We start from the raw sequence: 144,179 nt of genomic DNA, 5'->3' as shown, positions 1-144,179 counted from the left end.
TACAGACAGTTTCTGACTCTTCACTAGCTCTTTTGGAAGAGAAGTGAGTCCTGAATCTCCCTGCTATGCCATCTTCCTGGAAATTCCCTTGCTAGTGTAAATATCTTTGGTATACATGGAACAAAATAACCTAGTACACATCTTCCTGACCAAACATGGAGAAAAGTTTTATATATTTTCCCACATGGAAAATAAGCAATCCAATATGATCTAAAGTTAGGTTAAGATTAGATCCAGAAAACCACCTTGAATGTCTCTCTATTTGTATTTTTTTACCCTTTAAGGAGGTCATATAAGCATCAGCACATTGCCATTTACAAGAGTCCATTAGTCTGAGAAAGAAGAAAGCATTCCTATTTAAATGATGTAACAATTCATGTATATTACTTCCAATTAAGTATGTTGAGTTTCCATTTTAAATATAACCTGAATATTGACTAAATTATGTTATATAAGTTTATCTGTATTGGGTAAAGAGATAATGCAGGCATTACACATGCAAGTGGGATACTTGTCATTGAGTCAATATCTAATTTAGTGATTTTCTTTGTTACATCAGTAAAAGTATCATTATCAGAGTCACTTTTAAGGTCTCTGTCTTTGAATATGGGAGTCCCATCTCAATTGACTGAATCTAACCTGATTGATTGGTTATATACAACCAATATATACAGCCAGTCTTGTATATATCCAATTTTGGCCCTGTCTTATTACAGTTTTCTTGAAAAAAGAAGAGTTTATAATCACCACATTATAAGTTGTGAAAAGCTAGTTAAACCTTCAAATAAAGTGTCCCAATGCCAAATACATTTAACTTATTGATCTGTAACAAGAGCTGACTAATTTTTAACAGGATACCAAATCTTTTTATTAAACATTTACCTCTTTTTTTGAATGATCACTTTTGCCTGAATGGAACATTATTTTAGGTCCATCTTTATCATCTAGATATTGGCAAACCCAGCAATCAGTTAAATTTATAATGCTAGAAGCCCTATAAATAACTGGAGTTGAGATAGATCTAACTTTAGAGAAGTAGCAGTAAATAATAGCATTGCTTTTTAAAGTTTTAAAATCACTTAATAAGTTGTTTCTTTGTAAATCAATCAATAATATTTTACACCATGCTTTAAAAGTTAGGTAATCAAGACCACATTAATAATCCATAGGCATTTAGAGTGAGATTCCATTTGCTCAGAGTTTTGCATTGTAAGCAGTATAATCACTGCATAGATATACTCTGAATGTATATTAAATTATCTCATTTATACTAACTCTTCTTAGAAAGGATGTGTTCTGTTTAGCTCTAGTTGGAAGTATCATAAATTAAAAATTAATTAAGCTTTACTGTATTTGAGAATAGCTTTGGCTTAACTACCAATACCTTCAGCCATTTGTTTTATATTTACATACGTATACATGGGTAAGTCATATGTGGATGTGTTTATTGTTTTTATGAAGTCTATCTGTAACAATCTACTGCTAGTAACAGACACACTATGTTGCTGTTTAAAATTGTCCCTCAGTTCTATTCTAAACCCATAGTTCAGTTTATTTTATTGCCTTCAATCTGTCATAACCAGAAGCAAAACACTGGGACTTTAAATTAAAACTCAACTCCACTTATCTAAAGGTTTGTTTATTCATACTATTTTGCTGAAGGCCTCATATGTATATATAAATCAATACGTTAATCTGTGCAGTTTGACAGCAATATCAGAATCCCATGACCCTGTAATTCTTGAAGGAAGTGATGTATATTTTCTGGATAATTTAGAGAAATGTTGACCTTTCCAGCTATTTTTTTAAGAAAACGAACAGTTCTTCCTTTTAACTAATTTATGAATTAATCTTTCTGAATTCACTGGTTTCTGAAACTGGTCTTAAGCAAAGGTCTGATATCTAGGCAATTAATAGAGACTGTGTAACCCTGTCTAAGAAGACACTTCAAAGTGAATTAAACTGTTTTTCACTTGAGAGAAACAAACAGTTCCCACCAAACCCTGAAAATGTATGTCACATTGGACCTCCCAGGACAATTCCACATTTTACTACAGAGCTTAAAAAAGTTGTATTGGCTCTTCTGAAAGACTCTCAATGGACAACATCATCACCACCTATACCTGGAGAACAAGTGGTACATTTTTTACTTCAGTAGCAGAGAATATAACTACCAATTTCTATTTATCTGTAAAGAAAATTTTTAAAAGATTTTTTTCTCTCCCCTTCCTGCCCCCTGCCCCCAGTCATTTGTTCTCTGTGTCCACTTGCTGCATGTTCTTGTTTTTGTCGACTTCTGTTGTCAGCGGCATGGGAATCTGTGTCTCTTTTTGTTGCATCATCTTGCTACATTAGCTCTCTGTGTGTGGTGCCATCCCTGGGCAGGCTGCACTTTCACACTGGGTAGCTCTCCTTACAGGGCACACTCCTTGCACTCCTTGAGCACATCAGCACTGCACATGGGCCAGCTCCACACAGGTCAAGGAGGCCCGGGGTTTGAACTGTGGACTTCCCATGTGGTAGACGGACGCCCTAACCACTGGGCCAAGTCTGCTTCCCTGTAAAGAATATTTTAAGAGACTCTGAAAGAGCAGAGTAACTAAGGATGAGAAGATTTAAGAGTATCTAAAATTTAAATAATAAATCTTTCTCACAAAATTTATCTCCATAAAAGAAAGGTACTAAAGAACTTATATGTGAATATCCTACTTATATTTTGAAAAATCAGATATTTTTATTTAAGTGAAGGTGGAAATGAATTAAAATATGAAGGATAGAATTAAATAACCAGCTATATAGCCAATTCAAATTATATTAAAACCCAAATATGAACTATAAACAGAAGTGAAATTTTCCTAAAATGATGTGAATATTCACTAAACCCCATCCCATCCCCAAGTAGGTAAATTACATTAAGGAGAAGAATTCTACATGGACTGAGATACTTTTATACTTCAATATGTATAAAAACATAAAAATAAATTTAATGTTGCCAAAATAACTGAGTTTTTAGGGTTACATAGTTAGAAATATATAATTCTACTCTTACAAACAAGTCAACTAGGAGAAATAAGTTAGCATAATCATTTGAACTAGCTGCCTACATATTGGACAGGCCTTATTTTATTTTTTGTTTTTTTTTTAGCTTTTTTGAATATGTAAAACAAGCCATGATATGTCCTTTTTTGTCATGGATGATACAGTCAATTTTAGGTCACAAGGTTCAATGGCACAAAGATGGAAACTAGATTCCATGCATTTTCCTTTATCTTGTGTTTCATTCCTCTCAAACTCTCTGACAGCTTTATTTAATTTTTAAAGAAGCTTTAGATTATATAAATGTTTAATAAAAAATATAGGGGATTCCCATATTCCCCAACTCCTCACCCTAACCCTCCCACACTTTCCCACATTAACATCTTCCATTAGTGTGGTAAATTTGCTACAATTGATAAACACATATTGAGGCATTGTTATTAACAATGTACTATAGTTTCTATTATAGCTTACACTCTGCCTTACCCAATTTTATAGGTTATGACCAAATGTAATGGTCTGTACCTGTCATTGCAATGTCATGCAGGGCAATTCCAGTGCCCCAAATGTCCCCATAGTATACCTATTCTTCCCTCTCCCTCGCCTCAGAACCTCTGGTGGCCACTATCTTTACATCAATGATAAGAGTTCTTCCATTGCTAGAATAATATTAAGTCTATAATAGAATAATACTAAGTCTACTTTAGTCCATTGTTCACTCCCCAGTCTTGAGGATTTCAGGATGGTGATCCCACTCTGCTTCTACTTGAGAGGGGGCTTAAATCCCAATGGGGAGATGGCTGACATCTTCTTGATTGGTATAAATGTTGCTACTAGAAGTTGATGGCTGAGAATAGCCCTCATTTTCTTGGGATTGGGAGGCTTGTGTGATTTTATTATTTTCCTCTGTCATTTTTCTGAAATCAGGAACATTAAAGACCTCTTCTACATGTGTTGAGTTTTCAAGTATGGCTTTCCCAGGTATTTTCCCTTTATTATTTCCTTTATATTCAGGAAGTCAATTCTCACATCTGTTGTAATGCATTTCCACAAGGGAAGGATACATTTCATTGCATGAAGTACATTTCTCGCAGAGAGCCAAGGAAATTTCAGGATCTTCTTCAGATGAGTCTGTATCACTTTCCACTGCTTGATATACAATAACTTGATAAACCTGATCATCTTCATATGAGAGTTCTTGTCCTTCTTCACTAATCTTCTGAATCAAGAGATTCAACTTCAAATTATACACTGAATTGATCTGAAACTGAATCCTGATTCAACCAATCACCAGAATGTTCATTTAAACCAGTATCAAGATCCAGATTCGATAGTCTGCATTGATTCACTCCTACAGAATCTTTTACACCATATCTTCCTTATTATACATAGAGCAAGACTTTCATCGGAGGAAAAGTAAATTCTAGCAAATTTATGATGCTTTCTATTGTCCATCATCTAAGTCTTCTGAATTTTCTGTCTCACTAATTACTCTCCTTTTAGATGAAGGTCTAAAAATCAAATTTGAGGATGAAGGTTTCTCCTCCTACACCTCTTGCACAAGGTCCCTTTGATGGCTGCCATCTTTTTTTTTTTAAGATTTATTTTATTTATTTCTCTCCCCTTCCTTCTCCCCTGCCCTAGTTGTCTGTTCTCTGTGTCCATTTGCTGTGTGTTCTTTGTCCACTTCTGTTGTTGTCAGCGGCATGGGAATCTGTGTCTCTTTTTTGTTGCATCATCTTGTTGTGTCAGCTCTCCGTGCATGTGGCACCCTTACTGGGCAGCCTGAACTTTCTTTCACACTGGGCAGCTCTCCTTAAGGGGTGCACTCCTTGTGCATGGGGCTCCCTTATGTGGGGGGCACCCCTGTGTGGGGCAGCTCTCCTTGTGCACATCAGCACTGCACATGGGCCAGCTCCACATGGGTCAAGGAGGCCCGGGGTTTGAACTGTGGACCTCCCATTTGGTAGACAGACACCCTATCCACTGGGCCAAGTCAGCTTCCTGATGGTTGCCATCTTGAAGGTGACACCTGTTTTCACTTAGAGATGCACCTGAACCTGATGGTTGCTGCTGGTTGACTACTACCAAGTTTCTGTAGACATTTTTCTGTGTTCTTTCACAGAGGAGCTTGGCACTACAAAAACTCCCCTAGAAGATAGTTTGAACAATATACAATATATTGTTGTTTCTCATCACTTGCTCATAATATAGTGGCCAAGATAAAATATAATGTCTTTCATTGTGTGTGATTTTGTGCACCAACAGACTTTAGCAACTTCAGTAATGATTGTTTTGTTCTAACCAGGGTCTCTGGTTCTGAAACAGGAATCTGTGAGGTGCTCATAGCATATCAGTAGCTAGATAATTGTTGGTATTGAACATTTGCCATGCAGGGTTTTTCATGCCTACAGTGGGATCTTTTGAGGCTCCCCAGTTCTGTTCATGGGGCACATGGAAGCCTTCATGTCAATTTCACACCACTATTGTATTCCAACACATTAGGTTGGGAGTAGGAGATCCCTTGAGGCAAAAGCATCAGATACTGAGCCAGAGGTTCTGACCAGAAAAAGGCTCAGCTTCTTGCTCCATCCCCCTTCCAGTCACTCAGGGCAACACAAGCCCCAAACAAAAGGAACAAAGGTTGCTAATAGCCATGCTCCCCCCTCTTCCTATCTGTCCTCTTGATAGTGGGAGGCCACTGGGGCTGGGAAGCTAAGTGTGGAGGTCCCCCCAACTTCTTGAGAGCCCATATGAATCAGAGCATTCTGCCTTGATGCCTTGAGAGACATGCTTGTTGTCTCTGCTAACTAACAGGGAAAAAGATTAGAGCTCTTCTTTTTTACTTAAGCTCTTAGATGCTCTTATCTTTTTAAACAAAAGAAGCAACATTTGGAAATGTGCACACACATCTTGTGTATTCTCTTATATGTAGCCAGAAATGAAGCAGTTGCTTACAGATAATAAAATGCTTCTCAGTTTTACTACTGTGTGGTTAGACTGGTAAGAGGATGTGCCTGTCCCCTTGAAGCTGGCACATGGTCTGTATGAATGCCCAGAGCCTGGAGAAGCCCTGGGCTCCCACCCAGCTCTTCAGGGTGGCAGTGACCCTCCACCCTGCGATCCTCCCCAGCCCAAGGCTGTGCTACTTATATGTCACCAGGTCCTTGTCTGGTCAGCATCAATGTGAAACACCCTTCTCCATTCTAAAAGATTCTAAAAAGGAATCTTGTGGCTCTTTTAATACTATTACTATGTAGCAAAAGTTTTCTCTTCCTTTCTAGCATGGTATTTTTTGTTTGGGTTTTGTTTTTGTGCTGAAATGACAATTCTCTTTCTTGCTCAGTCAGCCTCGCATCTGTTCTGTATAATATACCATGGCCAGACTCAGTACAGGCTCAGCACACCAGTGTCTTCCCAGCTCATGTCCATGATAAAACAGCCCACTTCCCTCATTGGCTGACCAACCTTGTGGGTTTAAATTATGTGACACGGACAATTTTCCCAAATTGAGTACACTCAGTTTTTCATATGACCCTCATGGTATTCACGATATATGTAGGTTCACAACATAAGATGATACATTATCAATATGATACCTAAATAATAGACTGCATATGCCATCATTTATAACAATGTAACTTCATCAAGAACTTCCCTCTGAAAGTTCTTTTTTCAGATTTGTGCTAACATGTGGGTCAGGGACTAATTCCACAGGCATCATGTAGACATCAGACAAGGTTGTTTTCAAGCACCATTTTTTAAAAGAAAATATTTATTTTGCCCCATAATGATAGCAATGTATGTAATCTCTGCCACAAATCTCAGCCCAAGTCTAAATATTTTTAAGGTGCTATGAACTTAGGGCAGCACTGGGCAGCTTAGCACTTGCTGAAATGTGTTCAGTGTTCAATTATATTTGTGCATATTTCTTTACTGTACAAGGAAAACAACATTTAATTTTCTAAATATCCAGAGAAAGTAATGTAAAACAATGTTTCACTGAGAAATAAGAAAATTTTCTTGTTGTTTTTCAGGGGGTTAGGATTATTTTCTTTGCTCTATTTATTTTCAAAGTTCTTTTGCATTCTCCCTTTCATATATTTCCTTCATTTTACCAAAAGCTGTCCTTTATTCTTCAACCTTGATCTTTTTGTGTTCTAAAAATACCATATTTGCTTAATGAAACCTCAGGGAAATGATAATGCCTCACACACACTGGATGTGTCACTTGTCTTTATTTTATTTGGTCATTAAATTTTTGTTTGGGGGAAGAGACATGCATGTCAACTGCATGGCATATTCCACTTACTAGCTGCCCTCTCCACAAGTATGTCTGAAACATTTCTATAATTGTACAGAAGATGCAAGGAGTACATAGCTTCATTTATATCAAAAAATCAAAGATTGGGTTATTTTTCTTTTAATGTTTACAACCTATTTTCTCCATTTAAGGAGTGCTGCTTCAAGAACTATGTGGTATTACAGAAAAAGTTGGAGATTAGTTTGAGGACTATTTATTGTTATACTCCTTGTCAATCCCCCACTGATTGAAAGAAAAATTGTTCCAGATAGCTTTTCTTATCTTAGGATGTGGTCTTAGTTGGTATTTAAGAAAACCAGTCCATTCTTAGCTTTAAGCTTTCAATTTTAAGAATAAACGCATACAGCAGGAATTTAGAAACTTAAATATGTGCTTAACTTATTGCAGTCATAGTTTCCTCATAAATTCTTTATCAGCTATTTCATGTGCATTAGAAATAACAAGCTGGGCTCCAGTCTTGTAAAGCTGCTGCTGGTTAAAGAAGGATGTGCAGATGCTACCAAGTGTGACATCTGGACCCCACACTGTCATGAAGCCCAAGTCAGGGGAAAGGAACTGAAATAAAATCATTGTCTTTGTAAACATGGGAACCTTTACTCAGCCTTATGAGGTGGGAAGGGAAAGCTAATATTAAAAATCAGCCTTGAAGGGTGGGTGCAACATCATTTGCTTTGTTAGGTGGTTTGGTGAACGTTTTTGCATGTGGGTCTTTCTCTTTTTACAGAGTAGATCGAGGTCCAGCGAAGTTGACTATAAAGGAAGTCAGATATCCCATTAAATTGCTATAAATTAGGAATGTCCCATTGGAGATCGCATCCACCCTACATTATTCAGAGCAGCAGCAGCTGTTTGCTGAGGGAGAAGGTTCTGTGGTGTCCTCATCACCTGCCACCCTGAGAGGCTGCTGCCTGCTCCTCTTTCAACAAAACTGCCACATCCAGCCCTTCCATTCCTCCCCAGTGTGCTTTGCTTTTAGAGTGGAAATTTATAGAATGAATTCCAGCCCTTCATTTCATGACTGTGGCATTGGATGAGCCTCAACTTCAGGGTCACAGTGGTCAGGAGGCACTGGTGGCTGTCCTGAGTACAGTGGCCCTCACTGAGCACCTGCCATCCAGTCTTCAGTCCATGATAAGTGTTGCTGCTGGGGAACCAGAGCTGAGTCTAAGCACTTCACTCATCACACTGCATAAGACAGACACAGGATTTGAGTCCACATCTGGGAGCCCAGTGTCTGGAATTTCCCTTCCTGGGTGTTTCTCAGTCAGCTAATTAAAGTATTTAGAGCAAGCATGCCTATTTTAAATAAGCAGCATGTCTAATATTCATTGTGCTGCTCTAGTATACATAGTATTAACTACAGTCCTTTGAGAAACATGTATCTGCTGTTCACATCTTATTACAGCTACTTAAAAAGATAATCAGCTGTGCCAAAAATAGGATGTTTCTGCTTTCACTTATTTTCTTAGAAGTTTAGGTATTGTTTGTTTGTTTAGTTTTTTAGTCAACAGTGTATTCAAATCAATTTCTGGAAATAGAAAGTTACTGCCTTATATTGTCTAATATAAAGGCATTCCATGAAGTTTGAAACAAGCTAAAAGGACACTGAAGTTCTCCTTCCTTATAAAACTTCAATAATTTTCCTGATGAAATTAAAGAGTGTGGTTGAAGACAGTTGTTCATCCAACTTTTTCTTTCTGGGGAAATGTGGTCTCTTCCTTTTACACTTTTAGAAAAAGGGTCATATTTAAGTAGGTTGGTAAATTTGTGGCTGTGGTTGGGAGACACCAGTGCATGAGCCTGCCTGTCAGCCTGCAGTAAACATAGCCTCGCTCCTTTCTGAGTGATTTAAACTACACAGAAGTCCATTAGAAGGCTCTCTGGAGCCATTGGGCTTCTGTCTTCTCTTCTAAAACTGCTGTGCTCATGACCCTGTATAAATAGCCCTTATTTTGTTTGTCACTGACATAAGAGAGGTTGAATGGGAGGCTGGGTCATGACAAGACTGGGAATCTTAGGGCACAGAATATGCAGAGAGCTTTGTGGTGATCATGGTGTTTGTATGTCAGGGGCACTGTGGACCTCTGTTTAGGCAAGAGGTTCCTGGGAACCTGAGTCCTGCACCCTCTCCCCCATCACTTCCACCTGCACACACATCTGTGGCTCAGTGACACCCTGCAAGTGGGGTCTGGGGTTGGTGTGCTGCTCTGCCAGCTACTTCAGGGGTAACTCCTCTCCTGTCCACCTCTCCTTCACAGAGAACCTGCAGTTTTGGAGGATTTGACCTGACAAACCATTCTCTGCACATGGGCAGTAGTAATGCCTCCCCAGTGGTGAGTGCAGCCAGAAGGAGACCAGTGGTTTATACTGGAGGGATGTGGTTGGCAAGGGCTCAAGCTGGGTGCTTAGAGAATAGAGGCCCTGTGAGCAGATGGTCCTCTATGGCCCTCAGGCTCTTCCCTGTTCCATGGGGGTAAGTGAGAGCTCCCCCAGCCTGGTCTTCTCCCTGAAGGCAGCCACTTCCCCAGGTGCTTTTATCACTCTCCTTACACAGTGGATCCAGGTGCCTTTGGTTTGTGCAGAGAACACCAAACAGAGCATGACTGAATGGAGACTGAGATTTCCCACCAAGCCTCTGGGCTCCTGTGGCCTCTCTGCTGCCTTCATGGTCCAGTCCCCACTCACAGAGGATTCTGTTCCTGGACCTCAGCCCCAGAGGCTGCTGGGTGCCCAGCTTGCTCCCTAAAGGCCACTCTCTCAGGGCCCAAGGGTTTAGGTGAGCTTTCTGTGCAGCTTTGGAAAAACATGCATTTTGTCACAAAACTGAAATTTAGATTACCTGCTTTATATTTGTTAGCATCATATGTGACATAAGAAGGGTTTGAGAAATTTCTGGGAGAAAAACTTTTATTTGGATGTCAACTTTTATTACTTTGTAAACCCATGATTTTATGTAGTTATGCTTTTTAAAAATGAAAGTATGATTTTTTTTTCTTTTCTCAGGAGAAATTTTTTTTTAAGCAAAACAAAATGAGTGCTGACCACAGTCTGCCTTTTCAGACTAGGAAATTCAAACCTAGAAGAGCCAATACCCTTGGTCACCTGATGCTGGCTTTGCTGACTTGCCTTTTGTTCTCCTGGGAAGGGTTACCTGGATATTAGTCCATATAAACCACTGTTGGACTGATGAAGTGCAGTCCCCTTGGGATTTTTGTTGTTGTTTTGTTGTCTGTACCAAGGTACAGGGTTTGAACCTGTACCTTGAGGTACCAAGGCCAGGGTTTGAACCAGAGACCTCATATGTGGGAAGCTGGAGCTCAAACATTGAGCCACATAGGCTTCCCTGAATTGATTATTTCTTTTGTTTTTCTTGTTGTTTTTCTAAATTTTTAGGAGGCATGAGGCAACTGAATCCAGGATCTCCAATGTGAGAAGTGGACACTCAACCACTTGAGCCACATCTGCTCCTAATAATGTTATTTTAACAAGGGTTTATCTTGATGACTAGAGAAAGTATGGAAAATAGGTTTTTGAGGAAGATAACAAAAGCATAAAAACAAAATTGTAAATATAGATAAAAGCACAAGGGTGTCAATTAAACAAGGGAATTTTGGTGTAATGAAAAAAAATTATTTTGATACATCTTTGCCTTGTCCCAACTTAGTCATAAATTCACATTTTGAGCAACCACCTGAGTTAACCCTTCCCTGGGTATAACCACAACTAGCAACACCTGCACCTTCACAGGTATGGATGATAAGAGCTAACCTCAGCTTCTATGATCAGCCTCTGCCACTTCTTTTCAATTGCCCCTTGTCACTGCAGCTCTTTCCTGCTGCATAATTTATTTGCAAGGCATCAATTTCCATATGACTTGGATGATAAGAAGCTGCTCTCAGCTTCTCCACATGGCCTTAGTTACATCTGCTTTTTGTACCATATATTGTGAAACTGCCAGGCTCAGGGTCCATTGGATCCTTCCCATCTGGGTCACAGTAAAGAAAAGAGCCTGGAATAAACATGTGCTCCAACCTGCCTTACCATGAACCCTCACAGGAACCTAGGCTAGGTAAGCTGGGACCCTCCCAAGATTCTCCATTCTCCCCCTCCAGATTCTTCGATGTTATGAACCTCTCATTTCATGCAATCTTGCTGGGTATCTGTGTTTGTACCTCATCACCCAAAAAACTTCCCCATAACCTGAAAAACACTTGGTTGAATGGGTTCTTGTTCCATGATCTTGGCAGTACCTGTCCACATCAGATACACACACAGTGTCAACTGCTTCTGGATTATTTTGGTTAATTTTAATTTTGGATCATATACCATTTCATATACCCACCTTGGAAGTGGCACCAGTTTTAGCTGCATGTGTTGTACCCAAGTCTCATTTCCTTCTAATTTGACAGCTATATGTGAAGTTATTAAAACCTGCTAAGTTTATTTTGAGTAGGCCAGAGATTGGTTTTTCATTGTTTTCTTTTCCAGAATATAATGTCATCAGTTTGCAGGTGGTGGAATGTTGTCTTTAGGTGGTAAGAGGGTCAGTAAATCTTCAGTAACTTAAAAAAAAAAAAAATCCCTGAGGATATTCCATTGATTTCCTACAATACTGAAAAAACCTCACTTCACTATCATTGGATCCTGTTTTACTTAACCAAGTCGGATGAAAACAATATTTCCCCAAATGAGCTGGCTTTTCCAAAGGGGGTTTATTGACTTGCAAGCTTCTGTTGTGAGGCTGAGAAAAGAGTCCAAATCAAGACATCCTCTGGCAATGCTCTCTCCTCAAAGATCAGCTGTGGGTGATCCTGGACTCTTCTGACATATGGGAAGTTACATGGTGGCATCCGTCAGTCTCTGCTTTCTCCTCTGAACTCTGTTGCTTTCAGTTTCTGGTTTCTCTCTCAGCTTCTGAGCATTTCACTCTGAGCACCTGTGTCTGTCTCTTTCCATATGGACTCTAGTAAGAGGATTAAGTCCCACCCTGGGGCATGCCTTACAGAAGTAATCTAATCAAAGAGTCCCATTTACAGAAGGTCCACTCCCACAGGAATGGATTGGCTCTAAGGACATGATTCTCTGGGATCCATCCAGCATCAAATGTTACAGATCCTCTCTAGTGAACTGTTCCCCATACATGGGCTGCCCTATAATTACCTCTGGTGGGATCAGTGGTGTTTGCCTGATGGCATAGACCTCAGGGCCATGAGGACCAAAGGGAATGTTTTGGCCAAGACAACACCAGTGAGTCAATATTTAAGCTTTAATTTATATTCCTCTTGGATTTATTCTACCTTACCATAGGTGTTGGATGGTATGGGCAATGGGTGATTTGCTGGATGGGAACCACTTGACACAAACTTTAAATATATATATATATATATTTTTTTAAAAAGATACTTAGATTACATAAATGTATATTGAAACACTTTTTTTTATAACTTTTCCAGTGAAGTGAGTTTGAAGCTAGCTTGAGAGTTCAAAGGGTACTCCCTGCTTTGGAAAACCATTTTCCTTTTTTCCCCTACAGTTAAAGCATTCTTATTTTGACAAGAGAATGCCTCAACCCATTCTTACTACCTGTAAGTCATAAACTATATATAATTATAATCCATTGAAAGGACTGGCTGGTAAAGCCCTTCAGCTGATGTTCAAATAGTCCAGTTGTGGCAGTTAAGTTTATGGAGATATAAAAATTAATAAATTTTGCCTAGATGATGAGCCTGTCATGTATGAATCTGGTTACAGATTTTTAAAAGTACCTTATCAAAACTGCCCACCAATATATTTCCTTGTCCTTTTTCATTTTTTGCATTCTGTAATGGGTAATTTCATGGAGTGCTCACATGTAGTTTCTTCTAGGGACCCTAGGGCACTATCCAGCACTTCCTAGATTCTATCCCCAGAATTTAATTGGTGACCCTACTGACTCTATTTTTCTTTTTCAAATACAGAAACATTTTCCTAACTGTGAGCTAACTCATTTGGAGAGGACTTATGAAGGACATTATACAAGGGAAATGTTTTGTTGTCTCCACATATTGTTGAGCTGCGAGGTTGACATTTTTCTTATCTTCTCACTAAGTTTTGTGAGTGTGAGCTTCCATTTTTATCACAGCATTTTTTCTTTGTTTTACCTTTTCCTTAGGTGATAGAAATACATCTATTATTTTAGATATTTACCATTTTTTATTTGGTTCCTAATGACTTCAGGAAGTCCATTTGTTTTCATAAACTTCCAAAATCATGAGTTACTCCAAACGCATATCTATGGTCAGTATAAATATTAAGTGATTTTCTTTTAGCTAAATGACTGCCTCTATTCAAAAGTTTTACCACAGCTCACTAGGGCATGGTGAGGCCAGGGGCTTGCTGACCAGTAATTGCTTCTACTGTAGTGGTTACTTCATAGTCTGCCTCATAATTATCTGTTTCTGTTTTATGGTAAGACACATCTAAAAATATGATCTAAGCCAGGTTTATCAAGGATTTTTTTGTTGTTGTTGTTTGTTTTGTTTTGTTTTTGTTTGTGTGTGTTTTGTTTTGTTTTGCTTTGTTTTTGGTAAATCTGGTCCTGGGGATAATAACAGAAACAGGAACCTCACAATCTTGAGAATCATCTTTTTCAGGCATGGGCAACAGAGTACTGGATTTAAAGTATCACTTTAGAGGATTTGGATATTTTAAGGAGAGAGCAGTATGATTTCAAAAAAGGTCAGTCTGTGAGTTGACATATGCTGGGTTTTTCTTGAGATTAGAAACCAGCAAATCATGAGCTCTATTAACTGAAAGGTATGACCCCTGCCCAAGTCAGCTGACACCTCATGTAATTTGCAACCACAGCTAATATTCTTTCATCGCTGAGTATGGTGTAACTACTGCATCCAATTACAGACTGGAATATTCCATAGCTTTTTCCCTGTTGGAAACTGAGGCACAGTGGTCTCGCAAGGAGAGACATGCTCTTTCCACGGCTATGCTTGCAACCTAAGGAATGCAGTAATTAAGAGTTCCCAGCAAACAGGATGAAGCTGTTAAAGGCCGAAAGAAAAGATGAGAACATAGCTTTTGTAGTAAATAGACTACTTAGACTTTGTTCCTTGAGATAAGATTTTTTCAATTTCTTAGCTTATGAGTAATGCTGATAGTTAACTGCATGTTGCTGCTTGTTCTAAAATAGACTGGGGTATATATAGCGCCCCTTGTAAACAATAAAGTTATCTGATCCCAGCTCTCTCTCTTTCTTCCTATTTCTTTCATTCTTCTTTTTCTCTTTCTTTCATTCCTGATACCCTTTGGGCCCAAATCTCCAACAAATGGCACCCAATGTGGGGCCCGAAGAAGTGAGTCTTCCAAAACAGTATTGGGAACCACAGAAAGGACTCCTACAAGGGTCATGAATGGCATCCAAAGCAGTGTAACTGGAGTCTTCTTTTAGGTAAGTAACATTTCCATGAAGTCATCAGGGTAATAGTTAAAATGGGAAGTGTGGAAGAATATTTGCAAGTGTTAAAAACTTTGCTAGTGGGGTGCCTGTAAAAAGTTGTGAGTTAATCAAATTGTTTGCTTTAATACAAAAGCATTGTGGTTGGTTTTAGCTTCAGGGGCATAATGTTTTAAATTCAAACAGTGGAGATGTGTAATGAAAGCTTTACAGAGAGCATATCAAAGAGGGGAATCCATTCCTTTTATCTGTGTGTGAGCTTTGTACCAGCAAATTATTGCCACCTTAGATCCTTTACAATCAGAGGAAGATGACAAAGAAGAAATTACTATATTTTCAAAACCCATAGACAAACAGAAAGTGGAGGGCAATTTGAAAGAACTAAATTCTGAGCCAAAAGGCAGAGGAGAGTCTCCTGGCTTTATGCCTAATCCTTTTATAGATAAGAAAATAACTGTCTGCTCTAATGAAATATCCAATCTCCATATATCATCCAGATGCTTATCCTAGCTTATATCCAGTTCAACCTACTTTGCCTGTTGAGCCACCACTTATGGCTGCCCTGACATCAGCACCTGGAATCTTTTCAGATATGTCAGATGCTTTACCCTATGTTAAAAATATATTTGTTTCCAACCCCACTCCTCAAACACCCTTGATGTGCTGTTTATTGCAAGGATCTCAACAAGGGGATCTGGAGGCCATGCAATTCTTATCAGCTTTTCTGGTTATATCACAACCAACTCCATCAGATGCTAATAATCCTCAGGAAGGTACTGAGTTCCATCATGAACCACTACCTTTTAAACTATTGAAAGATTTAAAACAGGTAAAATACTAATAAAGTTCTTGTTAGTGAAATCAGGCTTGTAAGAAAACTCTCTGTTAAAGTGTTAACTATGATAAGGAAATTATTCTGGCAGCAACTCTGTAAACCCCCTGCTGCCTACATAATAATGTAATTGTGGGCTAGTGTTAGTTAATAGAATTAAACTGCTGGAAAAGGAGATAAACATAGCAACATTGGAGTTCTGTTTTGTTTCCATGCTAATTCTGATTGGGCCTATTTAACCGAAGTAATAAAACAATACAAAATTTTTATCAAGGTGTTAAAAGGAATTTTTAGTTTTAAATCAATAGTTTACTCCTGAATTTCAAGTCTCAATATAGTCTTACAGAGTAGTAATACAAAAAATGTGTGTTCTAAATGGCTAAATAAGAGCTTAATTACATTTATGCTGCTCAAGTTATCTTAACTGATTGCTGATAATAAAAATGTTTCCAAGCATATGCTTGAATGTTACAGGCAACATGAATTCCAGAAAAAATCTTAAAAACAGTAAAATCTAAGATGTGATAAGATGGAGAATTTAAAAACAGCTATACCAAAAAAGTAAGACAGTAAGAATTATGAGTCAATTGTAAACTGTATGTTTCTGTTAATGTGTTGTAATTGTTTTGTGTTTGTCTGTTTGTTCAATGTCAGTGTATATTTTGATACCTCCAGATGGTGATATAAATTAATAAATAAAAATTTCAAAAAGAGATCTATTCAAATGGCCAAAAATTAAATAAATGTTTATATTAATACTTAAGTTTAAATGTTAATGGCATCTCTACAATGATAAAAATTGTAAGTCTTAATGAAATTACTGTCTCTTCATAAAAAAAGGTTCTTGCCTAAATTGAAATGAATAGTTTATTTTTATTCACAAAATAAAGGATGTAAAACTTGAATAAATATTTTGAAAGGTAAAATTTTGTAGAAGTGCTAAGTAAAGTTAATATGTTTGTTTAAAAACGTGTATTTTGTCCTAAAATAAGACAACTGGTCTTCATAAAATCAGAAAGAACATATGTAGAATGGAACTTGAATGCATGTGGTAAGTTATAAAGGGTATTGTAGTAACTTTGGGAAAGGAAATGTGTTCTGTGAAGATAAAATTTGTCTTAAAATAATATAATTATAGTCTATATGGTTATAAATAATTATAAGAAGTTTAACAAAGCATTGTTTAAATTAAGGTATTTAAATGGATAATTCCAAAAAGTCATTATCCTCCCCTGCCAACTTGGTTCTAAAAGACTATTTCTGGTATTAAATGTACTAAGTATTTAAAATGAAGAAAAGTTCATTATTTTAACAAGTTTGTTTAGTGTTGATTGTAATTATATTTTGGAAAAAGTTTGCCGGAAAACAGTTTCCAAAATTGTTTTGGTAACTTATGTATCTGGGATATATGGAATGTGTTTTTATTGTTAAGGAAACAGGAGATGGTTTTTTCCTAAGATAAAATGATTGATTATTAAGAAAGAGTAAAATGTGTAACAAAACCTGAATGAATACTGAAAGTGTAGAAGATTCATGGAAAAGAAAATTTATCGTTAAAGTTAAGCAAGATTTGATGGGTCTGTCTATAAAATTTTTAAAAGTTTAGTATCAAGTAGTATACTAATGCAAAGGTAAATTTTTCTTCTTTCTCAAAGTCTCTCAAGTCATTAGCCTGTTTTGGTAAAAGTTTATGAAAAGTGTTCATCCTGAATAATCAGTATACAAGGAAAGTCTGTTTTATCAAAATAGCTTCCTGTGCTTTAACCTTATCATTTCCTCAGTGTTCAAAGAAGAAAAGGTCCTATCTCTTTTGAAAGAAATTAATTTTCAAACCTGCTTTCTCAAAATCAAATCCTGAAGAGTAGCTTTTAATTCCAAACTAATTACAAGAGGTTTGTTCTTTTACCTTGAAAGAAAAATTAAAGTAATAATTGAGTTCATTTAATGTTATAAGTTGAATGGAAGGTGTTTGAAAGTGTTATAAAATTAGCAGGATTTTTTAACCCTCTGTTAACTAAAGTTGTATGAGTAAAAGGTTCATATGAATGCTTAAGAGTGTATAAATTTATCAATATTTCAACATAATATTAAACAAAATACAATATGATTAATTATGGTTTTAATTAATATAAAAAGGTGTGTGTCATAGAAACAACTTCTTATCATAAATTGAAGTAACACCATTGTAGTATGCAGCAATACCAAATATTGCTAGTTTGTTGCAAGAAGTTAAGGTCCAGCTGTGTCGTTATCACTTTGTTTTAAAATGTGCTAAGACTTTCTTTAGTATTTCCTTAGGCAAGTCAAGCCAGCCTGCATTCTCCTACCTGTAGAAAAGTCAACAATAGACTTTTGTAGTGCCTCCCCAAGGCTGTGTGTATAGCCCAACCATCTGCCCTGGCCTTGTGGCAAAGAATCTGGCTGAGTAGAAGAAATCTGTGGCTAAAACGCTACTGATGACATTATGTTAATCAATAATCCTTTTTTCAAAATTAAAAGAAACAGCAGAAACAATGGTATCTTATCTTGAGAACCTGGGGTGGGCAGACAGTTGGGATGGACTGTGAGGTCCCTGCTGCTCAGTGTTGTTTAGTTGGGTAAAACAAAACTATAACCTCTGCTGTAATTGATAAAGTACAATGTTTTCTCACATTAATGTAGTTTGTAATATGGCTGGAATACTGAAAATCTTTCATCCCTTCCTTAGCTCAAATATTAAAACCATTGCATGTATTAATTGGGAAAAGCACTTTAAATAATAGTAAAAAGAAGGTAAATTGTGGACATTAACTTAGCCTATGAATTGGATGTGGCAAGGACCAATATTAGCTTTGGGTGGAGTTTGTGGCAAAAGCAAAATTCTAAACAAGTATCCCTTGGATTTTAATCACAATTCTGGAAAGGGGCCAATAATACAATATAAAAAAGCAGTTGTGTACAGCATGGGAGGTCCTGCTAAAAGTGAAAGATTTAACCGAATAGTGTCTGGTCACTCTAAAGACTGCCATCTCTATCCAGGGATGGATTGAAAATGCTAAAAGCAAGACAGAAATGATGGACTCTTGTAAATCACCCTCAGATTATGAAGAGACATCTGGGATAGCTGCTAGTAGTAACAGGTGACTGTCATGTCCTTGCCCACTCCACTAACATCCCTTTTAGGACTGTTGGCACGGATGCCTTTGTGAAGATCCAGAGCCCTACCACTGAAACCTGAGAAAAGGCAAAAGTGGCTCCACTGAAAAGGTGAACATCAATGAAGCAACAATAGTGATGACCAGAAGAAGAAAAGGCATCTCGATACCTGAGAATGACATGGAATTTGGCAGTCATCTCCTGAAAGTCAGTTATTGCTACATATGGCACAAGAATTCTTGAAGTGGACTAGATGCTTTATTGGACTGCTTATTATAAGCATTTTGGGACTGATTGGTATCATTACAGTTGCTGCTACTGCTGCAATAGCTTTACATGAAAGTACAAACAACAATATGTACATAATTGGCATAAAAATGCTAGTGATCTGTGACATAGTCAAGAGCATATAGATGGACAGTTAAATAATTGAGTTAATGATTTGAAATCAGCTGTGTTACATATTAGAAATCAATTGTATAATTTGAATTTGTTAAGGGGGTTGAGGTGTGATTGGAATGAAAATAATTTCTGTTTAACTCTGCTTGCATGTAATTCATCAGATATAGTATGGAAAAAATGAAGAATCATTTATTAGGCCATAAAAGTAATATCTCTCTGAAAATATTAGAAAATATTAGAGATGTCTCATCAAATTTATGTAGCAAATGATAAGGATATTTTGTCAGATATGATTTCACATATTACAAAATTTAGCCCAGTTAATTGGTAGAAATCACAGCATTTCCTGTCAGCTTTAGGAATAGGGCTAAACATATTTGTTCTGTTGCTCATGATTCTTGCCTGTGCCGGACAGTGCTTTCAAAGAAAATTGCAAAGTGTAACAGCCATGGGACATGCGAATAATCTGGTGCTAGCCAAAGACCTTCAATAATTTCCCCAAGCTGAAGAGCTTGGCTGGTAGTCAATGATGGGTAAGATTCTTGAGAGGAGGGCAACCTAAGACAGGCATGGTCACCTCAACTAAAACAAAAAGGGGGAAATTTTGGAAACTGAGGAACAGTGGTCTCACAAGGAGAGGCATGCTGTTTCCATGGCTATGCTTGCGACCTAAGGAATGCGGTTAGTAAGAGTTCTGGGCAAACAGGATGAAGCTGTTAAAGGTTGAAAGAAAAGATGAGCACATAGCTTTTGTAGTAAATAGAACACTTAGACTTTGTACCTTGAGATAAGATTTTTTGAATTCCTTAGATTATGAGTAATGCTGATAGTTAACTGCATGTTGCTGCTTGTTCTCACATAGACTGGGGTATATATAGAGCCCCTTGTAAACAATAAAGTTGTCTGATGAGTCTCTATTAACAGACCCCCTGATCCCAGCTCTCTCTCTCTTTCTTCCTCTTTCTTTCTTCTTTTTCTCTTTCTTTCATTCCCAATACCCTTTGGGCCCAAATCTCCAACACTCCCCATATCTCTAGTGAGGGCTTTTAATAGTTATATTTTGATTTTCATAAACTTGAAATGATAAGTTTAATTGTAATTGGGTATAAGATTAAAGTTGGAGGTGATAGCGATTGTATAAAGTCCAATTAAAAATGTTTAAAGGGTCCTTTCTGCAAGGTTTTTGACACCTCTTGAACTTTCAGTTTTACAAGTGTTGTGAAATTGACAGATGGAGCAAGGTTAATATGCTAACCTTACTTCTCATTTAAAGCTTATTTATTTATTTATTTTGCTGAAGATAAAAAAATGCACCAGAAGAATACAATGTAACTGATCAGGAAACTTGGTTATTTTGTGGAATGGAGCATTTTATAAAGAATAACTTGAATGATTAAAAATAATACTGCACTCTTGTCTAATACCTTACAAATCTGCACCAGTGCATATCATGAACAGTAAAGATCTTGACAACTCTCTAAGAACTTCATATAATTTCTGAAATGTTTATATGAACAACTTTTTTGCCCACTCAGATTTAACCAACAGAAAATTAGAAAATTCTTAATTTGACAACACATCCCATGCAAGTCCCAACATATCAAATAATCCTAACAACTTTTAAAATTTCTCTTTTTATAAGGTAAAAAATTAATGATTTTTTATTTTCTTGGACCCCAGCAGAAATCTTTGATCAAGGAAACATACTTAGGATTTGGTTGAGGGAATGCAAATGTCAAAATTGCCAGGAAGTTTGTAATGTATATGAAATAAGGTCATAGGTCACCATGAACAAGACTCAGCTCCTTATTTAACCAAAGTGACAATGAAAGATTAAAACAATATTCTGGAGAGGGGGGGCAAGATGGTGGCTGAGTGAGTGCACCTCCTGCAAAGAAGCATCCGGGCAGCATTAGAAATTCTTCAGGACCAGGCTGTTTCGGGATTTTGCAGGGTAGGAGGTGTGTGGACATCAATTTGGTGGGAAAGTAACAAGAGAAGATTCGTGTAAAAGATAAAACTGAGGTTCTCTTACACGGAGTTAGGGGCTGCGTGCAGGATGCTCCCCCTTGGGGCGGGCGGCACTGCGGCACCAGCACTGCGGCACTGATTCCTGGAGGCTCTGCGGTGCTGGGGAATTCATAAGCCCTGAGCAGGCTATTCAGGGGATTGAAGGGCAGAAGGCCTTCAGAAACCGATTTGGTGAGGCAGATGGAGTATTTTGTGAGGTGGGGAAATTTTTATTTCTGACATGAATAATAGCACTTCCAGCTGATGCCCCGGCCCCTGGGCCTGGCTGCCGATCTGCAGCAGCCTTGGATTGCTCGCATTGAAGAGACGTCACCAGGAGGCTGTTTCAGGGGCTTGCAGGGTGGGAGGTGCCTGGAAGCTGATTAGGGGAATCTTTTGCAAGGTGTGGGATTTTTGGTTTCTGACACTGATATTGGTGCTTCCAGCTGGAGCCCCATCCCCTGGGCCTGGCTGCTGATCTGCAGTGTCCTTAAATTGGCTGCAGTGTAGAGGTGCCCCCAGCTGGCTGTTTTGGGGGCTCGTAGGGTGGGAGGTGTCCTGAAGTCGAATTAGTGATACAGCCACAGAAGAGACCCTAGTGAGGGGGGAATTGTGGGTTCCTGACACATAGGTCAGAGTTTGTAGATGTGACCTCCCCCATAGGGCTGGCACCCAGCTGTGGGGATCCCTGAAGGCTGTGTTGCACTGCGGTGCTCCCAGGCTCCTTGTTAACTGGATTTGATGTTGCCAGGTCTGTGTCCCCTAAACCCTGGTGGCCCGCACCCCAGAGACTCACACCTCTTGAGTCTGGAATATCACAGACTTTCCATCCCTGAATCCACCACGCCCTGAGGCCCATCTGAGGTCCTTGATTGTCCTAGCCCTCAACATTTGAGTTTTTTTTAATTTTTATTTTTTATTGTCCTGGTTGCTAATATGGCATTATCTCCAGATCTTTTCTCCCACTGTATCCCCCAAGGTCTTTTTTTTTCATTTATTTAGGGTTTTTTGTTGTTGTTGTTGTTGCTGCTGTTGTTGTTCTATATCTTCTTCTCTTTTCCTTACTTGTTCCCCTCCCTTTTCTTTCCCCACCCTCCCCTTTTTCTTTCTTTCTTCCCCTTTTTTTCCCTCTTGTCCCTCATTTTCTTCTTTATTTTATCTTAATTATACAATAGGTGCTGCAGGGAACACCTCACATTTGCTGGGTTTCCTCATCCTCCATTGCCTCATTTCTGTGTGAATTGATTTTGGCTACCTACACTATCCCCTTTCCACCACATCTTGATATCCTCCATCATCTACTGTCTCTCCTATATCCCACCTCCCTTTCTTTGATCCCCAAATTGTCTAACTTTTAATTTCTAATACCTTTGTTTTCTTTTCTGTCTTTTATCGACTCTTGAAACTATTGTCTTTCTTTTCTCTTTCCCTCTCTCACGAAAACACTAGCTTTTTAATTCATACCATATTCCTCCCATATTCAGTTAACTTAGGTACTCTACTTACTGCTATAACTCTACACAATTTACATGAAACTAATATCCATCCCCCCAGATCTCATATTGTTGCTCTGTTAACATTTATTACCAATACTACTTTTCACATTTTCCTTTCTTTATTTTTAAATTTTATTTTATTCATTTTTAAAAAAATATTACATTAAAAAAATATGAGATCCCCATTCAACATTTTCCTTTCTTACACTATGGACTTTCCCTGGCCCTAATACTTTACTTCAAACTGAATGCAGCCAGCAATAAGAAATTAGAATAAGAAGAACAAAGTGACAAAGAGAGGATATAACACTTATGCAAAAGCAATAGCTAATTAATCCCCCAAGAATAGACAAAGAAGCTAAGGAACTGAATAAGCCCGTCAAGATAAAATGATAACCAGACAGCAACAAAAAACTACAAACCAAACCAGTAATCAGGAAAACATGGTTGAAGCCAATGAACAAACTAAAAACCAGGAAGGGGAGCAGAACTTCACACAAGTAATTAAAGATCTCAGAACGTATATCAGAGACAAATTTAATGATGTAAAGGAAGAGGTTAACAATATGAAGACAACACTTGGAGAGGAAATTGCAGACATACACAAAAAGATAACAGCTATGATGGGAATGAACACCACAGTTCAAGAAATCAAAAATACACTTGCAGCAAATATCAGCAGACTAGAAGAGGCAGAGGAGAGAATTAGCAATGTGGAAGACAGTACATCAGAAATCAAACAGATAGTAGAATTGATCGATAAAAAGATAGAAAAAATCCAGCTAGGACTTAGGGACCTGAATGACAATGCAAAACGCACAGACATACATATTATAGGCATCCCAGAAGGAGAAGAGAAGGGAAAGGGGTCAGAAGGAGTGTTGCAGGAAATAATGGCTGAAAACGTCACAAATCTACTGAGAGAGACAGATGTACATATCCAAGAAGCACAATGCACCCCAAACATCATAAACCCCAACAGGCCCACCCCAAGACATACTTGTCAAATTATCCAATTCTCAAGACAAAGAGAAAATCCTAAAAGCAGCAAGAGAAAAGAAAACCATCACATACAAGGGAAGCTCCATAAGATTAAGTGCTGATTTCTCATCTGAAACCATGGAGGCAAGAAAGCAGTGGTATGATATAGTCAAGGCACTAAAAGAAAAAAATTTCCAACCAAGAATACTCTATCCAGCTAAATGAGCATTCAAAGATGATGGAGAGTTCCAAATATTCACAGATAAACACAAATTGAAAGAGTATGCCAACAAGAAACCTCCCCTTCAAGAAATTCTAAAGGGAGTTCTGCAGGAATAAAGGAAAAAACAGGACAGGCAGAGTTGGAGGAGAGTGTAAGAGCAACAAAAAAGACAAAAAGAGAGAAAAAAACACAAAATATGACAAACACAAGTCCAATAAAACTATGGCTAACATAAATAATTCCTTGAAAGTAATAACACTAAATGTCAATGGATTAAACTCACCTATCAAAAGAATCAGACTGGGACATTGGATCAGAAAATATGACCCATCTATATGTTGTCTACAAGAGACACATCTTAGACCCAGAGATTCATGGAGGCTGAAAGTGAATGGTTGGAAAACAATCTTACAAGCAAACAATAACCAAAAAGGCAGGAGTAGCAATATTAATATCAGACAAAATAGACTTTAAATGCGAAGCAATTGTGAGAGACAAAGAAGGATACTACATATTAGTGAAAGGGACAATCTGTCAAGAAGAATGAACAATCATAAATACTTATGCTCCTAACAAAGGCGCCTCTAAATACATGAGGCAAATGCTGGAAAAACTAAGTGAAAGAATAGATGCATCTACAATTATAGTGGGGGATTTTAATACACCACTATCAACTCTGGACAGAACATCTCAAAAGAGAATCACAAAAGAAACAAAACATTTGAACAGTATATTAGAGGAGCTGGATCTAAAAGACATATACAGGTCATTACACCCAAACACAGCAGGATATACAATTTTCTCAAGTGCACATGGATCATTCTCCAAAATAGACCATATGCTATGTCACAAAGAAAGGCTCAATGAATTCAGAAAGATCTAAATCATACAAAATGATATCTCTGACCACAGTGGAGTGAAACTGGAAATCTGCAAGGCCAGAGGCCCAGATTTCACACCAAGATATGAAAATTAAAGAGCACACTTTTAGAAAAACAGTGGGTCAAAGAGGAAATCTCAAAAGAAATCAATGACTGCCTTGAAACAAATGATAATGGTAACACAACATACCAAAATTTATGGGATGCAGCAAAAGCAGTACTGAGAGGGAAATTTATAGCCATAAATTCATACATCAAAAAAGAAGAAAGAGCAAAAATTGAAGAACTAGCTGCACATTTGGAGGAATTAGAAAAAAAAACAACAACAAAGTAATCCAACAGGAAGAAGAAGGAAGGAAATCACAAAGATAAGAGCAGAACTAAATGAAATAGAAAATAAGAAAGCACTTGAAAAGATAAACAAGACCAAGAGCTGGTTTTTTTGAGAAGATCAATAAAAATGACAAACCTTTAGTGAGACTAACAAAGAAAAAAAGAGAAAAGATGCAAATACACAAAATAAGAAATGGGAGAGGAGATATCACCACTGACCCCACAGAAATAAAGACTATCATAAGAGGATACTTTGAAAAACTATATTCCAACAAAAATGACAATTTAGAGGAAATGGACAAATTCCTAGAAACACATAAGCAGCCTATATTGATGAAAGAAGAAATTGATGATCTCAACAAACCAATCACAAGGAAAGACATAGAATCAGTCATTAAAAACCTCCCAACTAAGAAGAGCCCTGGGCCAGACGGCTACACAGGTGAATTCTACAAAACATTCCAGAAAGAACACCAATCCTGCTGAAACTCTTCCAAAAAATCAAACAGAAGGAACATTGCTGAACTTGTTCTATGATGCCAACATTACCCTAGTACCAAAGCCAAACAAAGACACCACAAGAAAGGAAAATTACAGACCAATTTCTCTAATGAATCTAGATGCAAAAATACTTAACAAAATACTTGCTAATCCTATTCAACAACACATTAAACGAATTATACACCATGACCAAGTGGGATTTATTCCAGGTATGCAAGGATGGTTCAACATAAGAAAATCAATCAATGTAATACACCATATAAACAGATTGAAGGCAAAAAAATCACATGCTTATATCTATAGATGCAGAAAAAGCATTTGACAAAATACAGCACCCTTTCTTGATAAAAACACTCCAAAAGATTGGAATACAAGGAAATTTTTTGAACATGATAAAGAGTATATATGAAAAACCTACAGCCAACATTGTTTACAATGGAGAAATCCTAAAATCCTTCCTTCTAAACTAAGAAACAAGACAAGGATGCCCATTGTCTCTGCTCCTATTTAACATTGCCTTAGAAGTACTTGCTCGAGCACTGAGGCAAGAACCAGATATAAAAGGCATTCATATTGGAAAGGAAGAAGTCAAAATTTCCTTATTTGCAGATGACATGATCCTATACATAGAAAACCCTGAGAGATCTACAACAAAGCTTCTAGAACTCATAAATGAATTTAGTAAAGTCGCAGGTTATGAGATCAATGCGCAAAAATCAGTAGCATTTCTGTACATCAATAATGAGCAAGATCAGGAGGAAATAAAGAAACAAATACCATTCACAATAGTAAATTTAAAAAAATCAAATACTTAGGAATAAATTTAACTAAAGAGGTAAAAAACTTATACACCGAGAACTATACAAGACTGTTCAAGGAAATCAAAGAAGACCTAAATAAATGGAAGAATATTCCTTGTTCATGGATAGGAAGACTGAATATTATTAAGATGTCTATCATACCAAAACTGATCTACACATTCAATGCAATCCCAATAAAAATCAACACAGCCTTCTTTAAGGAACTAGAAAAACTAACTATGAAATTTATTTGGAAAGGAAAGAGGCCCCAAATAGCCAAAGACATATTGTAAAAGAAAAACGAAATTGGAGGAATCACACTACCTGACTTCAAAACATACTACAAAGCTACAGTGATGAAAACAGCATGGTATTGGCATAAGGAGAGACACACAGTCCAATGGAATCAAATTGAAAGCTCTGATATAGAACCTAACATATATAGCCACATAATATTCGATAAAGCCACCAAACCTTCTCAACTGGGAGAGAGTGGCCTATTCAACAAATGGTGCCTGGAGAACTGGATAGCCATATGTAGAAGAATGAAAGAGGATCTCACACCTTATACAAAGATCAACTCAAGATGGATCAAAGACCTAAATATAAGAGCCAAGACCATAAAAACCTTGGAAAGCAGTGTAGGGAAACATCTACAGGACCTTGTAATAGGAAATGGATTCATGAATATCACACCAAAAGCACGAGCAGCAAAAGAACTAATAGATAAATGGGACTTCCTCAAAATTAAAGCCTTCTGCACCTCAAAGGAGTTTGTCAAGAAAGTAAAAAGGGAGCCCACACAGTGGGAGAAAATATTTGGCAACCATATATCTGATAAGAAACTTATAACTTGCATATATAAAGAACTCATAAATCTTGAAAATAAAAAGATAAACAAGCCATTTAAAAAATGGGAAAAAGATTTAAACAGACACTTCTCCAAGGAAGAAATACAAATGGCTAAAAAGCACATGAAAAAGTGCTCCAAATCTCTAGCTATCAGGGAAATGCAAATCAAAACTACAATGAGATACCATCTTACTCCCATAAGATTGGCACCTATGAAAAAAACAGAAGACAGCAAATGCTGGAGAGGATGTGAAGAAAGGGGAACACTCATCCACTGCTGGTGGGAATGCAGAAGGATCCAACCATTCTGGAGGACAGTTTGGCGGTTTCTCAAAAAACTAACCATAGATTTGCCATATGACCCAGCAATGCCACTGCTGGGTATATACCCAGCAGAACTGAAAACAAGGACACAAACCAATATATGTACACCAATGTTCATAGCAGCATTGTTCACTATCGCCAAAAATTGGAATCAACCCAAATGCCCATCAACAGATGAGTGGATCAATAAAATGTGGTATATACACACAATGGAATACTATTCGGCTGTAAGAACAAATGCACTACAATCACACGTGATAACATGGATGAATCTTGAGAATCTTATGTTAAGTGAAGCAACCCAGGCATTGAAGGACAAATACTACATGACCTCAATGATATGAAATAAGAAAGCTGCCTCAGAGAGCTAGAGACTGAACGATAGGCTTACAGGAAATCAGGGGGTGGAGGAAGGATGTGAGCCAACGTCTGCAGGGGTGGAATTTATGATGAGCTGGCGGTAAGTATGAACACAAAGAAGAGATAAAATGGGGGCAAGGGGTTGCCTTTGGGTGGGGCTTTGTGGGTTTGAGGGGGGCTGGGGATGGGCGGATGGGTAATATTGCCCAAAAAGTGGGGGGAGGGAGGGGTAGCATATGAATATAGGAAAGTGTCAGATGTTGGTTGAGAGTAAAATGCTGAGAAAATCGTATCAAAATATAATTAAGAGGGTTACTTGTTTAGGATGCTCGGAGGGGATGGTCTGATGCGGGTCGGGCTCCTGGGAAATGTGTGAATGCTCATTTTGCCAGAGTGGGTGGTACCATTGGGTAGAGACCCAAGCAGTGAGAGTGGGGGTGGACCCACATCCTGGGGAGGACTAATGCCATCAAATAGAGGGAACCGTATCTCTCGAGAGTAAGCGTGGCTCCCAGGGCATTGGGGCAGTTGAGCAAGTTGTGCCCTGAACACTGTTGCAAGTGTCTCTGGACTTGGCTCCTCGGGAAATGGAGGTTGGCTGTCTCTGTGGGCACCAAGGGGATGGGAAAGTGGATGTTAAATGTGTGGAAGCAAAGTAAATGTGGGGTAAGAGAGGAGTTTCACGAGAGTGCACAGGGATGGATATAAAACATGTAATATTACACCATAAACATATAGGGGACGACAGACTAATAATGTAAACCATAATGTAAAACATAGGATAACTAAAAATTTAGAAAACTGTATATCCTAAAGTATGGACCACATTGTAAGTGCGCATGTTACCTTGTTTGAAAGCTATTGTCTCAGAGTCTGTACATCGCTTTAAGTAAATATGATATGAATAAGTTATAAGAATATCACTGTGGAAGGGAAAAGGTTCTATGGTGGATGTGTGCGAGTACTATATATTGTATATATGAATTGCTGTGGTCTAAGGCTCTTGTGAAGAGAAGTTCAATAATTAGGGGAAAAAAAAAAGAAAAAGATAGGATGTAGAATTTTTCCAAGTCAACACGTATTCTGTATCTGTCCTTAAACCCATCTCCTTATCCCATTTTGCTAGTAAGGGATCCTGACATTATATTGGGCTTCAATTTTTGGGAGGTTTTGGATCACAGAGTGGTTCGGCAGTGGCGGTGGAGGAATACTGATATAGGACACTATTGACAGGTGATATAGGGCTGACAGGGAGCTATACAGGGCATATGTCCAGGGTGCATGGTAATGTTTGGATATACTCATAGTGGCAAAATTAAAAACTAAAGCTGGGGGGGTACTGGGTTCCTGGCCAGGGGTGCTCTGTCGTGGCCCCTAGGGGAGCAGCGGCAGCCCCCCAGGTGCAATGGTAAGGACCAGGAAGGAATGAGGGTCCAACAGTGAGAGCATGATACTAATGACTATGCTTGTGAGCCTATATGCCTGAGATAAGAACAAGGCCTAGAGCAGCACTGTGCCTGGGAATTTCCTCCTGACAGCCTTCATGTTACTCAAATGTGGCCAGTCTCAAAGCCAAACTCAGTATGTAAATGCAATGCCTTCCCCCCAGCGTGGGACATGACACCTGGGGATGAGCCTCCCTGGCACTGAGGGATCACTCCCAAGTACCAACTGATGATGCAATTGGAAAATGACCTTGAATTGAAGGTTCAATGCGGATCAGCAGAATATCCCTGTCCACATATAATAACATGACTTTAAAATGCTGTTTGACCTAATGTAAGGGAGAAATGGAAAGGAGAAATGAGTTTATATGGCTACGAGTCTCTAAAAAAGAGTCTGGCGGCTTTCAGAAGGATTGCCCTTAAGCACAACTGAGCAGAGTCTAAGAGACAGATAAAGTAGATACAACCCCAGGTATTCGTTCCTTTGAGGGCTAAAGAGACCCACGGGTTCTATGGTCATGGCAGATGGGGTTTGCTGCCATATCAGATGGCCCTTCTTTGGAGCTGGTGTTTCTGCATGATGGAGCTGGACTCAGATGAAATCTCTTTGCACAAGACTTTCATGCTACTTTACTGGAATTGTAGTTGGTGTTGGGTTTTAAGATATATTTAGGGGATTTGAATCTCTGGACTGACAATATGATAGCCAGGCCCTGAGCCCCAACAGACTTCAGCTCCTACAATCTGATTTATTGGACTCACCTCACTCAGCTAAGATGGAGTTGAAGAAGGACAACCACCACACCATGGAGTCTAGAGGGCCTACAACTGAAAGCAAGAGGAGTGCATCCAGTATCCATGTGGAATCTGAGCCTCCTCTTGACATAGAGGTGCAACGGACACAACCAATCCAAGGTCCACAGAGAAAAGGTGGCATTGGAGTGGGAAAAGTGGACCTGGTGGCTGATGGGTATGGGGAATGGGAGAAAGAGATGAGATGTGGAGGTGCCTTTGGGACTTAGAGTTGCCCTGGATGGTGCTTCAGGGGCAATCACGGGACATTGTAAATCCTCCAGGGCCCACTGGATGGAATGTGGGAGAGTATGGGCCATGATGTGGACCATTGACCATGGGGTGCAGAGATGCCCAGAGATGTACTTATCAGGTGCAATGGATGTGTCATGATGATGGGAGTGAGGGTTGCTGGGGGGGGGGGGGGGGAGTGGTGGGGTGGGTGTGGTAGGGTTGAATGGGACCTCATATTTTTTTAATGTAATATTTTTACAAAATCAATTAAAAAAATAAAAATAAAATAAAATAAAATAAAATTTTGCAATAGCCAAATGATTTTGCTTTAAGAAAGAACTATTCTATTTTCTCTACAAAATCATATCCTGCATACCATGTGTATTAGTCAACCAAAGGGGTGCTGATGCAAAATGTCAGAAATTGGTTGGCTTTTATAAAAGGTATTTATTTGGGGTAGGAGCTTGCATATACCAGGCCATAAGCATAAGTTACTTGCCTCACCAAAGTCTATTTGGAGCAAGATGGCTGCTGATGGCTGTGAGGGTTCAAGCTTCCTGGGTACCTCCCTTTCAGGGTCTTGCTTCTCTCTGGGTTCAAGGTTCCTTTCTTCCAAGGGCTTGCTTATTCCTGGGCTCAGCATTCCTCTCTTCCTGTGCTGGGCTTCTCTTTCTTCTGTGAGCTTACTTCACAGGGCGCCAGCTTAAGGCTTCAGCATCAAACTCTAATGTAAATACCCTCATATCAAAACTCCAACTCTGTCCTTTGCCATGCCTTTTATCTGTGAATCCCCACCCACCAAGGGATGGAGACCCAATGCCCTAAAGATGTGGTCCAATCAAAGCCCTAATCATCACTCAATCATGTCCAGGTACAGATCAGATTACAAACATAATCCAATATTTCTTTTTTGAATTCATCAATTAAATCAAACTTCTGCACCATGCAAGCTCGATTTAGCATAAGACTAAGGTTTTAAGGTGTCGACAGATCTTAGGCTCTATCTTAAAGTTGGCAATTTATACAAAACTCAAGTACTGTTGAAATCAAATTTTGATTCCCTTTTGTTAGGTTAAAACTTATTTTTTTCTACCATGAACATCTAGGAGCACACTATAAGGAATCTTTTAAAGATGCTGTTTTTGAATCACTAAGCCTTTTAGAACTTCTGAATATCAATCAAATGATGCACTCCCTAATTTGTTGAAGACCAGTAGTTTCTTTTACAAGTGCACACCTCAAATGATTGTCCTTTGTTAATTCAAACATTCCCCAAGTAGCCACTGCAAACTCAAGTCATCCTTGGTGAGATTCACCCATGTATTCAGAAAAAAAAAATGAACTGATACCACAGTGAGAAAAGAGATATTAGAGAATTTTTCAGGAAAGAAGAAAAGAGATTTAGATTATGAAGTCCCCATGTTTAAGTAAAGGTTCCAAAAATGAAAATTGTATAGGCCTGTATTAGTCAGATTCTCTAGGGAAACAAAACCAACAGAGGATACCTGTAAATAGTTTGAAGTTTTATAAAATTGCCTCATGCAACCATGGCAATGCATAAGTCCAAATTCTTCAGGGCAGGCAGCAAACCAGGGGTTCCAGTGAAGGTCTTTGATGAGTTCCTGGGAGATGTTAAAAAAGAGATAGGACATGCCTTAAGCCAGTAACACTTCCTTATTATATTTTCTAAAGAGTTTTTTTCAACATTATAGTTTCAACCACATACCCGACAATCTCGTGGGTTCACCTTCTACCCCTTAATCCTTCCCCCAATTCCATGGACCATCTAACCCATCCTCCCAACCCTAGCCCCCCTGAAGCCTGCAAAGCCCAACCCAACAGTATCCCTATGCCCCTGTCTTATTCCTTCATTGCACAACTACGTACCTCCACTTTATCATAAATTTTGCCTGTGTGGGCATTGGCTCACAATCTTCTCTCTCCCCATATTTTCTGTAAGCCTATCTTCCAGTCTCTAGCTATCTAAGACAGCTTGGTTTGCTTAATTCTTATCAGGAAGGTCATGTAGTATTTGTCCTTCAGTGCCTGGCTTGCTTCACTTAACATAAGGTCCTCAGGATTCATCCATTATCCCATGTGTTAGTACTGTATTCCTCCTTACAGCTGAGTAGTATTCCATTGTATGTATATATCACATTTTGTTTATCCACTCATCTGTTGATGGGCATTTGGGTTGATTCCAACTTTTGGCAGTAGTGAATAATGCCACTATGAACACTGGTGTGCATGCATCAGTTCATGTCTTTGTTTTCAGTTCTAGGTATATAGCCAGCAGTGGAATTACTGGGTCATATGGCAAATCTATAGCTAGTTTTTTGAGTAACTACCAAACTGTCCTCCAGAATGGCTGGATCCTTCTACATTCCCACCAGTAGTGGATGAGGGTTTCCATTCCTGCACATCCTCTCCAACACTTATAGTCTTCTGTTTTTTTAATAGCTGCCAGTCTAATGAGTGCAAGATGGTGTCTCATTGTACTTTTGATTTGCATTTCCCTAACTGCTAGTGATGTTGAGCATCTTTTCATGTCCTTTTTAGCCATTTGTATTTCTTCTTTGTTGAAATGTCTGCTCAAATCTCTTGCCCATTTTTAAAATGGGTTGTCTTTTTATTTTCAAGATACAGGATTTCTTTATATATGCTTGATAGGGGCAACTGACACAGGGTTCACCTGGGGCAGGCTTCTAGGGAGTATATGAGTGCTTATTTTGCCATATGTGTTATATCAGTGGGTGGAGACCAGTACAATGAATGGAAAGGTGTTATAACCCCATCCTGGGTAGCCTGATATTCTCAGACAGAGGGGAGAGTGTCTCTTGAGAGCATGGGTGGCTCCCAATGGGGGAGGACAGACTAGTGTGTCAAGCCCTCAGCATTGGTGTAAGTATCTATGAATCTTCTCTTTCAGGCAGTGAAGATTGGTTGTCACTGTGGGCCCCAATGGAAAGGGAGAGAGGAATATAATGGATGGAAGAGGGGGTAACTTGTGGCAATGGAAGTATTCTGCATCATCCTGCAATGATGGATACAGGCCATGTTAAATGTCACCAAAAATTTATAAAAGCGTATAGTCTAAAACATAAACCATAATGAAACCATGGTTAGTAACTATATATTAATATTTGTACATCAGTTGCAGCAAATGTGACATCCATGTGAAAAGATCATTGCTAGGGAAGGGGGAAAGGGTTTGATATTGTGTATATGGGAGTCCTATATATTCTAAATGTGACTTTACTCTGATCTAAAACTTTTTTGAAAACATCATTTTAAAAAAGGATGCAGACACAGGAATAAATGGAAAAGATTGCCTTGCCACTGTACATACAGGGCAAAACCTAATACAGTGATGAAAGGCAAAAAATTAAAAAAAGTTTTGAATCACAGAGGGGTTCAACTATGGCAGAGGAGGAGCACTGATGTAGGACGTCATTTAAGGAGGATGCATGGGTGGGAGGGAGTTTTCCAGGGCATGCATATAAGTTATAAACATATGTTTGGATGTTTGTTGGGTATTGACATAGTGGGTAGAGTTTCACAGGATAACAGAGGGAGTGCTGCCCATTTTCATTGTTCTAAAGTGACCCTGCTGCTATATACTACTGGTATACAAGATATCAAGAAGTACAAGAATGAAATGAAACCACTGTCTATGATCTGAGTTTCCTGCCACTCTGAAGAAGGTCCATAGAGTTTTCTTGTTTATTTCCGTTGGTTAAAATAATACATTTTGCATGACTTCAATCACTTATAATTTTTGAAATTTGTCTTATGACTCAGAATATACTCTTTTCAAATATTTCATACACATATGCAGACATTTTATTCTGCAGTTCTTTGGTAGAGTGTTTTATAAATATCTTTTGGTTATGCTGTTGATTAGATACGTCAAGTCTTCTCTATATTTTTAATGACTTTCTGCTTACATTCTATTATTTTTTAGGGTGGGTTTTGAAATAGCCAAATAAAATTGTTGATTTTTCTGTTTTTCCATTCAGTAGTAGCAACATTTTTTCATGTAGTTTGAATTAAACAATATATAGTCTTGATGAATTGAACTCTTTATTATATTGAAATGTTGCTCTTTATCCTTTGTAATTTTCTTTGCTCCAAAATATGATTTTTCTAATGTTAACACAGGCGTTCCAAATTTCTGTTTGTAGATCTCTACATGATAACCTGTGTTTATAAATATAAAGCGGGTTTCTTATGGAAATAATATAATTGGTTCTGCTCTTTAAAATAAAACCAACCTCTTCCTTTTACCTGAATTGTTTAGACAATTTTTGTTTAATACAAAAATTGGTATGGTTGGGTTTAAATCTACTCTTTCGGTGTTTGTTCTCTTTTCCTATCATTTCATTTGTAGAATGACCATTTTTTTCTTTATTAGAGAAGTTATGGGTACAGAGAACAATCCTGCATAAAATGCAGGATTATCATATACCACCCCACCACCACCTTGAAATGGCATGCAACATCAGTTACAATTCATGATAGCACACTTTTACAATTGTACTATTAATTAAAGACCATGGTTTAACTTAGGGTTCACTGTACAGTGTAGTTCCTTAGATTTTTTTTTTAAGATTTAAAAAAAAATTTCTCTCCCCTTCCCCCCCACCCCTGCTGTCTGTTCTCTTTGTCTATTTGCTGCATCTTCTTCTTTGTCCACTTCTGTTGTTGTCAGTGGCACAGGAATCTGTGTTTCTTTTTGTTGCATCATCTTGTGTGTCAGCTCTCCATGTGTGCAGCACCATTCCTGGGCAGGTTGAACTTTCTTTCACACTGGGTGGCTTTCCTTACAGGGCACACTCCTTGTGTGTGGGGTTCCCCTATGTGGGGGACACCCCTGCATGGCAGGGCACTCCTTGCGTGCATCAGCACTGAGTGTGGACCAGCTCCACATGGGTCAAGGAGGCCTGGGGTTTGATCCTTGGACCTCCCATGTGGTAGATGGATTTCCTATCCACTGGGCCAAGTCTGCTTCCCTCCTTAGATTTTCAAAATAAATTTTCTTCTGTTACCATAGATACAATCTAACAATTCCCCTTTTAATCATATTCTTTTACATGTATCAGTGCTGTTCATTGCATTCACATCATTGTGCTACCATCTCCACTATGCATTACCAAAACATTTCCATCATTCCAAACAGGAACCCTGTACAGTTTAAGCCTTAACTTCCCATTCCCTATTACAGTCCATCCCCTGGTAAACTATATTCTAGATTTGACTCTAGGAGCTTTCTTATTCTAGTGATTTCAAATCAGATAGCTCATACAATATTTTGGCTTTTAAGTCTGACTTACTTCATTCAATGTGAGGTCTTCAAGGCTAACCCATGTCAACACATGTATCAAGACTTCATTCTTTTTAGCAGCTGAATTATATACATTGTATGTATATACCACATTTTATTTATCCGTTCATCAGTTAATGGTAACTTGGGTAGCTTCAGTCTTTTGGCAATTGTGAATAATACCTCTAAGAACATATTGTTTGCAAATATCTGTTCAAGTCCCAGTTTTCAGTTCTTTCTGAAATATATCCAGTAGTGGGATTGCCAGTTCCTGTGGTAGTTCTATATTTAGTTTTATGAGGAACTGCCAAATTGTGTTTCACAGCAGCTGCACCACTTTACATTGCTACCAATCATGAATACCTGTTCCTGTTCCTCTGCATCCTCTTCAATACTTATTCCCTTTTTTTTAAAAAAAAAGTAGTCATTCCAATGTTGCTGAAATAGTATCTTATGGGTTTGATTTGCATTTCTCTGAGGGTTAATGATGTTGAGCATCTTGTCATATGCTTTCTGATCATTTTTATATCTTCCTTAGAGAGTATTTAGCCAATTTTTAAATTGGGTTGTTAGTCTTTTTGTTGTTAAGTTGAAGGATTTCTTTATACATACTATATATGAATTTTTTATCAAATATGTGGTTTCAAATATTTTCTACCATTGTGTAGCTTGTCTTCTTTTATGATAAAATTCTTTGAGGACAAAAGGCTTTTATTTTAATAAGTCCCATATATCAATTTTTTTTTCTTTTTGTTGCTTGTGTGTGCTTTGGGTACAAAGTCTAAGAAAACATTGCCTAACACAAGATACTAAAGATGCTACCTTTCCTTTTCTTCTAGGAGTTTCATAGCTGTAGCTTTTATATTTAGGTCTTTGATCTATTTTAATTTGATTTTTGCATATGGTGGGAGGTAGGGGTTCTCCTCCTCCTTCTTTTTAATTTTTTTTTCATTTTTGGAAAAGTGTTCTTTCCCAATTGAGTGGTTTTGCCCTATCTCAAAAATAAGTTAGCCATAAATATGAGGGTTGATTTCTGAACTCTCAATTCTATTCCATTGGTTTATATGCCTATCCTTATGCCAGTACCAGGATATCTTGATTACTGTGGTTTTGTGATATATTTTTGGTCAGGAAATAGGGCTCCTCCAAGTTCATTCTTCTTTTTCAAGATGGCATTATCTATTTAAGACACTTATCCTTCCATATAAATTTGATGATTGACTTTTCCATTTTTGCAAATAAAGTTATAGGAAGTTTATTGGGATTTCATGGAATCCACAAGTTGCTATGGGTAGTCTTGGCAACATAACTTATTCAGTCTTCAAATCCATAAACAGGAAATACACTTCCATTTATTTAGGTTTTCTTTCATTTCTTTTAGCCTTTATAATGTTCTGCATGCAAGTCCGTTATATGTTTAAGATTAATTCCTAGATATTTAATTCTTTTAGTTGCTACTATGAATGGGGTTTTCTCTTGATTTCTTCTGATTTTTCATTGCTAGTGTATAGAAACACTACTGATTTTGAGTATTGTACCCCACCACTTTGTTGAATTCATTTATTTGCACTAGGAGTTTTACTGTGGATGTTTTCAGGAATTTCTGTATATAAGATCACAGCATTTGCATATAGGGAAAGATTTACTCCTTCCTTCCAGTTTGGATGATTTTTGTTGCTTTTTCTTGCCTAATTGCTCTAACAAGAACTTCCAGTACAATATTAAGTAACAACAGTAACAGTGATCATCCTTGTTTTGTTCCTCATCTTAGAGGGAAAGCTATCAGTCTTTTAAACTATTCAGCAGGATGTTGGTTGTCAGCTTTTCATATATGCCCTATATCATGCTGGGGAAGTTTCCTTCTATTCTTATTGTCTTAAATAGTTTTATCAAGAAAAGGTACTGGATTTTGGTCAAATCCCTTTTCTGCTTCAATTGAGATAATCATGTGTTTTTCCCTTCATTTTTTAATGTGGTATATTACATTATTTGAATTTCTTATGTTAAACCAACCTTGCATATCAGGCATAAATCCTACTTGATCGTGGTGTATAATTCTTTTTAATACGCTGTTGGACTCAGTTTGTTAGTATATTCTTGAGGATTTTTGCATTTTTTCATAAGACATATTCTTTAGTTTTCTTTTCTTGTGATATCTTTATCTGGCTTCAGTATGAGGGTGAGGTTTGCCTTGTAGAATGAGTTAAGAACTGTTCTCTCTTCAATTTCTTGAAAGAATTTGTGCATAATGGGTATTAAATCTTCTTGGAATCTTTGGTAGAATTCCCCTGTGAAGCCATCTGGTTCTGGGCTTCTCTTTGTTGAGAGGTTTACTGTTTCAGTCACTTTACTAATTACTGATTTGTTGAGATTTCCTATTTCTTCTTAAGTCAATGTAGGTAATTTACATGTTTCTAAGAATTTTCCATTTCATCTATTGTATTTAATTTATTGGCATACAGTTATTTATAGTATCCACTTATAGTCCTTTTTTTATTTCAGTGGGGTTGGAAGTGCTGTTCCCCTTTTCATTTCTGACTTCCATTATTTGTATCCTCTCACTTTTTCTCTTTTATTGATATTTTCAAAGAACCAATTTTTTGTTAGTAAAAAGAATTCATTGGGAAATGGGAGAGAAGAACAGAGCTTGCTGAGAAATGGAAAAGAAGGATGAAATACTCATCAAGATTTGATGCAGGGTCTTCTAGGCAGGGAGTGGGTTTTGACATGTGTGGTCACCTTTTAAGCTATTAATTATTCCTCCCTTGCTAATGCTAAGGGGAGGGGCCTCAGATGTTATTGACTACCTCACCAGTGGTGGGGGTCAGTGGTGTGGCCTGTTTGGAATATCCAGGACCCCTCTCAATTCTCGGACCATAAGGTCAAGGTCAAGGTGTTGGCAGGTTCTCACTGCCATGTTGTCTGTCAGCCAGGTTGCCTGCTGGGCCTGCTGCCTTTGCCCTTTCACTATACTAACTTGCCTCAACTCCTTCCTCAGAGAGTTCATGCTTTTATTCCTAAGGGAACTCTAAGGAACATTGGTTGTTCTTCTGTAGCTACTTCTTGTTGAAGAACCAACTTTTGATTTTGTTGATTCTATCTCTTATTGTTTTCTGTTTCATTTATCTCTGTTCTCATATTTAGTTCCTTTCTTCTGCTTACTTTGGGTTTACTTTACTTTTCCCCCCTACTTCTTCTACTTTTGAGGTTAGGTCACGCATTTGAAGTATTTTTTTCTTTTTCAATGTAAGCAATTAGATTTAGAGTGTGAAGTTTATGTCACTAGAATTTCTTGTGTCTGATAACTGCACTTAAGGTGATTAAATAAGTGAATATCCTTCCTAAGAGACATAAAAGGAAGCATTGGTTTGAGGATTACATGTACAACCTGCTTTCAAATGTTCAGATGTTAGATAGATAGATAGATGAATAGATAGATAATATAATGATATGACCAAAATGGAAAAAATGTTAAAATTTTTGGATCTGGGTATCTGGGTACTTTGAGTGTGGTATTATGTTAGATTTCTCTGTATGGGGTTTGTATTATTTCTGCAACCATCCTGTAGATTTGAAATTATTTCAAAATAAAAAGTTAAAAAAAAATAGTATGTTGCTAAAGAGTCAGATGCCAGCTAGCAATCCTTGTGATCAATGCAGCCCTTGTGTGAACGGTCAAGAGAAAGATGAGAATGAATCCAAAGATCACACAGACAGAATGTACATCCTTGAAATCTAAAGAGTTTAATATTGCAATATTTCTAAGTTAGTTTTTAAAGATGAAATTAGTAAAGTAAGTTGAATCTCTGTGCAGGGCCTGTCATAACCCCTCTCATACTTATAACACACATTCAAGGCCAGGCAGACACAAATTAAGGAGGGCACTGACAGTTGGAGTCTCATCTGATCACCATGGGTTGGCTTAGGTGTCTTAGGCCACAAAATGAAAAGTTTATGTGGCCAGCATTGGGGGTCTGCAAGTCCTCTACCATGAAACCTCCCAACAAATAATTCAGATGGTTACAGGTATGGGAAGACACTTACCTCTTTCTTTTCTAAGGCAGTTGGGAAAAATCTAGGGTGGCCATCCCTGCCAGCCTACAGAGCTTAGTCCATATCCCCTGGGTCATGAGATGCGATCACTGATTTGTGGGTCAAGGTGTGGGAAAGATGGAGGCATTGTTTTTCTATACCCCTCCCCCACCTCCACTAAGGTCTGCCTTGGTTGCCAGGCAGTTGGAGGTTCTGGGCAGGATGCTCACCATGGGGTTCTATCTTTTGTTGTGGGAACAGGTTCCTGGCAACCTGAGGTGACTCAGCAGAGGCCTTGGGAGCATTGTATGGTCTGCTGATAGTCATGATGCTCTGTGCAATCCTGATCTTGGTGGCCTTGTGCCTGGTGTTGGCAGCTCTGCTAGAGGACTTTATACAAAGCCTAGATGTCCAGGGAATGCTGCAGAAATTGGTGACTTGGATAGTTATAGTGGGGGTTTTTGTTATTAAATCTTACTATGATGGGAGGAGAGACAAAAAACTGGCCACTGACATTTCTGCTCTTCTAAAGGGAACACAACAAATTGTTGATGTTTCACTACATTGAAAAATAATTTGGAGACCTTAACTCAGCTATAACATAAGACAAATTCAAGAATGAAGTATCAGAAATTGTATATGTGAAACCCATGAATAAAGAACTGGAAATCTACAACTCTTTACTTGGACTTAAAGTAGATGAGTCTAGAAAGTCATGGAAAGGAGAGACATCTAAATGTTTACAAGAAGTTCACATGATGGTTGACACTACAAGTAAAACTCTGACCTTAGAAGACTCAACAAGGCAAATCCAACATCAAGTAGTTCCAAACAAATCATCCTTCAAAATCTCTCAGGCAAATATAGAACAGCTTCCCACATCCATGACAGGAGCTTTGGAGGAAAATTCCAGGTTTGAAAGAAGCATAAAATTCTATCACAGGAATCTGAAAAACTGCAGTGTAAGCTGGGCACATTTACTAAAGAGAGAAAAATCTCAGGAAACTCTATACTACCTATGGAACCAGTTCTTAGTAATAAAGTGGGTCAAATCAAACCTCCAGATGAGCATTTGCTTAAGAGTTGTCATTCAGCTGCTGTTCTTGAGGAAAATAATATATATCTTGTGAACATGGAATTGGATATACTGAAGACATCAGAAAATGGAGACCTCATGGTGGGAGAATCCAAAGGAATGTTGATTGATGCTGTGGAGTTAAATACTTACTTACAAAGTCTTAAGGAAAAAGAAAAGAAATGCATGCAAAATTAGAAGAAGAAATTAAAATAATCAGTGAACTTGAAAATCATGTTGGAAGGTTCCAAACTGAAAAAGCTTTGCTCCAGGTAGAACTCTCCTAACTGGAAAGGGAGAAGCAAAAGCTCCAACAGAAACTTCAAGTCCATCCGCATCAAGAAAAGGAGACAAGTTTTAATCGAATTGTCAAGTTAAAGAGAATTTACCCCATAAAGATGGAGGAATATTTTTCCAAAGCAAATAAAGACATCAGCAATGGATGTGAAAAGCTGAAAACTTATAAAATTCAAGCAGAAATCATTGCAGAAAAAGTTGATAGAATCACTGAGTATTATGAAAGCCTTATTTCCCAGAGGCATAAAGCTCATGATATGGAAATAAGAGCTGTGATACCTGGGAGAAACCTATTTCAACTGAGAAAAGAAAACACATCCATGGCACAGAAACTAATCAAGGAAAAACATAAAGTTTCTGAAAATTATCATTCCACCCCTCGTGTTTCAAATGGAGTACTTGGCAGAGTCCTGGAACCACAACCAGGAACCCTCTGGATCAACAGTTTCCCGAGGGAGGAGGAACATCAGGCTGAAATGGTAAAGCCATGCCCTATGTCAACCAGCTACCACACCCTGGGGTCCCTGAAGTTGGGTCCACCCCATCCAGTCAGGAGGTGCCACAGGAGGTCAAGACAGATCTTGTCTTGTAGCTTCTCTCACAAGCAGAAGCAGCTCAATAGAATCTTCTTCAACCCTCTCACCTGATAGGGGAGCAGCCAACCCAAGCTCTGTTCTTCCACATTGCCCTCCTGTCAAATGTCAGAGGTTAAGAAGGAGTCCCAGGAGGAATGTTCTTAGAAGATGATAAGCTGTGCTTCCCCCTATTCTGGAAAGTGAGGAGGAAACTCCCCAAGAGTCCATTTACTAAGAGAATTCCTTGGCTCAACACTAATCTCCACTGGTAACAACAATGTATCAACACTAACCTCTTGACTCCAGCTTCTGTTTATATAACCTGGAAACAAATGTAGCACCTTCTCTGTGGATCCTGATTCCAACGAGTCTACTTTGATGACCCACAACAGCAAGACCTTTTTGTCTCAACTGATACATTTTATTTTTTCTCATTTAGTCTTATTCTATTAAGAGTATAAAAATGGCATAATTGGATATTTGATAAGTTATAGCTGTTAGTATATTTCATAACTGTATATTACATAATATGAATCTATAAGTTTATTCTATTCTATTTATTGTTTATACTATTTATTCTATTTAATTTTACTTATATTTATAGATAGGTTTAGCTTGTCATTTGTAACATCAACTGTAGTAGAGTTTCATATGAGAATGTTTATTTCTATATATCAAAGGGTCAATACCCTCTGGTTATAACATTAATGAAATTTACCATTATCAAATTTGTATAATTAATAAAACAAAGTTCATATAGCTTCTGTGTCCTGTTTTGATAAAAAATCAGAACATGGGATGTGTTTATCAATAATATACAATTCAATCCATTTTACTTACCAGAAAGGTCTATGTTTCCTGAACAGTAATTCATCATGTGGTGACCTTTATTTATTTGTCATATTTCTGTATGTCTGCATTTCTTAAAAGATATTCTGGAAGAAGTCTATCAGGCACATGAAAAATGCTTCCACATAGAACACATATTTGTTCTGTATTTAGGTCCCATGATTTCAGGGAACCACCTGCCTTATTTATCCCTGTTTACCCAGCATCAAGAGTAGTTCCTGATAGGAGCAAGGACCCATAAATAATTGTGAAGTAAATGACAGGAATCAGTTTTTTAAGTGTGCAATACTTTAACTCATCTTTCTGAACCCATTCATTTCCTTTCCCTAAAATATGTATAACAGCTTTATTGTTATTTATTTTTTATTTATGATTCACATACTGTCATAGATTGAATTATCTATCCAGAAAAACAAAACCACATTCCTAATACTAGTCCTGTTGACATGAACCTATTGTAAATAGCACCTTTTGAAGATGTTATTTTTTATTAAGATGTGGCCAACTGAATCAGGATGGGTCTTAATCCTATTTTTGAAGACCTTATAAAGACAAAGTCATGGGGAGAAGCAGAAAGTCAGCAGGAACACCCAGATATGAAAAGAGAGGGTATACCCATGGGCTTGGAAAGCCAAGGAACCCAAGAATTTTCAGATTGTCAGCCAGCCAGAATGCTACAAACTCTGGGAGGAGGCAAGCCTTCTAAGCCTCTGAAACATTCAGCCAGTAAATTCCTGTTGTTAAGCCAACCTGTTGTATGGTATTTGTCATAGCAGCTGTGAAAACTAAGACACATACCATACAGTTCATTTAAATTGTAAAATTCATTCTTTTTAATACAGTCACAGAGGTGTGCAACCATTATCACTGTCAATTTTAGAACATTCTCATCACTAAAAGAAACTCTATAAATTAGCAGTCCCTCCCCATTTCTCTCCAAGTCCTCTAGTCCTATGTAAACTTTAGTGCTTTCTATCCCCATAACTATACCTCTTTTGGACAATTCATATGAATAAAATAATACAACACGAGGTATTTGGTAGAAAAATATTTATAGAATTATAGGGCATGGTTTGAATGATTTTAAGACAGCTCTTACAAGGCAGAAGTGTGTGTGGATGTGGGCAGAAATTATTTAGACTCAGAAACATAGCAAGGACACTTTCTTGAAGAGAGTCTTGAGGGGCAAGCTCTTTGTCTTGATTCTTAAGCCATTTAGATCTTTCACAGTTTTAATTTCCAAGAGCAAGTACTCATGGAGCATCCATTTATTGTACTTTGGCTTGGTCTCAGTATTGTTTAACATAAGAAGAGAATTATCTTGGCTTTAGTTATTAAGCCCTTTAATCTTTTTCCAACTGTGGGAAACAAAGGCATGTTGTTTCCAAGAAAGCAAGTTACCTTCTTCATCACTGAGTCATGCTGTCTCCATAGCTATACATGCAGGTCATAAATCTAGCAAGGAGATGTGTACATTCAGGTGGAACGAGGACTAGGTAGAATGGACCAACCTGGGCAAAAAGATTTATGGGTATGTTTTCTCAACAATATAATAGAACATTAAAATTTTGAACTTTGATTTATAATCATAGATTTTGATCCATTGTGTTATGTAAGTTGAGGTAATGGGAATAGTTAGCTAGAATAGTTGCTGGTTCTCATGATTGCTTGGGGTATATAAAGAAGCCCCTGAGATTAATAAAGTTGTCTGATGAGCTTGAGGCTTCAATGCTCTCAGATCCCCTGATCCCAGTCTCTCTTTGTCTTTCATTTCTGATACCCTTCGGGTCCATGACTCTGACATCTGGCACCCAATGGGGGCCTGAAGCAGTGACTGCAGCAGAGATTCTTCCATGGTAGTATCGGGAACACAGAAACTGAAAACCTTCCTGAAAGGTTGAGGTGTCCATTGAAAGGTGACTCGAGTCTGACAGTACAGTGGTAAGAATCTTAATTAATTTTGCTTTCCGCTAGCTTCGGGGTAAGGGAAATCAACCAGGACATCTGGAAGAATATTCACAGGTACTAAAAACTCTTTTAAATACTGTTGGCGTCTCAGTGAAAACTGCTGATTTACTTGAACTTTTGGCTCTAGTACAAAAACACTGTTATTGGTTTCAGCCACAAGGAAAAAATCCTTTAAATCTTAAACAGTGGAAACAGGTAATGAAGGTGCTACGTAGAGCATACCAAAAAAAGAGAGACTATACCACTGTCAGTGTGGGCTTTAGGGCAACAGATTGCAGCAGCCTTAGCTCCACCACAGTCTGCAGCGCAGGAGGAAGAAATTATCACCTTTTCCAGGGAGACCCATGACACTGGCCATCAGAGTGAGGATAGGGAGGAAATAGAGGACAAGGACGAGGATGAGTCCCCCAATGAAAAGGAAACTAACCCCTTTCTTCCTAAGCAGATGTCTAAATTGAATATTTCTAAAGCCAGCATTTACCCTAATTTGTGTAATGTAGTTCCTATGGTCCCCCCAGTTACAATGCCTACAGCCCCGAGAATATTTACTTATGCCATTGACACCAGGCCCTACACTAATAACATATTCGTACCTAATCCAGTTCCAGCTACTCCCTTAATGCTTTGCTGCAAGGATCTCGACAGGGGGATCCTGAAGGAATGCGATTACTAACAGCTTTCCCTGAAAATATTCAACAAGTTTCCCCAGAGGCAAACAACCCTCAAGGGGGATATAATTTTCATCATGAACCCCTGCCATTTAAAATTCTGAAAGAACTTAAACAAGCCTGCGCACAATTTGGAACTAATAGTCCTTACACTTTTGGCTTAGTGCAGGGGCTGGCTCAAGCTGACCGACTTATCCCCTGGGATTGGGACATGCTGGCTAGAACTGTTTTAAGCTCAGCTGAGTTTTTGCAATTTAAAACCTGGTGGGCAGATGAAGCCAATATGATTGTGCACCGTAATGCAGGACAGAATCCTCCCATTCTTACTTCTGCTGAACAATTACTGGATATTGGTGATTGGTGTGGAATTCAAAGACAGCTCCAATACAATGATCAGGCCATGACACAAGTGTGAAATTCATGTTTGGCAGCTTGGAATTGGATTTGTGTACCTGGAAAACCTACTCAATCTTTTGCCAAAGTGATCCAGGGAGTTAATGAACCATATGTGGAATTTGTAGCCCGATTAACTGACATTTTGATGAAAACAATTGAGATACCAGATGCAAGAGAGCTAATTTTGTTAATGCTTGCTTTTGATCAGGCTAACAGTGAATGTAAAAAGGCTGTCTTGGCTGCAGCCTTTAAAGGTAGCTCAAAGGAGGAGAAAAAGAAAGGAAATTGTTTTAAATGTGGGAAGCCTGGTCACTATCAGAAAGAATATAGATCTTTCAAGCAATAGAACATTGTCTGTAGAGGCTGAAAAAGAATTGGCATTGATAGAGGATCAAGTCTCTCAAGGGCAATTAACACAAATAGAACGTGACAAAGCTATTGATTTGAATATTTTCTCAACCCCCCAATCTCTTACAGCTTTATTTTGGCAAGAAGGTATATTGGAATAGATTTTTTCTTCACCTAATAATAAACAAAAGATATTGCAAATATATCTCCAAAAAATTATTTCCATTTCTAGCAAAAGGCGTGTTAAATTGTTAAAATTAAAGGGGTCTGATCCAGACAGGATTATTTGTGATCCTTCTCATGAAGAAATTCAACACTTATATATAACTTATATATTACTCAATGGCAAATCGCTATTAGTAATTTTCAAGGCATTATTGATAATCATTATCCTACTTCCAAATTGTTAACATTCTTATGAAGAACCACTTGGATTTTACCAAAAAATGTGAAAACTGTTCCTATTGAAAATGCATGCACAGTATTTACTGATGATAGTACTAATGGAAAAGCAGCATACGTTACCTCTCAAAAAGAACAGGTTTGGCAGACTCCTTATTCATCTGCTCAATGCACAGAGCTTTCAGTCATCATTAAGGTTTTACAAACGTTTCAGGAGCCCTTGAATATTGTCTCTGATTCTGAATATGTGTGTTTAACTGTAGCTCATATTGAAGCAGCTCGTATTTTTATTACTGATGAATTGTCTCAACTTTTTGCCGACCTTCAAGCCCTCATTCGGCAAAGAAGTTAGCCCATATATATTACTCATATCCGGTCTCATTCTTCCCTTCCTGGTCCTCTAGCTACCCAAATGCCCAAGCTGATCTGTTAGTGGGATGTTTGCAGGATGCAACTAAATATCATGCATTGACTCATATTAATACTAAGGGACTTAGATATAAATTTCCACAATCGACAAAACATCAAGGTCAAGAGATTATTCACACCCATCCCACCTGTGGACCCTTGGCCACAGTGCCTTTTCAGGCTGGAACTAATCCCAGTGGCCTGGTTTATGATCAACTGTGGCAGATGTATGTTACTCACATACCATCATTTGGTAAATTACAATATGTCCATGTCTGTATTGACATTTACTCTCATTTTTTCTGGGCCACTGCACAAAGTGGTGAACGTTTTCATCACGTTTGTTCCCATTTGCGGTCTGCTTTTGCTGTGATGGGATGCTCCTTGAAAATTAAAACTGATAATGGCCCTTCTTACACCAGTAAGCCTTTTGCTTCCTTTTGTTCTATGTATGCTGTTGAGCATGTTACTAGTATTCCTTACAATCCTACAGGTCAACCTATAGTTGAACGCAGCCATCGTACCCTGAAAACTATGCTTTTAAAACAAAAAGGGGGAGATGATGTAATTATAACACCAAAAGATCAATTGGCAAAAGCTTTATTTACTTTAAATTTTCTTAATGTTTATAATTCACTGACACCTGCAGAATGTCACTTTGGAAAATGTCAAACATCTACAGTGGACACTGAAAATGAAGATCAACTAATATTCTGGAAAGATATTTTAAGCAATGAATGGAAAAAAGGCAGGATTAAAGTATGGGGGTGAGGCTATGCTCTTGTATTTCAGAAAATGGAGAGCAAATTTGGCTACCTGCGAAGAGGATTAAACCATGGAATGAAGAGATGGGGTCTGCTACAACTTCTGATGATGGTGATCATAAGTAATGAGGAAGCCATGGGTAATTACACCTATTGGGCCTATATACCTAACCCCCCATTACTCAGAGTGTTAACCTGGAAAGATCCATCCTTTCCTATTTATCTGAATAAGACCATATATTCCCTTGACCAATTGATGATAGGTTACCAATTAAGTCTCATGAAGAATGATGAAGAATCTATAATCTCATATTACCATTTGATTCTCGACCCCTATGCATTGGAAACCATCCTCCATGCATATATGTTAAAAATTGGACTATGATTATCTTCAAAAATAATAATACTAAGGCTTTAGTGACATTATTTCCTTCTTATAATTATATGGTGACTAAAAAATCTACCTATAATTGTCTGCAAAGAGATATTGGGGATAAAGAAGGATGGCAAGAATGCCATATAGGAAGAGGATCTGTCGTTTTTAATGATTCCTATGGAATAGTGTGGGAAAGTGCCCCTATGGGGAGTCCCACCAAATATAATGGCAGATTTATTTGGTATGGTCTAAATAGTAAAGGACAGCAAATTAGTAATATGCAATATCCCTTTCATGAATCCCTTGAATTGGATGAAAAAATAATTTTTACCAAAAATACTAGTGTTTGGAAATATAAAGGAAAAGGGATCCCTTCTCCATGGTGTAATATTACGTCTATGCATAGTCAAAAGAATTTGTGGAAAGGTTTTCTGGGAATAGCACCTACTATAGAATGGATTGGGAATAATAGTGAGAATGGTCAATATTTGCATTTAGATCAAACTCATCATTTTCAATCGTGTGTAAGAGATCCTTAAGTGTTGTGGTTGGAAAACTAACTATAACTAAGAATGCTCTATTTTATGAAATTGGGGTGTTGTATACCTGTTTGTCTGAGAATATTTTACAGAATGGAGATTTCATTACAATGGCTTGAAGGTAGTGGGGAGTGTGGGTTCCAGTGCAACTAAACCAAATTTGGCAATCGTCACCTGAACGTCAACTGCTGTTCCATATGGCTCAAGAAATCCTGAAGTGCTCAGAGTGATTTCTGGGACTGTTAATAGCTGGCATATTGGGACTGATTGGTGTTATTGCAGCTGCTGCTACAGCTACCACGGCCTTGCATGAGACTGTGCAGACTCAGCAATATGTGCATGATTTGCATAAGAATGCTAGTGACTTATGGCATAGTCAAGAACATATAGACAAAGAATTAAACAATAGAGTTAATGATCTAGAATCAGCAGTTTTACATCTTGGAGATCAAGTATATAACTTAAATTTACTTAGAGGTTTAAAATGTGATTGGAATGAGTAATTTTTGTATTACTCTGCTTGCTTATAATAATTCTATGTTTGACTGGGAAAAGATTAAAAATCATTTGATAGGTCATAAGAGTAATATGTCATTAGAAATAGAAGAATTACAGAAAAAGATATTGGAAATATCTCATAATCAGATTTATGTAGCTGATGATAAGGATATCTTTAATGATTCAATTTCTCATTTCAATAAATTTAATCCCATAAATTGGTGGAAGTCTCAACATTTTTTATCAGCAGTAGGAATAAGACTTTGTGTGTTAATCTTGTTGCTCATTGTTGTTGTCTGCCTGGGATGAGGTGTTTGCCAAAGACTGCACCATGTGAATGCTATGGGACAAGCCAATAATTTTGTACTTGCAAGAATCTTGCAATGAGTTCCCTATGGTGAGTGTGCTTGGCTGGTATTCAATGATGGGTAAGACTCTCAGAGGAGGGCAACCTAAGACAGGCACAGCCACCCTGACTAAAACAAAAAGGGGGAAATGTGGGAAACAAAGGCATGTTGTTTCCATGGAAGCAAGTTACTTCCTTGACCACTGAGTCATGCTGTCTCCATAGCTATACATGCAGGTCATAAATCTAGGAAGGAGATGTGTACATTCAGGTGGAACGAGGACTAGGTAGAATAGACCAACCTGGGCAACAAGATTTATGGGTATGTTTTCTCAACAATATAACAGGACATTGAAATTTTGTACTTTGAATTATAATCATAGCATTTGATCCATTGTGTTACACAGGTTGAGGTAATGAGAATAGTTAGCAAGAATAGTTGCTGATTCTCATGATTGCTTGGGGTATATAAAGAAGCCCCTGAGATTAATAAACTTGTCTGATAAGCTTGAGGCTTCAATGCTCTCAGATCCCCTGATCCCAATCTCTCTTTGTCTTTCATTTCCTGATACCTTTTGGGTCCATGACTCTGACACCCTCATATCAAAACTCCAACTCTGTCCTTAGCCATGCCTTTTATCTGTGAATCCCCACCCACCAAGGGGTGGAGACCCAATGCCCTAATGATGTGGTCCAATCAAAGCCCTAATCATAACTCAATCATGCCCAGGTACAGATTAGATTACAAGCATAATCCAGTATTTCTTTTTTGAATTCATCAATTAAACTGCTAGCTCATGCAAGCTCAATTTAGCATAAGCCTAAGGTCTTAAGGTATCAACAGATCTTAGGCTCTATCCTAAAGTTGGCAATTTATACTAAACTCAAGAACTGTTGAAATCAAATTTTGATTCCCTTTCATTAGGTTAAAACTTATTTTTTTCTACCATAAACATCTAGGAGCACACTATAAGGAATCTTTTAAAGATGCTATTTTTGAATCATTAAGCCTTTTAGAGCTTCTGAATATCAATCAAATGATGCACTCCCTAATTTGTTGACGACCAGGAGTTTCTTTTTCAAGTGCACACCTCAAATGGTTGTCCTTGGTGAATTCAAACATTCCCCAAGTAGCCACTGCAAACTCAAGTCATCCTTGGTGAGATTCACCCATGTATTCAGAAACAAATATGAACTGGTGCCACAGTGAGAAAAGAGATATGAGAGAATTTTTCAGGAAAGAAGAATAGAGATTTAGTTTTGGAAACTGAGGCACAGTGGCCTCTCAAGGAGAGACATGCTGTCTCCATGCTAGTGCTGTCTCCATGGCTATGCTTGCAACCTAAGGAATGTGGTAATTAAGAGTTCCTGGCAAATGGGATGAGATAGTTAATACGTGTTGCTCCTTAATGTCACGTATGCTATGTTTGTGCTTATTGGCATGTAGGCTACCTTTGCCTGCTTCTTGGCACATACACTGGGGTATATAAAGAGCCCCTTGTAAACAATAAAGTTGTCTGATGAGCTTGCGGCTTCAATGCTTTCAGATCCCCTGATCCCAATCTCTCTTTGTCTTTCATTCCCAGTACCCTTCGGGTCGGCAACTCTGTCAATTTAGATTATGAAGTCCCCATGTATAAGTAAAGGTTCCAAAATTGAAAATTGTATAGAGGCCTGTATTAGTCAGATTCTCTAGGGAAACAAAACCAACAGACAATATCTGTAAATAGTTTGAGGTTTTATAAAATTGCCTCATGCAACCATGGCAATGCATAAGTCCAAATTCTTCAGGGCAGGCAGCAAACCAGGGGTTCCAGTGAAGGTCTTTGATGAACTCCCAGGAGATGCTAAAATAGAGATAGGACATGTCTTAAACCAGTAACACTTCCTTATTATATTTTCTAAAGAGTTTTCTCAACATTATAGTTTCAACCACATACCCGACAATCTCCTGTGTTCACATGATACCCCTTAATCCTTCCCCCAATTCCATGGATCATCTGACCCATCTTCCCAACCCTAGCCCCCCTGAAGCCTGCAAAACCCAACCCAATAGTATCCCTATGCCCCTGTCTTATTCCTTCATTGCACAACTACGTACCTCCACTTTATCATAGATTTTGCCTGTGTGGGCACTGGCCCACAACCTTTCTCTCCCCCCATATTTTCTGTAAGCCTATCTTCCAGTCTCTAGCTCTCTGAGACAGCTTGATTTGCTTAATTCTTATCAGGAACATCATGTAGTATTTGTCCTTCAGTGCCTGGCTTGCTTCACCTCAGGGTTCATCCATGTTATCCCATGTGTTAGTACTGTATTCCTCCTTACAGCTGAGTAGTATTCCATTATATGTATATACCACATTTTGTTTATCCATTCATCTGTTGATGGGCATTTGGGTTGATTCCAACTTTTGGCAAATAGTGAATAATGCCACTATGAACACGGGTGTGCATGCATCAGTTTGTGTCCTTGTTTTCAGTTCTAGGTATATACCCAGCAGTGGAATTACTGGGTCATATGGCAAATCTATAGCTAGTTTTTTGAGTAACTACCAAACTGTCCTCCAGAATGGCTGGATCCTTCTACATTCCTACCAGCAGTGGATGAGGATTTCCATTCCTCCACATCCTCTCCAGCACTTATAGTCTTCTGTTTTTTAACAGCTGCTGGTCTAATGAGTGCAAGATGGTATCTCATTGTACTTTTGATTTGCATTTCCCTACCAGCTAGTGATGTTGAGCACCTTTTCATTTGCTTTTTAGCCATTTGTATTTCTTCTTTGGAGAAGTGTCTGTTCAAATCTCTTGCCCATTTTTAAAATGGGTTGTCTCTTTATTTTCAAGATACAGGATTTCTTTTTATATGCTTGATAGGGGCAACTGTCACAGGGTTCACCTGGGGCAGGCTTCTAGGGAGTATGTGAGTGCTTATTTTGCCATACTGTGTTATATCAGTGGGTGGAGACCAGCACAATGAGTGGGAAGGTGTTATACCCCCATCCTGGGTAGGTCTGACATTCTCAAACAGAGGGGAGGGTATCTCTTGAGAGCATGGGTGGCTCCCAATGGGGGAGGACAGACTAGTGTGTCAAGCTCTCAGCATTGGTGCAAGTATCTATGAATCTTGTCTTTCAAGCAGTGAAGCTTGGTTGTCACTGTGGGCCCCAATGGAAAGGGAGAGAGGAATAGAATGGATGGAAGAGGGGTTAACTGGTGGCAATGGAAGTACTCTGCATGATCCTGCAATGATGGATACAGGCCATGTTAAATTTCACCAAAAATTTATAAAAATGTATAGTTTAAAATGTAAACCATAATGAAGCCATGGTTAGCAGCTATGTATCAATATTTATACATCAGTTGCAGCAAATGTGACATCCATGTGTAAAGAGATCAGTGCTAGGGAAGGAGAAAAAGGGTTTGATGTTGTGTATATGGGAGTCCTATATATTCTAAATGTGACTTTACTGTGATCTAAAACTTTTCTGAAAACATCGTTTTAAAAAAGGACGCAGACACAGGAATAAATGGAAAAGATTGCCTTGCCACTGTACATACAGGGCAACACCTAATACAGTGATGAAAGGCAAAAAGTAAAAAAAAGTTTTGAATCACAGAGGGGTTCAACTATGACAGAGGAGGAGCACTGATGTAGGATGTCATTTAAGGAGAATGCATGGGTGGGAGGGAGTTTTCCAGGGCATGCATATAAGTTATAAACATATGTTTGGATGTTTGTTGGGTATTGACATAGTGGGTAGAATTTCACATGATAACAGAGGGAGTGCTGCCCATTTTCATTGTTCTAAAGTGACCCTGCTGCTACATACTACTGGTATACAAGGTATCAAGAAGTACAAGAATGAAATGAAACCACTGTCTATGATCTGAGCTTCCTGCCACTCTGAAGTAGGTCCATATAGTTTTCTTGTTTATTTCTGTAGGTTAAAATAATATATTTTGCATGATTTCAATTACTTATAATTTTTGAAATTTGTCTTATGACTCAGGATATACTCTCTTCAAATACTTCAGACATTTTATTCTACAGTTCTTTGGTAGAGTGTTTTATAAATATCTTTTGGTTATGCTGTTGATTAGATACGTCAAGTCTTCTCTATATTTTTAATGACTTTCTGCTTACATTCTATTATTTTTTAGGGTGGGTTTTGAAATAGCCAAATAAAATAGTTGATTTTTCTGTTTTTCCATTCATTAGTAGCAACAGTTTTTCGTGGTTTGAATTAAACAATATATAGTCTTGATGAATTGAACTTTTTTTAATATTGAAATGTTGCTCTTTATCCCTTGTAATTTTCTTTGCTCCAAAATATGATTTTTCTAATGTTAACACAGTCATTCCAAATTTCTGCTTTTAGATCTTTACATGATAACCTGTGTTTATAAATGTAAAGTGGGTTTCTTATGGAAATAATATAATTGTTTCTGCTCTTTAAAATAAAACCAACCTCTTCCTTTTACCTGAATTTTACCACCAACCAATAAATTCCTCTAACAAAGTCCATAATTCTGCTGTCCCATTATACTTTGAAGGGACCACCTGCAATTTCCCCTGTCAGGGTCCTGATGAAGTTCTACCCTCCCCCACTTCAAGCCCACCTGCCCTCTGCCCCTCCCCCCTGTAGAATGTCTGAGTGCTCCGTTCTAGTCCTGTTGAGATTCAAACTTCTCTACCTTTTCCGTGGATTCCTGAGAATCTGTTGACAGTGGTTCACTCTAAGGGTGTAGAATTGAATCTTTGCTACAGGTTGTCAGATAGCGGTGGTCAGTGTCCAAGTGTACCGAGGTGACTTCAAAATGTAAGCACTTAGGATAAGGTGGTGTGTTACCAGGGTCCCTGATAGTCTTCAAATCCATAGAAATTCAAATTTGGCCCATCTTCTTGGAACAAGATTTGAGATGAATCTCGAGGAAGGAGAAATCACTGGACTACACCAAGAACCTCTCACCTGGAAATTGGTGGGGTAGGTTGGAAAGCCAAGACTTAAAGTTGAGGAAGGGTTCTCCTTAGATATGTGAGAGGGCTACAATAGGTATGAGAAAGTTGGGATGCAGAAAGAGTTTCTCTCTAGAAAAAAGCCACATAACAAGTGTATTAAATGGTAGCAGGTTTACGTTGTGTGGTAGTGTAGAGAGGCTTGTCTCCACCCTTTGTCATTACTTCAGGCACCTGGGAACTTATTATTTTACTGGAAGAATATGACCTGGAGTAAATGAGATCCTATGGGGACAGTTAGAATCAATGGTCTAACGTAAAAAAACTTTTCAGTAGAGTTTATCGTGGCGAAGTCAGCAGAGAAATATCCTGTCTGTGAGGCAGCCTGGAAGTTACTCTAACTGTCCCAGCCCAGAGCCTCTAAGCCCCTACCAGTCCAGAGGCCTTTTGCTTTCACTCCTGGTGGATGTTTTCTTTCATTCAATGTTTCCAGGGCACTTGTGGTAACTTCAGCTAGTTTTAGAGATTGGGTTTACCTGGATTTTATGACTTTTTCTTTAACTGTGTAAACTCAGGTGTTCAACCAATTCATCTTCTCTAATTCCTCATGGTGAACCCTCAGCTCTTTAAAGTTGAGGTGAAGATGTTGCTCATAGTCCATGAATAGTTCACATTCATGGAATAGATAGTGGCTGCTATTTGTTTTCAGTAAAACCCTCAATGACAGGTGGTTTCTTTCTGAAGAGGGGAAGGAGAAGAGATACAATTAAGTATATGTTACTCTATCACTAATAGTACTAAAAGTAATAGTAGCATTGGTAAGAGTCTGAAGGGACGATGCAGAACATAATCTTAAGAATTTTCCACCTTCATAACTCCCTTGTGCTGCCTAGAACTTACCCAAAAGAACATCCCTTATCTGCTTGTAAGCATGCTGAGGGATATTTTTTCCAAAGAATTCCTTGACACCAGCTCTTTGGTCAAGAGGCTGACTGAATGCCTTCACCAAATATTGAGTCTGGCTGAATTTCTGGTAGCGATTTCCTCAGAGAGGGGCTGTCCTGATAGCACGTGCTTCTTTCTCCTTAGCACTCAGAGGTCTGGGAGCCTCACTGAATGGGAGCAAGTTCTCTTATGGGAAAACCTTGATCTGGAGTTCTAGAACCTAAAATCACTAGAGGGACAGGAGCTATTCTGAATTTCCTCCACCTATGTCCCTGCTCACGTTTTGAAATTCATAGCTCTGATTCTCTTGATGTATGCATGGCCATTCCAACAGAATGGCATGCCTGTTCCAGCACCACAAAGGAGAAACACATCTCTCAGTGAGAAGATGATTTATTGCAAATGCTCAAGCAAGGAACTGGGAGAATCTTCCCAAAACCAGTTCAAAGTGAGAATGGGAACTTGAATTTGTATAGGTAAAAAACTAGGGGAGAGATGAAAAGAAAAGCAAGTCAAAAACAAGAAACAAGTGATGACTTTAGACCTTCCAGGGGTCTTGTGAGAAGGGTACCTGCAATTTTCCAGTCCTGTGTCATCTCAAGCACGTTAAACTCATAATCACTCAGTTTTAGTGATTTATCAGTGACAGTTTAGATTCAGATATTGGTGCTTTTGATGCTATTCTCTGGTTTTGCCTTCAGTTGATATTTCACTCTTCTTGTTCCTGTAACCAGAACTGGGAAGATCTGGTTGATGTCCTCTTGGGAGCTAAGAAGAAAGAATAACTATTAAGATTGGATTAAGAGAAAACTATCTTAGTTATGCCTGGGTAGATCCAGAGCTGTGTAGGTGAAGAAATTTTTAATAAGCACTTTTTCCAGCTCTCAATTTCCCAATGAGTAAAGGACAGCTCCTGAGAGCCTCAAGAGTGTTGCCTTTGTGACCTCTAAATTCACCCATTTCCTTATCTCTACAGCATCTCCACTGCTGGGACAAGACAAGACCATGAACTCTTGAGTCTCCCTGTATCCTGGCACTGCCCTGCCAATCCCTTCACCCATTCCTGGCCCACCACTCCCACCTCCCTGGGGGCAGCACCTACCCCCATCTTTCCTTCCTGGCAGCTCTCTGCTGCTGCCTGCTTTCCCCAGACCGCAGTCGGTGACAGGAAAGGGGGCCCTTGTCTCCACTGGGACTGGAGGTGAGAAGATCATTATTCAAATCAGAAAACTAGGGGGACCAGCAGAGACCCTCCTACTCAGCCCTTTGTCCTTCCTCAGATGCCCCACATTTCAAGTGACCCAAGGATCCTCTGTGGGGGTGCTCAGCATGCCCCTCCTGGGATCTTGAGGGCCTCTGCTCTAGAGCCCTTGGCCCCAGCCTCAGCTGTGAGGTGCACCCAGTCTGCTGAGGGAGGCTGGATCCCAGGCCTTCCTCCTCAAGCTCCACCGTGAGCTGCCCAGTTGGCCCCCAGTATTCCTCCAGGGAATGCTTTCTTCAGGCCACAGGGGGCCTCCATGGACAGAGGTCCTCCCTCCACCCAGTCCAAGGATGACTCCTGTAAGCCCAAGAGTGTTTACCAGAACTTCCGATGTTGGCAGTAGTTCAAGTCCTTGGCCCGGAGGCACATTCACCCAAGCCCTGATGCTGAAGCTCTTTCCTGCTTTCTTGAGTGAGTGGCTTCCTCTTGGAGACACATTTGACTGTTTTGCACCATTCAGATACAGAGGACTAGGGGATGGATACCCCAGGTTAATGTCTCCAGAATTTCTTGACAGTAGGTCATGAGGACAGAAGATCTATTTCTGGCTTATGACTGAATTTCAGGTGTCTTATCTCAATTGATACCTCCCTCTATTGGGGGTCCAGCCATTCTCTACTTTGGTATCATTATCCTAGTAACCATTTATATAAAAACTAACAATCCAAGAGGTGTCCTGTCATCGAGTGAGGAGCCATGACTTGAATTGAGGTGTGACTACAAACACCACACTCTTCCCCTTGCACTCTACCTTCCAGCACAAGATTTGAGCATGTGTTGTCCCAAGAAAGCAAAATCCACAGAGATCAGGCAAATAACTCTAGCTTTGCCCCCAGAATTGTTCTGGGGAATTCCAGTTAGAACTGGGAGGTGGAAAACTGTAGAGTTGTGAAGTACTTGGCTCCAACTCGATTTGTAATCCTGGAGAGGTTACCTCACTTGGTAACCTTACCTGTAAGTGTTTATTCCATTTATTTCAGAGTATTGCTGAGATGCTTACATGAGCTAATAGACAAAGTACTTCATAGACACAATTTCTCATGCTTTCCTACATTACATGATAACTAATTTTTTCCTTTTTATTGTAATTCTTACTTTAAAAATTTGTATATTATCATTTTAAGATTTTGAAAGGACAAGAAGAGCAAAAGAGCTCACAAAAGGCAAAATTATCCTAACTAAAGAGTGTGAATGAATGATTAGCAATGTGACCCAAGACCATGGGCTGTTGTGACTGTGAGACAGAAACCGTGATGATAATGTTTTCCTCTTTTCACACCGTGACCTGCCATCTATCTCTGCTCTGCACTGCCCCCAGTAAAATTATGTGTCAACCGCAATAGAGCCTATATCAAATAACAAGACACTTAATTTTTATTTACACAATGCTTTTCAATTTTTGACATCCCAAAAATATCTCCTGCCCCAGGGAAGAATTCAAGGAAGTCCCCCAAATTTCCAGCTTAAGAGTCTTAATGATTCTCCTACATTCTTGAACACTCTTGGAGCAAACTTTCAAATGCAATCAGCAGCATGATCTTCTGTACCTTGAGGCAGCCCATGGCTGTCCATGGGCATGAGCTTTAACAACCCTTGGCTTTGCATATTAACTCCTCTTCATATTCTGATGCTCTGTTTTCCAAAGCACTAATCACCTAATAGTCGCCTGGGAAGTTGTTTACTTAGCTTTTGAGCCCTGGGAATAGGCCCAGAATCTCCTTGTAAAGTGCTCTCCCAGTTCATTCACTACACAATGCCATTGAAGATACAGAGGGAAGTCAGAGATTCCAAAACAATCATTTCATTGAGCTGGACTTTCAGAAATGAATCCTTGTATTGATATTCACTATTCAGTCAGGGATTGTACAAGGCAGATGCACTTAAAATCACAGGGTACACATAGAAAGGAGATCATGAAGGGGCAGATGGTGGATAGATGGGATGGGGTTCAGGTGATGTTGGCTGGGTAATATCAGGAAGGGGTAGGAGAAGGTGCATGTAGAATATTACTGACACGGGGAATTTTAGCCCAGTGCTTCGATCACTGGCCCGTCAGAAGCCTACCATGACCCTGGACGAGGGACTGCAGAGGGCCGTGCAGGAGTGGCGGCACACAAGCAACTTTGATCGGATGATCTACTACGAGACGGCAGCAAGGTGAGTCCAAGGATCCTTATTAATTTGCGAGGTTTTGTGCCTGCATGTGATTGGGGAGGATGAAGCCAGGCAGGAGTCTTGCTTTGTTGCAGGTCAATAGAAGGGATACTTAGAGAGGGGGTGTCAACTAGGTCACTATTCCCTGGATATTGAAGGACCAACTCCTCTATGCAGTCACTTTCACCTTTAGTACTGGACAGTTTTTCACCTTTCTTTCATAGGATGCTCAACCCTTCTCTGACACTGGGTCTGCAGATGTCATGGAATTGAAGGTCTTGGGATGGGGTTGAGGGTAATTCCTACAGATCCTGATGGCATTAAGCCTCTAGGTTGTAGGTACTTTGCAGGGGTGACATGCTTTACAAGGCATGCTTCTGCCGGTCTGGGTGTCTGGGCGGCTGGAGCCTATTGGCATAGAACTTTGGGCCCACATCTCCTCATGAGATAATGTCCAAATGGCTCCCTGTCATTCCAGATGAGTTAGAGTTGGATGAGGTTGGTTAGGGGAAGCCAGGATCTCAGATATCCTGTGAACAATTTATTCAACTGCATGTTAAACTCTTGATGAAAACACAAAGCAATGAAAAAATAAAATAAAATAAAAAGGACAGCATTGGAAATTGAATCCCCTCCATAATGTTTCCTTCTACTTTCTTTCCAAGCATTTCTTCACCCCATGTCTTCATTCAGTTTACTGCTCCAAGGCTCTAGGATTCTTAGACCTGGGCACTGATCCCTCCTTTATTTATAATATTAACATCCCAGGTCCCAGCATGTGATTACTGTCAGCTCATCAGCATAGTTTTTGCTATGATATCCTTGACTTGGGGATGATGGCCACCTTTGTGATCCTTTCATGTAACACACTGACAAATTTAATGGAAGAACCTATATCAAGATTGTTGAAGCCCACTCGATCCTAGTTAAAAGAGTGTATAGTCAAGCAATTACAACTTGTAGACCCAATTTTGAAAATCTGCCAAGTACCAAATTGATTCATTTTGCTGTAGGTGAATGGATGATGTGGGGACCTCATGAAGTACCCCCAAACTGTGGTTGTACTGCCAGGAGTAAAATCCCTCTTGGAAAAGCACTTATCCAAGACCCTGATATCCCTCCCAAGACACTTAGTTTCCCCTATTGTTGTTGCTGATCTCTTTTTGTAGGCATCACAGTGGGCCAGGCCATCTTGTCAACATTGCCTGTGCCTTCCTCCCATGCTAGGTTCAAGAAGTTTGAAATTGGAGAGGCAGATTCAGATGTTGGAGGAGAGGAATGGTTTCCAGTGCCCTCCACCACCAGCCCCTCCAAATCTTCATCCACAGGTGCCCCCAGGCACTATGGAAGGCCAGAAGCCAGGTATGGCTCGTCACATTCCAACAGAAGACTAGGTGCAAAGGGGACTGAGAGAAGGCAATAGGACTCATGAGCTACATTCCTTTCAAGATTTGCCTTCTGTATTTCCAAAGGAGAAACCCATCAAGAACCTAGTTTCTCAGTTACCCTTTGTCATGGGCTAGGTCAATTTTGTCAGCTGTCATAACTGCACTCCCATCTTCACTGTCAAAAGGGACATATTTATATAATATTCCTGATGATGAGGGGATGGATGAAGGGATAGCTTTGAATATCACAAGTTCCTCTTTTTCTTGAAGAGAAACTTTCTCTAAGACCATTCATCTTTTAAATTTTATCCTATGAATGTTCATGTAGTTTCAGATTAGCCTGAACCAAGTGGAAGCATTTTCTATCCCTCAAATATTACTCTAACTGATATATGGTTGGAAAGTAAAAGCTGGAGATTCATTCCACTTTTACTTCTTGACCTCTGTCCCTAAATTTAGTGTCCAATCCAAAAAAGTCAGGGCCTAAAGCCAAGGTTTCCAGCCAGAGGGAACGCAGACAGCAGCGGGCTCTGAAGACAAAGGCCCCCAAGGAGATCCTACCCGAAGCTGTAAAAGAGTACATTGACCTCATGGATGGGCTGGTAGGGCCTTTGCACTCAGCCTCTGAGGGGGAAGATGGAGAATGGGAAGAGGAAGAACATGGACAGCAGGAATGTGATGGAATCTATGCAGACCCGGATCTCCTCAACTACATCCACCAGCTGTGTGCAGAGGAAGACTTCAACACCAAGGTGGGTGGATTTTAGGTGAGGTGTCTAGCAGAGTCCTTACTTTTACCACTGTCAGCATGTTCAGGTCTGTGCTTCTCTCCCAGTCTGTTGAAACTTGGGTCTATTCCTTATCTCCTGAGCAGTGTGCAGTGGGTACATGTATGTGTTTTTGAGTCTTTGTGTGTGTGTGCATGTGTGATTGTCTCTATGTGTACCTGGTGGAGGTCATGATCCCAAACATCCACAGATTGCAGATTGAGGTGCAGTGTCAATGCTTTCCCTCCTGCTTCCAAAACAAACAGGTGGCTCCTTCTCAAGTGTGCTCAATCCCCTTTTATTACTGTTCCCAGGTGGAAGCTGTCATTCATCCTCGATTACTAGCAGAGTTCCTTTCCCCAGGAGCACATGTAGACTTCTTGTCCTTAACAGAGGAGCTGCAGCAAGAGGAAGAACTCATGCCCACCCAGGTAAACCGAGGGTGGGAGGGGCTCACAACATGTAATCCACATGACCTTGTCTAACCTACTTTTCTTGGGTGGCATGGCTTCTGGAGAAAAATAGCAGAAGGTGTGCAGGCAAATGGACAACCAGTAGGGAGGAAATTATGGAGAGGTACAGGCTGGGTGTGGTTAGGACTGAAAGTTTGGGAACAATGCATAGGAAGATGGGCAGAATAAGCTATAATATATGTCTACAAAACCTACCTGCCTTCTGCTCGAGTGCAGTCATCTTCACCACACACTCAGCCACCTCATGTGAGAAACATCTGCAGTCATTAATTGTCTATTTCCTTGACAACAGCTGGTTGAGAAGCATCTGCTGTCCTTGAAAGATGTAGAGGGTATGGAAGCACCTCCAAAGTATGATATACCTGAATTGGACACAGTTCCTTCCACATGCACGTCCAGCAATGGTGCAGAGAGTAAAGCTGATCATGTCCAACTTCCGGGGATTCAAGTCAGTACTGATTCCCTACATTGGGATGGCAGAGCAGACAACAGCCTGGACCTCCCTAAGGACATTGCTGTCTCTTCAAGGAGTCAAGATGATCCACAAATCATAAAGAAACAAAAGTCTTATCATCACCAACACCAAAGACACTCTTCCCTTAGATTCGGAAGCAGAGATGAGGTGGTCTGCAAGAAACCTTTCCTAGAAGTACCAAATCCAAGCCCGCAGATGGGTCAAATGAAGAGGAGGATGAGGCGCTCCCCAGCCTTGCATTCCTCTTGAAACCGCCATATCAACTGCTGCCATCGGGACTTGTCAAGAGTCCCCTCACTCACTCAGGCCATCACACCTCTGGAATCAAGAGAGCACGTGGATTATCCCTGTCTATATCATCTCTGAAAAGAGGTCACAATCAAACTCCTTATCCTGATATCAAGTCTCCAGACACAGCTTTAGTTGAAGGTCCATCTTCTGTTGGAAGAAAATCCCACCTCATAGCTGACTTTGGGGCTTCTCAGAGGCAAATGTTGGTGCTGGGTGCCAGTCAATCCTCTCACTCACAAAAAAGGTGTGACCAACTTTTGGATCCTAGAAAGAAGAAGCCCCAATGTGGAGAGTAGGGAGCAGGGGGCCAAACTCTCCACATAACAGACCTTCCATTGTGGACCCCCACCGTAGATTTCCTCTTGCTTTAACCAAATGACTCTACATGCTGCTTCCTGGTCCTACTGTTATTCCTTGGCATTTCTAGAGACTATGGGGAGGACAGTGAGGGCCTTCAAAGACTTTCCAATATGACTATGATACCCTTGGTAGGGGAGGAGTGGGAGTTTTGGGAGTTTTATAGAAATTTTATATAAAGTTAGTTTTTATTTAAAATGCTCTCAGTTCTGCATTATTGTATATGTCCAACATTGCTGTTTCAGGGATGGCAGGATGTTGAAGGTGGAGGAAAATGGATGGCTGCAGTCTTGGTGGATCCACAGGTGACTGACCTAGTTCTGCCCTCCCGCTTCAGTCTATATTCTTTGAGCCTGCTCCTGGGAAAAGAGAAATTTCATGGTCTTCCTGTTTAGTGACAAGTCCCCATTGGTCTTTCCTTATGCCTTCTCACAAGCCCTGGCTCCATTGTAGGTGGTCATCAGTGGATGGTCATCAGCATATTATCTGTATCTCCTAATACTTTCCTCATGGAAAGTTGCTCTTCTACCTTTTCAGTTTCTGGAATATCAGCTAATTTTCTATAATTGATATGTAAGTCAACACCTTCCCCAAGCATTCTTGTGCTTTCCTTACCTAAAGGATGTAGACATTGGCGCTTCCATGGTCCTCAGCACATGCAGGCCATGTGTTGTGTGGTTGGTTTGAGTAGACATCCCCAAGTCTGCTTCCCAGGGGCATGAATCTGTGTATATCCACCTCTATGGAGGAGAGAGCACATTAAGACTCAGGATTACTGAATGTGTTATTTGAGTTGGCCTATTTCTTAATGCTAATAAGGACAGAAAAAGAATGTGGGGTAAAAGAAGATTCACAAGTCCCTCAAAATGTATTTGTATGCAATATGATATAGGGACAGAGGATATGAAGTCGCTTTGTGTATTTTGGTGCAAGAATGAGTCTTGTCCAAGTAGCTGGGGAGAGATTCATTTTGTGGCCAAGAGGACTGACATCAGGAACCTTTGGGCTCTTCCAAGGATCACTCCACAAGCACTGCTCCCTCTCCTCCCCAAATAATGACTGAAATTTTTATATGGAACACAGAAAATTACAGTCATGTCTAAAATTGTTTCTTTCCAATGAAAGTCAAACCAACTTCATTGTAAAAAAAGAAACAGAAAAATAAATGGTTTGATTTGTTTAGCATGCCTTGGGCTGCCCTGCATGTCCAGGGTATATTTAAGCTGGGAGGAAGGTGGAGAAGGGCTGAGGCACTCAATCACCCCCCTACCTTGGCTCTTGTCCAGGCCCATGGTTAGAGCAGTTAGACAGCCTGGGGATGTGGGATTTAGTGGCTAGGATTTGATTCTGGGGGGTGTGGAGAGTTTAGTTGAGCACTGGGTGGACATGTTCTGGACCTGAATTAAGCGGTAAGTGTCCTATGAGGATACAATCAGGAAAATAAACCTGAGATCAAGGAGATACGGTGCACACCTCTCTGTACTGAAAGTTTTTTTGTCACCCTCCAATCTCTAATTAACCTCTCAAATTGAGGTGTCCATGGTCCAGTCTCTCGACTCATCCTGTCAGCCCTGACAGACTCTGAGATTCCCTGACACACACCCTTGTTCTTGGCCAGTGCTGCCTTCTCTAAGTTCTAGTTCTGATTCCTCCCCCCATTGACTTTGTGGTTTCAGGCAATCCATGACTCCCAGGGTGTGTCCTCTGGGACAGCTCAGCACACAGCTGGGGTTGCATTGCAGGGTGGTGTCCCATCACATAGGCAAAATGGTGATAAGGCTGCCCTTTTGCCAAGGGTTCCTGGCACCCATTCTTGCTGCTGGCAAAGAGCTTGGGATAGAAACAGTCACATTTCAGGACCCTCTCCTCTTGTCATCTTCACATATTACCCACAACTCTGCCCACAATTTCTCCTTCACCTCTACTTCTTTTTCCAAAGAGAGCAGTATCCAGGGGCTGTCTGCCCTCTTTACTGTCCTTTCTGTAATGGAATTTTATACTTGGCCATGCTTTCCCCAGCTGATGCCCTCTCTCTGTTCCAAGCTGACCTCACCAAAGTGATGTGGGACTCATAGGCTGTATGTCACAGAGGCAGTATAAGGGCTGGGCACCAAGCAGCAAATGTCTAAAAGATTCCTAAGCGCCATGTCATGCAGGCTCCACTTGGGTAGAGCATCCTCATCATGTGTTCCCATACTTCTTCTTCCTGGTGTTTAAATCAGTGACCACATCAGTCATTAACTGATAATATATTGAGGGAACAAAAGAGCCCTTGCTCCACCATTCACTGCTGTATGACTTTGGGAAAGTCACCAAGTCCTTTCCACTCCAAGTTCTTTATTGGAAAATGGATGTAACATAGTTCAGCTCAGGATGTTTGAACTAGTAAATGAATCCTGCTTGTAAGAAACTAGTTCAACTCTCCTGTGGTCTCTCTTCTCAGTCAGGGACAGAATTCATCATCACATTTAGTCCAGGGCTTTTTGGCTTTGCTCTCATGTTTTTACATACCTGGGTGTCATCTCCATCTCCCATCTTGTTTTGGTTGAACAGTTGACAGCAGGTGGGAAATTCTGGTGTTGTCCAAACACTGTTCCATGCCCAATCCCTAAAATGTGTCCCTGAGCCTGCAGAGTGAGAACTGCCTGAAGGGCCATCCTGCCTGAACTTCCTCATTGACCACCATCTGACAACCATGTGCCAAAGCCCACCAGAAGAGTTGGCACGTACTAGGCTTTCATTCCACTGAATTGTTACTTCTTCTCCTGGTTTCTATCTCTTCTTTGGGAACATACTGAAGGGCAGAGTTTGTGACTTGAAGTGTTGAATATTCTCCCAAGATGGCCAGCAATGGAGGAAGCCTTTGGAGGAGAAGTCCAACTTGCTGCCCTCATGTCTGCTTGACGTTTACAAATTCACACACAACCCAACCACACATCTTCACACACACACATTCCACTGTCCACAGCCACCTCACTGTACACTATCAATGTCCTCCCCAGGGTTTATATTTCATAGTAAACAACGCTTGCAATTGTTCACTCCAGAGTTGTATGTAAATATACAGGTATAGAACTCAATTTTTTTTCACTCAGGATAAAGTCCTTAAGTTACATCCAAACTATTGCATACATCAATAGTGTGCTCCTTTTTTTAAGAATCCAATTACATATGTTGAAAGATAGGTACCAGCCATGGTTCCATTATGGTTTACATTATGGTTTACATTTTAGGCTATAAACCCTTTATAAATTTTTGGTGATATCTAACATGGCCTGTATCCATCATTTCAGGATCATGCAGAACACTTCCCTTGCCCCCAAGTGATCCCCTCTCCCAATTACTCTATTCTTCACTCCCCCTGCCCTCAGGGCCCACACTGACACCCAAGCTTCACTTCTTGAAGGACAAGATTTGTAGATACTTGCAAGAATGCTGAGGGCTTGACACACTGGTCTGTCCTCCCCCACTGGGAGCCACCTATGCTCGAGAGACACCCTCCCTTCTGTGGGAGAATATCAGGTCTCCCCAGTATGCGGTCATAACACCTTCCCACTCATTGTATGGGTCTACACACACTTATATAACACACTATGACATGATGAGCACTTGCACACTCCCTAGAAGCCTGACCCAGGTGCACCCTGTGCCAGAAGATGCATCAAACACCTTAAACCAGTAACCCTTCCTTATTATATTTTCTAAAGAGGTTTCTCATGATTACAGTTTCAACCACTACCTGACAATCTCTTCTGTTCTCCTGCTCCGCCCAACCCTCCCCCCAATTCCTTGGACCATCTGACCCATCCTCACCTAAAGCATCCAAAGCCAGACCCGGTAGTGTCCCTATGCCCCTGTTGTATCCTTTCATGCACAATTACTTACCTCTAATTTATCATAGGTTTCCCCCATGTGGGTGTCAACTCACAACCTTTCTCTCACCAACTATTTTCTGTAAGCCTGTCTTCCAGTCTCTAACTCTCTGAGACAGTTTGATTTGCTTAATTCATAACAGAGAGGTATTCTACTATATTCTACTACAGAATTATTGTGACTCTAGCAATGGAAATTATATCATTGATGTGGAGACAGTGGCCATGGGAGTTGCTGAAGGCAGGGAGAGGGAAAAAGAGGTGTGATACTGGGGCATTTTGGGGACTTGGAGCTGTCCTTGATGATTTTGCAGGGACAGATGCAGGAAATTATATATCCTGTCAAAACCCAATGAATGGACTGGGAGAGAGTGTAAACTACAACATAAACTATAATCCATGCTGTGTAGCAGTGCTCCAAAATGTACTCATCAACTACAAGGAGTGTACCACATTAATGAAAGATGTTGTCAATGTGGGACGAGTGGGGGTTGTGGGGAATGGGGTATGTGGGAGCCTATTTTTTAATGTAACATTTTGTGTGATCTATGTATCTTCAAAAAATCTTTAAAAAAAGAAACCATATTTGTGGAGCACATGCAGAGTGATGAAGTAGAGAACGTTTAAACTTAAGATAAATGAGCAAGTTCAAATATTCTGAAGGCTGTCATACAAAAAAGTGTGAGTTTGGCTATTCAGTATTTTTTTAAAAGGCAGAATTTAAACTAAGGAATAAATATTAGCAAACAACAGGAGGCAGGATAGTTGTACAAGCATATCACTGATCTAATAGTTTCTTTTCCAATATCATGCACTTTGCACTTACTTTTCCCTTCTGCTGAAGGAAGGAGTAACTTAACACTTCTCCTAGACATCTGCATGCTGGTCCATGCAGAGTGCTTATGCCCTCAAGGAGTGCCTTGCCACACAGAGTTGTCTCCCGCATAGGGGAGCCCCATGCACAAGGAGTGTATCCATTAGTAGAGCCGCCAAGTGCGAAAGAAAGTTCAGCCTGCTCAGGAATGGTGCCGCAGATATGGAGAGCTGATGCAGCAAGACGACACAACAACAAATAAGAAACACAGATTCCTGTGCCGCTGACAACAACAAAAGGGGAGATAAAGAAGAATACGCAGCAAATGGACACAGAAAACAGAGAACAGACACTTGGGGTGGGGGTCAAGGAGAGAGAAATAAATAAAATAAATCTTAAAAATTTTTTTCTTTTACATCCAAGTCATCTATTGCCAACAGAGAATGCATTCACAGCATCAGAAAAAAGTCTAAAGCTAACAAACTGTTTGTGGTCATTTGAGACTGCATGTACCCCAGAAAATCATGTTCTTAAAGCTGTCCATTCCTGTGGGTGTGAACTTACAGAGGGTGGGCCCTTTTGATCAGGTTACTTCAGTTAAGGTGTGGCCCAGGCTGTTTCTTAATCCTCTTAATGGAGTCCTTTATAAATGGGGTGAATACACTGAGAGAAATAAAGAGAAAGACCAAGAAGCTAAGAGAGAAAGACAGAAGCAAGAAGCTGAAGCAATTAAAACCAGAGAAAAAGGAAAGCCCAGCACATACCACCATTGCCTTGCTATGTGACAAAAGAAGCAAGATCACTGGCAGCTGGTCTTTAGGGACATTTTCTCAGCTGATGGCACATTGATTTGGACATTTTTCTCAGTCTCAAATCTCTAAGCTTGTAAGATAATAAATTTTCATTGTAAGATCTAGTCCATTTCTGGTATGTTGCATTGTGGTAGCTTAGCAGACTAAAATACTGTTCCCTCAGCTATGTTTTAGTATTTCACATCAATAATTCTCAGGAGGTGGGAAGACATAGAGAGCATATTCTCCAAAGAGGAGGAGTCAAATACCCAGCAATTGTCAAATACCCAGCAATTGTGCATTTCCTCAATTTCTAAATGAATCACTACAGCTATCAATCAATGGTATAGATGGGATTGACATGTGTGTTTTGGGAAAAGAGGAGGAGTCAAATACCCAGCAATTGTGCATTTCCTCAATTTCTAAATGAATCACTACAACTATCAATCAATGGTATAGATGGGATTGACATGTGTGTTTTGGGAAAAGAGCAAGGAAAACACAGCTGACCACCAATGCTCTACATTAAACAGGAGAGCTATATTTTAAGTCAAAAGGAAATACAAACTAACCACATAACACCAATGTGGCCCATCCAAATGGTTAAATAATACAAAGCGAGAATTGTTTCAAAATATTCAGCATACTTTTTAAGGAATATATTATATATATAATATTATATTATATATAATATTATATATATAATATACTTCATGTTATATATGTACTTTATCACATACTTAGGAAGGAAGGCTGAAGCGTATAATGCACCCAGTAAATTGAAAATAAAAGTTTTACATTTTTTTATTTGTTAGTATTCAGGACTCTGAAGGTGGATCTTGAGGTCAGAATGCCCCATCAGTTTTCAAGGAAAGCCATGGTGTTGGTCACTCTGACGACTTGCTGTGCATTGGGGATTGGTGGGCCTGGGGCAGCTCTGGTAAGAGAATAAACCTGTTAAAGGAAACATTCAAGGTCCCTGCCACTGGCTTTTTGAGTATAACTCTTTTGTGGTGGAGTCAGCTTACAATCGGTGTTACAATATCCCTTTCACAGCCTCTTCACCATGAAGGCTGACAAAAGCTGCAAAGCCTCTGGCAATTACAAAAGGATAGGCAAAGTCATTGGCAATGACACAAGTGTCCTCTTTACATCTCTTCATATCTCCATGATTAGCTGAACCATCTCAGAACACAGGTAGGTATTGATGGTCATAGGATCCCAGGAAAATACCTCCACAAGATTCTCTGTCCTACTGATCAAACTACCACAAGTTCAGAACGGGCAGATTTTATAGCAGGTTGCATTCTACCAAAGAGAGCTTGCATTATGCATGTCATTATGGAGCAGATATAAAGCTACAAGCTGACTGCATAGGGGTGTAGCAATTCCTTCAGGAGCCTTGAGTCTCTGGTTCTTGTCCTGATCTACTGCATATTCAAGGGAGTGAAGTTCATCTCATCCAGAGAGCTTGGACTTATGCACACACTAGACACGAGAGGGTGGGAAGTCCTGGGGATATCCTAAAATTCTGCTTATCACAGGTTCCCATAGAATTCTTGTCCATATGGGGTGGACACTTCCTTCTCAAGGAAGGTATTGGGGACTGAATCATGTGCCCTACAAATGGCAACTTCAGGTCCAAACCCCTGGTCCCATGGTGTGGACCCTTTTGTAATTAAGATATTTGAAGATGGTATGAATAAAGATATGCCCAAATGGAATACAAAGTGAATGTGGGTGGGACTTATTCCAAAATAGCTGAATTCCTTAAAAGCAAAGGAAAATGGACACAGAAGAAGTAGCCATGGTCAACAGCCAGAAGCTGCAAGTCAGTTGAACTCAGAAAACAAAAGGGAAGGTGATGTGCTTTGCATTGTCATGTGACAGATAAGCCAAGGACCACGGGTCCCTGGCAGCCTGCCTCAGAAGGCAAAAGTCTTTAAGGGAGAGCATCACCTTGCTAACATCTCAATTTTTGACTTCTAGCCTGAGATCCATGATCCAGTAAGTTTCCATTGCTGAAGCCATTCCATTGAATGATATTTTCTTAGTAGCTGGGAAACTAAAATTGCAGTATTTTTCAAATATGTGACCACAACTTGGATCTCTTCCCAAAACTAGTTCAACCCTCTTCAAATATCTTCTCTTCCTTCAGATATTATACCACTGAAAATCTTCCAAATTATACTTACTATAATTATACTTAAATTATACTTAGTATAATTTTACTTAGACCACACTCTTACAAAATTTATTACATTTCACATCAAGGCAATGTGTTTGTGATACATGACCTATGGGAGTCCTGTGTCATGTTATGCATATTTGTTTTTTAAGTCCACAAATTTACTATACACTTATTGTTTATGTATGTTCATGTAGGAATGATATACTTCAATAAATTGTTTTAAAAATGGAAAAATAAAGAGAGTTCCACAGTCCCATTCTCTTCTTTGGAAGCTCTATAGAGAATCAGGATCAATCAGGGGTCACCAGTGACACAGAAATATATATACAGGAAGAGATTCCTTTTAAGGAATTGATTCCTTTGATTGAAGGAAGGTGAAAAGCTTGGAAATTCCAGTATAAGGGTAGTTGAAATCTTCTGTCTGTATTCCTTATGCTGGAACTAGAGGAGGTAGTGGAAGGTGTAGTCTTGTGGAAGTACTCCTTATGATACATGGAATACCCACTTCTCCCTTCTGAGACCTCTCACTGTTTGCATTAGTCCAAATCACGTTGTTCATTGTAACTTTCTTTGCTTAGAGTCAAATCATTTTAGTCACTAATCCCATCTATGAAGTAACTTTGTAGGGACAACTAGGACAGCTTTTGACAAACAACTGAACACACAAATTAGACATGTTGACACATAAAACTAATCATAACGGTCTATCCATTGCCAATTGGACACCCACTGACATCTCAGATAAACTATACTTTATCTCCAAATAAAGACAATAACAAAATCACATTTCCATCTGACATGATACAACTATCCTGTGTACTACTGAAAGTTCACTAATGTTTCCTCAAAATAGGATGCAAGCACTTGGGTAACCAATATTCACTCTTACCCTTGCTATCCTGTAACATAAATACTATGATGCAAAGTTAATACAACTAATCTTATACGGGGTTAGGAGAGGGATGAAAAGAAAGACGTTTGCTTTATACACATATTCATATGCAAAAATGCTTCTAACAAAATAAATATTAATAGCAATTATAGTCCTCATTGTGGCAAATGGTCACATGATCATAACTGGTAATTGCAACCATCTACTTCTATTACACATGCATAATCATTTCCCCTCAACAAACAAAGTAGCTGGTTATGGTTCTTTCCCTAGTGCAGTAACCCATACCATTTTAATAGATGATATGGGCTATTAGTAGTCCTGTGAAAATTGATTATTAGAGTTCTCCTTTGACTTTAATCACAGGAAATGGAAATACAAGTAGATACCCTAAGGACTTTCCTGTATTCTGGAATTCTCTTCCTTACTTGCATTTTGAAGTAGCAGTCTAATTTCCCCAGGTAATCAGGATCAATAACCTCAGCTAGTACATTCAATCCTGTCTTTGCTTGTTGATTCAGAGGCATGAGGAAACCAAAGTGGTCCACAGCAATTTTGACTTCCAGTTCAATGAAATCATTTTTTCTCTTTTCTGGAGGAAAAGCATAAATTTTGGTGATAAGAAGCAAAACACTTGGTAGAGGATCACTAGTGAGTTTTCTCTATTGCCATCCCTTGATTTCTGGACTCACAAATCACAGCTTTGGGAGAAGCAGAACCATATATTAGACTGTAATTGAGTGTATATACAGCTTCTGGGAGGACATTTATCTAGACCTGCAAGGTATGGCCACCCAGCTAACCCCATAATTGAATCTTCCAAAGGTCATTCCACTGATGTGTCAATTCAGCTGCTCCAGTATGAAAATGGAAGATGAGGGAATTCCATTAGCATATGCCCAGTACTGCATTTCATTAACCATGAAGCGGGTTCCATGAACAGAAGCAAAGCTGTGTGGAATATCAAGATGAAGGATAAGATGTTCTGTAAGTCCACAGATGGTAGTTTTGTCACAGTTAATGTTTTCAGGGAAGAAAAATTCATATTCAGAATAAATGGAGAGCTGTGTCTATTTGAATAGGCATTGGTCTGATTGATACATTTGATAAAGTGGCCAGATCCTTAAAAGTGTAATCTGCAAAGGCATGCCTTAGATTCAAAGGAAGAAAAAGGTGGAAAGTAAAAGGATGAAAAAGGATTATCATGTGACAGCAATCATAAAAGAGGTGGAGTGTCTCTTGCTTTCCAATATACTAAGTGAAAAGTTTAAATATTGTGAAGGCTAGGAAAGGTTATGTTCTTGAACTCATCCATTCCCATGAGTGTGGGGCCATTTGATTGAGCTACATCAGTGCAGCATGACCCAGGTTGGGTCTCGACCCGTTTGTTGGGTCTTATTTAAACTGAGAACTGAAAGAAGAGCTACTCAGAAAAAGAGCCTCCACTTTGACCATGCCATCTGAGAGAGAAGACTTCAGGAATGGCAGTGATTAGCTGCCATCTTGACTTGCCACGTGGCAAGACTCCAGGATCTGCCAGCAGATGACATTTGTTGAGGAAACATCTCTGCTGGTGCCTTGATTTGGACATTTCAAGTCCCTTTGTAAAAACTAACCCATTCCTGGTAACTTTGCATTGGCAGATTTAGCAAACTAAGGCAGTATGCTTTAAGGCAATAAATGTTATAAAGACAAAGAGAAATACTTCATAATGATTAAAATGTTATTATATCTTAAAGACATGACAATTATAAAATATGTTCATGCCTAACAACGGACACTTCAAATGCCTGAAGAAATAACCTGAGAGATTTGAAAGGAGAAAGAGATCATTGAACAGTCATAGTCTAAGTTTTCCATACCCACTCCCAATAATTGATAGAACTACTAGACATGAATTCAGCAAGGTATAGAAGATTTGTGCAACATTATCAACCAACTCTACCTAATTGATGTGAACAAAACATTCCATCCATTGGCAGCAGTATACACACTCTTTTCAAGTTCACAGGAAATGTTCTCCAGAATAGAAACTCTGCTGTTCAAATGGAAAAAACAACAAAGCAAAGTCTGTATAACTTTAAAATTATGCAAAGTATTTTCTCCAATTGCAATGGAATGAAATTAGAATCAACAATTGAAAGGGGTCCGGAAAACCTCCCGATATTTGGAAGCTAGTTAATGACCATTGGAATAACCCATGGGTCACTGAAGACATTACAGGGAAATTGCTAAATACCTTAATCTGATCTAAAAAATAACACACCATATCACAACCTATGGGATGCATCAAAGAGCAAAGGTTACAGACTATGGGGAAGATGGCATCAGAGTACACAAACAGGGCTCAACGCTCACAAAAGCAATGGAGAAGTGCAAGGAGATGTCAGAGGGACTTGTGTTGGGGGATAACTAACCCGGACAGTACTGCCCAAGGCCCAGGAGGGCAAGGGACAGAGAGCCAAAGAGCCTGAAATGTCAACTGTGAGGTTCTAAACACCCCTGGCAGGAGGAAAGGGCTCCCAGTTCCCATTTTCAAGGCATGAAGCCTGATAAAACCCATGGCTAAGTGCAGCTGACTGAGAGGGAAGAGGGAGGATGTGGCACATGACAGAGTGGTTTCTCTTCTGTGAATCTGACTAGCAGAGTCAGACCAGAAGCAAGGGTAGGCTCGGGATTGTGGCACTTCCTTGGAAGTGTTTGCCAGTGAACGCCATCTGCTAGCGAGTTGGATAACAGCAATGAGAAAAACTGCTTTTAGGTCACTTTTTTTCCCAAAACCCGGGGGAAAAAAATCTGTACCCCATTAGTGTATCCCTGGCCTGGTTTTGGTTACATAATGTTGGCAATTTAAAAGCCTCAGAATGAGGTGAACCAAAACTCAAAGAGGCATTGTGATAGAACAAGCAATCATTCAAAGATGATCTAATACCAGTCTTCCTCAAGATGTTCCAAAAAATCAAACAGGAGAGAACAAGAACACATTCTATGAAGCCAACGTCACGCTAATATCAGAACCAGATAAAGATGTTACAAAAAATAAAATTACAGACCAATACTTATAATGAATATATATGTAGCAAAGTTCCAAAAATACTTCCAAACAGAATCCAAAAGCACATTAAAAATTATACACACACAAAAAAAGTTATACACAGGCAGCCTACTCAATGGGAGAAAATATTGAAAAATATTGAAAATCCCATATCCAACAAGGGTTTGATATCCATGTCATATAAAGAGATCATACAATTCATCAATGTAAGGAAAAGCAACCCAATTTTAAAAAGGGCCCAATTAGGAGGACACCCAGGACCTGCAGTCATGACAGATGACTTGGGACTTCAGTGCCTTGTCAGTGGGCCCTACTGTGGAACTTACAATCCTGAGTGTGATGGAGTTGGACTCAGATGTGACTTCTCTGTGCATGCCTCTTATGTCACTTTTCCTGAACCTGAGGATCGTGCTGGGGTTAGTGTATGCTCAGGAGACCTGAATCTCAGGACTGTGCATGTGTCAGCTGGGACCTGAGCTTCAGCAGAGTTTCAACACCTACTCTCCAGTTTGTTGGACTTATACCAGTCAGCTGACAGGGAGGTAAGGATGGTCAACCACCACACCATGGAAACGAGTCTACAATGGCAAGTGGGAGAATCCCATCTACCAGTCATGTGGGATTGAAACACTTCTCGATTTTGAGGTGGAGTGGACACCACCATCCCAGGAACTTCAGGATGGAGGAATAAATTATGGATTACAGTGGACTTACCGGTAATCTAGTATACAATTGTTGTGACCCTAGCTATGGAAGAAACTGTATCACTGATGTGGAGACAGTGGCCATGGGAGTTGCTGAGGGAAGGGAGAGGGCAGAAAAGGAGTGATATGGGGGTATATTTCGAACTTGAAGTTGTCCTGAATGATATTGCAAGGGCATGCAGGACATTAAATATCCTGCCAAAATGCACTGAATGGACTGGGAGAGTGTACTCTACAATGTAAACTATAATTCATGCTGTGTAGCAGTGCTACAAAATGTATTCATCTAATGCAATGAATGTGCCACACTGATGAAAGAGGTTTTTGATGTGGGAGGAGTGGGAGGGGGGTGTGGTGACTGGGGTAAATGGGAACCTCATATTTATTAATGTAACATGTTGTGTAATCTATGTTTCTTTAAAAAAGATAATAATGAAAACAAACAAACAACATTGTACAATGCATGAGACTATAACTCACAATGAATCCTATGGTGGAAGGTGGACTGTGGGTAACAGAACACATAGAAGAACATTCTCTCATGATCTATGACAAGTATATAATGCTAATACAGGTTGCAATTTACCAGATAGGTTGGAGGAAAATACACCAAATGTAAGATATAGGCTATAGTTACTAGCAATATTTTGATGATGCTCTTTCATAGTTTGTAATGATTCTTTTACAAAAATGCGAGGCGTTGGTAATGTATGGGAGCCCTGTATGATGATATGCATATTTTTTGTAGTTCACAACTTATACTATACACTTTTTGTATATGGATGTTCATGTATGAATGATGAACTTCAATAAAAAAAGTAAAAAAAAAAAAAAGAAAGAAAAAAAGAATTATACACCACAATCAAGTGAGTTTTATTCCAGGGATTAAAGGGCGTTTTAACACAAGAAAATAAATTCCCTTTATATACCACAAAACAATTTGAGGAAGAAAATTCATATGACCCTCCTGATTGCTGTAAAAAAGCATTTGACATAGAACAGCACCCTTTCTTGATTAAAAAAAATCTTCAAAACATAGGAATAGAAGGAACCTTTCTCAATATGGTAAAGTTCCAACATGAGAACCTCAAAACCAGCACTGTACTGAACAGTGAAATACTGAGACATTCCCTGCTGAGATCGGGAGCAAGACAAGAATGCTCCTTGTCACCACTGCTATTCAATATTGTGCTAGAACATCTAGCTAACTTGGAAGGGTAAGAGGGCATGAATAGACCAAAAAAAAAATTTAAAAAGAAGAACAAGAGGATGATATGAACATGGCCAATGAGCTAGGCAGATAAAACTTAGCTCTCACTGTAACAACCGAGAGGGAGTCAAGGCTGCCTTGCTGACCTGCAATGGGGTACAGCAGACCAGGACAGTGCTTCACAAAGTAATCTCTCTGACCACAATGAAATGAAGCTGGAAATCAGTAGGGACCAGAGAACCAGATTAGGCACAAAGATATGGAAGTTAAACAATGCACTCTTAGACATACAGTGGATTAGGCAGGGAATCTCAAAAGAAATCAGTAACTACCTTGGAATGAATGAAAATGACAACACTACGTATCAAAACCTATGCGATGCAGCAATAGCTGTGCTGAGAGGGAAATTCAGAGCCATAAATGCATATTTCAAAAAAGAAGAAAGGGCTAAAATTAAAGACCTACCTGAACACCAGAAGGAATTAGGAAAAGAACAACAAACTAACTCCAAAGGAAATATAAAGAAAGAAATAACAAAGATTAGAACAGCTCTAAATAAAATCAAAATTTAAAAAGCAGTAGAAAAAAACAAAACAAAACAAAATCTGGTTCTTCAAGAAGACCAAGCCCTTAAATAGACCAGGAAAAATAAAAAGGAAGATGCAAATATGCAAAACAAGAAATAAGGAAGGGAATATCAACACTGATCCCACAGACAGAGAGTACCATATGAGGAAAATTTGAAAAATTGTATGTCAAAAAGATGGATAATTGAGGAAATGGACAAATTCTTAGAAACACACAAGCAGCCTACATTGATAAATAAAGAAATTGATGAACTCAACGGACAAATCACAAGCAATGAGATAGCATCAGTCATCAAACACTTACCAATTAAGAAGAGCCCAGAAATAGATGGCTTCATAGGTAGATTCTACCAAACATGCTGGAAAGAACACTAATCCTGCTTCGAAAAAATAGAAGCAAAAGGAATATTGCCTAACTTATTCAGTGATGCCAACATCACCCGAATACCAAAGCCAAACAAAGATGCCACAAGAAAGGAAAACCACACACCAATCTCTGTAATGAACCTACATGCTAAATTCCTTAACAAAATACATGCTAATCATATTCAACAACACATCAAATGAATTAGACCCCATAACCACATGAGCTTCATCCATGGAATGCAAGGATGGCTCAACATAAGAAAATCAACCAATGTTTTACACCATATAAACAGATCAAAAAGAAAAAAATCACATCATCATCTCTACAGATGCAGAAAAAGCATTTGACAAGATATAGCACCCTTTCCTGATAAAAACTCTATAAAGGATAGAAATAGAAAGAAACTATCTCAACATGATAAAGGGTATATATGAAAAACCCAAAACTATCCTAATATAAAATGCTGAAATTCTAAAAGTTTTTCCTCTAAGATAAGGAACAAGACTAGGACCCCCACTATCACTGTTCCTATTTAACACTGTTTCACAAGTACCTGTTCAAGCACTTGGGGAAGAAAAACCTATAAAAGGCATCCAAATTAGAAAAGAAGAAGTAAAAATTTCACTATTTTCAGATGACATGATCCTATATATAGAGAAGGCCCTGAGAAATTGACAACAAAGCCTCTAGAGCTTATAAATGAGTTCAGTAATGCCACAGGTTAGAAGATTAATGTGCAAAACTCAGTAACATTTCTGCACACCAAAATGAGCAATCTGAGGAGAAAATCAAGAAAAAAATACCATTTAAAATAGCAACTAAAAAAATCAAACACCCAGGAATAAATTTAACTAAAGATGTAAATGACTTTTATGCAGAAAACTACACAACACTGTAAAGGAAATCAAAGTATGCTTAAATTAATTGAAGAATATTCCCTGTTCATGGATAGGAAGAGTAAACATCATTAAGATGTCTATCCTACCCACACTGATCTACAGAATTACCACAATCCCAATAAACATCACCACAGCATTTTTTTTGCTGAATTGGAAAAACTACAAAAATTTATTTCAAAGTGCAAGAGGCCCTGAATAACCAGCAACGTATGGAAAAGAGAACTGAAATCCGAATTCTCACCCTACCTCGCTTTAAAGTATACTATGAATCTACAGTGGCCAAAACTGCATGGTATTGGCACAAAGACGCACTGATCAATGTAACCAAATTGAGAGTTCTAATATAAAACCTTTCACATACACCCATCTGATCTTTAACAAGGTCACCAAGCCCACTCAACTGGGAGAGAATAGCCTCTTCCACAAATGGTACTTGGAGAACTGGGTTTCCATATTCAGAAGAATGAGACTGGAACACCATCTCACATATTATACAAAAATTAAGACAAGATCAATCAAAGATCCAAATATAAAAGCCAGCACCATAAAGACCTTGGAAGATAATGTAGGGAAGCCTCTAAAGGAGCTTGTATTAGGAAATGGTTTTATGACCTTCACACCCAAAGTACAAGCAAGGAAGAAAAAATAGATAAATGGGCCCTCTTCAAAACTAAAATTTTGCACTTCAAAGGAGTTTGTCAAGAAAATGAAAAGGCAACCTACTTTTGGGAGAATAAAATTCAGAAACCATCTATCTGATAGGAGCATAATATCCAGCATAGATCAAGAAATCCTACACTTTGAAAATGAAAAGGCAAAAAACCCACTCCAAAAATGGGCAAGTGCTTTGGATAGATATTTCTCCAAAAAACAAATACAAATGACTGGAAAGCACATGAAAAGATGCTCAACATCACTAGTTATTAGGGAAATGAACATCAAAACTACAACAATATGTCATCTTACACCCATGAAACTTGCAACCATATAAAAAAACAGAAGACTACAAGTATTGGGGAGGATGTGGGGGAATCGGAACCCTCATCCACTACTGGTGGGAATGTAGAATGGTGCAGTCATTTGGATGATAATTCAACAGTTTCTCAAAAAACTAACTAGAGGTCTGCCACATGATACAGCAAATCCACTGCTGAATACATACCCAGAAGAATTGAAAGCAAGGACACATCGGATACATAACACCAATGTTCATTGTGGCATTATTTACTATTGCCAAAAGTTGAAATCAACCCAAATGCCCATCAAGAGATAAATGGATAATAACAATGTGGAACATACATACATTGGAATATTGCTCAGCTGGAAGAAAGAATATAGCACTAACACAACGGATAATACAACATGGGTGAATCTTGAGGATCTTATGTTGTGTGAAGCAAGTCAGGGTTTGAAGGACAAATATTTCATGACTTTACTGATATAAATTAAGCAATTTGAGCTGACTCACAGAGCAAGCATCTGGAAGATAGGTGTACAGGAAATAGAAATGGATAAGAAGATTGTCAGCCAAAACCTATATGGATGAAATCTCTGATGAGGTGGAAATGTGTAGCTGTGCAGTGAAACGACATGGCAGGGGTGTAGTGATACTATTGGGTTTGGTGCAGATCTGACAGTGGGTAGGATGGGGAGGGAGAGGTAGACAGTCCTTGGAACTGGGGGATGGCTGAAGAAGGTAGCAGGTAAACACTGGGGACTGGCAGGGATGTGATTAAAAGTACAATGTTGGGAAAGCTCTTTTGTCAATTTTACAAGGAAGAGTTGCTAATTTAGTGTGTTGGATGGAAGGGCATTTGGGGCAAGGCATACCTGGGGCAGGCTTTTTGGGAGTGTTCAGGAGATCATTTTGCCATAGTGTGTTCTATCAATGGGTAAAGATCCACAGGATGTTGTTGGATTCCCATCGCGGGGAGGCCTGCTATGTTTTCAAACAGATGGGTGGGAGTCCCTTGAGAGTATGGGTGGTGCCTTATAGGGAAGGACAGACCAGTGTGTCAAGCCCTCAGTGTTATTGCAAGTAACTGAATCTTGTCCTTCAAGAAGTAAAGCCTGGTGTTCACCATGGGCCCCAAGGGGAGGGGGAAGGAAGAAGAGAAGAAACAGGTGGCGTTTGGGGAGCAATGGAAGTGTTCTACATGATATTGCAATGATCGATACAGGCCATGTTTAATTTCATCAAATATTTATAAAGTGTATGGTCCAAAATGTAAAACCATAATGTAAACCATGTACCACCCTTAGTAGCTACATTTCAATATTGGTACATCAGGTGTAAAAAATGTACCATCCACATATAAAAAAGTTATTAATATGGGAAGGGGTAAAGGGGGAAAGATGATGGTTATATGGGAGTCCCCTGTTGTAGTAGTTTGATATAATTGATGGATTCCAAAAAGAAATATTGGATTATGCTTGGAATCTGATCTGTACATGGGCATGATTGAATTATGTTTAGGGCATTGAGTCCCCACCCCTTGGTGGGTGGGGGCTCACAGATAAAAGGCATGGTGAAGAACAGTTTGGGATTTCTGATGTTAGAGTTTGATGCTGAAGACGTGGAAAGTCAGCACCCAGAGGAAAGGGAAGCCAGCACCAGGAGGGAACCTTGAACCCAGAAAAAAGCAAGCCCCAGGAACATAGGAAACCCTGAATCCAAAACCCTCACAGACGTTGTGAGACATCTTCCTCCAATAAGCTTTAGTGAGGGAAGTAATTTCTGCTTTATAGTCTGGTATATGTAAGCGCCTACCCCAAATAAAGACCCGCTATAATTCCCAGCAGATTTCCGGTATTTTGAATCAGCACCCCTTTCGCTAATACACCTGTATTCTGTATGTGACTTTACTGTGACCTAAAACTTCTTTGAAGACAAAATAAAAAAAGAGAGACACTGGAGGAATGGAAGAAAATAAGATCACTGTACATGCAGGACGATATATATTACAGTGATGAAAGGAAAAACATACAAAAATTTTTAAAAAATAGTTTTCATTGTATTTTTAATATCCCAATTTTTAAATTTTAATTTCTCTAAATTATTATGTATTTTATTTCTTACATTTAAACCTATTGTTATTTCATTTTCCTGTTAATTATACTTGGTGATATCCTTGGCTTCATTTTTAAGGAAGTTTTGGGTCACAGAAGGGTTTCAACTATGGTAGGGGAGGAGCATTGGTGTGGGGTGTCAGTGTGGGGGATATATGAGAGGAAGCTCACGCGGGCATGCATATAAGGCATAAAATGTATTTTAGTGTTTGTGGGGCATTTTTACAGTGAGTGGAGATTCACACAATAACTAAAGAATATCAAATTCTCATTGTGGGGAGCTCTGCCACTTTCTCTAATGGAAGAGCAAGAATCCCCCACTAGTCACAGAGGCAATCACTAGTGAAGGAGGATGGTCCATTGATGAGCCCTTGATATTGATGACTGTTTGTGAGCCTTCACTCTTGAAATTGAAACTTAGCCTACTATTGTAGGGTGCCTAAGAGTTAGCTAGTGGGAACCACCCTGTGCTCAAAGGTGGCCTCTCTCTAAGCCAAACTCAGCATATAAATGCAATAACTTCCCTCCAACATGCTTTATGACTCCCAGGGATGAGTAAACTCATGGAAATAAACTCTGGAGTATGGATTACTAAGAAATGGAATGCGGGTTGAGAATGGGAGCTGATGACTGATGTATGTAGCGATATAATTAGGTTAATTGTAATAGAGTGGAAATGAACAGGGTTGAGAGTAACACATGTAACACATTATAGTAGTGCTCAGAGTGAACATTATTGCTTGAATGCTCAAATCAGAAAATAAGCACCTCAAATCAGTAAGTTAAACTTCATTTTAAGATAGTAGAGAAAAGGAAACTAAGTCCAAAGCAAAGAGAAGAAAGGAAATAATAAACATCAGAAAGGAAACCAATGAAATACCAGAAAACCAATAAAAAGCAATATTATGTTGAAAAGATCAATAAAATAGTCAAATCTTGAGATCAACTGAAGTAAAAGAGGACTAAATTACCAAAACCAGGAGAAAGGATGGGAATATCACTACTAAGACTATGGAAGCAAAACGATTATAAGCAAAAATTGTCCTAGTGGGTCACTAGGGGTAAGAGCAAGCAGTGTCACTCCCATTTTCACCCCTTGACTCCTGGACCCATGGATTCTGGTTGTAGGAGAAACAGCACCACAAAGTGGATGCTGATTTAAAGCATACACAGCCTTCTGGACAACATTGCCCCAGCCATTCAAGGTATTGCCAGCTAGTTGGCACTGTTAATGAGTCTTTGACAGGCCATTCCACCATTCTATCAATCCAGCTGCTTCAGCTGCGGGGGAACATGGTAAGACCAGGGAATTCCATAGGCATGTGCCCATTCCCACACATCATTTGCTGGGAAATTAGTTCCTTGAGCAGAAGCAATGCTGTGTAGAATGCCATGGCGGTAGGTAAGACATTCAGTAAGTCCACGGATGCTAGTTTTGGAAGAGCCATTGCATGTAGGAAATGCAAACTCATATACAGAGTATGTGTCTATTCAAGTTAAAACAAATCGCTGCCCTTGCATGGCGGAAGTTGTGTCAGGCTGTAGTGTCATGGTGGTCATGGTGACCAGGCGTCAGGCTGGTCACCTCAAGAAATGTTGCCATATTGGGGACTGAGTGTGGGTCTCTGCTGCTGGCAGATTGGGCACTCAGCAGTGGATGTAGCCAAGTCAGGCTTGGTAAGAGGAAGTGCGTGTTGCTGAGCCCATGCATAACCTCCATCCCTACCTCCACGGCCACTTTGTTCATGAGCCCACTGGGCAATAACAGGAGTGGCTGGGGAAAGAAGCTGAGCATTAGCCACAGACTGGGTCATCTTTTCCACTTGATTATTAAAATCTTCCTCTGCTGAAGTTGCTCTCTGGTGGGCATTCACATGGGACAAAAAATTTTCAGGTATTTTTCCCACTGATAAAGGTCAATTCACATAACTCTTCCCCAGACCTCCTTCTCACCAATTTTCCAATCATGCTTCTTCAAAGTCCCTGACCATCCAGCCAAACCATTGGCAACAGACCATGAATCAGTGTACAAATGCACCTCTGGCCATTTCTCCTTCCAAGCACAATGAACAACCAGGTGCACTGCTCCAAGATCTGCCCACTGGGAGGATTTGCCTCACCACTGTCCTTCAGTGATGTCCCAGAAAGGGGCTGCAATGCTGCAGCTGTCCACTTTTGGGTGGTACCTGCATATCGTGCAGAACCATCTGTAAGCCAGGCCTGAGTTTTCTCTTCCTCAGTCAAATGATTGTAAGGGACTCCCCAAGAGTCCAAAGCTGTGGGCTGGGAAGGAGAAAGTGACATGGCAGCGGTGGTGATCATGGGCATTTGGGCTACTTCCCCATGTAACTTTCTCATGCATTCATGACCCACTCAAGCCCTTCTCATATATACCACTTCCACTTTATTATGGAGTGCTACTATGCCCTCCCGACTTAATGGTTTGGTGGGTCATGATAGGCAGCTCAGGTCTCATGGCAACTTGGCCCATAGTTAAGCATTCGGTCTCTACTAAGGCCCAGCAGCAGGCCAAAAGCTGTTTCTCAAAAGGGGAGTCATTATCTGCAGAGGATGGCAGGGTTTCACTCCAAAATCCTAAGATCAGTGTTGTGATTCACCTATAGGAGTCTGCCAAAGACACCGGACAAAATGATGATGGACAACTGTCATCTGAAATAGAATATTTACAACTGCAAGCAAAACAGCCCTTTCCATCTGCCCCATAAGATCTAAACCACCTCTGAATCTGAGAGAGTGGCCATCAAAACACCAAAAAATGTACGGTGTAGGAAAGAACCAATTAAGGTGATCAGTAACCATGGACAAAGTAAACATTAATATTGTTTTTTTTTTTTTTAAGGTAGCAATTCATTTTATTTATTTTTTAATTGATTTTGTAAAAATATTACATAAAAAAAATATGAGGTCCCATTCAACCCCACCACCCCCACCCCATCACTCCCCCCCCCCCCCAGCAACACTCACTCCCATCATCATGACACATCCATTGCACCTGGTAAGTACATCTCTGGGCATCTCTGCACCCCATGGTCAATGGTCGACATCAAGTCCCACACTCTCCCCCACTCCATCCAGTGGGCCCTGGGAGGACTCACAACATCCGGTGTGCCTGAAGCACCATCCAGGGCAACCCCAAGTCCCAAAGGCACCCCCACATCTCATCTCCTCCTGCCACTCCCCACACCCCTCAGCCACCATGTCCACTTTTCCCACTCGAAAGCCACCTTTTCTCTGTGGACCTTGGATTGGTTGTGTCCATTGCACCTCCCTGTCAAGAGGAGGCTCAGATTCCACATGGATACTGGATGCAATCCCCCTGCTCTCAGTTGTAGGCACTCTAGGCTCCATGGTGTGGCGGCCGTCCTTCTTCAACTCCATCTTAGCTGAGTGAGGTGAGTCCAATAAATCAGATTGTAGGAGCTGGAATCTGCTGAGGCTCAGGGCCCAGCCATCACACTGTCAGTCCAGAGATTCAAATTCCCTAAATATATCTTAAACCCCAACACCAACTGCAATTCCAGTAAAGTAGCATGAAAGTCTTATGAAAAGAGATCCCATCTGAGTCCAGTCTTATCACGCAGAAACACCAGCTCCAAAGAAGGGCCATCTGACATGGCAGTGAACCCCATCTCCCATGACCATAGAACCCGTGGGTCTCTTTAGCCCTCCAAGGAACCAGTACGTAGGGATTGTATCTACTTTATCTGTCTCTTAGACTCTGCTCAGTTGTGCATAAGGACAATCCTTCTGACAGCCTCCAGACTCTTTTTCAGAGACTCGTAGCCATATAAACTAATTTCTCCTTTCCATTTCCCCCTTACATTAGGTCAAACAGCATTTTAAAGTCATGTTATTATATGTAGACAGGGATATTCTGTTGATCCACATCGAACCTTCAATTCAAGGTCATTTTCCAGTTGCATCATCAGTTGGTAGTGGATAGTGATCCCTTGGTGCCAGGGAGGCTCATCCCCGGGTGTCATGTCCCACGCTGGGGGGAAGGCATTGCATTTACATGCTGAGTTTGGCTTCGAGACTGGCCACATTTGAGTAACATGAAGGCTGTCAGGATGAAATTCCCAGGCACAGTGCTGCTCTAGCCTTGTTCTTATTTCAGGCATATAGGCTCACAAGCATAGTCATTAGTATCAGGGGCTCACTGTTGGACCCTCATTCCTTCCCGGTCCTTGCTGCTGCACCTGGGGGACTGCTGCTGTTCCCCTAGGGACCACAACAGAGTACCCCCGGCCAGGCACCCAGTACCCCCCCAGCTGTAGTTTTTAATTGTTGCTACTATGAGTATATCCAAACATTACCATGCACCCTGGACATATGCCCTGTATAGCTCCCTGTCAGCCATATATCACCTGTCAATAGTATCCTATACCAGTATTCCTCCACTGCCATTGTTGAACCACTCTGTGATCCAGAACTTCCTGAAAATTGAAGCCCAATATAATGTCAGGATCCCTTACTAGCAAAATGGCATATAGCGATGGGTTTAAAGGTTAGATATAGAATACATGTTGACTTGGAAAAATTTCTACATCCTATCCTTTTCTTTTTTTTTTCCCCTTAATTATTGAACTTCTCTTCACAAGAGCCCTAGACCACAGCAATTCATATATACAATATACAGCACTCCCACACATCCACCACAAAACCTTTTCCCTTCCACAGCGATACTCTTACAACCTATTCACATCATATTTACTTAAAGTGGTGTACAGAGTCTAAGACAATAGCTTTCAAACAAGGTGACATCTGTGCTTACATTGTGGTGCACACTTTAGGACACACAGTTTTCTAAATTTTTAGTTATCCTATGTTTTACATTATGGTTTACATTATCAGTCTGTCGTCCCCTATATGTTTATCATGTAATATTACATGTTTTATATTCATCCTCGTGTACTCTCGCGAAACTCCTCTCTTACCCCACATTTACTTTGGTTCCACACATTAAACATCCATTTTCCCCTCCCCTTGGTGCCCACAGTGACAGCCAACCTCCGTTTCCCGAGGAGCCACGTCCAGAGATACTTGCAACAGTGTTCAGGGCACAACTTGTTCAACTGCCCCAATGCCCTGGGAGCCACCCTTTCTCTCGAGAGATACAGTTCCCTCTATTTGATGGCATTAGTCCTCCCCAGGATGTGGGTCCACCCCCACTCTCACTACTTGGGTCTCTACCCAATGGTACCACCCACTCTGGCAAAATGAGCATTCAGACATTCCCAAGGACCCCATCCGGCATCAGACCATCCCCTCTGAGCATCCTAAACAGATAACCCTCTTAATTATATTTTGATACAATTTTCTCAGCATTTTACTCTCAACCAACACCTGACACTCTCCCATGTTCGTATGCTACCCCTTTCTCTCCCCACTTTATGGGCAATATTACCCATCCGCCCATCCCCAGCCCCGCTCAAACCCACAAAGCCTAACCCAAAGGCAACCCCTTGCCCCCATTTTATCCCTTCTTTTGTTCATACCTACCACCAGCTCATCATAAATTCCACCCATGCAGACAACGGCTCACCTCCTTCCTCCACCCCCTGATTTCCTCTAAGCCTACCGTTCAGTCTCTAGCTCTCTGAGGCAGCTTGCTTATTTCATATCATTGAGGTCATGTAGTATTTGTCCTTAAATGCCTGGGTTGTTTCACTCAACATAAGATTCTCGAGGTTGATCCATGTTATCACGTGTGATTGTAGTGTATTTGTTCTTACAGCCGAGTAGTATTCCATTGTGTGTATATACCACATTTTATTGATCCATTCATCTGTTGATGGGCATTTGGGTTGATTCCAACTTTTGGCGACTGTGAACAATGCTGCTATGAACATTGGTGTACATATATCGGTTTGTGTCCTTGTTTTCAGTTCTGCTGGGTATATACCCAGCAGTGGTATTGCTGGGTCATACGGCAAATCTATGGTTAGTTTTTTGAGAAACCACCAAACTGTCCTCCAAAATGGTTGGATCCTTCTGCATTCCCACCAGCAGTGGATGAGTGTTCCCCTTTCTTCACATCCTCTCCAGCATTTGTATTCTTCTGTTTTTTTCATAGGTGCCAATCTTATGGGAGTAAGATGGTATCTCATTGTAGTTTTGATTTGCATTTCCCTGATAGCTAGAGATTTGGAGCATTTTTTCATGTGCTTTTTAGCCATTTGTATTTCTTCTTTGGAGAAGTGTCTGTTTAAATCTTTTTCCCATTTTTTAAATGGGTTGTTTATCTTTTTATTTTCAAGATTTATGAGTTCTTTATATATGCAAGTTATAAGTTTCTTATCAGATATATGGTTGCCAAATATTTTCTCCCACTGTGTGGGCTCCCTTTTTACTTTCTTGACAAACTCCTTTGAGGTGCAGAAGGCTTTAATTTTGAGGAAGTCCCATTTATCTATTAGTTCTTTTGCTGCTCGTGCTTTTGGTGTGATATTCATGAATCCATTTCCTATTACAAGGTCCTGTAGATGTTTCCCTACACTGCTTTCCAAGGTTTTTATGGTCTTGGCTCTTATATTTAGGTCTTTGATCCATCTTGAGTTGATCTTTGTATAAGGTGTGAGATGGTAATCCTCTTTCATTCTTCTACATATGGCTATCCAGTTCTCCAGGCACCATTTGTTGAATAGGCCACTCTCTCCCAGTTGAGAGGGTTTGGTGGCTTTATCGAATATTATATGGCTATATATGTGAGGTTCTATATCAGAGCTTTCAATTCGATTCCATTGGTCTGTGTGTCTCTCCTTATGCCAATACCATGCTGTTTTCACTACTATAGCTTTGTAGTATGTTTTGAAGTCAGGTAGTGTGATTCCTCCAATTTCGTTTTTCTTTTTCAATATGTCTTTGGCTGTTCGGGGCCTCTTTCCTTTCCAAATAAATTTCATAGTTAGTTTTTCTAGTTCCTTTAAGAAGGCTGTGTTGATTTTTATTGGGATTGCATTGAATGTGTAGATCAGTTTTGGTAGGATAGACATCTTAATAATATTCAGTCTTCCTATCCATGAACAAGGAATATTCTTCCATTTATTTAGGTCTTCTTTGATTTCCTTGAACAGTCTTGTATAGTTTTTGGTGTATAAGTTTTTTACCTCTTTAGTTAAATTCATTCCTAAGTATTTGATTTTTTTATTTACTATTGTGAATGGTATTTGTTTCTTGATTTCCTCCTGGTCTTGCTCATTATTGGTGTACAGAAATGCTACTGATTTTAGGCATTGATCTTATAACCTGCGACTTTACTAAACTCATTTATGAGTTCTAGAAGATTTGTTGTAGATCTCTCAGGGTTTTCTATGTATAGGATCATGTCATCTGCAAATAATGAAATTTTGACTTCTTCCTTTCCAATTTGAATGCCTTTTATATCTGGTTCTTGCCTCAGTGCTCGAGCAAGTACTTCTAAGACAATGTTAAATAAGAGCGGAGACAATGGGCATCCTTGTCTTGTTCCTGACTTTAGAGGGAAGGATTTTAGGATTTCTCCATTGTAAACAATGTTGGCTGTAGGTTTTTTGTATATACTCTTTATCATGTTCAAAAAATTTCCTTGTATTCCAATCTTTTGGAGTGTTTTTATCAAGAAAGGGTGCTGTATTTTGTCAAATGCTTTTTCTGCATCTATAGATATAAGCATGTGATTTTTTGCCTTCAATCTGTTTATATGGTGTATTACGTTGATTGATTTTCTTATGTTGAACCATCTTTGCATACCTGGAATAAATCCCACTTGGTCGTGGTGTATAATTCATTTAATGTGTTGTTGAATACGATTAGCAAGTATTTTGTTAAGTATTTTTGCATCTAGGTTCATTAGAGAAATTGGTCTGTAATTTTCCTTTCTTGTGGTGTCTTTGTTAGGCTTTGGTACTAGGGTAATGTTGGCATCATAAAGGAGTTCAGCAATGTTCCTTCTGATTCTATTTTTTGGAATAGTTTCAGCAGGATTTGTGTTAGTTCTTTCCAGAATGTTTTGTAGAATTCACCTGTGAAACCGTCTGGCCCTGGACTCTTCTTAGTTGGCAGATTTTTAATGACTGATTTTATCTCACTGCTTGTGATTGGCTTGTTAAGATCATCAATTTCTTCTTTCATCACTATGGGTTGCTTATGTGTTTCTAGGAATTTGTCCATTTCCTCTAAATTGTCATTTTTGTTGGAATATAGTTTTTCAAAGTATCCTCTTACAATAGTCTTTATTTCTGCGGGGTCAGTGGTGATATCGCCTTTCTCATCTCTTATTTTGTGTATTTGCATCTTCTCTCTTTTTTTTCTTTGTTAGTCTTGCTAAAGGTTTGTCAATTTTGTTGATCTTCTCAAAAAACCAGCTCTTGGTCTTGTTTATTTTTTCAAGTGCTTTCTTATTTTCTATTTCATTTAGTTCTGCTCTTATCTTTGTGATTTCCTTCCTTCTTCTTCCGGTTGGGTTATTTTGTTGTTGTTTTTCTAATTCCTTCAAATGTGCTGTTAGTTTTTCAATTTTCCCTCTTTCTCCTTTTTTGATATATGAATTTATGGCTATAAATTTCCCTCTCAGTACTGCTTTTGCTGCATCCCATAAATTTTGGTATGTTGTGTTATTATTATCATTTGATTCAAGGTAGTCATTGATTTCTTTTGAGATTTCCTCTTTGACCCACTGTTTTTCTAAGAGTGTGCTGTTTAATTTCCAAATCGTGGTGTGAAATCTGGGCCTCTGTCCCTTGCAAATTTCCAGCTTGACTCCACTGTGGTCAGAGATATTGTTTTGTATGATTTCAATCTTTCTGAATTCATTCAGCCTTTCTTTGTGGCCTAGCATATGGTCTATCTTGGAGAATGATCCATGTGCGCTTGAGAAAAATGTATATCCTGCTGTGTTTGGGTGTAATGATCTATATATGTCTATTAGATCCAGCTCCTCTAATATACTGTTCAAATGTTTTGTTTCTTTAGTGATTCTCTTTTGAGATGTTCTGTCCAAGGTAGATAGTGGTGTATTAAAATCCCCTACTATAATTGTAGATGTATCTATTGTTTCACTTAGTTTTTCCAGCATTTGCCTCACGTATTTAGAGGCACCCTTGTTAGGAGCATAAATATTTATGATTGTTTGATCTTCTTGACAGATTTTCCCTTTCATTAAAATGTAGTATCCTTCTTTGTCTCTCACAATTGTTTCGCATTTAAAGTCTATTTTGTCTGATATTAATATAGCTACTCCTGCTTTTTTTTGGTTATTGTTTGCTTGTATGATTGTTTTCCAGCCATTCACTTTCAATCTCCATGTGTCTCTGGGTCTAAGATGTGTCTCTTGTAGACAGCATACAGATGGGTTATATTTCCTTATCCAATGTCCCAGTCTGAATCTTTTGATAGGTGAGTTTAATCCACTCACATTCAGTGTTATTACTTTCAAGGAATTATTTGTGTTAGCCATATTTTGATTGGATTTGTGTTTGTCATATTTTGTTTGTATTTTTTCCCTTCTATTTTTGTCTTTTTTGTTGTTTTTCTTATACTCTCTTCCAACTCTGACTGTCCTGTTTTTTCCTTTCTTCCTGCAGAACTCCCTTTAGAATTTTTTGAAGGGGAGGTTTCTTGTTGGTATACTCTTTCAGTTTCTGTTTGCAAATATTTTGAACTCTCCATCATGTTTGAATGCTAGTTTAGCTGGATAGAGTATTCTTGGTTGGACATTTTTTTCCTTTAGTACCTTGACTATATCATACCACTGCTTTCTTGCCTCCATGGTTTCAGATGAGAAATCAGCACTTAATCTTATGGAGCTTCCCTTGTATGTGATGGTTTTCTTTTCTCTTGCTGCTTTTAGGATTTTCTCTTTGTCTTGAGCATTGGATAATTTGACAAGTATATGTCTTGGGGTGGGCCTGTTGGGGTTTATGATTAGTGGAGTGCACTGTGCTTCTTGGATATGTACATCTGCCTCTTTCAGTAGATTTGGGAAGTTTTCAGCCATTATTTCCTGCAACACTCCTTCTGACCCCTTTCCCTTCTCTTCTCCTTCTGGAATGCCTATAATACGTATGTTTCAGTGTTTTGCATTGTCATTCAGGTCCCTAAGTCCTAGCTGGATTTTTTCTATCTTTTTATCAACCCCTTCTACTATCTGTTTGATTTCTGATGTACTGTCTTCCACATCACTAATTCTCTGCTCTGCCTCTTCTAGTCTGCTGATATTTGCTCCAAGTGTATTTTTGATTTCTTGAACTGTGGTGTTCATTCCCATCATATCTGTTATCTTTTTGCACACGTCTGCAATTTCCCCTCCAAGTGTTGTCTTCATGTTGCTAACCTCTTTCATTACTTCATTAAATTTGTTGGTGATAAATGTTCTGAGATCTTTCATTGCTTGTGCGAAGTTCTGCTCCCCTTCCTGATTTTTGGTTTGTTGATTGGATTCAGCCATGTTTTCCTGATTACTGGTTTGGTTTGTAGATTTTTGTTGCTGTCTGGTGATCATATTATCTTGATGGGTTTAATCAGTTCCTTAGCTTCTTTGTCTAGTCTTGGAGATTAATTAGCTGTTGTTTTTGCATAAGTGTTATATCTTCTCTTTGTCACTTTGTTCTTCTTATTCTAATTTCTTGTTGCTGGTTAAGTTCACTTTAAAGGAAAGTATTAGTGGCGGGGAAAGGCAATTGTGTAAGCAAGGAAAAAGTGTAAAGTAGTATTGGAGATATATGTTAACAAAGCAACAATATGAGTTCTGGGAGGATGGAGGTTAGATTCATGTAAATTGTGTAGCATTATAGCAGTAGGTAGAGTACCTATAATGAGGTAGATGACTGAATATGGGAGGAATATGGTATGATCTAAAAAGCTATTGTTTTCATGAGAGAGGGAAAGAGAAAAGAAAGGTAATAGTTTCAAGAGTGGATAACAGAAAACAAAACAAAGGTATTAGAAATTAAGAGTTAGACACTTTGTGGATCAAAGAAAGGGAGGTGGAATATAGGAGAGATAGTAGATGATGGAAGATATCAAGATGTAGGGGAAAGGGGATAGTGTAGATAGCCAAACTCTATTCACACAGAAATGAGGCAGTGGAGGATGAGGAAACCCAGCAAATGTGAGGCGTTTCCTGCAGCACCTATTGTATTGTTAAGATAAAATAGAAGAGGATGGTGGATGAGAGAGAGGAAAAAAAAAAAAGACTTTGGGATACGCTGGGAGAAAAGACTAGGGGATAATGCAATGCCAGGAATCAGAACATTAAAAAAATTGAATAAAAAATAAAAATAGAATAAAAATAAAAACAAAACAAACCAAAGAAGAAAAACCGCAAACGTTAAGGGTTAGGACATTCAAGGACCTCAGATGGGCCTCAGGGCATGGAGGATTCAGGGATGGAAAGTCTGAGATATTGAGGACTCAAGAGGTGTGAGTCTCTGGGGTGTGGGCCACCAGAGTCCAGGGGACTCAGACCTGGCAACCTCAAGTCCGGTTAACAGGAAACCTGGGAGCACCACAGTGCATCACAGCCTTCTGGGATTCCCACAGCTGGGTGCTGTGGTCACAGCCCTATGGGCGAGGTCACATCCACAAGCTCTATCCTGTGTTCTGTACCCTACAATTCATTCACTCACTAGGGTCTATTGTGTGGATATATCACCAATTGACTTCAGGAACCCTCCCACCCTGTGGTCCCCAGGAATGGCCACCTGGGGGCACCTCTAGGCTGCAGCCAATTTAATGACTCAGATCAATAGCCAGGTCCGGGGGAGGGGCTCCAGCCCAAAGTGCTAATTACAGAGTCCAAACCTGAAATTCTCACGCTTTGCAAAATATTCCCCTAATCAGCTTCCAAATGTCTCCCACCCAGGAGACCCTGGTAGCGTCTTTTTGTTGCTATCACTTTAAGACCACTATAGATCAGTAGCCGGGCTTGGGGGGGGCGTGGCTCTAGGCAGAAATGCTATTGTTGTGTCCGCAATCAAAAATTCCCCCACCTTGCCTTAAAACTCCTGTCTATCTGCCTAAATCAGTCTGGAAGCGCCTCCCATCCCACCAACCTCCCAATAGGCCGCCCAGGACCCACGAACTCCCCAGTACCGCAGAGCCTCCAAAAAAAAGAAAGAAAGAAAAAAAACCCCACTGCGCTGCACTGGCGGCTCCCCACGCTGTGCTGCACCGGCGTCAGATGCCGTGGCTCTGCCCACCCAAGGACGGAATTTTCCCCGTGCAGTTGGGAGCTCCGTGTATATTTCACAGACGCATCCTCTCTGTTACCTTCCCTCCAAATTGACGTCCAGACACCTCCCTACCAGCAAAAATCCCAGAACAGCCTGGTCCCAAAGAGCCTCCAATGCCGCCCAGCTGACTCCCTGCAGGAGATACTATCAGGGAAGTTCACTCAGCTGCCATCTTGCCCCCTCTGACCTAATATTGTAACAATGGAAAAACAAGTAACATTGATGCAAAGATAGTGTTTAGCAGAGGTTCTGAGGGGAGGGGCTGGGAATACTAGGTAGAAAATAGGGCATTTTTAAGGCATTGGAATTAAGTGTAAACTGCAGTGTAAACTATTGACCTTGGTTAGTAGTAATGTTTTAATGTTTTATTCATCAATTGTAATAAATGTACCACACAATTGTAAGACACTACTCAGAGGGAAACTTGTGGGAGGGGGAAGGGTGGGTTATAAGCAAATCCCTCATACTTCTGATGAAATTTTTAGAAATATTATCCTTACAGAACACTTATAAAAAAAATGTTTATGAAAACATAAACAGATGAAAATAACCTGTGGTAACAGTTTCCACTTACTATCAATAGACCTTCCACAAACTAAAAGAAATACATCCAACACAAATTAGAGCAAACATCACAAGTACCAGCCGCATGCTAGCACCATATCCCTAACATTAGGAAAAAGACAAAGAACAGCAGTCATTACCATTTCTATTCAACAGTGCAATACAGGTCTTTACAATGGAGATTAAAAAGTTAAAAAAAGAGGGAAACGCACTTTGGCCCAGTGGTTAGGGCATCCATCTACCACATGGGAGGCCCACGGTTCAAGCCCCGGGCCTCCTTGACCCGCGTGGAGCTGGCCCATGTGCAGTGCTGATGCGCGCAAGGAGTGCCGTGCCACACAGGGGTGTCCCCCGCATAGGGGAGCCCCACGCGCAAGGAGTGCACCCATAAGGAGAGCTGCCCAGCACGAAGGAGGGAGCAGCCTGCTGAGGAATGGCGCTGCCCACACTTCCTGTGCCGCTGACGACAACAGAAGCGGACAAAGAAACAAGACGCAGCAAACAGACACAGAGAACAGACAACCGGGGAAGGGGAGGGGAATTATATAAATAACAATAAATCTTTAAAAAAAAAAAAAAGTTAAAAAAGAAATGTGTTTTAAAGCTTGGAAATCATGTGCACAATCATCATATAGCCAAAGAAACCACCTGGAATCTACCAGTGAATTATGAGAATCAATGACGGGGTAAGGCTGTCTGTTAAAACATCAATCAACCAAAATACTTTGCATGCATAAAGAGTAATTTAGTATGAGGATATTTCAGTGTATGGAATATTTCTGTGATTTAGCCTCTGGGTTTTGGCATATTTTGACCAAAACGTACTCAAATTCATTAAAAGTTCTTCGTATTGGGAATCAAAATTCAAAACACAATAACAAATATTTTTCTGTTTTCTAAAGTCTTCTACTATGTAGTACCCTAAATTTCCAGAGTCTCCCCTTATGAAAGATCAGGCAGAACAATTCTAATGCCCTAAAACTGTCCTTTGTTCCCCCACCCCCAGCACCTGTGGTACCCACTGTTTCACTTTCTGAAGAGTATGACTCATAATTACTTGCAATAATATTGAGTACTTGACATAATTGTCTCTTTTCTTTTATTAGACACTGCCTATGTTCTCGAGAGTCTCTTGCCCCTCTATTTGAGAAGATAACATGACTCCCCCGATTGGGATTTAATATTTTCTTGCTTATTGTGTGGGTCTCCACCCACTGAGATAACACATAATGACAAGATGAGCACTTACATATTCCAGAGAAACCTGCCCCAGGTACAACCTCTTCTGTATGCCACTCCCATCCAATACCTATACCAGTAATCTTCCCCTGCCATATTTGCTAAAAGAATATTTGCGGTCACCCCTCGGGCTGAAGTGTGGTTTGCTGGCGGGGGAGCAGCCGCGGCAGGCCAAGCCACTGCCCCCATAATAGGGTGGCTGGTCGGACTCACCACCACCCCTGAAGGGAGCTCGGTATGGGCGCAGAGTGCCCTTGGGTCTCCCCTTCTCGGCAGCCATGCTTCCGTGGCTGCCCCTCCTCCCGGATGGCGCCACACATGCCTTGTGGGGCGGCACCCTTCTTCTTCTTTCTCCCTGCGCAGGCGCAGGGCGGAAAATTCCAGTCTGCCCTTTTCCCCTCCCCCGACAGCAACAACAGCCAGGCGTGGGCGGGAAACTCAAGTCTGCCCTCCACCCCAGCAACAGCAGCCACCAATCCCTAAACCCTGCCCCTTCCCCCAGCAACAGCGACAGCCAATCCCTAACCACCACCCCTCCCCCATCCAGTACCGCCCACTGACCTTTCGCTGGCAACCAATCAGAACAGGGTGTGGCTTCGACCAATCAGCCTTCCCCAGCCCCTATAAAACTGTTGCCTCTCCCTCAATAAAGTGGACTTGTGTGTTTACCTCGTCTCCGCGGTAGTTCTTCTGCCATGCGCCCTCCAGTCCTGAGAGCCCCCGACAAGGGCCTGGCCTCCCTTGTCCCCAGTTCGTCGCCTGTTTTGCCGGGCGACCCCTTTGTCGCCGGCTTCGCCGGGCGACCCCGTCAGCCGAACCGCGCAACCCCTGTGAGACCGACCCCTTGTCTGCTGCCGGACTGACCCCTCGTCCCAAGCAGGACCGATCCCTCATCCCAAGTGGGACCAACCCCTCATCCAGAGCTGGACCGACCCCTCGTCTGCAGCCAGACCCCACCTCTACCGACCGAGCAAACCGTCGCAAATATTCCCAACATTGTAGTTTTAAGCACAGATCTGCAAATCCCCAGAGTTCATCTGTTCCTTCCCTCGACCCTCCTCCCAACCCATGGATAGTACAAACCCCCACTGTACCCAACTCACAGACCAGCACTGTTGATCTCAATATCATCACCACACCACTGTCATCCTCATCCCCTGTACAACTACACCCTTCCACCTTATCCTAGTTACTGCCCATATGGGCATAGGCTCACAACCCCTATTCCCTCTGTGTCCCCTGGAGACACTAGCTCCATGAGACTGCTCAAACTGCTTAATTCAAATCAGTGAGGTCATGCAATATTTGCCCTTCAGTGCCTGGCCCACTTCTCTTAACATGAGGTCTTCAAGATTCATCCAGGTTATCCTGTGTGTTAATGAGCATTGTTTCTTATACCTCAGTAATGTTCCATGGTATGTATACACCACTGTTTGCTTATCTATCCTTCTATTCATGTGCACTTGGGTTGCTTCCATCTTTTGACGATAGCGAATAACGCTGCTATGAACACTGGTGTTCATAGATCCGTTCGTGTTCCTGCTTTCAGTTCTTCCTGTTATATACCCAGAAGTGGGATTGCTGGAGCACATGGCAGTTCTGTAGTTAGCTTGCTGAGGAAATGCCAAACTGTCCTCCACAAGGGCTCCACCATTCTCCCCTCACACCATCAGCTAATGATGGATCCCTTTCCTCCACATGCACTCTAACTTATATTAAAGCAGTTTTCAGAAAAATGTATTTCACTTCTATTTATATAGCGGGGAATCATACATGGATAATATTTATTTTTAAAATGAGTCAGTTGTATTAATATGTATTAACAAATCATTCAAGTAATCCAAAACATACAATCAGTGGTATCTGGTATAATCACAAAGTTGTACATTCATCACTTCGACATTATTAGAGCATTTCCATGATTTCAATAGTAATAATATTAAACAAAAAAGACACCCTGTGCCAGCATAACAACCATCTACCTACAATCTGCAGACACACAAACTGCAGTCCCACAACAACCAGACACATGCAAGACATTCCCTTGCCTAATGGATATACATGGTAACAATCTCACAAATGCACGGAAGCCTGAAGAACCTCTGACACTAATTATATATTTGCCAGAACTTCCAATGTACACTCAGAGTCCCTTGTACAAAAAATATGAGTTTATATGGTTATGAGTCTCCAAAACAGAGTCAGGAAACCATCAGAGGGGTCACTCTTATGCATGCTTCAGCAGGGTCCCAGAGACAGCCAAAGTAGATACAACCCCAGGTATTGGTTCTTCTGAGGGCTCCAGAGACCTCAAGGTTCTATGGTCATGGCAATGGAGTTCAGTGCCATGTCTGTTGGCCCTACTTTGGAGTTTGTGTTCCTGAGTGGGATGGAGTTGAACCTGAGCTCGGAAGCCAATCCTGTTACTTTTACTGGACCTGTGGTTGGCACTGGGGTTTGGAGCATGCTCAGGGGACCTGAATCCCTGGACTGTCCATGTGATAGCCAGGCCCTTAGCCTCAACAGACCTGCAGCTCCTACCCTCTATTTTAATGAACTTATATCAGCCAGCAAACAGGGAAGTGAAGAAGGTCAACCACCACACCAGGGAGCCAAGAGGGCCTACAACTGCAAGCAGGAGAATTGCATCCATCATCCATGTGGAATCTAAGCCCCATCTCGATATAGAGGTGGAGTGGACATAACCATCCCAGGGTCTACAGAATGGAGGAATAGAGTATGCATGAGAGTGGACTTACTGATATTCTATTCTGGAATTGTTGTGATTAGTAATGGAGGAAAATGTACCATTAATGTGGAGGAAGTGGCCAACATAGCTGCTGAGGGTAGAGAGAGGGAAGAAGAGATATGATGTGGGGGCAGTTTCACAACTTGGAGTTGTGCTGGGTGGTACTGCAGGGACAGTGACTGGACATTGTAGGTCCTGCCCTGGCCCACTGGGTGGACTGGGTTAGAGTATAAACTACTATATAAACCACAGTCCATGTGGTGCAGCAGTGCTCCAAAATGTATTCACCAAGTGCAGTGAATGTGCTATGATGATGAAAGAGGTTGTTGATGTGGGAGGAGCGGGGTGAGGGGGTGTGGACTATATGGGGACCCCATATTTTTTTAATGTAACTTTAAAAATATATTTATATAAACCCCACAATTCCCAGTAAAAAATAATCTTTAGTACAAAAACACAATCTCTAAACATCCATGGACAAACAAGCACTTAGTAGTAAACATATCCTCATATCCCATAAAAAATACACCAAAACTCACAAAACCCCCAAATCAATCCCATAGACTCTGACAACAATCAAATGCATTCACGATAAACTCAGATATTACCAAGTACTTAAGGAACAGTCAGTCCCCCAAATCCTGTGAACACACACCAAGGTACGATGCCACAGAACCTGAAGACGAAGAGCAACTTTTCCACACTCTCCTAAATCTCACACACGACAGCCCCTCTTTCAGCTAAATGGACACAATAACCTCATACCCCAAATACAAACTCACACAAGCCTCCATCTTGACAAACTATGAACAGAATGTGCCCACACGCCCCGATAATATGTTCACCTTCACAAACCCAGCCCCCCACGAAATCCAGTCACTCCTCACCAAATTTGTCCACACCAAAAAAAAAAAAAAAAAAAAAAAACCACCCTGAACTCCCACCCAGGCAGTGTGAGCACGTATTTAATGCATATGCTCTGAATAGACACAGACCCAATTCGCACCTCACAAAGAGACACATATACAATAAGTCACTTTACCCTCAAAATAAACAGAGCCACCCCAAAACACACATATGCAAAAGTTTCCAAAGTGGTCCACTGTGCTGCTAGGCAGAATATTTGGTGTTCCTTTCTACAGTGTCTTTGATGAGAAAATACTACAATCTCCTCCCTGTTCAACCCATAGGTGGCCATTTGACTTGCTTTGTTCCATGAATACCCACAAATTACTAATCGCCAATCCTCCAATGAATGCATTAGAAGGGTAAACATAGACTTGTGAATTAGCACACACTCCAGAGTTCACCTGAGCTCCTTGCATTCTCCAAACATGTAGAATATACCTACAAACTCCCTGAATTTTCACATAATTTGTCCACAGCCCTAGGACACCCAGCCCACAAGTCTTCATGTATATATAGAAACCTCCACCACCCCACACATGTATTTACCATCTAAACTTCACTCTGACACACCCGTGGTCCCCACCTTTTGAATTCACATACACTAGTGCATCTTATATACACAGAAACTCCCATCTCCATAAACACACCGACATTCACACAACCTGGAGAACACACACACACACTCAGAATGCATGGAGGGGTGGGTTGGTGTAAGTGAGAACCTCTTATATTTTTAAATGTAATATTCATAATATATGTATCTTCAAGAAAATACATTAAAAAATAATGCCTATAAAGCAATGGCTCCAAACCTAAAAAGGGATGCATTTTGTGGGCCACAGATCTCTCTGCATCTGCACGGAAGGCCTCCAGTCTCTAGTAGATGGGAATGTAGGTGGAAGACAGCCTAGATGGCAGCACCTGCAGAGATTGTCAGGACAGGGAGCCACTTTCTGCAGGCCTCACCCTTTTCCAGGAGGCTCATAATCCATTGCCTGATGGAAGCAAGTGAGAAACGTCTGGATAACTCAGTTCAACTGAGGAAATGGCAGGCTTTCTAGAGCCACAATCCACCTGGCCAGCTGAGACAGTTTTGGGGTCTATGTCACAATTTGACTACTCCCTCTGCCCATACCCATTTCCACATCTTTTTATAGAGATTCTTTACTAACCATCTTGTTCAATAACCTCTGAATCCCAGATTGCATTTTAGAGATTCAAACAGATACATCCCATTTCTTCACTCAACAATTATTTGTGGAGCATCAATGTCATGGTAAAGATGCCTCATGCAGGTCTTGTATAATAGTGCAGGAAACCAGCTATAAACAAATATCTCTAGCCTGGACTCACATGCAAACTGATTTTCTGAAATGTACATTCAGCAATGAGATTTAGTGCTATAATCCTAGTGGGCTCTGCAGATAGAAACTAGGGAATGAAAATAAGGTTGAATGTTAACAAAAATCCCGTGATTGAAAATGTAAGAGAAGAATTGAATGCTCAAGGGGAGAGTCAATTTCCTCACATAAAAATAGTTACCTTACACTGGAATCCTCTTCCTGGGGTATCTGCATCTGGGCACTGAGGTTCATATTTTCCAGGTATACCACTTATCCATTGCCACAATAGTGCAGATAAACAAACTACTGCAAAGCTCAAGTGATTACAGCCATAGGTGTAGATTTCCCTCAGGTGTCTGAGGGTGGGGGTTTGCAGCTTGGCTCTTCTGGAAGTTCTCCTCTGATCTAGGCTCCTTCACATGTCAGGGTTGACTAAAGAAAAGCAGTCTGGCCGACATCTTACCCTCAGGAGGAGAGCATGAGCACATGCACCTGTCACTGGCTGATGTGCAAGGGGAAGGCCCAGAACCGGGTCCCAGAGGCAGAGCAGGAGGCATTGCAGTGTGACAAGGGGAAGGGCAAGGAGGCCTGGAGAGAAGCACTCTGTCATTTGCCTTCTGCCACAGGTAGCTGTGACTTCTAACTCACCAAGTTTAGAGGAGACTGTTACTGCAAGTTACTACACTCTGACCCTTGGAAGCAGCTAAAAACACATCCTCAGGTCATCTAATCCTTATTCAGCAAACACTTCCTTGTGGCGTCCTTTGTACAAACACTGTGAAGGCTGCTGTGCAGAATTCAGAGCTGAATGGGTCAGGTCACAGTGCTAGATGACTGAAATCACATAGGGGGTTTTGCAATTGATTTTGTTTGGAATCAGAGTGGACTGCATAAGGGGACTGGGCAGTTGTGTTCTACCTAGTAAAAGTAAGAAGGAACTTTTTTATGAGAATTCACAATATGCCAATAACAGCTCCTATAAATTGAATGTACTTACTATAATTTTTACAGCTCTACAGAGCTAGCAGTGTTATCCTCATTTCACAAATAATTGAGACCTGGCTCAGAGGGGGAAGACTATTAAAACAGTCATAAAGGGCATGTAATCAACATGGGGGAACCAAATTTGAGCCAGGCTTTCTGGAAGCAGAGGCTCTGCTCTAGCCCTGACCCCAGGCTCCCTCTTGTGTTCCCTGAAGCTGGGGAAGGATAGAATGCAGAGAAGGCACCCACTACAGGAAGGACAGCTCAGGTTCCTCCCTGGGATGGAGCTACCTCCAACAAGCCTGGCCCTCCAAGGTCAGGACCTCTCCATCAAGCCTTTTCCAGGTGACCCCTCTCAACAGGGGCAGCAGTTTCCTCACCTGGAGGATACTCTCATCTCCCGCTGCTGCTTCCCCTTCTGCCATGGCTAGTTCATGCTAGGGCTGCCTCCAGCCACATCTGTCTCAATGTTTCAGCAGGTTTCTGAACTTTATGGTTTCTAGATGTCCAATGATGAGATACTGGGTTTGCTTTAATACCCATTTGTCATCTGGGGCCATCATATTAAGATATATTTGCTGATGGAAGGATGGGTAAGCAGGGAACTTGGCCTGCAGCCAGAACCTAGACTGGTAAGCTCTAGGCTGATGATACCACAGGGATTCCTGCTTGAGGAAGCAGCAGCCAGAAGGTGAGTCTGGGAAAAGGGGAGGTGTGACTATTAGGGTTAGGGTTGGGGTTGGGGGTCTTCTCATCCCTCACATGCTCTCTCCACCTGCTACTGCAGAGCCAAACCTTGTTCTGACCTCACCCCTGATGCCTGGCCTCTGTCAGGCCTTGTCTGGGCTCCATCCAGCATGCTTTGCTTTCCACATCTGCAGGTCCTCGACCTCCTTCCTTGGCTCTTGGAACACACCCTCCACCTTCAGTCCCACATTCCTGCAGCAGAAATCAGAAAGACTTCCTTTTAGGAGCAGTTTCCCAGTGGTGGCAAAATAACCTTCAGAGTCTCCTCAGACCTTACCAGTGCATTTCGGCAGGGCCCATGTGACCCCATGCCCTGGTGTAGAATTTGAAGGGAACAGGGCCTGTCACCAGCCTTTGGAAAGTAGAAGAGTCTGGGGCATCAGGGAGCCTGGCCATAAGGGCCACTCAGTGAAGACCTAAGATGGGAAGAGGAGGGTAAGACATGCCCTGCCCCTAGGTTGAGGGCTGTTGCCTCTGGGCCTCAATCTTCACATCCAACATGGGGGCAGCAATGCCAGGCTGGGGCCTGCAGCCCTCAGATCACGCTCCATCCTCCCAGGTCAAGGCACACCCTCAGTCTCTCCCCACATTGTGTCTTTGTGGTTTTCATGTGGGGGTTTTAGATACCCCCACTCCCACAACTCAAAAATTTAGACATACTTCCAATACATACAATCATCCCACTGTGGTAGATTGAATTAGGTCCGGCAATTTGACCTGTGTTTAACCTTAATCCACTTTCCTGTGGCTGTCAACCCAGTGTTAACAGGATTTCCTCTGGTTTTCATTTTCAGGTCATGCACAGCCCATCTAAATGGTGGGTGGGTCCTGCTCCACATGGCTGTAGGCCTGAGGAAGAGAAGCAAGAAGTCACGGAAGCTTGGAAGGAAAGGATACCACCAACTGACCAGAGGCTGAGAAACAATCCAAGGAACTGCAAGGATTCCCAGAAGATGCACCAGAATGTTACAGGCTTTCAGAGGAAGCAAGTTTTCCCCACACTTTGACCTGGACCCCAGTCTCAAATGAGACACCAACATAAGCTGTTTAAGCAAAACCATGGTGTGGGATTTGTGAGATCAGCTCAAGCACACGAAGATGTTCACTTCCACGTATAAACACACAACCCCACCATTCAATGAGATATATATACACATACCAAGTGTCCACAAGACATACTAATAACTCTCTACTGAAAGCTTTAATAACATACTACTGGGAAATATATATCCAAATTACTGTGACCCAGAGTACACACACATTATATATAAAATGTACCACATGCCTCAATTTTACCCACAATTCCCCTATACAATACAAATATGAAAAAATACCACCCTGTATCACCAAATACACATACAGCTCTGGCATTTACTTAGTCCCTACAGTTGCTAATGATCATCAACCTATCTCCAGCATCTTCCAGAATAGGCACGTGAAACCCTACAATCCTTCCATCTGAACATATACATCTGCCAGCTTCATACACTATTATACAGTTTCCCTTCAACACCAAAATATCTATGCACAACTCCTGAAAGTCACCCAAACATACATCACCACTCAACGTACCCTGAGTACATTTCAATTATCCCACACATCCAACCAATATACAGAAGATACAGAGTCCCTACCAACTAATGTACTGACATGTTCCCTAGCATTGCCCATATGCATATGCAGAGGCAATTCCAAACTTAAACACACAAAATTCCCAAAGAATCATGGGGAAAGCACACACAGCATATAATGTTTCCATAGCCTCAAACTGCAAATACATAACACCAATTCCTTGATATACATGCACTGCATCTCACAGGATCCAAGAACCCAAAGCCTCAGGCTCACTGAAAAAATAGTCAGGTCCTCCACTTAACCCCAAATATCCACACAGACACCACTGATTCACAGATTTCAAGGTATCCATCACATTCCAACCAACCTATGAAATGCAAATACAAGTGTCAAACTTTCAATTCATGTGAACACACTTCCAAAAGACATGCACAATAGAGCTCACACACCCTGAATTTCTACAGTCCATAAGAGGCCCAGCAATACATGTATAGAATATCACATTTTCAGATACACAATCAACCTCTTCTCTGCATACCTACAATCAGGTACAAAACATCCTTCTATCCTCAAATACACTAACTGACCTGCTAACAACCCCATGAATCACACTTCCACCCGGAGGAACTCAGCTCCTGGGTACAATCATAAAAGTAGTTAAAGCCCCAGTTATGTATGTAGTGGTATGTAGCCAGGTTTAACACTGTGAATCAACTCTCTCTAAAATAATTCTGTGTGTGTATATATATAAATATAGAGAATACATTTCAATCATTTAATAGCATATGGCATGTGCAGCACAAATTTTACAAGTAGTTAGAAAACACACATTATCTTTTGTAAATTGCATTTAGTCAATTGACTCACATACTTTTGTCCGTTTTTGCCCAAATCTTATATCTATTATATATAATCTGTGCTTGAAAATCCATCACAATTGACACCAGACCTTGAAAAACTGTTTATTATTCCATGAAGCAAAGACTCTCACGTTCGTGATAAAATAATGGTTTCCTCAGGAACACTGGTTAATATTTCTACCTTAAAAATAATATAGTGAAATATCCAAGATATGCTGGATTTGCACTTAATGTTTAGTGTTCCCTCTTTCCTCAATAGAAGGTATTTTATATACTGAAATATTTTCCCTCATTTTTTGTATTATCACAATGTAACAGATATAGACTTAGGTCACATTATTAACAATTTAAAGTTAATTTAACTCTATACCATCTAGTTGAACAAATGCAGCCAGTCTGGTCTGCAGTGCTCCTCCCTCCCACGGTACAGATGCTCCCCCCACAGTAGAAGGGACAAGTGAGGGCAGAGCCACAGCCTTAGGGAAAAGCTCCTGATTCACAGGAGCACACAAAGTCCTGAGCCCAGAGACACCACTAGAAAGTCACGAGTTGGCGCACTCTTCACCTTTATTTTTTATACAACTGACATAGAAAAGCAGGTGGAAGTGGTGGGACTAGCGTGATGGGACAACCCCTGCCCCACAGACCCTGGGGTTCACAGTTATGGACTCACCCTCCTCCCTGTGCACATGCGTTTCCCTTCTGAAACCAGTTCCCAACTGACATCAGAGGTGGTTGGAGCACCAGAGAACATGTGACAGAGCCTTGCCCCACAGCCACGTGCCCAAGCACCAATCTGCCAGGTCCTGCAGGGACCAGGTCCTGGGAGGGGCATGGAGGAGAGGCAGGAGGTGAAGCCTAAAGGCTCTTTGAGGCGTGTTCAGGTCATGCCTCTTCTCCAGGAACCTGAGCAGCCATCCCTGGCTCTGGGAGAAAGCATGTGGGAAAGGACCACTCATGATGTTTAGACTCACAGATGTGGAGGACAGTCCCATGCCCTGAGATAGGGTCCTCCGTGAAGTGTTTTAGAAGAGGTCTAGCCTAGGGCCATGTCCTCAGATTGGAAGGATTGCTTATGCATGCCTTGGCTGCATTTCTTTTCTTCTGGCTCATGGCCTTTCAAAGAATATGCCCTTTTTCCTATTCAGAAGCAGGGTTCCTTATAGAACCATCCTGGCAAAGTATTTGGGATCTGGAAACTCCTTCAAAGCTATGCTTCCTCTGAACTCCATTGCTAGTTGTATCCTAGGACTTTTCCCATATTAGAATATTTTTTAGTGAGTTTATTTAATATGTACAGTAAATGTGGACTCAGTAAGATTTTGTTTGAAGGTTATTTTTTTGATAGCTTTCATAGGACATTTGGTAATCTGAGTCCAGAAACTAGTTCATGGCTTTCTTGAGTCCTTAAACTTGAGGCGAAATTCTTAGCAGGCTTCTTAGCAATGAAGTAGAATAAAAATCCAGACTTTGTAATACTTCCTGTGACTGTTTTCTGATTCAGTAGAAATGTAAAAATCACGGGTTTTGGTGGAGCACAGATACAAATTCAGTTGTCTTTTTTTTTTTTTTTAAGATTTATTTATTTATTTAATTCCCCCCCCCTCCCCTGGTTGTCTGTTCTTGGTGTCTATTTGCTGCGTCTTGTTTCTTTGTCCACTTCTGTTGTCATCAACGGCATGGGAAGTGTGGGTGGCGCCATTCCTGGGCAGGCTGTACTTTCTTTCACGCTGGGCGGCTCTCCTCACGGGCGCACTCCTTGCGCATGGGGCTCCCCCACGCGGGGGACACCCTTGTGTGGCACGGCACTCCTTGCGTGCATCAGCACTGTGCATGGCCAGCTCCACTCGGGTCAAGGAGGCCCGGGGTTTGAACCACGGGCCTCCCATGTGGTAGACGGACGCCCTAACCACTGGGCCAAAGTCCGTTTCCCATCAGTTGTCTTTACTGTAGGTTCAGTGGTTTCTTTTTCTTTATGGGGTAACCATTAAAAACGTAATGGGTTACACTTCTTATGTAGCATTGCCAGATGAAAAAGAGGACACCTAGTTAAACTTAAATCTCATAAAAATAATGTGTATTAGCATATTTGGCATATACAATTTGAGACATGCTTATGCTAGAATATAATTCATTGTTTACTGAATTTCAAAATTTACTGGGGTTTATTATTTTATTTGCTACAACTGGGAGCATTATTCTTAGGGATATTTTAAAGGTTTTATTAATTGAAGAACTTCTTGTAGCATATGCTAAGGAAAGAAGAGCTGAAAACAAGCTACCAGCTGAAAGACAGTAATTGCAGTAAAACTGATACTAGATAACAAATATATACTCTTGTATAAACTGTTTAAAATCAGAAATAAACATAAAATGTTTATAATGAATTTACATCGTGTTTGCTTTTAGTTGCATGATATTTTCCCAGAAAGATGCAAAAGGAGCAAAAACATTAGTGTCCACTGCTGATGTGGACTGGGATGCCAGGGGAAGTGGGTGGGTGGAAGACTTCTCACTACATTTTCCATTGTGCAAAATTTGACTTTCACCATGCAATATTTACCTGTTAAAAGCAATCAAAATCATTGAAATGTAAATTTTAAACATGTAACAACCAATTAATGAGAAAAAAGCATTGATTTTTCCTGTAAGCATACAAGCCTGGAGTTCTTTGATGTGGAGGGGCTTTCCAGCACAAACCAATGTTTATTTATAAATAATTTAAGTATAGAACCTAGGAAGAAGTCTTTGTGCTATGAATTAGGAAGACTCAATAAATTGCTCTAACAAAGTCCCTAATAATTGTGCTGTCCCAGTATACTCTGAAGGGACCACTTGCAATTTCCCCTGTCAGAGTCCTGGATGAGGTTATACCCTCCCCCACTTCAAGCCCACCTGCCCGCTGCCCCTCCCCCCTGTAGAATGTCTGAGTGCTCCATTCTAGTCCTGTTGAGATTCAAACTTCTCCACCCTTTCCGTGGATTCCTGAGAATCTGTTGGCAGCGGCTCACTCTCAGGGCGGTTCACTCTCAGGGCGTAGAATTGAATCTTTGCTAGAGGCTGTCAGATAGTGGTGGTCAGTGTCCAAGTGTACCAAGGTGACTTCAAAAGGTAAGCACTTAGGATAAGGTGGTGTGTTATCAGGGTCCCTGACATCCTTCAAATCCATAGAAATTCAAATTTGGCCCATCTTCTTGGAACAAGATTTGAGATGAATCTCGAGGAAGGAGAAATCACTGGACTCCACTAAGAACCTCTCACCTGGAAATTAGTGGGGTAGGTTGGAAAGCCAAGACTTAGAGTTGAGGAAGGGGTCTCCTTAGATATGTGAGAGGGCTACAATAGGTATGAGAAAGTTTGGATGCAGAAAGTTTCTCTCTAGAAAAAAGCAACATAACAAGTGTATTAAATGGCAGCGGGTTTACGTTGTGTGGTAGTGTAGAGAGGCTTGTCTCCACCCTTTGTCATTACTTCAGGCACCTGGGAACTTATTATTTTACTGGAAGAATATGACCTGGAGTAAATGAGATCCTATGGGGACAGTTAGAATCAATGGTCTAACATAAAAAAACTTTTCGGTAGAGTTCATCGTGGCCAAGTCAGCAGTGAAACAGCCTGCCTGTGAGGCAGCCTGGAAGTTACTCTAACTGTCCCAGCCCAGAGCCTCTAAGCTCCTACCAGCCCAGAGGCCTTGTGCTTTCATTACTTGATTCAATGTTTCCAGGGCACTTGTGGTAAAACTTCAGCTAGTTTTAGAGATTGGGTTTACCTGGATTTTATGACTCTTTCTTAAACTGTGTAAACTCAGATGCTCAACCAATTCATCTTCTCTAATTCCTCACGGTGAACCCTCAGCTCTTCATTTTAAAGTTGAGGTGACGATGTTGCTCATAGTCCATGAATACTTCATGGTCATGGAATGGATAGTGACTGCTATTTATTTTCAGTAAAACACTCAATGAAGGGTGGTTTCTTTCTGAAGAGGGGAAGGAGAAGAGATACAATTAGGTATCTGTTACTCTGTCACTAATAGTACTAGAAGTAATAGTAGTATTGGTAACAGTCTGAAGAGATGATGCAGAACATAATCTTAAGAACTTACCACCTTCATGATGCCTTTGTGATGCCTAGAACTTACCCAAAAGAACATCCCTTATCTGCTCGTGAGCATGCTGAGGGGTATTTTTTCCAAAGAATTCCTTGACACCAGTTCTTTGGTCAAGAGGCTGACCAAATGCCTTCACCAAATACTGAGTCTGGCTGAATTTCTGGTAGTGATTTCCTCAGAGAGGGACTGTCCTGATAGCACGTGCTTCTTTCTCCTTAGCACTCAGAGGTTTGGGAGGCTCACTGAATGGGAGCAAGTCCGCTTATGGGAAAACCCTGATCTGGAGTTCTAGAACCTAAAATCACTAGAGGGACAGGTGCTATACTGAATTTCCTCCACCTAGGTGCCTGCTCACTTTTTGAAATTCATAGCTCTGATTCTCTTGACGTATGCATGGCCATTCCAACAGAACGGCATGCCTGTTCCAGCACCACAAAGGAGAAACATATCTCTCAGTGAGAAGGTGATTTATTGCAAGTGCACAAGCAAGAAACTGGGAGAATCTTCCCAAAACCAGTTCAAACTGAGAATGGGAACTTGAATTTGAGTAGGGAAAAAAATGGGGAGAGATGAAAAGAAAAGCAAGTCCAAAACAAGAAACAAGTGATGACTTTAGACCTTCCAGGGGTCTTGTGAGGAGGGTACCTGCAAATTTCCAGTCCTGTGTCATCTCAAGCATGTCAAACTCATAACTGTTGTTCCAGTTTCAGTGATTTATCAGTGACAGTTTAGATTCAGATATTGATGCTTCTGATGCTATTCTCTGGTTTTGCCTTCAGTTGATATTTTAAACTGGGAAGGTCTGGTTGATGTCCTTTTGGGAGCTGAGAAAAAAGAGTAACTATTAAGATTGGATTAAGATAAAACTATCTTAGTTATGTCTGGGTAGATCCAGAGCTGTGTAGGTGAAGAAATTTTTAATAAGCACTTTTTCCAGCTCTCAATTTCCCAATGAGTAAAGGACAGCTCCTGATAGCCTCAAGAATGTTGCCTTTGTGGCCTCTAAATCCACCCATTTCCCATCTCTACAGCATCTCCAGTGCTGGGACCAGACAAGACCATGAACTCTGGAGTCTCCCTGTATCCTGGCACTGCCCTGCCAATCCCTTCACCCATTCCTGGCCCACCACACCCACCTCTCTTGGGGCAGCACCTACCCCCATCTTTCCTTCCTGGCAGCTCTCTGCTGCTGCCTGCTTTCCCCAGACCACAGTTGGTGACAGGAAAGGGGGCCCTTGTCTCCACTGGGACTGGAGGTGAGAAGATCATTATTCAAATCAGAAAACTAGTGGGACCAGCAGAGCCCCCTCCTACTCAGCCCTTTATCCTTCCTCAGATGCCCCACATTTCAAGTGACCCAAGGATCCTCTGTGGGGGTGCTCAGCTTGCCCCTCCTGGGATCTTGAGGACCTCTGCTCTGGAGCCCTTGATCCCAGCCTCAGCTGTGGGGTGCACCCAGTCTGCTGAGGGAGGCTGGATCCCAGGCCTTCCTCCTCAAGCTCTACCATGAGCTGCCCAGTTGGCCCCCAGTATTCCTCCAGGGAATGCTTTCTTCAGGCCACAGGGGGCCTCCATGGACAGAGGTCCTCCCTCCACCCAGTCCAAGGATGACTCCTGTAGCCCAAGAGTGTTTACCAGAACTTCTGGTGTTGGCAGTGCTTCAAGTCCCTGGCCCAGAGGCACATTCACCCTCGTGCTGATGCTGAAGCTCTTTCCTGCTTTCTTGAGTGAGTGGCTTCCTCTTGGAGACACATTTGACTGTTTTGCACCATTCAGATACAGAGGACTAGGGGATGGATACCCCAGGTTAATGTATCCAGAATTTCTTGACAGTAGGTCATGAGGAGAGATGATATATTTCTGGTTTATGAGTGATTTTCAGGTGTCTTATCTCAATTAATACCTCCCTAAGTTGCATATATAAAGAACTCCTATATCTTGAAAATAAAAAGATAAACAACACATTTTAAAAATGGGAAAAAGATTTAAATAGACACTTTTCCAAAGAAGAAAAATAAATGGCTGAAAAGCACAAGAAAAAATGCTCCAAATGTCTAGCTATCAGGGAAATGCAAATCAAAACTACAATGAGATACCATCTTACTACCATAAGATTGGCAGCTATGAAAAAAACAGAAGACTACAAATGCTGGAGAGGATGTGGAGGAATGGGAACACTCATTCACTGCTGGTGGGAATGCAGAAGGATCCAACCATTCTGGAGGACAGTTTGGTGGTTTCTCAAAAAACTAACCATAGATTTGCCATATGACCCAGCAATTCCACTGCTGGGTATATATCCAGTAGAAATGAAAACAAGGACACAAACCGATATATGCACACCAATATTCAGAGCAGCATTGTTCACTATCGCCACAGTTGGAATCAACCCAAATGCACATCAACAGATGAATGGATAAATTCTGGTACATAGATACAATGGAATACTACTCAGCTTTAAGAACAAATACACTAAAAACACACGTGATAACAGGGATGAATCTTGAGAAATTTATGTTGAGTGAAGCAACCCGGGCATTGAAGGACAAATACTACATGACCTCAATGATATGAAATAAGTAAACCAAGCTGCATCAGAGAGCTTGAGACTGGATGATAGGCTTACAGGAAATCGGGGGGGGGGGGGCGGGTAGAGGAAGGATGTAAGCTGACACCTACATGGGTGAACTCTATGATAAGCTGGAGGTATTTGTACTAGGAAGGGATAAAATGGGGCACAGGGTTACCTTTGGGTGGGGCTTTGCAGGTTTATGGGGGGCTAGGGATTGGTGGATGGGTAATATTGCCCAAGGAATTGGGGGGAGGGTGGGGAAACATACAAACATAGGAGATTGTCAGGTATTTGGTTGAGAGTACAATGCTGAGAAAACCTTTTCAAAAATATAATAAGGAAAGTTACCTGTTTAAGTTGCTTAAAGGGGATAATATGAAGAAGGACAGGCTCCTAGGGAATATGTGAATGCTCATTTTGCTATAGTGGGTTATATCATTGGATAGAGACAGAAATAATGAGAGTGAAGGCATACCCACATCCTGGGGAGGACTGATGCCATCAAATAGAGGGAACTGTATCTCTCCAGAGAAATGGTGGCTCCCAGGGCTTAGGGCAGTTGAGCATGTCAATCCCTCAACAGTGTTGCAAGTATCTCTAAACATGGCCCTTCAAGCAATGAAGATTGTCTGTCACTGTGGGCCTTAAGGGGAGGGGGAAAGAGGTATTGAATAGATGGAACCAATGTAACTGTGTAGGCAATAGAAGTGTTTCACAAGAGTACGCAAGGACGGATATAAGACATGTAAAATTACATAAAAAATGTATAGGGGCTGATAGGCTAAAATGTAAATAATAATGTAAAAAATAAGATAACTAAAAATTTAGAGAATTGTATAGAATAAAATATAAACCACAATGTAAACACAAATGTTCCCTTGTTTGAAAGCTATTGTCTCAATATCTGTACATCAGTTTCAGTATATATAGTATGAATATGTAAAAAGATTATTGCTGTGGAAGGGAAAAGGTTTTATGTTGGATATGTGGGAGTACTGTATATGGTATATACGAATTACTGTGATCTAAAACTCTTGTGAAGATAAGCTTAATAATTAGAAAACAGAAAAGAAAAAGATAGGACATAGACACAGAGGAAAAGACGGAAGTAGTTGCCTTGTCAAGTTGCATACAGGGCAACACTTATTGCAGTGATGGTAGGCAAAACACCAAAAACAGAGCTTTTGCATTTTTAAATTTTTTGATACCCCAATTTGTTTTTACCTTAATTTTTCCAAGTTAATATGTATTCTATATCTAACCTTTAAACTCATCACTATATTCCATTTTACTTATAAGGGAACCTGACATTATATTGGGCTTCACTTTTCAAGAAGTTTTGGATCACAGAGAGGTTCAACAATGGCAGCAGAGGAATACTGGTGTGGGATGTTATTGATAGGGGACACATGGTTGGCAGGGAATTCTAGAGGGCATATATCCAGGGTACACAAAAATGTCTGGATATTTTCATAGTGGATACAATTAAAAACAACTGAGGGAGTCCTGAGTTCCTAGCCAGGGGAGCTCTATCACAGTCCCTAAAGGAACAGCAACAATCCCCCAAGTGAATGGCAAAGACCAAAAAAGAAGGAAGGTCCAACAATTAGCTCTTGATACTAATGAATATGCTTGTATGTGCACCTGAAATAAGAACAAGGCCTAGAGCTGCAGGGTGCATAAGAGTTACCTCCTGAGAGCCTCTCTGTTGCTCAAATGTGGCCCATCTCAAAGCCAAACTCAGCATGTAATTGCACTGCCTTCCCCCCAGCATGGGACATGACCCCCAGGGATGAGCCTCCCTGGTGCTGAGGGATTACTACCAAGTACCAGCTGATGATGTAACTAGAAAACGACCTTGAATAAAAGGGTCAACTCAGACCACAGAATATCTCAGCCTATATATAATATCAGGAGTTAAAATGCTTTTTGACCTTGAATAAAAGGGGAAATAGAAAGGACAAATGAGCTTATATGGCTATGGGTCTCCAAAAAGAGCTGGGATGTTATCAGAGGGATCACACCTATGCACACCTCAGCAGAGCCCCAGAGACAGATAAAGTACATACAACCCCAGTATTGGTTCTTCTGAGGGCAACAGAGACCCAAAGGTTCTATGGTCATGGTGGATGGAGTTCAGTGCCATGTCAGTTGGCCCTACTTTGGAGTTTGTGTTCTGGTGTGATCTTGCTTCACAAGCCTCTCCTGTTACTTTTACTGGATCTGTGATTGGCACTGGGGTTTAGTGTGAACTCAGGGGACCTGAATCTCTGGACTGCCCATGTGACAGCCAGGCCCTGAGCCTCAACAGACTTGCAACTCCTACACTCTGGTTTATTGGACTTACTCCACCAGCTAACATGGAAGTGAAGAAGGTCAACCACCACACCAGGGAGCCAAGAGTGCCTATAACTACATGCAGGAGAATTGCACCCATCATCCAAGTGGAATTTAAGTCTCTTCTCAATATAGAGGGAGAGAGGACATAACCATTCCAGGGTCCACAGGATGGAGGAATAGAGTATGGATTAGAGTGGACTTACTGATATTCTATTCATGAACTATTGTGATTAGTAATCAAAGATAATGTGGCACTGGTGTAGAGATAGTGGCCATAGTGGCTGCTGGGGGTAGGGAGTGTGAGGAAGAGATGTGAGGTGGGGCATTTTCGGGACTTGGAGTTGTCCTGGGTGGTGCTGCAGGGACAGTTACCAGACATTGTATGTCCTCCCATGGCCCACTGGGTGGACTGTAGGAGAGTGTGGACTATGGTGTGGACTACTGACCATTAGGTGTAGCGGTACTCAGAGATGTATTCACCAAGTGCAATGAATGTCTCATGATGATGGAGGAGGTTGTTGTTATGGGGCAAGGAGTGGGGTGAGGGGGATGGGGGGTATGTAGGGACCTCATATTTTTTGAAAGTAACATTAAAAAAAGACAAAAAACTTTAAGTAAATATTAAAAAGTAAAATAAAGTCAACCATATGCTTCATCAAAAAAAGAAAAAATAGCGATTTTCCAGAGTACCCCCACATCCAATGACTCTTGTGTCTAATAATCTCTCTCCCCATATCAATAATCACTAGGTTGACTTAAAATAATTAAAATATACAGCACTGTGAAATGTAGTTTTGCCTATTTTGAAACTTTAAATCTGAGTTGTTGCCAGAGCTGTATTTTATTTTGCTTTCATACATTCTGCTGTACAATTATAGCACACTTTGTGTATCAAGTCTTCTGTTGATGGATATTTGCCTTGTTTTTGTTTCTGACCACTGCCAATAAGTCTGCAGTAAACACTGTGATCCATGTCACAAAAAAAAAAAAAAAAAAGAGATACAGCAAAGGCAGTCTTGAGAGGGAAACTTATAACCCTAAATGCCTATATTAAAAGAGAAAAAAAGAGCTAAATGCAAAGATTTAATTGAGCAACAAGACAAACTAGAAAAATAACAACAAACCAATCCTCAAAGCAAGCAGAAGAAATAACAAAGAGTGAAGTAGAAATAAATGAAATTGTTAAGAAAAAAGAACTTTAGAGAAAATCAAAATCAAAAGCTGGTTCTTTCAGAAGATAGGTAAAATTTACAAACCCCTACTAAGAATAACAGAGAAAAAAAAGAGGCAAATAAATACAATCTGAAGAAAAGGGAAGAACTATGACTGACCCCACAGAAATAAAAAGGATCCTAAGAGGATATTATGAGAAACTATATGTCAACAAACTAGACAACCTAGATGAAATGGGCATATTCCTAGAAATGCACAAACAACTTACACTGACACTATAAGAAATGCAAGAACTTAACAAACCACTCACACTTAAAGACATTGAATCCATCATCAAAAACTTCCCATCAAAAAGTCCAGGACAAGAAGTCTTTACAGGTGAATTCTACCAAACATTTCAAAAAGAATTAACCCCAATCCTGTTCAAATTCTTTCAAAAAATTGAAGAGGGAAAATTACCCAACACTTTTTATGAAACCAACATCACTGTAAAATCAAAGCCAAATAAAGATACCACGAGGAAAGAAAATTATATACCAATTTCTCTATTAAACATAGATGCAAGAATTCTCAACAAAGTATTTGTAAATCAAATTCAGGAGCATCTCAATAGACTTGTACATTACAACCAAGTGGGATTTATTCCCGGTAGGCAAGGCTCATTCAACATAAGAAAATCAACCACATTACCAAACTGAAAGGAAAAAAACACATGATCATCTCAATCAAAAAAAATCATAAAAAATCGGAAAAAGCATCTGACAAAATCTGGCATCCTTTCTTGATAAAAACATTTCAAAAGATATGAATAGGAGGAAAATTCCTCAATATGATAAAAAGTATACATGAAAACCACACAACCAACATCTTAGTCAGTGGGGAAAGGTTGAAAGCTTTCCCTCTAAGATCAGGAACAAGACAAGACACCCACTAGCAACCTTGGTATTTAACATTGTACTAGCTCTAGCTAGAGCAAGAAAAAGAATACAGTAAAGGCATCCAAATAGGAAAAAGAGGAAAGAAAACTCTATTTGTGGATGACATGATCCTATTTTTAGAAAATTCAGAAATGTCTACAAAACAAAGGTACTTGAGCTAATGAGTTCAACAAAGTGGCAGGATACAAGATCAATATGCAGAAATCTGTAATGTTTTTGTACATTAGTACTGCATAATCTGAATAGGAAATTGGGGGGAAATTCCACTAACAACAGCAACAAAATGACTAAAACACCCAGGAATCTATTTAACCAAAGAAGTACAGGACCTATAAGCAGAAAACTACAAAACAACACTAAAAGAAATGTTAGAAAGACTTAAACAAATGGAAAGATATTCCATGTTCATGGACTGGAAGACTATTATGAAGATGTCAATCCTAACCCAACTGATTTAAAGATCCAATGCAATACCAATCAAAATTCCAACAGCTTACTTCACATTAATAGAAAAGGCAATTATTGAATTCACTTGGAAGGGAAAGTACCCCTGAATAGCCAAAAGTATTCTAAAAAAGTATAGTATACTATACTATAGCATAATATAGGAAGAATTTCACTGTCTGATCTTCAAACATATTACAAAGCCACAGTGGTCAAAACAACATGGCACTGGCATAAAGAGAGACACATTGAACAGTGGAATAGAATTGAAAGTCTAGAAATAAACCCTTACCTCTATGGTCAACTAGTTTTTGACATATCTACCAAGTCCATGTTAACAGGAAAAAACAGTTTCTTCAACAAATTGTACAGGGAGAGCTGCATATCTACAACCATAAGAATGAAAGGGAACCCTTATCTCATTCCCTATACAAGAATCAAATCAAAATGGATCAACGGCCTAAATATAAAAGGCAGGGCCATAAAACGACTAGAAGAAAATGTAGGGAAATATCTTAAAGACTTCATGGTACATGGTGATTTCTTGGACCTTACACCCAAAGTACACACAACAAAAGAAAAAACAGATAATTCAGAACTACTCAAAATTAAATACTTTTGCTTCTCACAAGACTTTGTCAAAAGGGTGAAAAGGCAGCCAATTCAATGGGAGAAAATAATCAGAAATCACATATCCAATAAGGGTTTAATATCCATGATATATAAAGATATGTTACAACTCAACAATATAAAGACAAATGACCCAATTAAAAATGGGCTAAAGACATGAATAGACATTTGCCAAAAGAAGAAATACAAATGGCAAAAAACATATGAAAAAGTATTCAATGTCAGAGAACTAAATGTTGGAAAGAACGTGTATAGGAACACGTATTCACTGTCGTTGGCAATGCAGAATGTAGAGCCACTGTGGAGTTCAGCAGTTCTTAAAGAAGTTGACTATAGATTTCCCACATGAGCTTGCAATACCACTATGGGGTATATACACAGAAGAACTGAGAACTGTGAGAGCAGTGACATGAAGAGACATCTGCACATCTATGTTCATAGTGGCATTATTCACAGTTGCCAGAAGCTGGAAACAACCAAGGTGTCCATCAACTGATAAATGGATATTTGAACTGTGGTATATTCACACAATGGAACATTATGCATCTGTAAGAAGAAATGAAGTCATAACATTGACAACACTGATGAACCTGGAGGACAGTACGTTGAGTGAAGCAAGCCAGACAGAAAAGGACAAATACAGGAAAATTGCATTACAATGAACTAAAGTATTGTGTAATATAGTGTATGATTCCATTTATAAAAAATGTAAATAGAAATCAGTTTATAGATGAAAGAAAAAAGTATTTGTGCAAAATAAGCCAGAAAGGGGAGCTGTGGACAACAAAGAAAGTATAGAAAGATTGAGGGGTGGTGGATTTTTTTGTTTGTTTTTTATTATTATCACTGAGATAATGAAAATGCTCTGCTGACTATAGTGTCTGGATATCTCCAGAACCCTCAGGAGCCCTGAAATTTGGGATAGTACCTACTTTGGCAGTCAGTAAGATCCTGCTGAGATGTGCAGAAACTCACTTTGAAGTTTCTTAGCTTTATAAACTCATTTGTCTTGACCTTTTCCCCCTTTTGGTAAAGGGCTTTTTCCAGTTGCATTGCTAGTTGGTGCTTGGTTATAATCCCTTGGTGCCAGACAGGCTCATCCCCAGGATTCATGTCCTACACTGGGGGAAAATAATGTATTTATACGCTGAGTTTGGCTTAGAGAGAGGCCACATTTGAGCAAAAAGGAAGCTCCCAGAAGGCAATTCTTAGCAACCTATAATACTAGGCTAGGTTTCAATTTCAGGAGTAAAGGTTCTGGGAAATGGACTTGGCCCAGTGGTTAGGACATCCATCTACCACATGGGAGGTCCACAGTTCAAACCCTGGGCCTCCTTAACCCATGTGGAGCTGGCCCATGAGCAGTGCTGATGCACGCAAGGAGTGCTGTGCCATGCAGGGATGTCCCCCGCGTAGTAAGGAGAGCTGCCCAGCATGAAAGAAAGTGCACTCTGCCTAAGAATGGCACCACCTACACAGAGAGCTGACACAACAAGATAACACAACAAAAAGAGACACAGATTCCTGTGCTGCTGACAACAACAGAAGTGGACAAAGAAACAAGACACAGTAAACAGACACAGAAAAGAGACAACTGGGGTGGGGGGGAGGGAAGAGAAATAAATAAATAAATAAATCTTTTTAAAAAAAGAAAAAGAGTAAAGGTTCTTATAGTCATCAATATCAAAGACCCATAAGTAGACCATCCTCCTTCACTAGTCATTGCCCCTGTATTTGGGGGATTCTTGCTGACCTATTAGAGAATGTGGCAGTGCTCCCCAGGATGGGAATTGGATATTCCTTCAGTTATTATATGAGTCTCCACCCACCATGGCAATGCCCCATGAACATCTGAACACATTTATATGCCTTTTACGTATGCCCAGGTGAGCCTCCTCCTATTTATTCCCCATCGCTGACACCCCATACAAATGATCACCCCCTGCCACAGATAGAAAACCACAATTGCTGAACAGGATGAAGAGAGAAATGAACAGTTAGTTATTCACTGTTGGTGGGAATGCAGAATGGTACAGCCCCTATGGAGGACCATTTGGCAGTTCCTAAAGAAGTTGAATATAAACTTGCTACATGACCCTGCAATATCACTACTACGTATATATCCAGAAAAATGAAGAGCAGTAACACCAACAAACATCTGCACACCAAAGTTCACTACAGCAGTACTCACGATTCCAAATGTTGGAAAAAACCCAAGCGTCCATCAACTGATGAATGGGTAAGTAAATTGTGGTGTATTCACATAATGGAATATTACATAGCTGTAAGAAGTGAAATCGTAAAGCATATGACAAGCATGAATCTAGAGGACATTATGTTGAGTGAAGCAAGCCAGACACAAAAGGGCAAATACTGTATGATTGTGTGACTATGAACCAAATACATTGTGTAACATATTGTTTCATTCAAAAAAATTTATATGTATCCAGTACATTTATTTGAGAAATGGTATCTTTATCCAACAGTGTTTTCTTTTTAAATTATTGTTTACATATTCAATTATTAAATGTACAAAATAAAGTTTTAAAAAAAGTGAGGTTACACTGAAGAGTTGAAAATCAGAGACTTTAAAATGTGATCCTTTACTCAAGAAAAATAAATACCAAAAAAAGAAATATAGAAACCAAGCTTTTTTTTAACATAATAAAACCATGTGTGAAATATATGAATATGGATAAAGTTGCATATATGCCTGTTTTCTTTGAAATTGAACAAATGTATGTTAACAAAAGATGGTAACATAATATCACTTATGCCAAGTGAAGAAGCCTGACACAAAATACTACATATTGTGTGATCCCATTTATATAAAAGGTAAATGTAAATCAATTTATAAAGTTGAAGTTCAATTAGTAGTTATATAGGGCTGGGGAGGACTGCTAAGTGGTGTGCGTTTTTTCTAGAGTACTGAAAATGTTCTAAAATTTTTGATGGTGTGGAATGCATAATATTGTGATAATACTAAAAGCCACTGATTATACACTTCAGATAGATTGTATGGTATATGAATATATCTCAGTAAAACTTAATAAGTAGATAATTGTGTAAGAACAGCAAAAAAAAAAAAGCAGCGGTTCAGCAGGGGAAACAAAGATCAAGGGGTGAGGCATTTCCTTATTCATTTATTTTTATTTATTATTCAAATAATGAAAATGTTCTAATGATGGTTGAGGTAATGAATACACAACTATGTGATTATACCAAATATCACTGGTTGTGCACTTTTTTTGGTTGTACACTTTAAATGAATTGTTGTTTTATTAATGTATACCAATAAAGTTGATTTGTTAAAAACAAATAAGCATGTATCAATAAAATTAATTTGTTTAAAAAAAAAATAAAGAAAAACACTTCTAATCCTCATCCAAAGATTTCATTGTTAAGGTTTTGGTATAAAACCTCCCCAGATTTTCCCACTGAGCAACATTGTATTCCTCCTAGTCATAGTTAGGATCTGCTGAGTGACAGTGCATTAGGAGAATGGCACAGTCATCTGTGTGGAAGTGACAGAGCCCCAAGCAGCTCTGCCTGGCTTTCCCCCTTCCAGGGTGGCAATCGTGTGAAAACCACCTTCAGAAGCTCAGGGGGAAGCACAGAGGTCAAAAGAAGGGGGTGGGGGTGAGGAGGTCCAGCACATCTGTCTTACCTAGAGCAGCTGCTCCACAGCTCTGAACTGCTTCCCTGGAATGGAACCAACTCTTCTAAGAGGCTGAGAACAGTAAGCGCAGAGGCTTCCTCTGCAGCCGGCTCCTTTAAGGTCAGCTGGGTGACGGCTCTTGGCAGACACAGCAGGGCTAGAATGGTGTCCCCAAGGCACCTGGGTCACCCCCTCTGCCAAGCAGAGGTGCCCTGGAGCTCCTGAAATGCTCAGCACAGCCCTGGGCTCCCTCAGCAGCACCTAGTAGGTGCCCTTTCCCAGTATGTGCAGTGCACCCTAGCAGGCACCCAAATCCGGTGGCCCCTGTTGGCCAGCCAACCTCCTCCGGCCCTCACAAGCTAGCATCTTAGCAAGACACACAAACCATTTCTACCCAGCATTACTCCAACAAATCAAAGTTTTAAGAAAACCTTTAACCACTACCAAAAGGAAAAGCCTCCCTGGGGCCATGGGGAGCTCTGAGGAAGGTCCTGGCTCAGGCTGTCCCGGGCATCCAGGGCAGCACAGCCAGGAGGGGTGCGATGGGAGCCGGCTCCTAGACCACAGACCTCACCTGCCGCGTGCACTCCCAGAAAGCTGAAAGGAGTAAAACGGGAGGAAGAGAGAAAATGAAAGTCTCAAGTGGCTCACCAGGGCTTGGATCCAAAGAATGCAAAAGCCCACGATGAGGAAGAGCGCCACCCGCAGACCTCTGGGTTGGATACACACTTTTAGTTGTAAACTGTTGAGGTCCCTGCAAAACTCCTGGGCTGGGCAGAAACCTGCCCCCAAGTCCCTCCCAGGAGAGGGCCCCATTCCTTGTGCTCCCTGAGGGCACACACCGGGTGTCAGCTCTGCTCCCCCCGGGGCCTTCCCAGGGCCCCTCCCCAGGGAGCAGATCAGTTTCCCCGGTAAAAGTCACGCAGTGGGCAGGCACCAGCTGGCCCTATCCAGGGGAGGAGAAGAAAGAGAAGCAGCCTGGGCCTGGAGGCAAATGTGAAGTGGAGGGCCTGGGAAGGGAGCGCCGAAAGGGGAGGCTCCCAGGAACAGGAACCTGGGAGGGTAGGCAGGGAGGGCAGGGGCAGGGCTGCAAGTTGGGCCGTGGGGAAACAGGGGGTATGTGGGGAGGGAGGGGGGCTGTGGGCAGAGGAGGGGCCATGGGGGGAAGAGGGATGGGGAGGAAAGGGATAGTGAGGGGAAGGAGGGACTGAGGAGGGGGAGGGACCCTGGGGCAAAGGATGGGGGAGGAGGGACAATGGGGGGGTAAATTGTGAAGAGGAGGAGGGGGGGTAGTGGAGGGTAGGGAGGGACCAAGACTGGGGACAGGTCCGTTTGGGGGGACGAGGGACCGTGGGCAGAGGGCCCCTGGGGGGAGGAATGGTGGGGGGGAGGGACTATGGGGGTAGGGAAAGTGGGCGAGGAGGGACCGTGGGGAGTGAGGGCCGCCTCCCTTATTCTGACTCGGGCACCCCCCACAGTCCCGCCGCGCTGGGCCTGGACCCCCGTAAGGCCCCCGCCCGCGCCGCGCCGCCCGCGGAAGCAGCCCCCACAGGGCCCGCCCTGCCTGGTCCCCACCGGCCCCGAAGGACCCCGCCCCCGCAGGCGAGGCAGGACCTCCGTGGGCGCGGGACGGGCGCCCCTCACGCGGCAAGGGGGCTCGCTCGCCCTCGTCTGCGCCTAGGGGCCCCGCCTGCGCCCGCCCGACGCCACGTGGGGCCCAGACTTACCGCTGCGCGGGCGGGACGCGGGGGTCCCGAGGGCGGGCGAGCGCTCCCCGCAGCGCCCCGTGCGCCCCGACACCGCGTCCCTCCTGCCCTCGGGCTCGCAGGGGTGCCGCGGGAGCGCGCAGCAGGTCCGCGGGGCGCGCGCCCAACTGCCGCCAGCTGTTAAAGGGGCCGCCGCGGGGGCCGGGCGGGACTTGAGGGCCTGAGAGCCCCAGGGCCAATCAGGTCTGGACCGGTTCCCCGACTCCGCCCCTGAAGGGGCGTGGCCCTCCCCGTGACGGACAGCGCGCAGCAGCCAATCATCGCGCGGTCCGGCTGGCGCTAAGGAGGGCGATCTCCCCCTACGCCGTGAGGGCGGCTCCTGACTGGTGGGCAGGGGATCCCCGCAAGTGGGGGTGTCCCCACCCACAGTGCACCAGAGGCGGCCTGGGCCCGGGCGTGGGTCACCGAGGCCCGCTGCTTGGAGCTGCTGGAAGCGCGGCGTGAGGGGCCTCTGGCCCGGCGCAGCCGAGCCTGCCCCCGAGCGAGGCTGTCGTCCCTGCTCCTTTCTCCCGGAGCTGGGGGCTGGCTCCTCTGAGGAGCCTGAGGAGTGCTGGCCCCTGGCCTGCGTTCTGGGGAGAATTTATTTCCCACGTTTATTTTATTCGTACATGTTAATAAATCATACAATACATCCAAAGAATACAAGCAATCGGTATTTGGTATATCGGAGTTGTGCGGGCATCACTTCATCATTAGGAGTGCATTATCATTATTTCAATAATAAGAATAAGCAGAAAACAGACTTCTTCATCCCTCACTCTCTCTGTTCCTCTGCCTTACAGAGCTGCTATTTCTGGCCATTCTAGCAAAATTATTTATTTATTTAGTAGTTTTATTCAGACATACATACCATAACATCTATCTTAAGTGTAGAGTCAGTGGCTTTTAGTATAATCCCAGTGTTGTGCATTCATCATCACAAAAACTTTTAGAAGTATTTCATTACTCCACACCCCTTAGCATGCCTTCCCTAGCTGTCCATAACCACTAATCAAAGGTCATCTTTATAAATTGATTTATATTTACATTTTATATCAATGGAATCATAAAATATCTTTTTACCTTTATTTTGTACATTTAATAATTGAAAATATAAACAATAAATAATTTTTAAAAAACACAGTTGAATAAAAGCATACATTTCTCAAATGTACTGAATACATATAAATTTTTTTTGAATCATATAGTATGTTACAAATGTATTTGGTTCATAGTAATGCAATCATACAGTATTTGTCCTTTTGTGTCTGGCATGCTACACTCAACATGTCCTCCAGGTTCCTCCATGCTGTCAAATATTTTATAACTTCATTTCTCCTTGCAGCTGCATAATATTCCATTGTGTGTATATACCACAGTTTCTTTATCCATTCATAGGTAGATAGATACTGGGTTTGTTTCCAACTTTTGGCAAGTTTGGATAATGCCTCTATGAATATAGGTGTGCAGATGTCTGTTCACACCACTGCCCGCAGTCCTTCTTGGTACTTTCTTTAAGCATGCACATACCCGCTGTATTAGTCAGCCAAAGAGGTGAATATCTGGGGCTTCTCCTGGCTTCCAGAGGAAATCTCGTTCTGAATGGGAGTTTCTAGCCAGGGTCTTCCAGCAGCCATTTTGGGGGCACCGAAGGACACGTGTTTAATGGTGGCGGCTTTCTGCCAGGTTCCAGATCCGCTATCAATTCCCTGTTTACTAGACTGCCTCAGATTGCCACATGTGCAGCCTTAAAGCCAAGGAGCCATAAGCCATACTGAAGCCCTGACTCAGAGGGAACCAACTGTGTTTCAGAAGCAGTGCTGGTTAGCATAGATTTTGGATAAAGAGTGTTACATGGTAAAATGACTGTGAACAGAGAAGAAAGGAGAAAAAGTTTTGACCTACTTCCCCATATTCATTGTCACACGACAGAACACAGCTGTGTTCAGTATATCGTAGCAGTGTTTTCAGACTTAGATCAGGTCATCGTTGACATTATTCTATTATTCTATGTTAGTGAGATGTCCCTAATTCCACAGGAATCTGAAACATTTTTTTTATGCAGAGGTACTATTTTTTTATAATTTTTTTTTAATTTTTAAAGAAGCTTTAGATTACATAAATGTTACATAAAAATATAAGGAATTCCAATATGCCCCACTCTGTTCACCTCCCATATTTTTCCACATTAACAGCATCCTTCACTAGTGTGGTACATTTGTTAAAGTTGATGAACCCATACTGAAGAATTGCTGCTAACCATGCACTAAAGTTTACAATATAGTTACACTTTGTCCTGCATAATTTTGTAGGTTATGACAAAATATACAATGGCCTGTATTCATCACTGCAATGCCATGTAGGACAATACCAGTGTCCCAAAAATGCCCCCAAATTCCACCTATTCTTCCCTCTCCCCTCTTCAGAACCTTTGGTGGCCACTGCCTTTACATCAATGAAAAGAGCTCTTCAATTGCTAGAATAATAAGTCTTAGTAGAATAATAATAGTCTATTTTAGTCCATTGTTCATTCAATACCAATCAAAATTCCAACAGTCCACTTCACAGAACTAGAAAAGGCAATTGCCTAATTCAATTGGAAGGGAAAGTATATGTGAGAATCCAAAAGCATTCTAAAAAAGAAGAGAGACAGGGAGGAATTACTCTGCCTGACCTTGAAACATTACAAAGCTACGGTTGTCAAACAGCATGATACTGGCATAAAGGTAGACACATCAATCAGTGGAACAGAATTGAAAGTCCAGAAATAAACCATCATCTCTATGGCCAAATGGTTTTTGACAAACCTACCAAATCCATGTTAATGAAACAAAACAGTCTCAACAACTAATGGTGCTGGGAGAACTGGAAATCTATAACCAAAAGAATGAAAGAGGACCCCTACCTCACTCCCTATACAAGAATCAACTCAAAATGAATTAAAAAGACCTAAATATAAAAGACAGGACAATAAAACTACTAGAAGAAAATGTAAGGAAACATCTTCAAGACCTAGTGATCAGTGGTAGTTTCTTGGACCTTACATCCAAAGCACACACAACAAAAGAAATCATAGATAAATAGGACCTCCTCAACATTAAACACTTTTGCACCTCAAAGAACTTTGTCAAAAGAGTGAAAAGGCAGCTGACTTAATGGGAGAAAATATTTGGAAATCATATGTCTGATAAGCGTTTAATCTCCAGGATATATAAAGAGATGTTACAATTCAACAATTAAAAGACAAATGACCCAATTAAAAAATGGGCAAAAGATTTGAATTGACATGTGTCCAAAGAAGAAATAAAAAAAAAAAAAAAGCACACATGGAAAAATGCTCAACATCACTAATAATTAGGAAAATGCAACTCAAAACTACAGGTATCATTTCACACCTATCAGAAAGGCCAGTATTAAAAAGACAGAGAAACTAAAGTCATGGAGAGGATGTGGAGAGATAGGAACACTTATTCGTCAGTGGGAATACAGAGTGGTACAGTCACTGTGGAAGACTGCTTGGCAGTTCCTAAAGAAGTTGAATACAGGGAAGCAGACTTGGCCCAATGGATAAGGTATCCACCTACCACATGGGAGGTCAGCAGTTCAAACCCTGGGCCTCCTTGACCCATGTGGAGCTGGCCCACGTGTAGTGCTGATGTGTGCAAGGAGTGCTCTGCCACACAGGGGTGCCCCCCCCCATGTAGGGGAGCCCCATGCACAAGGAGTGCACCCCATGTGCAAGGAGTGTGCCCTGTAAGGAGAGCTGCCCAGCATAAAAGAAAGTGCAGCCTGCTCAGAAATGGCACTGCGCACACATGGAGAACTGATGCAGCAAGATGATGCAACAAAAAGAGACACAGATTCCTGTGCCACTGACAACAACAGAAGCTGACAAAGAAGAACATGCAACAAATAGACAGAGAACAGACAACTGGGGGTGGGGGGGAGGAGAGAGAAACAAATTAGAAAAAAAAAGAAAACATCAAATGGACTATTATTCCATCATAAAAAGAAAAAGAAGTCCTGATTCACGTGATAGCAGAGAGAACCTTGAAGACAGCATGTTGAGCGAATTAAGCCAGAAACAGGTGGACAAATCTTATATGATCTCACTAATATGAAATAATTAGAATAAGGGAACACAGAATGGGGAATCCTTTATTTTATTCATGATGGTTTTATAAACCCACGACTTGTGAAAAATTCAGGATCTATCAATTACTGAATTCCTAAATAACTTCCACAGTTATAGGTATCTGTAACAAAGTCACAGCACTTTCTGGTATCAAATACACCAAGGCTGATACTATAAATACTTCAAAGCTGGTTGTTTTAAGGATTGGAAACTTATTGCCTCAGGTTTGGAAGCTAGAATTCCAAAATAAAGATCTCAACAGAACACACCTTTTCCCTGACATTGCAATGTTCTGCTGCTGCTTGCTGCAGTACGTGGGGTTCCTTATCTGGAATCTCTGCCTCTATCACATGGTTCCACCTTTTCTCTTTTGTGACTTCTGGCTTCCCTGATTTGGGGCTTCTACTGATTTTCTGTGTCTGAGTTTCCTTTGCTTGTAAGGACTCCAGTCTTGTGGCTTAAGAGCCAGCCTGATTCCATTTTGCCACATCTAAAGAGGAATCTTCAAATGAATTGTGATGAATACTTACCTTAACCTTTAAAAAAAAAGTGCCCCTATGTTCCAGCTCACAGGTAGGCCATCAACAGCTGATGTGAGTACACAAATGATCAATCCTTGGGAATAATGTAATGCACCAACACCTTTTAAATAAAGATCTCGGGATTTGTAGCTTGCAGAATCATAGACTGTTTTATCTCTTTCCTGGGTGAAAGGCTTGTTCTGCTGGTGACTGGAGAGTAGTTTTGAAGGACTCTGAGGAAAGACAAAAGGGCAAGTGTAAATTTTTAACTGACCCTTTACAATAAGTTGGAATGCTCTCGACTATGTATTGGTTTGGTAGTTAGGTGTTGCTGTTAGCAAAAAGAATGGGGGTGAGGGGCCCAGGTGGACCACATGCCCTTCAGTAAACTTGCTTTGTTTAGCCAGTGGCCTTTTAAAAGTAAATTGAACCTGGCACTGGCAAAGTTGAACCAAACTATCATGCAAAATACTGTACAAACAAATGTTATCATCTTATTGCTGGGAGTGTGTCTCCTAAGGTCAGGGATGGAAGCCAGTGGTTTTATTCTTGCCTTTTGGGAAGGTACTGTTTTGTTGTAGAGCTTGCCTTTCATCTGGGAGAACTTCTAGGCCCAGCTCCTTAGGTACAACCTGACTCTGCCTGTTGTCTAATCTCTAGAACTTTAAACGTGAGCTGTTATGCATGGGTGAGAGAAGAGAAGGGACCTCTATGAGGGTATGGCAGCATGCAACAGTTTTCCATGTACTTGTCCTTTCAGCCTTGATAAAAATCAGGGGCTTTAGGGGACACCCCCCACCCCCACCCCCACCCCCAGGAAAACAGCAAGAAATTGGATTCTAAATTTAAACTGGAAAAGAAAACAAGAAGTTGCTATAAAATAGTTCTATGGTGTTATATATTTCAGAATCCCAACAAGAAATATGAATATTTCTCATTCTAATCCTGTGATTTTTTGAGAAAACTCTTAATATTTAAAATTTGAATTTTTAGAAAGATTTTTTGCACATATGACTTGTGCCCTATTACAACCAGTTGATCCTTGTTCAAAATGTGTTCCATAGACCAGAAGCCTGACCAAGTTCTGAGAGATTGTAGAAACACCTCACCCCAGACTTTTGAATCATAATAGGAAGTTTCCCCAGGTGATTTGCTGTAACCTGCGGGGGTGAATTGAGAATCTGAGGGGAGGTGACATGAGCTGAAGAAAGATACATAGAGACAAAGACAAGATTAGAGGGGACCAGGTGCACCAGGGCTAGCTGATGGCAAAACCAAGGCCCTGAGCTGGCACCACAACCTTTATTTAAAGCAGTTAAGGGAAGCAGACCTGGCCCAGTGGTTAGGGCATCTGTCTACCACATGGGAGGTCCGCGGTTCAAACCCTGGGCCTCCTTGACCCATATGGAGCTGGCCCACATGCAGTGGTGATGCATGCAAGGAGTGCTGTGGCACGCAGGGGTGTCCCCACCTAGGGGAGCCCCACATGCAAGGAGTGCACCCTGTAAGGAGAGCTGCCCAGTGTGAAAGAAAGTTCAGCCAGCCCAGGAATTGTGCTGTACACACAGAGAACTGACACGACAAGATGACACAACAAAAAGAAACACAGATTCCTGTGCTGCTGACAACAACAGAAGCAGACAAAGAAGAACATGAGGCAAATAGACACAGAGAACAGACAACAGGGGTGGGGGAGGAAGGGGAGAGAAAAAAATAAGATAAATAAATCTTTAAAAAATAATAACACAGTTAACTAGGTCATTGTTCTCAGAGCAGGGGCTATCAGGCACGAAGTTCTTTGAAGAGGGTGTTCTTAGAGTTCCTTCTTATCAGAATATCAGTTCCTTTCTGCTTACTTGCAGGTACAGACATGTTTGACCACACCCCCACCTCTCTGCACACATTGATCCTCCCTCACAATGTGGTTTGAACCCCGCACATTACTTCAGGGACCCCTACGTGATTCACATGCATATTAAAGTTTGAGAAGTACAGTCCTCTATGTTTTTGTGCTAAAAATCTCACATGGGTGCTATCCATCAGCCCTCAGAAGCATTTAACAATCCACCTCAAGGCTGAGATTTTTGTATAAAAGGGGCCTGAATCTGTTAGAGGTTTCTCCCTTGCAAGGTGTTTAATAATGAACTGATCACACTGTTTACAATGGTTAACAGTGACTTGAATTCCTGTGACCTAGAACAGCCCCCATCCAGAGCCTACGTGTTCAGATATAGTTCATTTACCCACCAGAATAGACAAAGGAGCCACGTGACACCACCAACCCCTCCCACACTCCTAGAATTCACTACCACTAGCAGACCACCCCCCTGGCCATCCCTATTGGCCCTCGGTCTTACCCAAGCCCCACCCCTCCCATTGGCTAAGCATGTCCCTGTCTATAGATGTACTGCATAGATTCATGACCCCCTCTGCCAAATGCGGACTGAAGTCTCTCTCCAGTCCCCTCCATTGGGAAAGCTTCCCAATCAACTTCCTGCCTGCAATCCTGCCAGTCTCCATGTCTCAGTGAGCACCATTTTTTCTCTAACAACCTCCATCAAAGGATGAAAAGGATGGGCTAGCATATAAAAATAGCATCTAGCTTCTTAAATACTTAATTGGTGTATAATAAATATTAGCTATCCCTATTGCTAATTAATATTCTGTCTCTAAAGAAATTTGGTGAAAATCCCCAATCATGAATGTGTATTTAAATCAATGATACTTTGCTCCTTAATGATTTAAAAGTTGAATTGATATTTTAAATGGGATGTTTTTTAACAGTAAAACTAATCAGTGGAATTGCATAAATTACATCTTTAAAAAGTGAAACCCATGCCTATCTCATAGTTGGGAGAATGTTTACCATGCTTATGTCAAACAATAAGAATACTTTTTTTGTGGAAATGAGTTCATTTAAACTTCTTATTTAAATTAGCTTCCTCCTATTCATGAGTGAATTCTGTGAGAGGTTATTGGTTTTTTGCTCCTATCATCATGTTAGGAAATAGTTAATGTAAGTCCTTTGGTTTGAGAAGTCTAGTTTTTTATTTTTATTTTTATGAGCTTGGCTGAAAGCATAGTTTTATAATTGGAGTGATGGAGGAGAATATTCTCATATACACTGTGATGTAAGGACATTGTGAGAAGGAGAAGTGCCCTGGATTGGACAAAACTTTCTGAACAACAGCAACAACAATAGTAGCTATCCATCATTTAGTGTGTGCTTACTCTACTCTTGTCACTTTGTGGTTGAGGAAATTGAGGCACATGAGTTGTAAGTCATTCAAGGTCACATGGCTAGTGGGTGTAGGAGCTGGGACTTGAGTCCATGCAGTCAGGTTTCAGTTTGCTCCTCAGTGCCTCCTGAATGCATCACTTTGAGTTGCTCCTCATAGTGGTACAGGAGACCCTAAGCCCAAGGATGTTTCTGTGCTCTCTGGGCAGGCAGCCAGGTGCACATATGGGTGAGTTTTCACATGCTGCAGTGACAGGATTACAAGGGCTTCCATTTGTTCATGGATGTGCAGTGCTCCTTGGTGTGCAGCTACTCAGCCCCATGGAGAAGGAGAGGGCAGGCTTCCTCAAAAGTCCAAGAGGCTCTCTTCCTATAGCTTGATGTGTTTCCATCCTTCTCTCCCATATCTCAGCAAGTTCTGTTCTTTCCCCCAATTTCCCAATAAATTCTTTTTACTGGCCTAAAAATAAATGCTGGGAGAAGAATCAGCATTTCAGATGGAAAGGGCCCTTCAGGGAGCCCTGGTGTTTAAGATCCCATCCTTACATGCCTTCCTGGACCTTCTGACATTGCATTTGTTCAGGAATTTTTACAACATTAAACCAAGTAATAGGAGATAATTTTAGGATTCAGATGTTAGTTCCACTGATTTTGAAACCTCTTCATCCTGTTGTGTCAGCTTCCTCAATGGGAGAATATAGGTGGTACTGACTGAGCATTTTATGAATTGTCAGCATAAGTTACTTCCCTCACCAAAGTCTATTCCCATGTGTTGGAGCAAGAAGGCTGCTGATGTCTGCCAGGGTTCAGGCTTCCTGGGTTCCTATCTTCCTGGGGCTCATTTCTCTCTGGGCTCAGCTGCTCTACTCCTCTGTGTGCTTACTTCCCAGGCTCCAGCTCAAAACTCCAACTTTCTCTTCTGCCATGTCATTTTCTCTGTGAGTCCCTACCCTCCAAGAGGGTGGGACTCAAAGTCTTATTGACATGGCCCAATCAAAGTCTTAATTATTAAGTAACCTTAAGCCTTAAGTATCAAGTAACAGTAAAACCTCTGAATCCAATCCAATCTAATATGCCCAGAGAAACAGACCAGTTCACAAACATAATCCAATATCTATTTTTTAATTCATAAACAATATCAAACTGCTATACTACCTAAGATTATAGTGAATAAATGGATACTGTAATTGTTACCTAGACATGCCATTTACAAATGACCTACAATTTATATCCTTTAAAACAGAGTTCACCAACCAATAGAATACTTACTGAGATTGCTCACAAAAAGCAACCACTTTCACTGAGCCCAGTGGAGGGTGTCAGAGAGGGGTGGGGGGAGAAATAAATGAATCTCTTAGTGTCTGGTCCTTATCAGTTTTTAAGTATAGAATTACAATATGACCCAGCAATCCCTCCAATAGGCATATATGCAACAGTATTGAAAGCAGGGACTCAAACCGATATCGTCACACTAGAGTGTTCACAATTGCCAGAAGATGCTATCAACTAACTGTCCATCAACCAATGTATGGATAAACAAAATGTGGCATATACATATACACCCAAATGCAAGGTGTTAATAAGAGGGTCATATACTGGGAAAAAATACACCCTAATATAAAATATGGACTATTGTTAATTCTACAATTATAATACTCTTCTATCAATTGTAACAGAGTACCACACTAATGCAATGTGCAAATAGAGGGGGATATAAGGGAAGACTGTATTTGTTACATGATTTTTCTGACAACCTACTTATCTAATTAAAAATTTAAATTAACAAAAAGTCAAAAAATGCATATTTGCAATCACATTTCACCTAGTTATTTCATGTATTTTCTTGCATTTTATGTTTTTGTTTCATATTTAGCTCAATGATCCTTTGAGTTAAATTTTGTGCAGAATTTAAGTATATATTGCATTAATCTGTTATGATTAAATTGGGTAATCTGTGGTTCTTTCTCCATCATTTTGGTCACTCAAGAGTTCATAACACATATACATTTTATTATTACTATCAGTTTTCACTCTAAAACTGCTATACTTTTCATCTACCGCTATTTCAGATTGTGCTCTTTCTCACTTCTCTGTTTGGTGTAAATGACCTTTCAGTGTACTTGCCCTGATTACATTAAATTTGTCTCCCTTAGTCAATATCTCATTAACAGGAATTGTATAGGCAGTTCTCTGAAATCAGAGAATATTGACTGAATTGTCTGCTTTCAAATGCTGTAAATAAAAACAGACATTTTCAGGTCAGAGTTAACTCATTCTGCTTGCAGTGACATATATTTCTCTTGATGTAATGTTCTGACCAGTTCTTTTCTTTATTTGGAAACCTGCTTGTACTTGGCCTGTAACTGTAGTCTGACCTCTGCCAGGCTCTTGGCCCAGACTTTTTGATAATGAAGGAGTGGCAGCAATCTGCAGGTCAGAACCACATAAGCTTAGTATCCTGATATTCCTTTATTCTCAATTCCTTTGTTCCTCACTTCCTGGGTTTTGCTCTGTCTTTCTCATTCTCCCAGTGGCTGCAGTCTTAATCTAGTGTTTCCCAACACTGTTCATATCATGGCACAGATTGGAGTCCTCTGGATTTGTGGTGCAGCAACAGCAAAATATGCTTTATCTTCAACTGCTCCTTTGAAAGTTCCATCACCATAGTGTTCTAAGGTAGTGGTTCTCAACAATTTTTGCCACCCCCCCCCCCCCAGGGGCCATTTAGCCATTTGTGAAGGCACTTTTAGTTAACATAATGCTGGGCTAGTGGGAGGAGATACTACTGGCATCTAGTGGGTAGACAGAGGTTAGGGATGCCAGTAAACACCCTAAAGCACTCTGCACATGCCCCACAATCAGGAATTTTCTAGTTCAGGGTGCCAACAGTGCTGAGAGTGAAAAAGCCTGCTGTATGGGAAAACCAACTCTCCCTATGGTCCAAGCATCCACCACAAGGATGGCTGCTGTTTCTGCATACACCCCTTACCTCTGGCCTAGAGTGGGGGGTTATCCACCTTGCTCTTTTCAGATAATTATTCTTTCCTATTTCCTAAACAGAGGAACAGACCAATGTTTGAATCTCATGTCACCAGATGATATCACCCACTGGCCTCACTTGCTGTTGACTGTAGGCCCCTCATTTTTTATTTCTTTCCCCTTTTCCCCCTTTCCTCCAATTTTCTGCTCTCTGTGTCCATTCACTGTGTGTTCTTCTTTGTCTACTTACATTCTTGTCAGTGGCACCAGGACTCTATATCACTTTTTATTGCATCATCTTGCTGCATCAGCCCTTGGTGTGTGTGGCACCACTCCTGGGCAGGCTGTGCCTTTTTTGCATGGGACAGCTCTCCTTGAGTGGCACACTCTTTGTGCATGGGGCTCCCCTATGTGGGGGGCACCCCTGCTTGGCACAGCACTCTTTGCATGCATCAGCACTGCACATAGGCCAGCTCATCACACAGGCCAGGAGGCCCTGGGTTTGAACCCTGGACCTCCCAAGTGGCAGGCAGATGCTCTATCAGTTGAGCTAAATCTACTTCACCCCTCATTTCTGAGTTTCAGTACTGACACTCTGTTACTCTCCCCAATACTCCTCACATCTCAACTGGCCAATACACTGTCCTTTCAATTCTTTACTCTTCTCCTCCTGTGATCTTGTCTCCACACTCTGCAGCCATGCATTGCATGATCCTCTCTTGAATCTTCTCATTGTTGGTAGCTGAAGTCTCTCCCCAATACCGATTTCATGCATCCTACTGCAGACTACCACCTCACATGACATATCACCTTAAAGCTTGGAACTTGAACTTAAAATGGCTTCATGGACATTTACTTTCCTAGAAGTTCTCCTGCATCTCATAGTAACCAAAAGACAGCTGGAGCTGTCAAACTAAGTGCCTGTAAAATAAACTTAAAATGAACAACTGTTAAGAGGGACAAAGACAGTCATTATATACTGATAAAGGGGGCAGTTAACAAGGAGGCATAATCAACAAAGAGACATAATCATATATATATATATATATATATATGCATCTAATGGCAGAGCCCCATAATATATAAAGCAAATACTGACAGATTTGAAGGGATAAATAGACATTTTTACCTTAACAGAATTGGAGTCAAGGAATAAATTGCAAATTTAAGAGGGAGCTACTGCTTTTTAAACCATTCATTTCCACTGGTCTTAAGACATTATAGAACATTCTCTTTGAGACTTTCTCATGAAAGAATTCTCTTCAGTCTACAGAATTGAATTATTTCCATGATACAACATCCTATAGAATCAAAGCAAAGCAATTCTAAATTCATAGTCAACAGTGAAAAATAATTGATTTGGAATATGTTCATAAAAAAGACAAAGGGACAGTGACCTGCCAGAAAAGCAATCCATCTTTGGAATTAAAAACTTCCAAAAGCAAATGATCTGCCATGAAAAGGAGTTCCTTTCCCCCAAAACATTTACAAATGAACCTTCAAGCATAATATACTTTGCAACCTAAACATTATAACAATACAATTGTAGCAGAAAAGAACATTGTTTTAGGTTCCTAAGCTACTTAAAGCTTATACCATGAAATGGTTAGACTTCATCAATGGGAATTTATTAGCTTACAGTTTTGAGCCTGAGACAATATCCAGATCCAAGTATCTCAAAGTGATGCTTTCCTCCAAAGACCTGCTGCCAGCAATCTTTGGCTCCTTTGCCCCTTGGTAAGGCCCACAGCGCATTTGCCAGTCTCTCCCTTCTTTTCTAGGTTTCATTGATTTCAGCTTCTTGTTTCCATGACTTTCTCTCTTTGTCTGAATTTCATTCTCTTATAAAGGGCTCCAATAATAGGATTAAGCCTGATCCTGAATGAATGTCTTAATTAAAGCAGTCTCCTCAAAAGATCCTACTTACAATGAGTTTACCTCCATATCAATGGTGCAGATTAAAGAACATGTTTTTCTGGGGTACATACAGCTTCAAAACACCACACCCCACCCTTAGACCCCCCAAAGATGTTACTTTCCATATGCAAAATACATCCATTCCATCAAAATATCCCCAAAGACTTAAGTCATTTCAGTGTCAGCATTAAGTACAAAGTCTCATCAAAATTGGTTATAGCTGCTTAATAAATAATTAATTGGGCAAGAATAGCCAGAAATAGCAGCTATGTACACAACAGGGGAAGTATAGAGAGATAAAGGGGTGAAGAATTTGTTAGTTTGTCTTTTGTTTATTATCATTATTGAAAGAATGAAAATGCTCTAATGATGATTGAAGTAATGAATGCATACCTGTGATTATACCAAATACCATTAATTGTACACTGGATGAATTATTGCTTTATTAATATGTATCCATAAAATTGCCTTGTTTAAATAAATCAGTTATAGGTGTGTTCTGTCCTGGGGCATAATTCTCTGTCTGTGGACCTGTGAAACTGAGAACAAGTTATCTGCTTCCAGTACACAATGGAAGGACAGGCATAGGATATGCATTCCTATTCCCACAGGGAGAAACTGGAAGGAAACACAGGGTTCATGGGTCCCAAACAATTCTGAGACACAGCAGGGACTCCTTCATCAGATGTCGAGGTCTGAGGGTCTTCTATGGAATGATGTTTGGCCTCTGGGCCTAATAGAGCAGCAGTCCCACCCTTTCCCATGCTCTCCCCAAACACTGGGGAGGAGGCTACACACTTGAAGCATCATGGTCATGGCCAAACACTGCAATCCCAGAGCACAGGATCAGTGCTGTCAGAACACTGGCCGATGGCCACACTCTCCCCAAAAGCCATACCTATGGAAACATTGTCCTAAAACATTGAACATATTCTCTTTAAAACAAGGGACAAGGATGAGAATAGAATATTCACTAACATTTCTAGTCAACATTATTATATTGGCAGTCCTTAGGTAGAGCAAAACAGATTAGAAAAAGAATTTAAGGGCATAAGATTTAGAAAGGAAGAAATAAAATTGCTTGTATATTATTTGTCAATTTACATAGAACCATGAAAAAATCTACAGGAAAAGTATGAGAATACAAGGTAGTTGAATGAAAGAATAATATAGAAAATTATGTTTTTCTGTATCCTAATGACACAAACAGATCAATCTAACCAAAGGTGTGCAAGATCAAAGGTAAAAAAATGTAATACTTTATTAAGGGAAATTAAAAGAGGTCCATGATAAAGAGATACATGATTTCATGATTCAGAAGAATTCAGATCTGTTGCTGGAGAAGCTACACCCAGGCCCCAGTGCCTGAAGGGAATCTTGCTCAAGATCTGCAGCCTCAGCCTGGCCAAGAGATCACTTCAGAGGGAGCACCTAGACCTGGGTCTCCCGTGGGACCTTAGGTCTGAGGTAACTGTCTGCTGTCCTCTCCCCAGGTCTCTACTGTCATCTGCTTCTCCTACCCTAACCATCACCCTGCCTGGGGTTCCACCTGGGACCCTTCTCATTTGTCCCTCTGTGGGGCACCTGGTCACACCCCATGCCTTAAAATTCAGCTGCTCACATCCACATACACTGTCTTTACTACCCATCTGTTTTCCACACACAGGCATTCCCCCATCATTTCATTATGGAAAATTTCAAACAGAAAAATTGAAAAGATCATGGAGAAAACAGCCCTAGATCCACCTCTTAGACTCCTGTGTCCTTGTCATGTAACCCATCTACCCCTTGATGTGTGGTGCCTTCCAAAGCCAGGGCAGTGGCCAGCACACTGTGCTGAAGGGAATCTGTGACCTGTGACTCCATTACACCCACTTCTGTCACTGTTTCTCTCTCATACACATACATGGCCACAGTGACAAATCATGTGCCTTCCACTTTATTTTTCCTCTCTTCTCCATAACACATGGTTGAGTTTAAGTATCACCCTTGGGACCCCTAAACATGCTTAATCTCAGTAGTCCAGCCATTCAGAGCATTGCTTGAAGCTTGTCCTTGAGGCCATGAGGCTGCATCTGCCCACCCCTGTATTTATGTGGTGGCAGTCCTCTGCTCACCTGCAGTGAGGAGTAGCTCTGGGGGTGCACAGTGTTGGTGGAACTCTACATTGAGGTCCAAAGAGTGTGAAAACTCCTTGGACTTCTCTCTGGTAGGAGGAGAAAGAATGCACATATATCTGTAAAGAATTCTTGCTTTGGGGAAAGCTGAAAGATAGTCTCTGAAGCCTGCGAATCATGCTACAAAGCATCACTATTGTGTTTTGACTTTTATCTGCAGAACTTCAGAAACCAGCAGTCCTGGGAGTCTGTTTGGGCCCTAGTGAGTTTACTGCACCACATAAAAGACCTACACAAAAGCTTCATGGGGCTGCTCATGTCATGGGATGCAGCAAAAAGATGTCCCCCACACCCTTACCACCCCTACCTCCACTCCCCTGCCCCATTGTCCCTTAGGCTGGCTTATTTACAAGTGGGTGCAGTGACCTGTTCTGGACCCCATGACATCATCAAGGGAGGAAGACAGAGAAGAGAAGAGCATGCAAGGTAGTTCCAGCTTGAGTCTGCAAACATTTTGGAGAAAGGGGCTGAGGCAGGAAGTGGGAGAGGGACTATCTTGAAGGAGGAAGCCAGGAACCCATGGGCCATAACCCACTGAAGGTACTGGGGGAGAGTAGAAACTACAATGTAAACCACTATTCAGGTGGTGCAGCAGTGCTCCAAAATGTATTCACCAAATTCAATGAATGTGCCACGATGATGGAAGAGGTTGTTGGTGTGGGAGGAGTGTGTGTGTGTGGGATTATGGGCAGCTCTTACATTTTTTAATGTAACATTTTCTGTGATCTATGTATCTTTTAAAAATAGACAATTTAATCTAAAAATTATATAAAAAAAGACATGATCATCCTATTGGGGCTACTTTTTAAATTAATTAATATTTTTTCATTACAAATTTTTCTCTTATCAGATGTCAATACCATTTTTTTCTTTCTGAGAGAAGTTGTGGGTTTACAGAGCAATCATACATGATATACAAGATTCCCATATACCATCCAAATATTAACACTGAGCATTGGTGTGGAAAATATATTACAATTGATAAGAGCACATTTTTATAATTGTACTATGAACTATAGTCTATGGTTTAAGGTCAGTTTGTTGTTTATGTAGTGCAGTTCCCTGGAGTTTTGTAAAACTTTCATTTTTTTACCATATACAGAACTTTACATTTCTTCTTCTAACCACATTCAGATGGCTATTTCAGGGTTCTTAATTACCTTCACAATGTTGTGCCACCATCACCACCATCCACCACCAAAACAGTTACATCATTTCCAAATAAGAGCTGTGTACATTTTAAGCCATAATTTCCCATTCCCTCTCCACACCTCATCCTCTGGTATCCTATATTCTAGATTCTGACTCTGTAAGTTTACTTATTCTAGTTTCATATCCATGAAATCATACAACATTTGTCCTTTTCTGTCTGGTTTATTTCATTTAACATGTCTTCAAGCTTCATCCACACTGTCTCATGTTTTAGTTCCCTAGACTGCTCAAACCAAATACCATGAAATGAGTTTGCTTAAATGATGGGAACTTATTCACTCATGGTTAGAGTTCAGAAAAATGTCTGAATCAAGGCATCATCAAGGTGATGCTTTCTTCCTGAAGAGCAGCTTCTGGCAATCATTGACTCCTCTATCACATGGCACATGGTGGCATCTGCTGGTCTCTCCCTTCTTCCAGTTTTTGTTGATTTCAGCTTCTTGCTTCCATGGCTTTCTCTCTCTCTCTCTGTATTCATTCTGTTTATTAACACCCATCCTGATTGATGTTGGTGACCCCTAATTGAAGTAACCTTAACAAAAATCCCTAATTACAGTGGGCTCACACCCACAGGAGTGAATTAGATTTAAGAATGTGTTTTTCAGGGGCACATACAGCATTGCACCACCACAGCCCATCCTCTGGATCTGCTAAAGACATGTTCTCCCCATATGCAAAATACATTTATTCCATCCCAGTATCCCAAAGACTTTAAATCATTTCAGAAACAATGCTTATTACAAAGTCTCATCAGAATTGGTTATGGGTGTGGTCTGTCCTATGGCACAGTTCCCTTCATTCAGTTGACCTGGGAATCCTAATTAAAAAGTTATCTGCTTCCAATGTACAATTGAGAGACAGGCATAGGATAAACATTCCCATTCCCACAGGGAGAAGCTGGAAGGAAAATAGGGATTAGAGTTTCCAAGCAATTATGAAACCCTGAAGGGCACACTCTGAGAGTCCTCAATGGAAAGATGTCTTGTTCTACGGGCCTGATGGAGTGGAGGACAACCCTTCCAAGTGTGTGTGCAGTGAAAATGCTCTACCCAAGTACTAGTGGTGAAGACACCACCCTCTCCACCACTGAGATGGCATCTAGGCTGTCAGCAATCTTGGGACATAGGTTCCAACTTCCTAGAACACTGGGGCGATAACACTTTTCCTGAACAGTGGGCTGGAAGGCCTGCCCTCTCCAATGCTATGGCAGATGCACATTTTCTGCACACATGGTGTGTCCACACTCTTGGCCTGAATTGTGTTTGGTCCAGAACTCAGCTTCCATGGTTCTGCCCTTGAAGTGATTTTAGTCTTCAATGTCTCCCTTTTAATCCAGGCTGGCAGTGGTTCCACTTATACAGATCTTGCAAAAAATCTTGTTGGCCTGCATGTAGTAAACAGGGTTGAATCCATCAAACAAGACTTTTCACAGTTTTTTCCTGAGTAACTACACTGCAAGTCCTGACTTGCCCTGGAATGTCTGTCTAATTGGATTCGTGTTCAGTTAAATCATCACATGAACACTGTTCTCTAGGGACTTGCTTTATGGAAGCCCAGAATTTTCCAAGCCATCAATTTCTGGTTTCTTTGTGCTCAGGAATTCAGTTATCAGCTTTTCCCTTTCCTCTTATATTTTACTATAAGCTGCAATGAAGGGCAAAACTGCCCTTTCTATAGTTACCTTGGAAAACTCTTCAGCTAAATATCCCAGCTCATTACTTTCAAGTTCTGCCTTCCACCAACATCAGAACTTAATTTTGCCAAGTTCTTTGCCATTTTGAACAAGGATCACTTTAACTCCAGTTTTTAATAACATTTTCCATTCATTCATCAGTTGGTGGGCACTTTTGGCAATTGGGAATAATGCTGTTATGAATAGCAGTGTGTAAATACTTCTTCGGGTCCATACTTTCAAATATTTTGGGTATTTCCTTTGTGAGTGCCGTGACCTGCACAGTGCAGTATAGCTGAACAGGGTCTGTGCAGTTGCAAGGAGGGGATGAGAGGGTGAAGAAATGAAAGACACAAAGTAGCAGGGACCAGGTGGACTGTGAGGAGACTGCAGGAGCTTACAGTGACCTCAGGCACCCAGTTTAATCAGGCATGCTATTTTATAGCTTAAGTGACATCAGCACATTCAGCAGTTCTCATGGGAAGCTCTTGTTTCTAGGTTACCACAAATACAATAGTTATTCTTCTTTTCAATAGCCGTCTGATAACTGTTCTCCTAGAATTCTTATCCACATGCAGCATATTTTGTTCAGCACATAATCTTGCCCAGGGGCACCTCCTTCTTTATCTACACCTTTCCTGTGAACTTTGGAGCCTGCTTTGCAGGGCTCCCCACAAGGGAGTTTGAGGGGTCATATGGTAATTCTATACTTAACTTTATGAGGAACTGTCAGACTGTCTCCCACAGTGGCTGAACCATTTTATAATCCCATCAGCATTGAATGAGTATTCCTAATGCTCTGCAACCTCCCAAACACGGGTAATTTTGTTTTTAATAGCAGTCAATATAATAGGTGTGAGATGATGTATGTCACTGTAGTTTTGATTTGCATTTCCCTATATTTAATGACATTGAGCATCTTTTTATGTGCATTGTAGCCATTTTTATGTGTTCTTTAGAAAGATGTCAATTCTTTTCCCTGTTTTATAATTTTGTTGGTGTCCTCTGTTGTTAAGTCAAAGGTTTGTTTATAAATTCTAAATATTAAACTTTATCAAATATGTGTGTTGGAGAAAAATGGTGTTCACTGGGACATGGAGACAGATTGACCACAGGCAGAAAAAGAATTTATTGAGAAGCTCTCCCAAGGGAGGGGTCTGAAGAAAGACTTCAGTCCCCCCACCAGCATGGTGGGGGTCTGAAGAGAGACTTCAGCCACTCCTGGAAGGGGGGCCTTGAATTTATACAGAACTTTCCTAGGTGGGGAAGTGATAGTTAGTGGCAGGGGGTTGAGGGTCTGAGCAAGGTGCAGGGACCAATAGGGAGCTTTAGAGGTGAAAATTTTCCTGATAATGAGTAGGGAGTTCAGGGTCTCTTGGAATGCTGCAGGAACACATGTTTCTTTTGATCTGTAGGGTTTTCAAGGGTTTCTTGGTTTCCCTCTGGTATGTAAACAGTGAAGGTTTCCATCTCCCTCTGACATGCAGGTAGAGTAGTGAAGATCTCCATCTCCCTCTGACAGGCAGATGGTGAAGTTCTCTATCTCCTTCTACTCCTGACTCTATGAGGTTCCTTTGTTTAACCAGTGGGGAAGTGCCCTCAGACATGGGGGAGGGGGTTGCCATTTTCCCAATGCATGTCAGGGGAAACTGAGCTACAGCTTGTTAATATTGCAAACCTCTAACAATGTGGTTTCCAAATACTTTTTTCCCATTGTGTAAGTTGTCATTTTATTTCCATGATAAAATCCTTTAAGTGCTAAAAATACAAATTTTCATGAGACTCCATTTATCTATTTTTTCCTTTGTTGCTTGTGCTTTACATGTAAAGTCTAAGAAACCATCATTTAACACAAGGTCTTGAAGATGCTTCTCTACATTTTCTTGCAGGAGTTTGATATATTTGAGTCTTTCATCCATTTTGAGTTGATTTTTGTATAAGGTGTGAGGTAGCAGTCATCCTATTTTTTTTGCAAACGGAGATCCAATTTTCCCTGCACCATCTGATGAAGAAACTATTCTTTTATAATTGAGTCATTGAGTGGTCTTTGCCCTCTTGTCAAATAGGTTGGCCATAAATGGGAGGGTTTGTTTCTGACATCTCAGTTTCAGTCTTTTGATCTGTATGTCAGTCTTTGGAAATACTATGCTCTTTTTTGCTTGTTGTTTTTTTAAACAAATCAGTTTTATTCACACATATTAATAAAGCATATAATTAACTGAAAGTGTATAATCAGTGGTATTTGGTATATGTGAATAGTTGTTCATTCATCACCTCAATCATCATTAGAACATTTTCATTATTTCAATGATAATAATAACAAAGAAAAACCAGACAAAGAAGAAAATTCTTCACCGCTCAATCTCTCTATGCTTCCTCTGCCTTACATAGCTGCCATTTCTGGCTATTCATGCACAATTCTTCATTAAGGAGTTTTACTGAGATATATTCATATATCATATGATCTATCCAAAGTGTATTTTCAATGACTTTTAGTATAATCAGAAGGTTGTGTACTCATCACCACAGAAATTTTTAGAAGTGTTTCATTACTCCAAAAAGAAAAACTTCCCAATTTTAAAAGAAGGTTGTGGGTGTTGATTGGGATTGTTGATTCTATAAATTGCTCTGGGTATGACTGACATCTTAACAATATTTTGTCTTCTAATACATGACCACAGAATGTTTATCTATTTACTTAGGTCTTCTTTGATTTCTTTTTAGCAATGTTTTGTATTTTTCTGTGTACAAGTCCTTTATTCCTTGGTTAGATTTATTCTTAGATATTTCCTCAGTGAGTAAAAGGTTTTCTGTTTGCATCTGTCCTGAGGAGGGGGCTTTGCCATGTGTTCTCTGAGAAGATTGTTCTTAGGGAACACAAACATTTCCCTTTCTGCACTGTTCGCCTGGGGTTTATTCTAAACTTTCTCATGGAATGTTTAAGTAAGACTTAAGCAACTTTCCAATCAAGACATGCTGTAGTTTCTTTTCTAATTCAGGACTGTTTTCATGTAAAATTCTGATAGCTTCAGAGAGAGTGGGAAAGCATATACAATTGGGACATAAATATACAAAAGGTTGGGATTTTCCAGTTGGTTAAGTTGGGGACAGGCTGATGCCAGATGAGCCATAATGAAGCCCAAGGAGAAAAGGAACATGGGTGACCCTGTTTACATGTTTGCATCAATTTTTAATGTGCAATAATTCCTCCAACATTACTGTAGTGAAAAGTATTTAAAATTGAGAAGTATGTGGAATTTAAAATAAAACAATATTTTAAGTATGAAATTTTATATATAACAAATCTAGGATTTATTTTAATATTTATTTCTTGAATTTAGGAAAATGGACATTTCAAAAGTATTTTCTAATTTTACTATATGTTCATCTCATTTTCAATTGCCATAACTGCAGCATTAAACAATTTCTCATGAACCAGTAATGGTGTTAAATAAGCTTTTTTTTTTTTTTTTTTTTTTTTTTACTTCTAACACATATTCATGTATTAAGAAGTTTTCATTCATGTTCCCTTCTGTGATTGTTAGGCTATTGTGTCAACTCAGTCAGGTGTTTGTACCCAGTTGTTTGGTCAAGCAAGCACTGGGCTAACTGTAATACTAGGGCATTTATGGATTTCAGTCACCATTGACTTTACTGCAGTGGTAAGTTATAGATAGCTGGTTATAATTACATCAATCAGGGAGATTGCCATCAGCAATGAGTGACACTTAAGCCAATCAGTTGAATGCCTTAAAGGGGGAGTGATTCCAGCATTGAGAGAGAATTTCCCAGCTTGTCTTTGGACAGCCAACCTCTCCCAGAACTCATCAAGAACCTTCACTGGACTTTCATTGCAACCCCTGGTTGTAGCCTGTCTGTGGAACCTGGACTTGTGCCTCTCCATAGCTGCATGAAAAACTCATAAAATCACATACTATTGACAGATATCTCTTGCTGATTCTGTTTCCCTAAAGAACCCTGACTAATACACCTTCCTAAAATGTCTTCCCCAGCTTCCCCTTCTTTAATATATTTCAGCAATGGTTTGTCATTATCAAGTTACAAATCTTCCACTTTCTTGGTTAAATTTCTTCCTAAGTATTTTGTTCTTTTGATGCTGTTGTTAAATTAATGGCTTTTTAAATTTCCTTTTCATACTATTGTTGCTGTGGTATAGAAATACAAGAAACTTTTGTGCAACTTTGCTGAAAATACTTATTAGCTGTAAAAGTATTTTTGTGATTCTAGAGAATTTTTAAAGTTAAATCATATCATCCACAAGTAGCAGTAGTTTTACTTCTTCCTTTCCTGTTTGGATGCCTATTCTATTTTTCTTGCCTAATTGCTGTAGCTGTTATATCCAGGACAATGATCAATTGCAGTAATGCAAATATCATCTTTGGTTTGTTTCTTATTACATTGGGAAACCTTTTAGTCTTTACCAATGACTAGAAAGCTAAATATGTATTCCTGATTTTGTTTGCTTGTTTGTTTTTAAGCACAAATGCATATTGGATTTTGTCAAATAGTTTTTCTGTGGTGATAGACCTGATCAAATTTTTTGTTTTGTTTTCTTTGAATTAATGTTTATGTTATTTTGTATTTTAATAGAATTCAATTATTTTGTGAGAAGTTTTTTTACAGAGAAATCATGCATAAAATACAGAATTCCCATTCCCTCTCACAGGCACACAGATTTCCCTACACTTAACACTGCATTAATGTG

General features: G+C 40.4%; 3 long non-coding RNA genes and 1 pseudogene across 5 annotated transcripts; all 4 read right to left on the bottom strand.

The window, feature by feature from the left end:
- Positions 1-3,814: 3,814 nt before the first annotated feature.
- Positions 3,815-5,421, bottom strand: LOC105747564 (E3 ubiquitin-protein ligase Mdm2-like; annotated as a pseudogene).
- A 26,497-nt stretch (positions 5,422-31,918) lies between these two features.
- On the bottom strand, positions 31,919-40,058 carry LOC131279312 (uncharacterized). Its single transcript, XR_009186699.1, has 2 exons — positions 39,776-40,058; positions 31,919-32,030 (listed from the first exon to the last, which is right to left on the bottom strand). It is a non-coding gene; the product is annotated as an uncharacterized lncRNA (long non-coding RNA).
- Positions 40,059-50,991: 10,933 nt separating this feature from the next.
- On the bottom strand, positions 50,992-101,775 carry LOC131279246 (uncharacterized). 2 transcript variants are annotated; one of them, XR_009186650.1, is made up of 4 exons: positions 62,956-63,756; positions 55,746-55,942; positions 54,766-54,967; positions 50,992-51,119 (listed from the first exon to the last, which is right to left on the bottom strand). It is a non-coding gene; the product is annotated as an uncharacterized lncRNA (long non-coding RNA). The 2 variants fall into 2 exon arrangements; XR_009186651.2 differs by lacking the exon at positions 50,992-51,119 and adding an exon at positions 101,619-101,775 and having other exon boundaries at positions 54,470-54,967; positions 62,956-63,080.
- A 512-nt stretch (positions 101,776-102,287) lies between these two features.
- On the bottom strand, positions 102,288-121,666 carry LOC131279245 (uncharacterized). Of its 2 annotated transcripts, none has more exons than XR_009186649.2 (4): positions 109,738-113,672; positions 108,748-108,926; positions 107,764-107,970; positions 102,288-102,408 (listed from the first exon to the last, which is right to left on the bottom strand). It is a non-coding gene; the product is annotated as an uncharacterized lncRNA (long non-coding RNA). The 2 variants fall into 2 exon arrangements; XR_011649302.1 differs by lacking the exon at positions 109,738-113,672 and adding an exon at positions 121,585-121,666 and having other exon boundaries at positions 102,300-102,408.
- Between the last annotated feature and the right edge of the window lie 22,513 nt (positions 121,667-144,179).

The sequence above is a fragment of the Dasypus novemcinctus genome, chromosome 7 (genome assembly GCF_030445035.2).
Source record: "Dasypus novemcinctus isolate mDasNov1 chromosome 7, mDasNov1.1.hap2, whole genome shotgun sequence".
NCBI classification, from domain to species: Eukaryota; Metazoa; Chordata; class Mammalia; order Cingulata; family Dasypodidae; genus Dasypus; species Dasypus novemcinctus.
Note: the sequence above shows the minus strand (reverse complement) of the source record. Positions and strands in the feature narration are given on the sequence as shown.